This window comes from Hyperoodon ampullatus (genome assembly GCF_949752795.1).
Source record: "Hyperoodon ampullatus genome assembly, chromosome: 6".
Classification (NCBI taxonomy): Eukaryota; Metazoa; Chordata; class Mammalia; order Artiodactyla; family Ziphiidae; genus Hyperoodon; species Hyperoodon ampullatus.
Window position 1 is genome coordinate 12,143,384 of NC_136919.1, and position 112,125 is coordinate 12,255,508.

Consider the following 112,125-nt stretch of genomic DNA (forward strand, 5'->3'; position numbering starts at 1 on the left):
CTCTTCAGTATTTTTAATAACCTGTCTCATTTAGTTTGAAGTAAATACTGTTCACCTCATTGCACAGGTGAGAAAGCTCTGGCTAAGAGAAGTGAAGTGGCAACGAAGTTGGTAGTTGAATCTAGACCTGACTCCAAAGCCTGTGTCCTACATGGCCTTTGTAATTCACAGACTTTTTTTTGTTTGTTTTTTTGCGGTACGTGGGCCTCTCCCTGTTGTGGCCTCTCCCATTGTGGAGCACAGGCTCCGGACGCGCAGGCCCAGCGGCCATGGCCCACGGGCCCAGCCGCTCCGCGGCATGCGGGATCCTCCCGGACCCGGGAACGAACCCATGTCCCCTGCATCGGCAGGCAGACTCTCAACCACTGCGCCACCAGGGAAGCCCTAGACATATTTTTTGAAAGAGCTAAAGTTTATCCACTAACATAAGTGTAAGTGCCTTTAGAGCAAAAATATTATGGAAAGGGATTGTCTTGTTTTGAATCTTAGCTCTGGTATGTACTTTTGCTTTGTGATTTTAATTAGATTATATTGTCTCTTTATGCTCTAGCTTACTTATATGTTAAGTGGAGATATTAAGATTGTTGTGGGACTTCCCTGGTGGTCCAGTGGTTAAGAATCTACCTTCCAATGCAGGGGACTCGGGTTCAGTGCCTCGTTGGGGAACTAAGATCCCACGTGCCACAGGACATCTAAGCCCGTGCGCCACAGCTACTGAGCCTGTGCGCTCTGGAGCCCACACACTGCATGCCGCAGTGAAGATCCTGCGTGCCGCAACTGGGACCCTATGCAGCCAAATACATTTAAAAAAAAAAGATTGTTGTGAGGATTAAATGAATTAATATATCAAAAGCTCTTAGAACAGTGCCTGGTACAGAATGTGAGTCCCATAACTGTTAGCTGTTAATTAGTAGTGGAATATTTTCTCACTGTATAGGTTAAGGAAACTGAGACCCAAGGAAATTAAGTGATTTTGAGTCACAAAACTTTCTAAGGTCACAGAGCTATTAAATGGTGAAGTTGAGTCTTTTTTTAAATTTCAAGGCCAGAATTTTATCCACTAAGTTAATCATTTTTTTAGAGAGAAACTCTTTAAAAATGTGTTGCAGTTTCTATCAGCTCACAGTCTACCAAATATAGCTTTTTTTTTTTCAGTCAGATATAGTAGGGAAAAGTCATTGGGCTATGACTTAGGTTTTGGACCATGCTTTGTCCCTGATTAGTTGTGTGACTTCTTTAATATCTCTGATTGTAGTTCACTTTAAACTGAGGGGTAGGTGGAATTGGACCAGATGATTTCTAAGTTCCTTTTACAGCATCGACAGAATATGATTCTGAGATGATATAATGAATTATTGCACTATGCTATAATACCCTGAAGTTCCTAGAGCTGCTTTTTAAAAAATTTTTTTTAATTTTTAATTTTTTATACAATTTAAAAAGGCTACACTCCATTTACAGTTATTACAAAATATTGGCTATATTCCCCGTGTTGTACAGTACATCCTTGTGGCCTATCTTATACCCAGTAGTTTGTATTTTATACCCAATAGTTTGTATCTCCTACTCCCCCACCACTGTTTTGTCCCTCCACCCCCTGCCAGTAACCACTAGTTTATTCTCTGTATCTGTGAGTCTGCTTCTTTTTGTGTTATGTTCACTAGTTTGTTGTATTTTTTAGATTCCACGTATAAGTGATATCATACAGTATTTGTCTTTCTCATTCTGACTTATTTTACTTAGCATAATGCCCTCTAAGTCCATCCATGTTGCAACAAAGGGCAAAATTTTGTTCTTTTTCTATGGCTGAGTAGTATTCCATTGTATTGGGTTGGCCAAAAAGTTCCTTCGATTTTTAAGTAAAAATAAAAGACACATTTTTCACTTTCACCAAGAACTTTATTGAACAACATATTCACCATTTTGTTCCACTACCTTCTGCCATTTTTCAGGCAAATTCATAATTCCATCTTCCCAAAACTTTTTGTATTTTTGAGCAAAGAACTGTGAGCAAAGATGCCTTTTACCATCTTCCAGGGAATTGAAATTTTTTCCATTAAGAGAATTTTGTGAAGACCAAAATAAATGGAAATCCGAAGATTCAATGTCTGATGGATATGGCGGATGAATCAGAACTTCCCAGCCAAACAGTAACAGTTTTTGCCTGGTCATGAAAGAAACATGCAGTCTTGTGTTATCCTGATGGAAGATTATGCGTTTTCTGTTGACTAATTCTGGACACTTTTCGTCAAGTGCCGCTTTCAGTTGGTCTAATTGGGAGCAGTACTTGTTGGAATTAATCATTTGGTTTTCCAGAAGGAGCTCATAATAGAGGACTCCCTTCCAGTCCCACCATATACACAACATCACCTTCTTTGGTGTGGTTGGTGGTGGTTCATCTCGCTTGCCCCATGATCTCTTCCATTCCACATTATTGTACAGTATCACACTTTTCATCACCCATCACAATTTGTTTTAAAAACGGAACGTTTTCATTATGTTTAAGTAGAGAATTGCTGCATAAATACGGTCAAGAAGGTTTTTTTCGCTTAACCTATGTGGAACCCAAACATCAAAGTGATGAGCATAACCAAGCTGGTGCAAATGATTTTCAGTGCTTGATTTGGGTACTTTGAGTATGTCCGCTATCTCCCACGTGGTATAACGTTCACTGTTCTCAAGTATTGTTTCGATTTGATCGCTATCAACTTCAACTGGTCTACCTGACCGTGGAGCATCGTCCAGCAAGAAATCTCCAGCACGAAACTTTGCAAACCACTCTGACACGTTTGATCAGTCACAGCACCTTCTCCGTACAGTGCACAAATCTTTTTTTTTTTTGCGTTTCAGTGCGTTTTTACCTTTCTTGAAATAATAAAGCATAATATGCCGAAAATGTTGCTTTTTTCTTCCATCTTCAGTATTAAAATGGCTACACAAAAATTCACCCATTTTGATAAGTCTTTATTTAAAACTCCAAGTGTTTTTAATTTTTTAAGTTTTAAAATTATTTATTTATTGGCTGCGTTGGGTCTTCATTGCTACGTGTGGGCTTTCTCTAGTTGTGGAGAGCGGGGGCTACTCTTCGTTGTGGTGTGTGAGCTTCTCAGAGTGTAGTCTCAATAGTTGTGGCACACGGGCTTAGTTGCTCTGCGGCATGTGGGATCCTCTGGGACCAGGGCTCAAACCTGTGTCCCCTTAAGTCTTTTTTTAAATGCACGCTGATATGACAGCCGTCACATACAATCTAACAAAACTGTTTTGAATGAAGTTAAAGACAACTAAGTGCTACTAGAGCTGTCTTACAGGAAAAAACCAGACGAACCTTTTGGCCAACCCAATACATGTATACCACATCTTCTTTATCCATTCATCTGTTGGTGGACACTTACGTTGCTTCCATATCTTGGCAATTGTAAATAATTCTATGAACATTCGGGTGTGTATCTTTTCGAATTAGTGTTTTTGGGTTTTTTTAGATGTATTCCCAGGACTGGAATTGCTGGGTCATAATGTAGTTCTATTTTTAGTTTTTTGAGAAACCTCTACACTGTTTTCCACAGTGGCTGCACCAGTTTACATTCCGTCTAACAGTGTTTGAGGGGTCCCTTTTCTCCATGTCCTCGCCAACATTTGTTATTTGTGTTCTTTGTGATGATAGCCATTCTGACAGGTGTGAGATGATATCTCATTGTGGTTTTGATTTGCATTTCACTGATGATTAGCTATGTTGAGCATCTTTTCATGTACCTGTTGGCCATCTGCATTTCCTCTTTAGAAAAATGTCTATTCATTTCTTCTGCCACTTTTAAATTGGGTTGTTTGTTTATTTGATATTGAGTTGTGTGAGCCATTTACATATGTTGGTTATTAACCCCTTATCCATCATATGGTTTGCAAATATTCTCTCCCCTTCAGTAGATTGTCTTTTCGTTTTGTCGATGGTCTCCTTTGCTATGCAAAAGCTTTTAAGTTTAACTAGGTCCCATTTGTTTATTTTTGCTTTTATTTCCTTTACTTTAGAAGACGGATCCAAAAAAACATTGCTGCAATTTATGTCAAAGAGTGTTCTGCCTATGTTTTCCTCTAGAAGTTTTATAGTATCCAGTCTTATATACAGGTCTTTAATCCATTTTGAGTTTATTTTTGTGTATGGTGTTAGAGAATGTTCTTATTTTATTCTTTTACATGCAGCTGTCCAGTTTTCCCAGCACCACCTACTGAAGAGACTGTCTTTTCTCCATTGAATATTCTTGCCTCCTTTGTCATACATTAACTGACCATAAGTGCATGGGTTTATTTCTGGGCTGTCTACCCTGTTCCATTGATCTATGTGTCTGTTTTTGTGGCAGTACCATACTGTTTTGATTACTGTAGCTTTGTAGCACAGTCTGAAGCCAGGGAGCTTGATTCCTCCAGCTCTGTTCTTTCTCAAGATTGTTTTGGCTATTAGGGGTCTTTTGTGTTTCCATACAAATTAAAAAAATTTTTGTTCTAGTTATGTGGAAAATTCCATTGGTAATTTGATAGGAATTGTATTGAGTCTGTAGATTGCCTTGGGTAGTATGGCCATTTTAATAGTATTGATTCTTCCAATCCAAGAACATGGTATATCTTTCTGTTTGTGTCATCTTCAGTTTCTGTCATCAGTGTCTTGTAGTTCTCAGAGTACAGATCTTTTGCCTTCTTAGGTAGATTTATTCCTAGGTATTTTATTATTTTTGATGCGATGGTAAATGGGGTTGTTTCCTTAATTTCTCTTTTTGTTACTTCATTGTTAGTGTATAGAAATGCAACAGATTTCCGTATTAATTTTGTATCCTGCAACTTTACCAAATTCACTGATGAGCTCTAGTAGTTTTCCATGTATAGTATCATGTCGTCTGCACACAGTGATGGTTTTACTTCCTTTCCAGTTTGGATTCCTTTTATTTCTTTTTCTTCACTGATTGCTGTGGCTAGGACTTCCAAAACTATGTTGAATAAAAGCGGCGGGCTTCCCTGATGGCGCAGCGGTTGGGAGTCCGCCTGCTGATGCAGGGGACGTGGGTTCGTGCCCCAGTCCAGGAGGATCCCATGTGCCGCGGAGCGGCTGGGCCCGTGAGCCATGGCCGCTGGGCCTGCGCGTCTGGAGCCTGTGCTCCGCAGCGGGAGAGGCCACAGTGGTGAGAGGCCTGCGTCCCGCAAAAAAATTCTTAAAAATTTAAATAAATAAATAAATAAATAAAATAAAAGCGGCAAGAATGAGCCCAGAGCTTCTTGATGTATAGGTAGGGTGGTTACTCTCCATACTGATGACTGAAAAGTGCTATTGGTGATCCACAGTTTCTCCACTACATCAGCTTTTACTTAACATTCTTCCCTCTTTTTCTGCTTTCAGTCAACTTTCTTAATATGTTTGACTTATTGGTTTTACCTTTTTATAGTGAGCAGCTTGTGGACTTTGTTTTCAGTTCTCACCTGTGAGCAGTTCAGTTCAGTTCTCATCAGTGCAGCAGTCTTTGGCTGCAGGATTCACAGCTAAGTACTGAATGGTTGAATCTTCTAGAATGGAGTAGGGTTGGGAATGGGAAGTGCCAAAGACTCTAAATTGTATAGTGCAATCTTTATACAAAAGGTATAATTTTAGTGACAGGAGGATCTTTGAGATATCTCTTACCATGGGATCATGTTTTAGTTTGTTTCTTAACTTTGTTGTATAAAAGGACCCTATGAATTGCAGCATTATGTGTTCCCTCCTTACCTTGATTTGATATGTGTAGTAATCAAAGTAAGTTCTATCTATTAGTTGTTATATAATTTAAAAAAAATCAGTCTTCACTAGCTTATTTCAGGTGGATTTTGTAAGTCAGTGTCAGGGAAGTTGGTTATAAGATATGAATAGTGTTGCATGTAGGTCAGAACTGAGTATCATTTGACTATAAATGTGGGTCTGTTTTTTCATTTGTAGTATTGGGGAGAGTTAAATGTCACCTTTAACTTTCCTGGTCCCAAGAATTCAAAAAGGATTTTTTTCTTTAAGAGAGCAACTGATAGAAAATTATTGTAGATAAAAGTAAAAGGGGGTTTCATTATTTAAGGGAAAATTTAAAGGAAAGATATTGAGATGAAGAGGGAGCTCTTTCTTTGTGGGTGTTTACATATCCTGTGGTGTGTGTTACTCATGATAACCATGTAAGGCATATGTTCTATTTTAATGGTCTCTCTCTAGTTTTTTTGTTTTTTACCACTGGGCTTATATAAGGACTTCAGTGCTCAGAAAAGCTTATTTTTTACCTTATCTGGAATAAAATCTTATAAAGGTGGAACAAAGGGGTAATAGAATGGTGTTTAGGCCTCTGGGCAGAAATATACTGTGGGATTCTGGTGAGAGTCATCCATGGGTAATGAAATCAGGATTTAGTGAATATTCAGGAGTCTGGCATAACAGTGCATATAGGTTGAGAGGGAAGTAGGGTCTCTTAGAGGTTAGGGGAGCAGAGCCAAAAAAGCATTCTGAATTTTAGGGCTAAAATGACTAAAGATGAAACATGGTCCCAACATTTGCTGTAAATCTGATGGCAGCATCAAATGGAAAAGCTTCATGGTTACAATCAACAGTGTTATATTTTCAGGTGTCTTATCTACTTTTCAGATAGATCTGACTAATGCCAATTTCTGTTGAAAATCTCATGGTTAATTGCAACATTTTTGCCACCAGTAGTAGTATTACTTTTTCAGGTTGTACTTCTTTAATGAATCTGTGTCTGTTAACGTATTCATCTCATTGAGTGCAAGTCAGCCAGCTGCCACATTGTGGCTACCAGGAGGCTTATTTTTCTGGCGGTATCTTAGGCTCTTGGGCCCAGGCCTTCAAAGGATGTATTAGTTTTTGTTTAAAATGAAGTAATTTTCCTCTATAAAGATTGTTTCATTTTAGTCAATAACATGTTTATGGGTTCCGCACTCTGATATGAAACTAATTGTAAATAAGCATTTTTGAAACGTTGTTTTTCTTTTTCTCTTGCAGGTGTATTCTAGAGAACAAGTCTTCAAACACCTTTGCCATATTGACTCTGAGCTGTCAGGGGACTCAGGCTTATGAGGAGGTACTGTCACAGAAAACAGTGTCTAGTGAAGACGACAAGAAAGAGGGAAAAGGATCGGAAGAAGAAGCTAAAATACTGTAGAAAACCATGGTAGGTTATTATTTATGTTTCCTTAATTTAGTTACCAAAGATCTCAGTTGCTTAAAGTTGGAACCGTTAACAGTGAGGGCAAGTGAAAAACTGGTGGTAATTTTTTGCTCCAGTGTATCAGCTAAAGATGGCATTCTACTATTTAAGCAAAGCAAATGAGTTCAGATTTATTACGAGCCATTTAAACCACAAGATGGAGCCCCATGAGCCTGCAGGCTGTAAATTATTAAATACAAAGGAAGAAATGCTCATAAATAATATTTTCTAATAAAACTGGCATTAGCAAACTGATACAAATGGCTAAGGTGACCTTGAACTTGAAATTATGTAATTTTTCTCTAGCTTTCTACCTGAAACTCAGTTTTTTTCCCATGGAAATTAAAAATCCTGAACCAGTCCTTTAAGTAATGATATGAAGGGTTTGGAGTTTATAAAATGTGTGAGTATTTAACTCAAAAAGACACCTTTTTTCACATGCTTTTAATTTTAAAATAATAAGGTCAGGTGTTGAGTGTATTGGGGGCACTGAACTGAATATCATGGAAACCTTGCTTTTTGTGGAAAGTTAATACTTAAATTGAATTTGAGACGTTAGATGAGGTCATAACATCTGGTGCCTAACTTTTTAATTGGTAAAATGTGCTGAATATTTTTCTCCTCGTATTTTGGTTCTGGAGGATGCTGTGTGAATTTTTCCATAAGTGAGAAAAGGCTTAAAAAAGATGTTGTAAGTGAGGGAAAAAGCACAAAAATACTAATCATCAGTATGTTTGAAATATGTTGTTTAGCAAGTCTGATGGTATTTCTTTAAATGAGATTTGATTTTTAAAAAATTTGTTTTAGAGGTTATAACTTAGTTGACTTACTCTTTTTTTTCTTTTTTTTTTTTTAGTAAATTTATTTATTTATTTTTGGGTGTGTTGGGTCTTCGTTTCTGTGTGAGGGCTTTCTAGTTGCGGCGAGCAGGGGCCACTCTTCATCGCGGTGCGCGGGCTTCTCACTGTCGCGGCCTCTCTTGTTGCGGAGCAAGGCTCCAGACACGCAGGCTCAGTATTTGTGGCTCACAGGCCTAGATGCTCCTCGGCATGTGGGATCTTCCCAGACCAGGGCTCAAACCCATGTCCTCTGCATTGGCAAGCAGATTCTCAACCACTGCGCCACCAGGGAAGCCCAGTTGACTTACTCTTTAAAGAAGGAATTCTACTAATATTTTAGTTCTGGATGGTGGGGAAAAATGTTAACTTGGGATTTTCTCTGTCATTTACGTTTATGGTGAGATGTGAAAAATGACACTGTAACTTGTGTTTCTTCCCATATGAATTATTTGCCTTTTCAGCTTATTTATCTACTATAGTCTTGATATTCTTAGAACTTAAAGAAATGCTTTATATGTATTACTTGTCATAGTTGATGAAAACTCCTTTCCTAGTTTATTCATTTTAAATGTAGCTTTAGATGTCTGGTGTAGAAATTTTGTGTTTACGTAGTTTAATTGGTCAGTAGGTGTTTTCCAGTTTCTCCTGTTCCTTTGCCTTAGATCTCAGGTTTGAAAGAGAACTTTCTGTTTCTGCATAGTTCTTCCAATTAATTTTTTAATACTTAAAATCAATATGGAGTTTATTTGGGTAAATAAGGTAGCTTTATTTTTTGGGGGTGGTAATACCATTCATTCAGTTCTTTCATCACTGTTTCATGATGCTTGTCCTATCACATCCAGTAGATTCTTGGATTTAACATTGGCAGTCTTATGTTTTTTGTGAGAGAAAGGCCAAAGGTTTGTGTTGGGTAGCAGTATGTAATTTTCCTAAGGTGTGGCCAGTGTGCAGGACTGAGTAACTTAATTTAGTAACTTAGTAACTCATCATAAAACTAAATGACAGAGAAAATCTCAAGTTAACATTTTTCCCCCACCATCCAGAACTAAAATATTAGTGGAATTTTTTTTTTAAAGAGCAAGTTAACTATCAATAAGTTATAATCCCTAGAACAACCTAGCATCTCCAATTTGTTACATGGCTCTTTTGTTTTCTTGTTAACTTATTTTGGGATATATAAGTAAATCTCATGAAGTGGTTAAAAAGTTTTTTTCTTTGTAGCAGAAGACTTCTCCAGTTGGAAAACTGGTCATGGACTTTGAGAGCAAGAAAGAAATCTAGACGGAGATGGCTTTTATCGAGAAAAAAAGAAAGCTTCATGATTGATTTTAGTAACTTTTATTATGTAATAATTGAGGGTTTCAAAGGATTACTTACCTTTTTAGTTATAGCTTGCTTCATTTTGTAGGTGACAATGATACTGTAGTATTAATTTACTAGTGTCCAAATTAATCTGATTTTAAAACACTGACATTCAAACAAAAACAAAAGAGACAAGACTGATAAAGCGTTGCAAATATATTATTTTGCAGTAAAGACTTTAAAACAAAATATTTACTGTCTGCTAGCATACATAATTTCATGTAAGTTAGAGCACTGTAGCCACCCTTTAAGTCAAATACTTTTGGCTTTATGGAAACTCACCAAGTTTTCCTTGTTCATTTTGCCCTGTACTGGTACAAGTGTCTTTATGGTATTTGTAAATTTGGAAATATTCAAAGGTTTTTGGATGTGTGACTCATGAGTGTGAAGGATCTACTCTATTAAATTTTCATGAAATTCATTCTGTTTCTAGGCTGTAATCTGTTCCACTGATTTTTGGGCCAGCATGTCATTTTAATTATTGCTTTTAACATTTTTGATATTTTATTTTAGCATAATAGTACCACCCATCCACCTTTGTAGAATAGTTCTTGATACACTTATGACTTCCCTCCCCCCACCCAAAATGAGCTTTAAAATTATTTTTGTTGAGTATTAAAGTAAATCTATCTTGAGGGGATTTTGATTGAGAATGTGAATACATTTGTAAATTAGTTTGGAAAATTAATTCTTTTGCAATATTTATTTTCCCCATTCTGGAATTTGGAATATCTCCTACTAATCTATTTAAAAAATTAAAGCTTCCCACCAAAGTTTGAATGCCAAATAATAAATAATATTCTAATGCGGTCCATAGTTTTACTATCTTGTTCACATATAACTTTGTATTTTGTGTTATTACTATATTACAAAATCTCAATTTTTCTAGATGCAGAAGTGTCCAGGAGTTTAGAAAGGAGTGACTGGGTATCATGAGTCACCCATATGCATTTCTAGATACTCTGTCGAAGCAGGAAGTATCTTGTTTCTTGCAGATGATGTGTGATATGGATGACCTTTTTTGACATGGTATTGAAAACACATAGATTGAGCTAAAATGTGGCATATACATAATACTGAATGTAACTTGGGTGAACTCTTCCAAAATATGAATGAAAGATCTCTAATTTTCTGGTGTGGAGTTTGGCAGCATGGGGTTTTACTTCCTTTCTTCAGCAGTTTTTCATTGTCTCAGTGTTAACTGTTTCACAACAGTTTGACAATTAATGCTATGACTTGACTTAAATATATTTGTAAGTCATCCTTTTCAGGTAACATTTCTTTTATTGAAGTAATAGTTTCCTTTCATTTTCTGACAGAGATCTATTAGATCTTTTGCCAATGATGATCGCCATGTTATGGTGAAACATTCAACAATTTATCCATCTCCGGAGGAACTTGAAGCTGTTCAGAATATGGTGTCTACTGTTGAGTGTGCTCTTAAACATGTCTCGGATTGGCTGGATGAAACAAATAAAGGCACAAAAGCAGAGGGTGAGACAGAAGTGAAGAAGGATGAGGCTGTAGACTCCTATTCCAAGTGAGTGTGACCTGACATTTGTAGTGCTGTCCTGTAATGCCCAGGGTCCCGTCTCACTGGGTTACATTTGCTATTTGGTGTTCTTTGGGTTCTCCCATTTATATGACTGTAAACAGGGAAGTAAATGTGGAATTTTTCTGAGTTAAATTTGCAGGGAAAGCAAGAAAGGAATAATGATTGGACCAGAAAAAGAAGATAGACCTGTTCAGGATGCCTTTTGAGGGAGCAAGCACCAAGCCCTTTTAAAAAAACTTCTCTTTTTTGGAGGTTATGCTATGTCATCTTTTTCATGTGTTGGTTCAGCCTCCTAAATTCAGAAATAAATAGTAGTGTTTTTGGTCTCTGGGAAAATCACAGAATGTCATTTTTGTCAGGTATTTAAAAATCCTGGTGTAGAAAGAGAGAGTGCAGGAGAATATACTCTAAAGGTTTTTATGACTGTATCTGCCTTGTTGATTTCCAGGATCCAGTACAGTATCTTGCATATAGTAAATGCTCATTGGGTATTTGTGGAATGAATGAAGGCCTAATGGGAGCCAGATCCTTCAACAGTTATAGCACAGTATTCCCAGTGCTGCAACAACAGTAGGAGATTAATGAGATGAAGCTGAATGATAACTAGGAAACTTTTTACCTTGCTAAGCTTAGAGTTATTGTTTTGAGCAATGTCACTATGATTGGAATAATTGTATGGTTTACTTCGAAAAATGTAGCTTGTTTGACTCTATTGTATTAATAGGATTAAGAACATTACTTTGGCTGCAACTGGTAAATTGAGGATAGAAGTTACAGAATTTTTTCTCAGGCTTTCAATTTTAAATCTGTGATAAGTAGATAATAGTGGGAAAGTAGTAATAAACTGATATCTTTAACCAAATGATAGTGTAACCTTTCCATCTTCAGATGAAAGAAAATCAGTATCAGTGTTTAGCTGAAGAATGTATTTTCTTGACTTTGTTAGCTTTTTACAGGTAATATATACATTGTATCTGGTCAGGGACTTGTCAGCTAGAAGTTTCTTGGCAGTAATTCACTTTTTCTTGCATATGATGGCTTTAAAAAAGATACTGTCAAATTTGGGGGTTCATGGTAATTAGTAGTATCATCCAGTAATCTAGTCCAGTCCCAGTGCAAGTTAAATCCCAGTCCCTGTGCAAGTTAAATAGTCATGCATTCCTTATTTATTGATTGACTGATTGGCCACGCTGTATGATTTTCGTGGTCTTAGTTCATGGACCAGGGATTGAACTCTGGCCATGGCAGTGAACATGCTGAGTCCTAACCACTGGACTGCCAGGGAGTTACCACATTACATATTTAAATTGCACGTTGGAATGTGTTTATACCCTTTTAAAAACTTTTTTTTTATTGTGGTAAAATACATATAACATAAAATTTGCTATTTTTACTATTTCTAAGTGGAGTTTTATTTTTCAGTGAAGTTCAGGCCTTCTAAATACATCTTCTGTTTGCTGTCAAGGCTGAGCAGACCTTTGGAAAGTGCTCCAGTAGACTTTTGCTTAACTGGATCAGGTCACTGAGTTTTCAAGGTTTTTAAAAGATAACATACTCCGTGCTTTGTTGGGATCTTTGAATAGAGTGCTCTGTGCACGCTATTGATTGTCTCTGTGAAGTGTTTCCAGTTTGTGAAACATTCCGGGGTTGAGCACTTGTGTATGGTTCTTTCCATGTGGTAGAACTAAAGGAGTGCAGAACGATTGTGTCCTTATTTTATATAAAACATAAGCAGGAACGGCGTCCAAGAACAGAGGTGTGTTCTGGTCGTAGATACGTGTTATGCTCCTGAAGTATGCTAAGCACTACAGAGGGCATAGAGATGGGGAAGGCTAGCTTATATTTACTAAGCACCTTCTACTGCCAGAGACTGTTAGGCAGCTTTTACCTGTGTGCTGTTATTTTACCTCTTTACAAGCTGACTCATAAGTCAAATAAATTGAATAAGTTCACACTATTTGTATTTTACGAATATTAGCTTAATTTTAATTAGTTCCCTGTATCTGGGTCACTTACGTTATAATACGCCATATTCAAATTCATTATTAAAATTCAGAGCTGAATTAGGACTTAGTTTCTCTGCTCAGTCATGCTGTCTTGTACATGGTAAGACCAAGTATATCATAATTATGATATAGAATTTAATAAGCAAGCTAATAATGGCTAGTTAAGAATATCTACCATTTATTGAGTGCCAGTTACTGTACCAGATTACTTTCCCATTATTTTACAACAAACCTGCTAGTCTCTATTATTGTTATCCCCCTTCTCCACCCCCATTTTACTTAAGAGATTTCCACTGCTTATGAAAAAACAGGAACTCAGAAGCATTAACAAACTTTAACTTGCTTAAGGTCAGTGAATGAGTGTGTGTGGTGGAGTCAGGATTCACATTCAAGTCTGTCGGACTCCCGATCCAGTTTTCTTAGCATCTTTACTTCACGTATCCGTGACAAAAATGTGAAAATACAGAGCAGGGAGAGACTATATGCTGGTTCGGGGGATTAGAAAAAACTTTATGAAGGAGGTAGCGTTTGCAGTAGGTCCAGAGGGTGAGTAGGGTTTTGTCAGGCAGTGGAAGTGGAAGAAGAAATAAATCTCAGCAAAGATCTAGGTGTGTGAAAGTATGGGGACTGTTTAAGGAATATTGAGCTATTAATATATGCCAGGCTCTGGGCTAAGTTCATTACTTACACTAATTAAATGACATTCTCAGTACCACTCTGAGGAAGGTATTATTTCTTTTTTACAAATGAGAAGGCAGGCTCAAAAGAGTCAAATAATTTGCAATTTGTCCAATGTCACACAGTAAGTGGCAGAGCTGGGATTCGAAGCAGGAAGTCATGCTGTCTCCTCAATTGCCTCCCAATATGCTCATGTCTAAGTGTTCAGTGGGATACCAGGAAAATAACAGGCAAAGTTCCATCCATGTGGTGCTTTTGGAAGACTGTTCTGGTTGCAACATACTGTATACATACAGTAGCTGAGATAGATGGTAGGGGTTAGTATTATTAAGGCCAGTGGAGAGGAAGTTATTGAGGTGGTCTAGGTGAGAGGTAGTAAGAGCCTGAAAAGAAGCTAGTTTGAAGGCAGGGGTTCGAGGGTGATTACAGAGGGGGAATTTAAAAACTGTTACTAGATTTGGGAGAATGAGAAGATGAAAGAACAGGGATATAGAAGAAAAAAGAATCAAAGATGAGACTCTATTCTTAATATCAAATAATTCCATACTTGGTTCACTTCCTTCAAAATGCTTTTTCTTTCTTTCTATACTTGTACCACCCTTATAGTTTTTCATTGGTTTAACGTGTACTGAATCTCTAAGGAGTGTCAGGCACTGAACTGTGGCTGGGTTATTTATAACTTGCTGTCTTGTTTCCACTGCCACAATTTACTTCTCTCCCTTCTCCTTTCTCTAGTTCATTCCCCACTCTGCTAACTTGGGCCCAACGCTGCTGATTCTTTGCCTCCAGCTAGAATGACCTTTTTTTGTATTTAACCAAATCAGGACTCTGCTGAAGTCACACTTGCAGGTTGCCTTGCTTGACCTCTCTAATTTTGACCTCTCTCTTTTCTGAAATTGGGAAGCAGCTGTAATTATATAAAGAACTTGAGTGTTATGGTCAGACCAACTTGAGTTTGAATCTCGGCTTTGCCGTTTTACTCTCTCTGTGAACTTGAGCAATTAATCACTTTTTCTGAGATTCGCATTCCTTGTCTTTCAAATGCAGGGCTCTCTTTGTAAGGTTTAATGAGATCTGTGGCACTCAGTTTATTCTCAGATGTCACCTTTCTCTTCCCTTTTAAGCAGGTTTTAAACAGCTTTTGTACTTAATCTGCAGTGTGAGCCTCAGGAGCAGGAGAGTTTGGAGCTCCTTTAGTATGTTTTCCAAACTCAAACAGTTGCTTGCTTGTTGAATGACCGCTCAGTTTAGTTACATTTTCACTTGTGATTGAGGGAAATGAACCAATAAGAAACTTTTGGTATTAAAATCAAGGGTAGATGTTAACAGTATTCTTACGCACCATTCATGACTTGATGTTCTTTGAATGTTTGTTCTTTTAGCTACCACTGGATATGGAATGCCTGTGTTGGCAGATCATCTTTGGGTTCCTCAGCTCTTTACTTTTATCACGTTATTCTGCTTTCCCCAGAAACTTTTATGGATTCCTAGAATGCTACAGCTAGAAGGGATGAGCTAAGGCTTATCTAGCGGATAGCCATTTTACAGTTACATATACTAAGCCAGCAGGCACCATTAGGAGTAGAGTTCAGGTCTTTTAATTTCCACCCTGATGCTCTTTCTTTGTATACCACGGTGTTCATGTTTCTCACAGTTCTTTAATTACTTAATTAAAAGACAGAAGAAGGAAATTAGAAAAATTGAAAAGATACTTAAGGGGGGGATACAGTATATTTGGATTTTCCTAAGCAATATAGATTTAATAAAGTATTGAAAGATCTATAGTCTGAAATATTCTCCCTATTGGTTCTTTGTGGTAGATAGTTTATGAGCCTTAAATCTGAGACGTACTTCTGTGGAATTTTGGATATTTGGATTTATGTTCTCCCTTATCAATTCATATGGATAGCCAGAAAGCCAAGTGATGATGAAGTTATAGTTTGGGAAACAGGTTGTGAAAGTAATCATTCAGACTTTTATTTTTAGGGATCAAGGTGGTCGGACATTATGTGGTGTAATGAGGATTGGCCTGGTTGCAAAAGGCTTGCTGATTAAAGATGATATGGACTTGGAGCTGGTTTTAATGTGCAAAGACAAACCCACAGAGACCCTGTTAAATACAGTCAAAGATAATCTTCCTATTCAGATTCAGGTGAGTACAGTTTAATTGTACCTCTAGGAAAATTTGTAAAAAGGTAAAAATAGGTAGTGACCTTGATAAATTTAATAAGAAATTGGTAATAGTAAAGGGTAGGTACAGACAAAAGGAATACTGCTACTCTGGGTCAGTGACTCATCCATCACATCTAAGGCAAACTTCTGGTGATTAGTATTCAGGATATATTTACCAAATGGCTCTTAAAGTACAGTCTTAAATTTTTCAGATATGTCTTGCTGACAGTCTTCATGTTTTCCAGACTAGGCCTCTCAGCATTATAAAACTCTTAGAAAGGTTGGTATAATGCAGAAAAGAATTGAAAGATCAAAAAGAGCCTAGACAACTGGAGACTTCCATAGATGATAATTTTTTAAATTGAAGACTGTTAATTTAACTTCACTCACTCATTCTGTTAATGGAAAGTCGCTATTAATTCCTTGTTTCCAAACCTTTTTCACATTGGGATGCATTTAGAAAATTTTAATGTTGGCATGCTTCCTGGAGGATGCTACTGGAGGCTGAGGGCTCCTCAGGGCTGAAGTCAACTGGTTCGTCTGGGGCTGTGGTCACCTTAGGACCTGCTCTGCCAGCCTGCTCCAAGGGCTAGTTGCATCACTAACTGGGAAGCAATGATCACCTTTCAATTTCAGATGTGTTATCTGTGGTATAATTAGATTATAGCTTTTTGATGATTTCATGTCAGTTAGTCCTTACATCCATGTCACATAAATAGATACCAGTATACAAGGTCAAACTGTTGAGTTGTTGAATGCTCTCTTTTTTTGTTGTTGGTTTCCTGTATTTGTATTTCTTCTAAAGAGACTTTTTCCCCCCAAGTAATATGAACTCTAAATTTGTTTTTATTAGCTTTGTTACTGGATCATTTTCTTTCATATTCACCAACTGATCTTCAAAACCATCTTCCTGATTTTTTAATCTACCGTTCCTGACACTCAAATTTGTGTTACTTGTTGACACATACTCCTGTATTAATTTCTGGAGCACTGTTTTTGTTTTTGTTTTTTTTTTTGCGGTACGCAGGCCTCTCACTGTTGTGGCCTCTCCCGTTGCAGAGCACAGGCTCCGGATGCACAGGCTTAGCGGCCACGGCTCATGGGCTTAGCCGCTCCGTGGCATGCGGGATCTTCCTGGACCGGGGCACGAACCCGCATCCCCTGCATCGGCAGGTAGACTCTCAACCACTGCGCCACCAGGGAAGCCCTGGAGCACTGTTTTATTTTATCATTTTTAGATCTTAAGGTTTTCTAAGTGACTGAACAAACATTTGGCTTTTCCATTTTCAATTCTGATTGAAGAAAGGTTTCTGTTCTTTCAAGGGTTAAGTTCATTTCTTTTAAAAAATTATTTTAAATCCTTATGTGATCATTTGGGGAGGGAGAGTGGTAAGCAACATGGAGCACAATAAAGCTTTAAGAAATGGAAAGCTCAGTAACGGGTTTCTGAATAACTATACTTTTTGTTATCAGAATGTTAACAAAATTCATCTTTTTTCCATTATTTTTTATATTGTTTTAAAATTTAATCTTTATTTCTGCTTTTATTGTAGTGAACATTGTTACTCTTAGATCTGTGCTAAAGCAGTGATCAAAGGGTTGGACATAGAGGCTTTTCCAACCATCTCACCCCCTTTTTTGTTCCCCTTAGTGAGTCCTGTTTATGAGAGTGGTCATATTTTCAGGTATGTCAGGATGGAAAAAGGGTTGAGAACCATTGCACTAAGAAACTGAAGTTCTTATCCTGACGATCTGTCATATTTCTTGAGTATTGAAGATAGAGGAGATTGGAGCTTCAGTTGCATTAATAGAACTTTCTCTGTGTAGATCACAACTGTGTGAACTCTGCATTTTCTCTCCTGAGTGAGGGTCTTTATTTCTGGGCACCACAGTTTTAAAATGTTCTTGTCAAGTTAGCAGGTGTTCAAGGGAGGGACCCAGGAGAGAGTGTGGGCTGTGTAAACTGTTTCAAAGTTGAAGAGAGGAGGGCTTTTTAGCCTAGAGAAGCCGAAAAAAGACACAAATATCTTTAGATCTTTGAAGAGCTTCTTGGAAAAGGTAAAAGTGGCCTGAACTCTTAAGACCAGTGGTGGACATTATAAGAAACAGCAGAAACTAACACAGCATTGTGAAGCAATTATACTCCAATTAAGATGTATTAAAATAAGTTTTTTTTTTTAAAACTGCTGGAAAAAAAAAAAGAAAACATATTTGAATTTAACATAGCCAATAGAGTTATCTGGCAGTGAAACCAGCTGCTTTATGTGATGGTTAGATCCATGACCATAGGTGTTTGGGTAAAGGTACCCAAATAAAATGGGGATGTAATTGTACACCCATTTTATATTAAATTGTGTACATGTACACACATATATACACCCACATATGTACACATAAGCACATAGTTTTATTACTAATAATATTTCAGAAAATCATTTTAAATGTGATTTTTACCTTTAAAAATCACTACCTCCCCCTTGTTTTCTTGGTGTTTATTTGGAAAACCAGTCTCTGATATGATATGATCTTACTTTCTTGTGAATTAAAAATCTTTTTCTTGAGCACTTATTATAGCAAAACTTTCAGTTATCAAAGTACCTTAATTAATTGGGGTTGTACCATACCTTTTCTCTACATACTCTTTTCTAGGGTGATTTTAGTACTTCCTTGAGCAAGGGAGAAGGATGACCAAAACCAGAATCACTTAGAATTAGTCTAGCCCAAAACTCATACCATATGTTTATTACTTTGGATGTGTCTTATGGTGATCTGCATGTATAATTTTTTAAAGACATATACATGATATATTTTATATTTTTTATTTATTTTATTTTTTATAATATTTATAATATTTATTTTTTATTTTATTTTTATTTTTTAAAATTTTATCATTTAAAATATTTTATCTATCTATCTATCTGGCTGTGTCGGGTCTTAGTTGTGGTGTGCAGGCTCTTCATTGTGTCACTTGGGCTTCTCTCTAGTTGTGGCGCATGGGCTCAGTAGTTGCAGCACGTTGGCTCTCTAGTTGTGGCACGTGGGCTCAGTAGTTGTGGTGTGCGGACTCTCTAGTTGTGGCGTGCAGGCTCTAGAGCGTGCAGGCTTAGTTGTCCCACGGTATGTGGGATCTTAGTTCCCCGACCAGGGATCGAACCCGCGTCCCCTGCATTGGAAGGTGGATTCTTAATCACTGGACCATTGAAATTTAGTTTCAATTTCAAACTAAATAGAAAAATTTAGTTTGCTTTTTCTCTGAGACACCTTTAATGCTCTTATAGTGGTAAAATGAATGTGAGCAGTTTTCTGCTTTTTCTCTATATTCTAGTTTTGGTTTTTCTAGCCACTGTGTGGCTTTTCCCTTCCTTGGTTTCCTCTGTTCAAAATTAAGGTAATGAATTTTCTATTTTCTGTCTTTTTTGGGATGTTTAATGGTAAATGCTGTTTTTATATAAATGGCTTTGAGTTCCTTCAGTGCTCAGTGATGAGCAGAGACCCAGGAGTGTTTCCATTCAGCTATTTATGTCAGATAATAGATACTAAATTTCACCACCAAGAACGGCCCTGCACAACTTATTAAACTATTAACTTTAATGATACGTTAAATATAACTTAATATATGATTCTAATTGGTGATTATTTTTTGTATGTGTATAATTGTATGTTAAAAGAAGCAATGTACATTTCCCTGTGGATGTCAGATGACTTGCCCTGAAGAAGGTCTCACTTGAATGATCTCTGAGACCTGTTGTTAGGAAGTTAGTTACTTGTTTATATTAGCTTTTTTGCTGATGAGTGACTGTGCAGAAATCCTTTTTCATTCAATCTTACTTGATTTTCTTTAAAAATCTACATAATCTTATATAAAAACCTATCTAATCTTATAAGTTCTTAGCAAGTAGGAGTTCCTGTTTACGCTGTCCTATCAAAAAGTTACTGGTTTAGAGCAGCGGTCCCCAACCTTTTTGGCACCAAGGACCTGTTTTGTGGAAGACAGTTTTTCCATGGGGGTGCATGGTGGGGAATGGTTTAGGCAGTAATGTGAGCGATGCGGGGAGCAGATGAAGCTTCCCTTGCTTGCCCGCCGCTTACCTCCTGCTGTACGGCCTGGTTCTTAACAGGCCACGGACTGGTACAGAGGAACAATTATAGAATAATAAACTGCTGGGAATGCTCTCTCAACTGGGGGTTTATTATTCTATAATTGTCCTCTGTAATAATTTCAAGAACAATAATTTACCTTTTCTCATATAATGATGCTTTTGGTAACTTTCAAATATTAGAAAGAATGGTTTTAAATGTTGTTTAATAACTGTATAGATGATTGACATTGTGGTTGCTATTTGAGGGATGGAGAAAGAGCATTTGCTGGTAAGTTGCGAGGAGAGAAAAATGTTACCTCTACACTAAAGAACTAGTTAAAGACTATTTGCTCTTTTAGCACAGTAATACTACTCGTTAATAACATTTAAAAACTAAGGGGCAATCATTCATTTTTTGAAATTTTAATTAATTGGGTATTTTTGAAATCTCTGTGACTTTCAGAAACTCACAGAAGAGAAATATCAAGTGGAACAATGTGTAGATGAGGCATCTATTATAATTCGGAATACAAAAGAACCCACGCTAACTTTGAAGGTGATACTTACTTCCCCTCTAATTAGGGACGAATTGGAGAAGAAGGACGGAGGTACACATGTGTATATATATATATATATATAGATAGATGTATATATATAAATATATATTTGTTTTGTTCACATAAGCACTCTCTTGAATGCTATGTTAATTATGTTTTATGGATTTAAGAAATACCTGTCTTCATTTGTTTTACTCCACTTATAGTATTTTAAGCAACTTTATTTGCACAATCACTGTATTTTGCAAAAATGTTTATATTGGAAATATAAGATACGTTAATTCAAAAACCTGTGCTTATCATGTTGGTCTTAAATCCACTTTAATTTTTATACTGTTTTGGTGTTCTGTTTTACTTTGTCTAGTATTGCAGTGCTATTGGTATCAGCCAACCTATTCTGTGTGGCTTGGTTATTAGGTCTGATTTTAGGGTTAAATGTGGTTCAAAACAGTATTATTTTCAAATTTACTCACTTATTGTGTCAAGTTACTCATTTGCACATCGCTCTTGACTTCTAATAACTATATAACCTTTTAAGAATTATGCTTTGTCTAATTGCCTAAGTATAAATGTTTTATAATGTAAGATATAAATTGGGGGACTGATTTTTTTTTAAATAAATAATCTTTAGTAAATTTCTTTTCTAGGAGGTTTGTGATCCTGTTAACATTTAAAATTTTATATATGTGGGAATCATGCTTTAAACTAACTTTCTTCTGAAGTTAAAAAGAATTTCTGCATGGCAATGCCATCATATAAAAGAGTGATAAATCTCTTCAGTTTTGAGAAGTAATGATGGAGCTGGGTTTCTTTTTTGATATTTTTATCCTTTCACAGTAGCTTGTTACTGCCTCTCAGTCCTGTCCCTAGAAACTTGCCATGTGATATTTCCCGTGTGTCAGACCTTTGACCAACTGGCCCCTCCCTATCATGACAATTTAGAGGCAATGTGGCCTAACTGGACCAACGGGGGGGATGACTCCCTGTTGCTGTTTTTTCATCACTAGACATTCAGCAAGTTCCATTGCTTACTCCCCTACCTGAAATACCAGTGCAGCAAGAAGTATTGGTCAGTGTCTTAATTTATTTCAAGTTGATGATAAAGGAAGAAAAAGACACATTTACCAGAGATGTTAGAATTTCGAGTTTTGGCAGACGTGACTCAGGATTTCTTAAAGTAAAAGTGATAGACTCCTTTTGTAAAAAGTCTTCTGGGGTAACTAAAATCAGCTATACCATACCCGACGGATATAAACTAGACACATTTATGAGTCATAGTTTAAAATTAAAATGCATCCAGTCTATAATTAGGTTTATGCCTGTACTTTTTTTTTTTTGGCTGCATATAGTATCTCTAACACCTCTGAAGAACCAATCTTAAATGGCTTAATTTCTTTAACAGCTTTACAGTTCACCATTAACTGTAGAACTATAAAATGATTTCTGAAGTATCAAGATAATTCTGTTAATTCTGGTAAGCTGTGTTCTCTTGACCCTCTAGTGTAAAACTAACCATTTCTAAGTATAGTTATAATTATAGATATTATTAAAAATTCTTTGAGTATAGAGAGATGAAAGAAGATTGAAGTTGCCAAAGGCTAGATTTGTCTAGATTTGAAATTGCCGAAGACTAGATAATGTTTGCTTGTAGCAGTAGACATCCCTTCCATTACTTTAAAAGTATTGAGAATATCAGGCTTCTTTTTCCCCATGGCTTTGTGCACTTACATGGGATTTTATCAGTTTTCAGTGATGCCCTTAAGCTTAGTCTGTTGCCTTTATAACTTTATGTTCAGAGAACCTGAAAACAGATTCTTAGAATATTGCACCCTTACTAGAAGACTAGTTATTACAGAATGGAATTTGTAGGAGAGTAGGAGAGTTATAGTCTCTATTCAAGGGGTTTGGGTTACTAAAGGATCCCAAGACCTCTTTATAATATGAATCTCATCAGGTGATGTTAGCGTAATTGTGTGGGATCAGGTAAGATGGAAGAATCAGCTTGGATCTAATGTTTTACACGTTACTTCCTCTCCTTTTAAATGGCAGAAAGATTTGCTTTGCCGTTTTCCTTAACCTCACTGCCCTGTTGACTCACTTGTTATCTCTTATAATTTGCTCATTTTGTCTAATTTGGACTTTGTCAAAGTTTTGGGTTTTTTTAAATTTATTTTTGGCTGCGTTGGGTTTTTGTTGCTGCGCGTGGGCTTTCTTTAGTTGTGGCAAGTGGGGGCTACTCTTCATTGCGGTGCGCGGGCTTCTCATTGCAGTGGCTTCTCTTGTTGCAGAGCACAGTCTCTAGGCGCACGGGCTTCAGCAGTTGCAGCACGCGGGCTCAGTAGTTGCAGCACATGGGCTCAGTAGTTGCAGCACGCAGGCTCTAGGGTGTGCGGGATTCGGTAGTGGTGGCTCGCGGGCTCTAGAGCGCAGGCTCAGTAGTTGTGGCACGGGCTTAGTAGCTCCCCAGCATGTGGGATTTTCCTGGACCAGGGATCGAACCCGTGTCCCCTGCATTGGCAGGCAGATTCTTAACCACTGCGCCACCGGGGAAGTCCCTGTCAGAGGTTTTTTTTTTTTTTTTTTTTTTGCGGTACGCGGGCTTCTCACTGCTGTGGCCTCTCCCATTGCGGAGCACAGGCTCCGGACGCGCAGGCTCAGCGGCCATGGCTCACGGGCCTAGCCGCTCCGCGGCATGTGGGATCCTCGCAGACCGGGGCACGAACCCGCGTCCCCTGCATCGGCAGGCGGACTCGCAACCACTGCGCCACCAGGGAAGCCCTGTCAGAGGTTTTTGATCTGCACTAGCAGGTTTTTGTATTCCTGGGCAACTTTGAGGATCCAGTATAACTAAGCATGTGAGACCTGGGCTATACAATTCTGTAGGATTTGTTTGATCACACCAGATGGCTCCTCTCGCCTTGATGCAGTTCTCTTCAGCTGCATGGGGTGAAAGCACAAGATTCATTTGGGTTCCAGGAATTTCTAAGTTTAAGAGAGATCTCTTTAAAAAAATCTGCACTCATTTTCTTTCTCAGAGTTAAAAAAAATAGGCATTGTAACTTTTTGGGAGACATTTTCCTATAGAATTTCAATTTCTCCCCTCCAACAAAACAGACAGGCTGTTCACAATACATACCTTATGTCTTTCTCTTCCCTCTCTTCACTTGCCACATATTTGGGTAAAATGAAAAAAGGGAAAAAAAGTCTGAGAGCAGGCAGAACTGGAGGACTGGGGCAGGTGAAGAGCATCACACTTACCTCCTCAGGGTTGTCTCTGCAGAAGTGGATCTAACTGCTCGTTTCACATCACTGTTTAGATTTTCAGTGGCCAGAGTACATAGTGAATCTCTTTGGTATGGTTTACTGTTTCACAGGTCAGAGTTCTCCGGTGCCGTCAGTCTTTTTTCCATATTCTAACCCTTTACTTGAAGGCCCTGTAGAATAACCATTCCCCATAACCACATGCTTCCTGCTAAAGAAGGCAAGGGGGAAAAGCACAGGCCTTGGTGCCTGGCAGCCAAGTGTTTGATTCTTAACTCCATTAACTATTACTCTGTGACCTTGGACACGTTTCTTTATTTTAAAATGTGGATAGTGAATACTTTAGAAAGTTGTTTCATGAGAGAATTTATGTAATGTAACCTGTATGATACTCAGCACAAAGTGATTGCTTAGTAAATAGTAGTAGTTACTCAGCTTACTAAAAAATGTCACAGCACAAACTCATCTACTCAAAGTGCCTTGAGTTCACAGTGAGAATAATGTGTACATGATAGGTCTGAAGAAGTGAATGTAAACACAGTTAAACTCATAAATAGCCATTGAAGTGTAGTATTGGAATCAGTATACTGTATTTGCTGCAGTGCTAATAATGAGCTGTCTTACTATAAAGTTTATGATTCATTGAGACAGGTATCTTTTTCCCTACCTCTGTCCTTTATCCCTAGCACCTGGAGTGGTACCTGATACTTAGTAGGCAATCGAAAGAAAATCTGTTACATGCATTTTTGTAGCTAGCATATTATCTGATCAAATAGAACTGTCTGGTATGCAAGAAGCATTAACAGTGGACATCTCAGAATTCAAGTAATATATATTGAAGATTTAGCTTTGTTAAGATATTTTATAACTTACTGTGTTATTAGCACTTTCTCATATATGATTTATTTCAACCCTCACAACAGTTCTATGAGGTAGATAATTGTCCTGTTGTATAAATGAAGAAAGTCTCACATTTTACCCATCTCCTCTGACTCTTAAGTCCAGTTACTGTCTAGGATGATCATAGGAACATCTTAGCTGATTTAGTTATGCTGAGCATCACACAGTCTAAGCTTCTTTTGGTGCTTGTGATTTTAAACCAGAAGTATATTTGCTATGAGGCTGATAAATCCAGCTGCTTATTGTATTTACAGTGCAATTTGAAACCAGGTGGATAGGGAAACTACAGAGGCACTTGTGGCTAAGGCTAAGATAAACCGCAGCCCTCAGTATGAAGGTAGATTCTCAGGGATCCACAGAGAAGTTGCCCAAGAGTCCCTTTTCCGTATTGGTGCCAGTGTGAACTTCTGATGCTTTTTTGGCAGAAGTTCGCTAGCATGAGTCCTGCTAGGTGGAAGACCAGTCCAGAGATCACAACTAGGATTTATAACAATGCTGCAGGCTTTATTTTCCTGCCTTCCCCAGCTGCTAGACCTACATTATCCAGTGCAAACCTGTAGCCCTATCTTTCCAGTGGCCCACTGCCTACTGAGGCAATGAAGAAAAGTGATATCTAGTGATGTTTCTACCATAAATTAGGAGAACAGTGCTCTGTTTTACCTTAGTGCTACATTTACCTGTTCACATGATTATGGCCTGAGATTTCACATGGGCAGTGACTTGAAGCATAATGTCTGCTCTCCGCAAAGCCTCAAGGAATTGGGAGAAGGGACTGCCTGGGTATCTTCAGGCTACCCTGGAAATGCTGTCAGCGTGAACTCAGTAGCTCAGCTTCATTCAGCTTCATTCCAACTTTGAAATGTTAAGGAGGCCTTCGTGATAACCCAGCTTGGTTATTTTACCTTTGAAGAGCCCAGGTTCCAGGCACAAAAATCCTATTTAACACAGTCATGTTCTGGCTTTTCCCCACCCCATCTCCAGGCTAGTGTTTTTGTGAACGGACAGAGAGTTAGCTTGCATGTAAGGGATGGAGGGAAACTAACCAGCGTTTCCTGCCATACGGTGTGTTTCTGGTCACTGATCTAACCTCTAACCAAATAAATGAAGTTAGGCATGATAGACTTCTTTTCAGTGCTTCCATTGTTTAGAATGTTTTATGTACCTTCATGCCCTGATACCAGGTTACTGAGCAGTGAAGTTTTTAAAAAACTGTTTTCTTTGCTTTTGTTGCCATCCCCTATCTGTTTTACTGGTCACTGTAGGAAAAAATGAAATGGCTCACAGTTCCATTGTTTCTAAGTTAAAGACTCCAAGATGCCTTTTTATCAGAAAAGCTTTGCTTCCCCGCAAAATTGAAACACCTATGGTAAAGTTCACACAGAAATGTTAAACTTGAGGTTCTTCTTTGAGAAGTAGCAGTGTTTTTCCAGCAACAATTCTGTGATTGCCACATTAAGTATTTTTTTTTTAATGAATGAAAATATAAAAAACTGTATGTAATGAATTATATAAAGGAAATAGGCAAGCAGGTCTTATAAGTAGCACTGCAGTGCCATATAAATTTATATAGTTTTAAAATAAGAAACTTTGAAGAAGATAAAATGAGATAAATGATTACATCTCCTCTGCTGTTTCCCACCTCATGAATATTGAAACATTTTGGATCTTTTGACTTTTTGACTGTCAGAGCATGAAGAAAAGAAACATGCCCATTGTGATGGTGATATAAAAAGGAATCCGGTGGAAGTCTTCTGTTCACTGCCTGTCCCTTTTATCTCTTTTTAGTAGAATCTGCTGCCTCCAAATGTTGACTGTCTGTAGCAAGCAGATGTCAGTATTTTTATTTTTATTTTTTAATAAGAATTAATGGATATAATCTGACTTTGGGAATGAAAGAATTTGTCTAAATATTTTTGCCATTAAATAAAAATGTCTCTGAGGTGATGAGCAGATGTTAATTACAAGCTCTGTTCACTGGACAAAAGTATCAGAAAGTTCAAAAAGAGTTGTTTTGCCTTGTCTTTTCCTATCCAAACTTCCTCTGACTCACTCCCCTCTTCCATTGACCCTCCGCTTCCAAATACTCCTACTTGATACAATGATAGAATAAAACTTAGTTTAACTTAAATATTGAAGTCCTAAAAAATAAGCACGGTCCATACCTTTTCTTGGGATTACATTATTTAGCAGTCAGTCAACCTTTGTCATGTCTAACTTTTAAGAGATTCTAATGGTTCATTTACAGTAGTTTGTGCTACCTTGTACGTGACACGCTTTACACAGAAGCTTGTATTGACCACAGTTAAACATTTTCACATATAAACATGAAAATGAGTGAGTTGTATGCTTTGTGTCATTAAAAAGACATAATTAAGCAAGGCCAGGAACTAGATCACCTATGAAATAAGTACCCATAGTATGTTTGCTTATGTTTATAAATAAAAACATATTAACAGTTCTTTTTGAGGCTTTCCATTTTATGAGTAAAAAGGGGTGATGAAATGAGACCCTGTGTTTTGAATTTGTTGGCAGAGATTAATGTGAAACAATGCAAGTATCTGCTGTAGAGCTCGCCTGGTCAAAAAATAAGTGTGTAGCACTTCAGCCTTTACATGTTGCAGCCAATAAGGAAAGCCCACATAGACATACTGCTGAGTTTCTGACTATCATGATTATACCAGGAAGGAGTGTTGGTGGACTTGCTAAGAGAGTTCTTAAAAGAGGATGGTGAATATGACTTAATTAGATTAGTCAAAGACTTGTTCTCCAAGAAACATTTGTATGTTGTATGCATTTAAGTAATGCACCAAGTCTTCAAAAGTTAAAAAACCCACTTCCTAGTGGCTTAGAGGAAATAAATTTGGCTGTCTAAACGTGGATTTAGTATCTTGTGACATCTTCTCGAATATGGATATTTGTCACTAATCACACATTTGAGTTCTTAATTTTGCTGCTCTGGGCCATCTAATCCAACTTTGAAATGTTAAGGCAAGTCAAATAGTTGTACTTAGATAGTATTCTTTGCTGCTTTTTGAAAAAAAGCTATGTAAAACTTGAAGTGTATTTCAGTGTTTTTCATATTTGTAGTTTTAATAATTTTGGTTTAGAAAAGAAATAATTAGAAAACTCCAAGGTAACTGGCAGAGTTCTCATCAGTGGGGTAAAAAGTTTCTATTAATGGTTATCTTGTTGGATGAGCTTATTCAGTTGTGAAAAAATAAAATTGCCATGCTCAGTGTATTCTTAGTATATCTCAAATTGATGACCTAAGAGAGCCCTAATTTTCCTTAAGAATTGATTAGTGATTAAAATCCCTTCTGTAGTGAAAAATTGTTATTGCTAGTGGTCCCAGATTTCCACTCTTTGTCCCCTGCCAAAGGAAAAAGTGCTATGTACCTATTTTGTGCCCTGTGATGTTACATACATGCTTAATAAGATCCCAGATTGTATGTAGCAGTGGTCATTGATTTGTTTACTGAACGAATGCCTTTGTGCTCCTGTTGTACTTGTGTGCAGAATGGCTCTGTTGACTGTTTACTTAAGTAATCATAGTGCACATAATTTAAAAAGAAAACAACAAAGCCAAAACCTGAAATCTTCTGGGAGTCTTATTAGTTCACTCAAATGCTGCTCTTCTTTTTATTTTTATTGTTTGGTAATTTGACAGGAACCCCTTGGTCAAACTGTATCTGTCTCTCTTTATCCCATTTTCCCATTAGAAAAGGTTGCGATGAAAGATCCTCCGGACTTATTGGACAGGCAGAAATGCCTGAACGCCTTGGCGTCTCTTCGACATGCCAAATGGTTTCAGGTTGGCTCTTTGTTATTATCTTCTTGTTACCGTAGCCTTGTGCAGGTTTCATTGGGAACACCTGCCTCTTAATGGTTTCTGTGTAATATGTAAAACGGGGGTGCTCTCTGCCTCTTAGGGTTATTGTAGGAGCAAATGCTTTAATTTAGGTAAAGTGCCCAGTATAGCTTCTCCTGTAGTTAGTGATATTTAATTATCACATAATCCTTTTTGGCTTAGTACTCTGAATTTCAAATGATAGCTTATAAAATCCAAACATGAGGTGAGAAAAGCTAAAAGTTCAGACAGAGTTGCCTGGAAATGGGGTTGCCATGAGGCTATAAAAGTGACTTTAATAATATGCTTCCTTTACTTTGGAACCTGCCTTTCTAAACCATAATTTTACTACTCTTAAGAACTTGATTTTTTTGTTTACTTGACAACTTATGAATGACTAACTAATTAGTATTCATTTTAAAGAACCTGTCCGTGATCAGTGTCCTTAAAATGAAGGGTGGGTTTCAACAGGGATATTGGAACCATTTCGTTTGTTTTAGGCAAGGGCAAATGGATTAAAATCATGCGTAATTGTCCTCCGAATTCTGCGTGATTTGTGCAACAGAGTCCCCACATGGGCACCATTAAAAGGATGGGTAAGTACTTAAATATGATTAAAAGCAAATTCTGAAGCTATAGTTAGAGGAAATCCTGTAGAAAGTATATGTTACTGTAAAATGGCTATATTCTGAATTAGCTAAGATGTGCCTTATCTATTTTTGTTCTGGAAAAAAATTATGGATCTTTTTATATGAATTATTTTTTATGAATATAACTTGTCTCTTCTACTTGATCATATTCATACTATACAGACTGAGCTATTTTTTCTGACAAAAAGTTTCTATACCTGTTAAAAGTGAGTGTCTTCCTACACTTTACTCTTCGCTGATGGTTGACTATTATTCACCTACTGCCCAGGAAAGCCTACTTGACTGGCACATTTCTCTTTCAGTGCTACTTCCATTTAAAGTAAAAATTACCTGGTATACCAGTATAAGGCTCCCTTACCCTCTTTTTCTTTCTCTTTGAGTATAGACACTTAAAAATAAGTTCATATTAGTAATTGAAGTCAGGTGAATAATACACTTAACTGTAGTTTATAATGTGTATTGCCAAACTTACTTAATTTGGAAATTATTATGCTTGAACCAATTAAGACCCAATAAAGAACATTATAAAACAAATAAAGCTATAAAAGGGTCATTTAAAATTAATTTAGCAATTATTACTTTGATATTGGCATCGTGAGTTTTTAGCTTATTAAATATGGAGATTTGGTCCTTCTTTAATTCCAATTGTAATAGTTGGGGGCAGGATGTCTGAAATGAAGTCTTACTGTGGTTTGAGTGCTTCCTAGGTTAAGTGGGAGATAGGTGGGCTGGGTTTGAACACTGATTATTTATTGGCTATTACTAACCTATATGAAGGCTTGTTAAAACTTTGTTAAGTCAATTAGATGACTGCAGTTTCTTAAGTAATCCTTTCAGGGTAACTAAAAATAAAGTTTTGGTGACAAAATGTCTTCTGAATATATTATCTCAAAAATGGTTGATTTAAACACTCTGGCCGGGGTAAAAGTTGATAATCAAGTGGGAAAAGTTAATTGGGCCCTAAATGTTAAATGGACTTTAACCTTTTTGGCCTCCATTGTAGATAGAAATGTCAGCTCACATTTAACTGGAATCCTTTTAACACTTGGTGCATGTACTAATTTGTAATTTAATATCTTCTAGCCACTAGAGCTTATATGTGAAAAGTCTATAGGTACTTGTAATAGACCTTTGGGCGCTGGGGAGGCCTTGAGACGAGTAATGGAGTGTTTGGCATCTGGAATTCTACTTCCTGGTAAGGGTTTCAAACTCTGGAGGCAGAAGAATCAGAAAAATTTATTTTAGTTTAGTTTTCTATTATGTGCTAAGTTTGTCCTCTGCCCAGGGAAATGATGTGTAGGAGTTGTTTTGCTTGGATTTTTAGCAACTAGAATGCTTGAATGTTGGAGAAGTGCCATAAAACCCTCTCTCAGTAATTGTAATTTATGTTTCATATGTACTAACATAAAAGGTACTAATAAGATATTGTGTCTGCTATGAATTTGCTTCACCTAGAGCTTTGAATTTGAAAATGTTTATGTTGAGTTAAAATGTATGAAGTTCATTCTGTTTGCAGTCTGGTGATTAATTTGGAAAAATTAAATTTGGTCTTATTTTCCATATGTAATCCCTTTAAAGATTTGGGATGATTCATCATGCCATTTCTAAATTCTCAGAGTTAAAACCCAATTTTGACCTTAGATATACAAGTGACTTCTAGTAAAATAAGGACATTTATATGCTAACATACTGAAAATGAGTGTCCTTTTTACTCCATTTAAATTGAGCAGATTTTTAACCTCGTTCCTTAGTTTTTTTTTTTCTTTTTCTTTTTCTCTCCATTCTTTACTTTCTATTTTGTGTTGGTTTATTGAATTCTAAACTCAGTTCTGAATGATACTTGAGTTTTTCTTTTGCCTTTGCCAAAGGGGGTCCTGGTCTTCATGATCCTTGTGAGAGGGACCCAACAGATGCTCTGAGCTATATGACTATCCAACAAAAAGAAGATATTACCCACAGTGCACAGGTATGAGATGGGCCATATCACTGTGGTCTGTTAGAGGGATATCATGTAATTTATTTAAACACTTTATTCTTGCCTGCTGTTAGGGACTTTTGTCATCATAATAATAGTATTTGATGAATGTGTTTTTAGTTAGATGTTCTAAGGGATTTATGAATGAAACATTTGAAATTTGAATAAATACAATCTTTTGTTCTTTAGCATGCACTCAGACTATCAGCCTTTGGCCAGATTTATAAAGTGCTGGAAATGGACCCTCTTCCATCTAGTAAGCCTTTTCAGAAATATTCCTGGTCAGTTACTGATAAAGAAGGTGAGTGTGCAAGTTTTTTATTGGGGTTGGATGTGTGCAGTGATGGAGATGGCCATGGGATGCGTCTCTTGTTAGAGCTGAGAGAACTTAATTTTTAACCCAAGTCATATAAGAACTTAATTCTTAACCCAAGTCATATAAGAACGTTTATTGGTTTTCTTCCATCCCATTAATGACATCAGCTTGCTGTCATTTATTCTTATTAGTGACGAACTCATTTGGCTATGTTGATCATATTCCATTACTGCATAGACTTAGGGACAACACTTTGAGAACCGCTGGTCTGAGGCAAAGAGAAAAGTCGAGGAGGAGACGTTGTCACGATCACTCATCGGTTTGATGATCTTGTCATACTTGGAAGTGTTATGTAACCAAGAAAGAGAAAACAAAAACATAGAGGAGGAGAAAAGTGTATTGGAAAATTCAGGACTGTCTTCCATTTGTACTAGTCTGTGTGAACTCAGATTAGAGTTTCAGCAGAAAGAGTACAGGCGTTAGGGTCAGTGTGACCTGGTTCCAGTCATAGCCCCCCTGCTTACTAGCTTTAGCTCTTGAGCGATTAGTTCATCACTTTATGTACTGATATTATTCCAACTTTATTGGCTGTTGTCAGATTAAAATGCTCAATTTCAGTGCCTGGAAACAGTAGATACTCAAATGCAAATCCACTTACTCTTCTCATTATGCCACAAAAAACATTCCTCCCTCCCTCCCTTCCTTCATTCATCTCTATTTATACTAGAAGGTGGGATGTTTAACACCATATTTTCACCTGGGATAACCCACCTACCACAAATGATATTATTCTAATAATTTTTATATGACAAAAATAGTGCAATGGCCCAATCTATTTATTTAAACACTGGAATTCCAGTGGGTCTAAAGACTTTTCATGGAGTCCACCAGATCAAAATTATTTTATAATAATACTAAGGCTTTGTTTTTTTACCCTTTCCACTCTGTCTTTCATGAGTGTACAGTTGTCTAGAAGCTGTATATGACCTGTGATGGCATCGTCTCTCTGATGGCTAATAAAATTTTTTGTATATTGCATTAAAATTTTTTTGTTTTAACTTCTAATATGCTAAATATTGATAGATATTACCCACAAAACAACGTTTTTTGGGTGCTCAGTAATTTTTTAATAGGGTAAAGTGGTCCTGAGACTGAAAAGTTTGAGAATCACTGCCTTACACTGTAAACTCCTCAAGGGTAAGGAATCCTGCAGACCTCACCACATAACTATCACAAAACCGATGCTCAAGAAATGTTGTGGAATGAAAGCTATTTTCTTCCAGAGGGTGCTCACACAGCAGCAAAGAATTTTTGAAAGAGATTCACATAGCCATGTCTCTGGATTGAATGACTGAATAAATATATAATAAATGATTGAATAAATATATCTCAAATATATGTGTAGATTCTTATAATTAATAATGAAAATTTTTATTTCAGTCACTGAATTCATAGCAGTTCTTTTGGTTTTGTATTTTTTCTTTCTCTAGATAGTAAAAGTATATCTATTGTTAATGTGACTTAGTTTTTTTTTGTTTTTGTTTTTTTTTAACATCAGCAGTCTTTCTCAAGAGTTTGGGAACTGCTGGTCTGTCAATTTATAGCTTAAAATAGAACCAGACAGTTGGTGTTTCCATTTGAGCCCTGTCAGTTACTAGCTGCATGACTTGGGCAGGTCACCTACCCATTCTGTGCCTTAGCTATAAGATGAGGGAGCCGAGGTCATTGCCTCCAGACACTTGCTGCAGTCTTCCTCATACTTTCATGTTTTTACCACCTAACCTCCTGACATTTGCTTTTAAACTTTATTCTTAGAATTCTTGGTGATTTCAATATGCATTTAAATGATTTTTTTTTTCAGAATTTTGACTTCTTAATTCCTTGACTTCCTCTCCCACAAATACCTTGTCTTCTGCCTTACCTCAGGTGCCCATTCTGTGGACATATCCTAGACCTTGTCTTCAATAACTGTACCCGTGCCCTCTCCCTAATTCGTTATCAAGAATCCCACTTTGTAAACCGCCTCTCATCATCATACTGTCAGGAGCCGTACTCCTGCTCCAGTTCTCGACCCTCACCATTGATTCTGTTATAGCCTTTCCTAGTCCCTCTCCTTCCTCGTGTTCTCACTTCTGTCCCTTCTCTGCTTATATTCACGTGGCCCGTCATTAATGATCACGCCCTAGCATATACCTTCACTTTGGTGATCCTCTCTTCCTGGCAACTCTGGTTGAAATCCAACTGTGTGCCTACACCAGGTTGTTGGACATCGTTGGAGAAAAAAATACATAGTCATCTTAACTGTTTTCCCTTTAAGTTTCAGACATTAACCTTAAGTAGACTGTTTGTGTTGGCTGGAAATCATCCTGTAAAGTCTAGGGTTCCCCAGTTTTCCTAGACAACTGTTGCAAATCTTGTCATTTCACACTTCCCTCCCCAGCCCTCCCTCTCGTCTGATGACCTGATTTGCTGGAAGTACTCATGCGCTTTGCTTTCCATCCCTTGACCGAATAAAGACCAGCCTTTCTACTTGTCCACTAGATCACGTTCCCTTTTGTCTACAAATGGACATTATTCTAGCAGTTCTTTCTTTTCTCACAAGCATCATTACCTCCTTTTCTGCTTTTCTACTGGATCATTCTCATCAGCATAAAATCCTGCTATAATGCCTCCCATTTGAAAGACAAAGCTTAACTCCCCCTTGATTCTGCAGCTTCCTCCCATTTCTCTGCTCCCCTTTATAGCAGTACTTTCAGAAAGAGTGGCCTATTGTTTCTTTCTCCTTTTCCACACTTTCTTTAAAACTTACTCTAGGGGCTTCCCTGGCGGCACAGTGGTTAAGAATCCACCTGCCAGTGCAGGGGACATGGGTTTGAGCCCTGGTCTGGGAAGATCCCACATGCTACGGAGCAACTAAGCCTGTACGCCACAACTACTGAGCCTGCGCTCTAGAGCCCACGAACCACAACTATTAAGCCCACATGCCGCAACTACTGAAGCCCTCGCTTCTAGATCCCGTGCTCCGCAACAAGAGAAGCCACCACAGTGAGAAGCCCGCGCACCGCAACGGAGAGCGGCCCCCTCACCACAACTAGAGAAAGCCTGCGCATGGCAACGAAGACCCAACACAGCCAAAAATAAAGAAATTAATTTAAAAAAAAAACTTATTCTAATCAGCCTTTCTTCCTTGTCACTCTACCTAAGTCTCCTGTGACCTTCACGTTATTACGTTCGGTGGTTAGCTTTCAGTACTCATCTTAGGCAGCCTTTCAGCAACATTGGACACAGATGAACACTTATTTCTGGTATATTTAGTTACCAGATATAGCACATATATATAAAAGTATAAAATATGTATCATTTAAAAAGTAATTATTTTGGGCTTCCCTGGTGGCACAGTGGTTAAGAATCCACCTGCCAATGCAGGGGACATTGGTTTGACCCCTGGTCCGGGAAGATCCCACATGCCACGGAGCAACTAAGCCTGTGCACCACAACTGCTGAGCCTGTGCTTTACAGTCTGCGAGCCACAACTACTGAAGCCTGCACGCCTAGAGCCTGTGCTCCACAAGAGAAGCCACCGCAATGAGAAGCCCGCGCACCTCAACGAAGAGTAGCCCCTGCTCGCCACAGCTAGAGAAAGCCCACGCACAGCAGCAAAGACCCAACACAGCCAAAAATAAATAAATAAATTTAAAAACAAGTAATTATTTAACAATTCCATATAATCACCATCCTAGTTAAGAAACAGAACATTGTCACCTTCTCAGAAGCCATTTATTTATCCTGTACATCACCTCCCTGCCCCATGAACTACGATTCCTGATTTTTTGATAATTGTTTCCTTGATTTTCTTTAAAGCTTTTCCACCTTCGTGTGCTTTTTAAACAATTTAATTGGATATTGCATAGAACTTTTTAGAAATGGAATCATACTGAGTTTAACCTTTTGTGACTGACATCTGTCTGTCCAGCATTGTTTGGGATATATTCATGTTATTGCATATAGCTATAGTGCATTTTTATACCTATATAGTATCCATTATAAATATACTACAACTTATCCATTGTGCTTTTGAAGGACATTAGGATTCTTTTTATTTTGTGGCAGCCACCCACATTGTTGCTGGGAGCCTTCTTATTCATGCCTCCTGGAGTATAGATCCAGGAGTTACTGTGGGCCAGTATATGACCTAGGAAGTGGTATATATAGCAATTTATGTTCCCACCAGCAGTGTATGAAAGTTCCTGTTGTTCTGTATCCTCAGCAACATTTGGTACTGTCAGACACTTTTCTTTCTTTTTTAAAAAAATAAATTTATGTATTTATTTTTGGCTGTGTTGGGTCTTCGTTGCTGTGTACAGGCTTTCTCTAGTTGTGGAGAACAGGGGCTACCCTTTGTCGCGGTGTGTGGGCTTCTCACTGCGGTGGCTTCTCTTGTGGAGCACGAGCTCTAGGCGCACCAGCTTCAGTAGTTGTGGCACGCGTGCTCAGTAGTTGTGGCTCGCGTGCTCAGTAGTTGTGGCTCGCGGGCCCTAGAGTGCAGGCTCAGTAGTTGTGGTGCATGTGCTTAGTTGCTCTGCGGCATGTGGGATCTTCCTGGACCAGGGCTCGAACCCGTGTCCCCTGCATTGGCAGGCAGATTCTTAACGACTGCGCCATCAGGGAAGTCTGTCAGACACTTTTTCTGGCGTGAAATACTACTTTTTTTTGACTTCTAGGTCATTACTTTATCTTGGGTCTGCTATCCCACTGCCCTTTCCTCAGCTATCTTTGTTTTTCCTCATCTTCCTGATTTCTGAATATTAGTATCCCAGGGTTCAGGCCTCAGACCATTTCTCTTTATTTACACCCATTTAGACTCTTTAGGAGATCTTATCTAGTCTCTTGTCTTGAAGTACCTTCTATTCAGTGAAGATTCCCAAATGTACGTCTTCACTCTAGACTCCCAGCCCTTGACCTCAGCCCCAGCTATGCAAGTGCCTCCTCACTGTCTCCACACGGATGTGTAACAGACATCTCAAACTTAAGATGTCCTGTCCTTACTCTACTTCTCATCTGTTCTTTCCATAGTTATCACCGTCCCAGCCTTTGGAAACTCTATGCATCTCTGTGCTCAGGCCAAAAACCTTCACCCTTGAATCTTCTCTTTCTTTCACCCATATCCAAACCATCAGCAAATCCTGGCTGTTTTATTTTCAGAGTGTGTCCAGTATTCAGCTGTTTGTTTAATTTCTTCACTGCTACCATCCTGGCCTAATCTCTTACCCTTGTTATTGCAGTATCTTCCCTATCTGGTCTTCCTTGCCCCTCTTGTCTGTTCTCAACAAAGCAGCGGTCTCTTTTTGTTCCCCTTAACATTTTATCTATAATTACAGATTCATAGGAAGTTGCAAAGATAGTACAGAGAGGTCCCGTGGACCCTTCACCTGGTTTCTCCCAGTGGTTACATCTTATGCAACTATAGGAGAACATGGAAACCAAGAAATTGACATTTATACAATGTATGTATAGGTTTTATGCCATTTTATCACATGTGTAGGTTTGTGTAACCACCATAGCAATCAACACAGAACTATTTCATCACCACAAAGATCTCGTTTATGCTGCCCCTTTATAGTACCATTCCTCTTCCCACAGTCTCCCCAAGCCTTGGAAACCACTAGCTTTTCTCCATCTCTATAATTTTGTTATTTCAAGGATTTTATGTTATCATTATCATGAAGTTATCATTATGTGATCTTTTGAGATCCTCGTCCCCCAACTCAGCATAATGCCCCGTGGCCCATCCAAGTTGTTGGCATGTGTCAATAGTTTTGTTCCTTTTTGCTGTTAAGTAGGATTCCGTGGCATGAATGAGTCAGAGTTTGGTTTAACCATGCACCTATTGTAGGACATTCTGTTTGTCTCCAGTTTTGGGCTATTACAAGTAAAGGTGCTGTGAACAATCCTGTGTAGGTTTTTGTGAGCAGTTCACAAAAACGTAGATTTTTGTGTGTTAGATTGGCCAGCAGTTTTCCTTTGTTGTAATGTTTCATCAAGTTTTGATTCTAAGGTTATGAGGGTCTTACGAGTTGGGAAGTGTCCATCCTTCTTTTTCTGTTCCTTGGAAGAGTGTGTGTAAGATTGATGTTATTTCTTCCTTAAATGTTTGGAAGAACTTATCAGTGAAGCCATTTGGGCATGAGGTTTTCTTTAAGGGAAGATTTTAAATTATGGATCTAATTTCCTTAATAGGCATCGAACTATCATCTTCTTATGAGAGTTTTGGTAAATTGTGTTTTTCTAAGAATTTGTCCATTTAATCTAAATTTAAAAATAAAGTAGTTTATAAGATCCTTTTATCTTTTTATTGTCTGCAGTATTGATGTCCTCTCTTACAGGTTTTGTACCTCCTTTTTTTCTGATCGCTCTCACTAGAGGTTTATCAGTTTTTTTAATCTTTAAAAAGAAATCAACTTTTGACTTTGTTGATCATCTCCTGGTATATGCTTGTATTTTATTTCATTGATTTCTGCTCTTATCCTTTGTTTTTCCTCACTACCTTCTTTGGGTTTAATTTGCTGTTCTTTTTAAAATGTTTTGAAATAGATGAATACATTATTGGCATTTTTTCTAAGCCTCTTATGTTATCATATATACTACTAAGACTAAGTTCTCCTTTATGCCCAGATTTATGTGCTTTATACTCTTTTTACATTAGCATTTTCATTATCAGTTAGTTAAAACTATTTTTTAATTTTCCTCTTATCAGTTCTTTGACATATAAGCCATTTCGATGTTATTGCTTAATTTCCAGACAAATGAGGATTTTTTAGTTATCTTTATTTTATTTTATTTTTTAATTATTTCTTTTTTTTTGGCTGCGTTGGGTCTTTGTTGCTGCACGCGGGCTTTCTAGTTGTGGTGAACAGGGGCTACTCTTTGTCCCGGTGCACGGACTTCTTATGGCGGTGGCTTCTCGTTGCGGAGCAAGGGCTCTAGGCACAGAGACTTGAGTAGTGTGGCACGCAGGCTCAGTAGTTGTGGCTTGTGGGCTCTAGAGCGCAGGCTCAGTAGTTGTGGCTCACAGGCTTAGTTGCTCTGTGGCATGTGGGATCTTCCCGGACCAGGGCTCGAACCCGTGTCCCCTGCATTGGCAGGCGGATTCTTAACCACTGCGCCACCAGGGAAGTCCATTATCTCCTTATTTTTGAGCTCATTTATTCTACTGTGATCTGAGAACATGCTTTGTGTGATTTTTTTTCCTTTGGTAGTTCTTGAAACTTCGTTTATGGCTCAGCACTTGGTCAGTTTTTATAAATGATTCATACTTTGAAAAGTATGTATATTCTGTAGTTGGTAGAGCCAGAATATTCTTTACATGTCAGGTTGCATTTGTTCATTGTGTTGTTCAAATCTTATATACCTGTATACACACACACACACACACACACACACACATACATTTTTTTACTTGTTCTCTTAATTACTGAGAGAGGTATGCCAATTCCCCTCTATTGTGGATCGTCTGTTTCCCCTTGCAGGTCTGCCAGTTTTTAATTTCTACAATTTTGGCTCTTTTATAGTTTCAGATTTTCTGCCACAAATTCTTCTTGATTTTTTTTTCTTTTTGAGCATCCTAATCATTCTTTTTAATAAAGTTTGTTTCTGAAAGAATGCTTCATCATCTGGGTCTCTTTGGGATCTGTTTCTGTTTTCTGCTGCTTCTCATGATTTTTGATCACAGTATCTTCTCATGTACCTGTGTTTTGTTTTTGTTTTGAGTGATGGAGACTTAAATTTAAAAATTTGGAGAGAATTAAAGCCGAGAGTAATGATATAGTGCTCCAGGGAGGATTTATATTTGTTTCTGGGAGATGACTAGTGGAATTGGCAATCTGGATTATATTAATGCAATCAGGGATTAAGGTGATTTGAAGGTGGGCTTCAGTCCTTGTGAGATCCAGACTATTTCTACTTCATTTACTTCTAGCATGTGGCATTGCAGAGGCCCAACCCACAGCGTGGGGAATTCACCAGGCCTTCCCCTTTTGGAGGTCCTTAAAGTCCAGTTTTTGACCCCTGAGACCTGGGTGCCTGAGGTGCTCTGTTCAGTTCTTAGTGGCTTCTTCTGGATGTGGAAGATACCCCCAGGGGAAATGTGGCCCCCAGAGCAGGGTTTCCTTTGTCTCTCGGATCTTGACACTATAATTCTTCGTTGCCCAGGAACAGACATTTGGTCTCCCTTTTCTGGTTGCTCTCATCTATTTCAGTTGACTTACTTTCTCCTACAAGAAGTGGAGCTTGTGTATTTTGCAGAAGCTCCTCTGGTGACTTAGTGGCAGCTAAGGTTGAGAGCTCCTGCTGCTGCTCATCTTCTGCTCCTGTCCCGTCCTCGTCATGCCACTCCCACCACTCAGGCCTTATGCTATTTCTTAGCATGTTCCTGCCTTAAGACCTTTGTACTTGATGTTCTCTCTTCCTGGGGCTCTTTCCCCAAATAGCTGAATAGCTTACTCTTTTACTTTCTTTAGATCTTCATCAGAAAGCTACCTTATCTATAAGTGATACCTTTCTGACGGGCATCACATGTAAAAAAATAGCAACACATCCTCCTCCTTAAGCCTCTTATTTTTCTCCATTGTGCTCGGGACCATATGACATGTTGGGCTTAGTCTCCACCACCAGATGCAAACTCTTTAAGAACAGGGACGTTGTTTTGTTCTCTGTTAGATGTCCAGCACCTAAAATTGTCCTGAACATAGAAAAACTATTAATATTTGTTGCTGGATGAATACATGAATGAAATTGTAATGAGGATGATGAAAGTACAGGCTTCATAGGGTGCTTATGAGGCTTAAATAAATTAATTCATATAAAGTATTAAGAACAGTGCCAGGCATATGGTAAGCCTTCGATATTGTTTTTAAAAATTGTTGCCTCTGAAATGTCACTTCCTGTTTCTAGATACTGTAGATGTTGGAAGCAACTTGCTTTTTGTAACACAAGCCCATCCCCCCCCACTCCCCCCCATTACTGTTATGATTAGCTCCAGATTTTATAGCCCTTGTCCAAGGGCAGGGATGGTAGAATGAAGCTTAATCCATGCAGCTCTATTCACGTAGCTGGAGGATTTAGAGAATAGATCCATACGTCTAAGCCAGCTGGTGAATTCCAGGCAATCAGGGAGCAGCTTTTAATGTAACTTAATGAGTGGGAGAGTGATTGAATAGATGTTGTTCCTTTTTAACTTTATCTCTTAAAGACTGCATTCTGGGAGACTGGCAAACTCACAGTTTTATGTAATGCAAATGAAATACAATACTAAGCAGATATAAGCAGATATTGCCTTCTGTTGAAGAGAGCACATCAAGATTGATTGACCTGAGTGGTAAGTATTGACTCAAGCAAATGCTGAAGTCAGTGTTTACCCCAAGGGACAATAAATCTTGATGATCAGAGAATATGTAGTTAATCTCTGTGTTATTATAAGGTTTCACTAAGAAGTATCTGGAAATCTTATGGCATGAATCTTTTGAGCATAACTTTCCTTTAGGAAAAACCCAACAACCAACTTTTACGTTGAAAACACAGAGTTCTTTAAAGTAGTACTTGGACAGGTTGATGAGCTTTTCTCTGATTGTTTTTATCTTGGACAGCAGAGCTCCTGCCTTATGTCTTGACGGCATTATTAACTAGCTGCTTTATTTAAGAAATTGATTAATATTAGTTCAGTTAGTTTTTGTTCCATACCCATTATGTTGTTTCTGAGTCTTATGTTAGATAGTTTATAAGATACAGACAAGGAGAAAATATCTTTGACCTTCATAGAACACTAAGGAAACACAAGGTCTCTGTATATGAAATAGGCAATGACAGAAGACTACATATGACACTTTATATTTCTGATACCATAGAAACTCTTCTAAAAAGTTGAGATGAGAGGGAAACTGAAGAAAACTTCATGGGGAAGATGAATTGTAAATAAAATCTTGAATAGAAAGTTGAACAGGCAGACAGAAGAATATGTCATAGTATGAGAAATAATCAGATTTCCCTAAGCATAAGATTTAACATGTGGACTTTAAAAATTAATAGTATAATAAATGTGAACTTATAGAAATACTTGAAGAGGCATAAGTGAAAATAAATCTTACTGCCACAGATAACCACCTTTAACATTTTGATACATATCTTTCCAGACTTTTTTCTGTTTATGCATATACAGATGTGAATATTATGCATAGATATTTGTATGTGTATATGTGAATAAATGGGAAAATAAATATTTATAAAAAGGGATAATATTGTTTCATAAAGATTCACTTAAAACTTTTTGCTATTACAAGATTATAAATATTTAATTTATCAGTGAAAGGGTCTTATGGTCCTTGTGATTCCTAAGATTTTTCCTTCCTGAACATATTAGGTACATTTGGTAGAGTAAGTAGAATCATTGTTTTGACTGATAATGAATCTCTTGTAATTGTTTAGGTGCTGGGTCTTCAGCTCTGAAGAGGCCATTTGAAGATGGATTAGGGGATGATAAAGATCCCAATAAGAAGATGAAACGAAACTTAAGGAAAAGTGTGTAAAATCTTTATTCTTATAGATGTCAACTAGAAAAGATTTATGTCTCAGGAAAATAAAAATTAAAAAGTGAAGAATTTGATTGATTTGAATTGGAGTTTTAAGAAACTGATTGAATAACTTTTGTTTCCAAGCATCATTTGCTTAAAACATACTGACAAACTAAAATTAATGTATAGCTATGGTAATGCATATTACTTTTACAATGATGTTAGCATAATTATTTAAGCAGTAATTTTAGAATTACTTACGAAGTGAAGTTAATTTATATGTGCGTTTCGAAATTCTTTTTTAAAATCTGAATTTATAGTGGTCATTAGGAACCTACAGAAACATAGATTAAAGCAAAATGGTTTAACTTCTGATCTTATTCCTCTTTCTCTTACAGTTCTGGATAGCAAAGCAATAGACCTTATGAATGCACTAATGAGGCTAAATCAGATCAGGCCTGGGCTTCAATATAAGCTCTTATCTCAGTCTGGCCCTGTCCATGCCCCAGTCTTCACAATGTCTGTAGATGTGGATGGTACAACATATGAAGCCTCAGGACCATCCAAGAAAACAGCAAAACTTCACGTAGCAGTGAAGGTACAGTATTTCTTTTACTCAACAGTGCTTTGTTATTTTATGTTGTAAATAAGGTGCTTGTTTATCTATAGTAACTTTACAGAATTTTTCAAGATTTTAATGACAATGACATACAGTCTTTTGTCACCTCTGGATCACAAAACTCTTCTTTTTTTGGTTATAAAATGTGTTGATCATATAAAATTTGCAAAACACAAAAAAGTAAAAAAAAATAAAAACTATTGGTTGCTTATCTCTGAGGCAGTTCATTAATATTTGTATATAGTATATACTTCCAGTCTTCTTCTGTTTCTTTCTTTTTGGTTGAGCTCACAGTGTATATGTAGTTTTATGCTCTGGTTTTTTTTCTTCATTTCACATGTCATCAGTGTTTTTCTGTGTTATTAAAATCTTCATAAATAATTTTTAATGGCTGTATGATTAACATGATATAGATGTACTATTGTTTGTTTAAACATTCCCCATCATTGGATATTTTGCTGTTTGCAGATTTTTTCTGTCATAAATAAATTTAATGTGTTTTTTTTGCATGTGGTGCCTTTTCTGTATTTCAGAATATTTCCATAGAGAATAAGATCCATGATTGAACCAGTCAATTATGCATATAGGTTTATAGAAAATTCTTAAATATTAGAATCTCTCCATGACTACATTTGACCTCTTGCAGACAAATGCGAAAATGTCAAAGATCAAGTAGATGGAAGATCACTTTTCACTAAAGAAAAGTTCTGTTATGTTACAGTATGACATAAGATGTAATTGGTCTGTTTTCATAGTCATTCCAGTTTGCAAGTATTATTAATGTAGATGCAAACATTATCCTAGATGCTAAGGATACAGCAGTGATCAAAATAAAGTCCTTGCCCTCCTGGAGCTTGCATTCTAGTGAGGATAGAATGGGGAGAAAGACAGCGGGATATACAAATGGGTCAATTATTTGTCAGGTAGTAATAAGCACAATGCAGAAAAATAATAACTAAGCTGTAAAGTTATAGAACAATATGTTATGTTGTTTACAAAAGGGGTACTTTTTAAGTATGTTGAAATAGTATGAGTTTAAAATGAGGCAGAAAAAGAAAACTAAGAATGAGGGAAAAAGTGAATTTAGGAATAAGGCTAAAAATACAGTTTAATAACTTAGCTGTAAAGTATGCTGAGAATGAGTCACAAATTTGGATATAAGTTCTCTAGCATCTGACCCAGAAAGCTTTTGAAATATCAATATCAATTCACTGTCTATGACATAAGAACAGAAGGAGGAGTGTGGCTGCCCAGCAGCATGTACCCTAAAATGATGAAGATTAGTGGCCAGTCTTCCCTTTCCTCCTCTAGTCCTTTTTCCTGACTGTCCCTCACAAAGGACACCTTTAAGGACATAATCAGCCATATTCCATGAAAAGAATCTTAATCATTGTGGGGAAAAGATCGGCTGAAGGGGACAAGGGGTAAAGCCCCTCTGCAGAGGTTCCGGAGCCATCGGCTCTCTACTGTGCGGAAACCACGAGTATGACTTCTCCTGAGTGGAGAGCCATGGGGTAGGGTGTGCTGCATGTTTTCACTCTTGGCCCCTTGTCTTTGAGGGTATCAACTTTCTCAGCCTCAACCCCTGTCCAGGAGAAAACAGGCATGGTTACCCTGGATTTTCCAGTCACCTTGTTTCCAAGAATCATTTTGTGATTTTTCAGCTCAACTGATATGTTTATTAGGTTTGATTTGTTTGCCAGACATTTGAAACTCACTTTTCTTTGGTATACCAGTTTTTTTGGCCTTAATATATGTTTTTTTAACTTTTTATTTTGAGAATCTTCAAACACGAAGTAAAACAATGCAGTACACATCCATGTGCCCATTACAGAACTTCATCAATTGTCATCATTTTGCTAATCTTGCAGAAACAAGTGTTAATTATAATCAGAGATAAAACAGGGTTCAAACTTTGTGGAAGAGAGTAAAATATACTTTTTTACCAACAGTCAAATGGTGAAGGTGGGCAGAAACATTGCATGGTGCAACATGGTAAAGTAAATAGAGGGTTATGGTCCTTAATAGGTGGATGCATCTTGCATGAAAGGAGGTGGGACATATTTTATAGGCCCCTCTTCATGCTGCAGGAAGAATCATGGCCTTAATATTAATTCCGAACAAACTGGTTCTAGAGGTCCAAAAACTCCATACTTTTTTCTTTTTACTTCTGTAGCATGTGTTAGTTAATAATCTTAGAATGTGTTTTCATAGAAAAATAATATGAAAATTTTTTGTTAGTTGTGCTGTATTGCAAGTACACTTCTAATATCCTTTGAGATTATCCATCAGTTATGTAAAATATTTGTAAATGTACTGAAATATGTTGCTACAAAAACAATAAATGAATCTGATATGTGAGAAAAGGGCAGAGAGAAGTGGTGTTAAATAATTCACATTAGACTTTTAACTGTCTGTATTAAATTGGGAAACTGTGTGTCTTTAGTTTTTTTTGGAGTAAACAAATCAAATTTCTTTGGGACTCTTGGCTTTTGACTTGCAGCCTGTGTTAGCCTAGTGTTAACTCCAGACTGATAACTATTCCTTCTGAGACGCGATTTCTTAGGGAGAGCATATTTGCAGGACTCAGGCAGTGGAGAAGGTGTTTTCTTTATAAATATTGACAAGGGTATAAGCAAACGATGTTAGTGTATTTAGTGCAAAGTCCTACCTGAATACTCTTAGAACTTACGATGTAACAGAAGTATTCTTGGCCTTACTCCCAATGAATATAAGGAATTTATTTACGATTTGAAACGTTCAACAGAATGCCAAGTTCTCCATATGAATTGGGTAAATTAATTTCAAGTTCTCTAGGTACAGAAGTCTACTTCTGCCCATTTTTTGTTTAGAGTAATATTTTATTTATATTGGCAGAAGCCTTTATACAGAATGCCATTGTTTATAAAGGCTAGGCTGTTTGGCTTCTCATTTGTGTGGCAGCCGTAACTGTTTTTTGACATACCTATTGGGTATAGTTGGGATTATAAAGAAATATGCTGTTGCTTTTACACTCCAGCAGCTTTAAACATTAGTCAAAAGCTAAAACAAATATAGGGATGTTTAGGAAGCTAGTTCTGGTACAGACCTTTAAGTCAGTAACTGACAATGCAATGTCAACCAGTTTGATAGAGGCTTATAAAAATGCTAGTGCACATATTCTTCTGCAAACATCTAAAAAGCAGTTTAACCTGGAAGGAGATATTAAAAGGTGTACAAAACACACACACACACACACACACACACACACACACACACACACACACACACACACACACACACACACACACACACACACACACACACACACACACACACACACACACACACACACACACACACACACACACACACACACACACACACACACACACTGTTCTGAAAACTGTATTTTAAAAAAGATGAGAAATGCCAGGCATGAGTAGAAATATAAGAAGAGTGAACATTGGGGGAAGCCATAATGTAACCAGGCCTTGAGAGGCAGGGATGGAGATACAAACCTAAACTTGTTCCTGGTTCACTTAGTGGTAGAGAATAAACCTAGAGACTGAATCTTTTCTTTCAAGTCTCAATTATGGTTTAAGTGGAAAGCCAAAGGGATGGATAGTAGAAAGCTTCAGATGTAATTTTGTAATTAACAGGCATATTGGCTCCAAGGTAAAGAAAACTCCTTGATTTCCCTTCTGTCCTAATTTCCCCTATTGGATTGAGTCATAGAAATTAGGGGTCAATTAATCAGTCTTCCTGTTTTGCAAATTGGAAAACTGAGGACCAGAGGAGAAATAAAGAGTTAGACCATCAGGTGTTTTCCTTTCTAGCCTAGTGTACTTTTCATCGTGTGCAATTTTACTTTCCCCCTCACCTCACTGGTTGAATTGGCTATTCTGTTTCTCTACCTCTCATCTCCAAATTAAATGAACCCAGGGTAGCCTCAGGTTTGCATTTCTGTTTTCCATTATTTAAATCTAATTACTCGGAGGAGGTTTCCCCCATTTTCCATGGTGACACTCTGGTAGGTAAAACTTTTTTAACCAAGGATTTATAGATTTAGCACCATCTTTCTCTTTCTGCAAGGTGTTTCATGGTTTCAAATGTTGTGGGTTTGAAACTGTTGTTCTCAGTATTTCATCTATTCTCTGTGGTGTCTGGTGTTTGAATAAAACTGAATCTTAATGTAATTTGTACAGGTACTGCAGGCAATGGGATACCCAACGGGCTTTGACGCAGATATTGAATGTATGAGTTCCGATGAAAAGTCAGATAATGAAGGCAAAAATGAAACAGTGTCTTCAAACTCAAGCAATAATACTGGAAATTCTACAACTGAAACCTCCAGTACCTTAGAGGTATACTTTTATTTTTTTTTCCTTGGAAAAAAAGTAATGTATGTTCATTGTCAAAAATTTGAGTAATGGAGAAGTATAAATGAGACAATCAAAAGCATATACAAGTGTATGTATTCCAGAGGCAGCCATTATTAATATTTTGCTTTATTTATATCCAGCCTTTTTTCTATGTGTATTTTTTATGAAGGCAATCATATTTTCATATAGTTTTACATCTTGTTTTTTCACTTAACTCTAAAAATCGCTGTAAACATAACTGTATACTGTACAACACATGGATGTATCCTAATTTAACTAGCATTTCTCCTTTGCTGGCCATGGGAGTTGCTTCCAGCATTTCACAATCATAATGTATCAGGAATGTCAACAATAACTGAAGAGTGAAAAACAAAAAGATCTAGGGACTTCCCTGGCGGTCCAGTGGTTAGGACGCCATGCTTCCACTTCAGGGGGCCCCGGTTCCATCCCTGGTCGGGGAACTAAGATCCCACAAGCTGCTGTGCTATAAACGAATGAATGAATGAATGAGTGAATGAATGTGTGTATGTATGTATGTTTGCAAACTTAAAAAAAAAGTCTAATGGGGAAATTTAGGATTATTTGAAATTTGTGCTAAGCTGTGGGGGTCAGTGGGGTCATCATTGAGTTGGTCCAGCCCTAAAGAGGGCGTCTGATTTAGTATGTTCCTCAGACTCTTGAGCAAGTCCTGACCTATGACATATTGTCACAGATAATAGAATGAGACAAAAATCCAAGTACTGAGTATACACGGCTTATTTGGGAATTCATGGGGCCCTTGCTTATTGCATCCTACATTAGAAAAATTGGCTTTAAAGTAACCGCAGGAGCTTACATTAAATTTAAAAAAGTGTCATTTGTAAGAATGAGTATCTATCAAGGACTTAGTGGACTATAATTTTTTCCCCTTTTAGTACCTGCTTACTTCTGGATGCTGCAGAAATTGTGTCCAGAGCCTTAAGATGTTCTCAGGATAGAAGGGCAAAAGATACGCTCATAATTACAATGTAATGTGATAAGCACCGTGATTGCAAAATGAATATAATAATGTAAAATCTCAAAGGAGGATGTGATTACGAAATGTACACACACGTAAAATCAAAGGGAGTAAACTGTGAGCTTGGTTTGAGATGATGAGTAGGATTTTGCTATGTGGGGAAGAGGTGGAAAGAAGGCATTCTGGGCTAAGGAATAGGAGGTATAATACCTGGAGTTGTGAAAGTCAATGTTTGAGAAGTACCAGGTGGGCCTGTATGGTGGGGACTGATGGGGCTGAGGCTTGTGAAAGCCATGCCTGACTCCTCATGTGATGTTGTGTAGGATAGAAGACATGGCACCTGGCTTTAGAGAGGACCAGTCATTCATAAGTGGTTGTCACAGGCAGGCCAAGACGGTTTACTGGTAGTGTTGTAAATAGTAAGAGAAAAAGAGTGCATTAATTATGAGGTACAGACTGTTAAGTTCAAAGGGAATTAAGAGAGCAGTGTGGGCTAAACTAATAGCAGTTATGAGAATTTGTGGAGGTTCTGGTTGTGAATCCATCTCTGCTTTGCTTCTGTATAATCTAGTAATGGGGAGGGGAGAAAGCTCTTATTCTTCATTAAAATAGTAATGATTAGAACTGCAAATATTTTTATCTTCACTCATTTTTATAAAAGTGATTTCAGATTTGGAAAGCGGGGAGTGATTACCATAGAGTAGTTTCAGAAACTACTCATTACCTTTTAAAGATGGACTCCAGAAATTTGCCTTGAAATTAAAAAGATGTAGATTATTAAAAACTCTTCAAGAAGTGGTTTATTGCAGAAGACCCAGGAATGTTTATTAAAATTGTCTTTAAAAATTGTCCAGGGGCCTCCCTGGTGGCGCAGTGGTTGAGAGTCCGCCTGCCGATGCAGGGGATACGGGTTCGTGCCCCGGTCTGGGAGGATCCCATATGCCGCGGAGCGGCTGGGCCCGTGAGCCATGGCTGCTGAGCCTGCGCATCCGGAGCCTGTGCTCCGCAACGGGAGAGGCCACAACAGTGAGAGGCCTGCGTACCACAAAAAAAAAAAAAAAAAAAAATTGTCCAATGTTTCACTTTTATAGCATCAACCACTTATTAAATCAGCGTAAAGTATTTTAAGAGAATCTTGCTGTCCATTAGGTTTACATACATGAAAATCCTATTATATGTAATAATTCATTTTTGTTCAGCATTTCTTGAGCAATTACTGGGGTAGAATTACAGACATGCTCTCTAACCTCAAAAAGTGCTCAGTCGTTGGGTCTTTCCTTTCTAAAGTTATAGTTCTGTGGTGTTTTGCGGTTTGTTTTATGTTTGGTGCTAGCCTCTCTCTTCGTTTGAGCCTTCACGCTCTTACGTGAACTACTTCTCTTCCTCACCTCTAGTCTTATCCTTATGTCAGTTCTTTCCACCACTCCCAGAGCAGTTTTCTAGTCTAATCGTGAATTTACCCAGATTTAAGTCTTTCAGTGGCTCCCCGTTGTCCATGATAAAGTCGAAGCTCATTTGCATGACATTTGAAGTCCTTTATGATTTGGCTCCATCAAGAGTGTTTCTAATCTGGTTCTGCTTTCCTCTCCTCACTCGCTTAACACAGCCAAATGGAACTTCTTGCCATTTCCCAAACAAATGGTTTTTCTTTCTCTTGGGCCTTTGCATGGCCGTTTCTTCTGTCCAGAATGCCCTTCTCCTTCCTTTCCTCCTTCTCATGGTCTGGTACTTACCTTTTAAGGTCAGGTTTGCATGTCACTTCCAGGAAAACTATCCTGTTTGCCCTAGAAAATGATTCCTTGTACTGTGTTTCCATAATATACATGGGCTCTATAATGTACATTGTCTTACAGTGATTAGATCAATCCCTCCTTCTATACTCTAGCTCCTTGAGGGCAGGGAATGACTGCTTTTATTATTTTTAAATTTCAGAATTCATAGTCTGTAGCCTACTGTTTTTACTCTAGGTGCCGTTAAATCTCTTTAGAGAGACTGAGAGGTGTGTAGGCACATTTTGTTTCCGTCTCCCAAATTGAGAGTTATTTCTTCCTAATCCTAAAGATGAAAAACAATGAATGCTCAGGTGTCATGTGAATCTCAGCTGTTCTACCTACATTGTCAGTCATTTAGAGTATTGTTCTTAGATCTTGAACACCCCAGATCAGACCCTGGAGTGCCATGTGATGATGGCAAGGCTACACTGCTCTTGACTACTGATCTGTTGAGACAGCCTGCTTCCACGGCAGGCTGGCCAGATGACTTACTGTGATGTTTACTGCTTGTAGAATTTCTGTACCTTTAAAGATATTTTGCCATTTGTATACAGAAGTGATCATGCATCCTAGCCCCTGAATGCTTTAAAGTACAATTCTTGAGCCTCTTTGTCAATGGAGACGTAGTATAATTGTATTAATAAGAAATCTAATACTTTAAAATCTTACTTGATTGAACCTCCTTTTAGGTAAGAACTCAGGGCCCTATCCTCACAGCAAGTGGCAAAAATCCTGTAATGGAGCTCAATGAAAAAAGAAGAGGTCTTAAGTATGAACTCATCTCGGAGACTGGTGGAAGCCATGACAAACGCTTTGTAATGGAGGTGTGTACCTAGATACAAGCCAACCTTATTTTTCCCCTCAAAGACATAGGATATCCTCAGCTTATATATAAAAAAGCTTTAGACTGAGTCAAATCTCATGGTACTGTTTGACTTTTGGTGTTTTCTGTGTTGTGATACATTTAAATAAAAACTACGTAGAGGAATTGCATGGGATAATTGCAGAGTGTTGTTCTTGATTTTAGGTAGAAGTAGATGGACAGAAATTCAGAGGTGCAGGTCCAAATAAGAAAGTGGCAAAGGCAAGTGCAGCTTTAGCTGCCCTGGAGAAGCTGTTTTCTGGACCCAATGCAGCAAATAATAAGAAAAAGAAGATTATCCCTCAGGTATGAGTTAAGCATTAAACCTTTGAAAGATATTACCAGAATTAAATTTCCTTTCCTGTCTTTGTTGCACTTCAGGTTTTTCTAAAGCTACTTCTTCTTCTTGGATTTGGCAACCTTTTCTTTGGGTTTGATCATGAATAATAGAAATATGATTAGTGGTTCTCTGTTCTGTGGTCTTTTAGGCAAATTATATATTAAAAAGAGACTATGAGCATTATTTGGGGGATTTAGGTCATTCTTGAAGAGGTAGAGTTTTGGAGGGTTGGGACTTTAATGAGATTCTAGCATTTGTTTAGTTTAGGGAAGCTGCCAAGAGTATTTGGGGTTTACTCTCATCAGAGTCTGCAGGTGCTCTTCCATTCCCTTTCCAGTTTTGTCCTTTGCATTATTTATTTTGGGTTTTCCTTTGAGGGCGTCACAGTAGAACTTGACCCTTTGTTGCTTCTGTTCATTACCGACGTTGGAAATGTCAGAGCTGCTAAAGGCCCAGGATTGTAACAAGGGTTGCAGTAAGAAAAGATGGCCTCCTAATTGCACGCTTTTGAATAACGGATTCTTCTATCCATTCATTTACATATTCAAAAATATTTTCTAGACATATACCATGTGCACGATTATGAGGGAAAGGGAGATACGTTAACTATAAGACACATTCTCTCCCTCGTGGAGAATACTGGTATAATAATGTCTGAATATATTATGTGATAGGAACAAGTCAAGTAAACATGTTTAGACTAATAGAAGGAAGCTTGGATTATTTAAGATTCTGTGTTAAATATGCATATGCAAGGTCCATTATAAGAGGTTAGAATAGCTCTCATTTTATAGATGAGGAAATGAGGCTTGAACACATTAAGATACCGCTTATAGTAACATAGCTAATTGATGGTAAGGGTTCCCTTTGAAACCTGGTTCTTCTCCTTCCAAAGACCATTGGCATGGTCCTATTGTATATTATATCCACCTTATAAATTTGTTTTGTGTTAATTTAAACTTCTTGTATTTACTATAATAAACACTGCTTATATTCTAGAATTCAAAATATAAACAAAGAAAACGAACTTTTACTGAGATGAAATACAAATAAAGCGTTTAAATTTTAGTGGTACACGTAGAGAGAGGATAAGTGGATTTTCTTTTTCTAAAATCTTCCAGAATATGTTCTAAATTAGTAGAAGGATAATTGTTACCTTGTTTGTTTTGGTGTGTTTTTCTCATGCGTTACATCTTGTATATGGGTCAGTTAATTTTAGTGTTTAAAAAAGCCTATGCTATGTGCAGATACTTATTAGGTAGTTAGGTTTGGTTCTAGGAGACATGAGCTTGATTTGTGTGGAGTCACTCTGCTGCTGCCAGATTACTACCTTCTACTACATTTGACTAAGCTGGTTTAAAAAAAAAAATGCCCACATGAAGTTCACTCATTTTTAGAAATTTTCCATACTAAAAGCTATAAAACTCACGTGTTCAATGTGCTTGACAGCCAAGAAGCAGTCTATTTTGGTTGGATTTTTTTCAGCCAAAAGGAAAAAATGGCTGTTCTCTGTGCACGATACATTCAACCTTGAAACTGTCTTCTACCCAGTTATAGAGGCTATCCTAGGATTTTTCAGTGAGAGATAACTGTGTATATGCACCGACTATTTAAACTGTCTGAGGTGCTGTTGACTCGATGGTACAATGCTTTTGAGGCTCTGCACCTCCTTCCCTGCAGCTTGGTTGTAGCAGGGAGTATTAGTAGTTTTTTGAGCTTGAGTTTTTATTGCATCTTTATATTAAAAAGTAAACAGAATATGTAATTTAAAACTAGATATTTTCTTATTTCTTAAATTTTCTGTTTTGGAAAGGAACGTTCTAGCAGCCCTATGTACCGTTACTCTTTGTCCTTATCTGTTCTACTTTTCAGAGTGTTGTATCTATTTTCTCAGTTGCTCTTTCTACTCTGAAGTAAGGAAAACAAAGTGGGTATCATAATTGTCATTTTGCAATTAGTGGGGAGACTCCCATAGAGATTATGTGACTTTACCAGAGTCCCAGAGCATTTTAGAGCAAGAAGAGAGAGAGAGAGAGAGGCGCGCGCGCACACACACACACACACACACACACTCTCTTGCATGACCTTCTTGAGGTCTCAGTTACTTATATCAAGAACTGGCATCCACACCTTTGGTCTTCCTGTCTTATTTCTTTCTTTTTTTTTTTTTTTTTTAAACCCACTCAGGTTCACAGCTAACTCCAGGTGGTTTGTTGTGGTATTTTTTTTGTTTGCTGGGGGAGAATTCAGTAAATTTTGAACCTAGGTATCAAGTGTCTGTAATTGCTTTAGTCAGGCCTAAAATGACTTTGGATGTAATTTGATTGCTGAAATTTGTGTGCAGAAAACGAAGTCTTTCTGGGTAACCCTCAAGTGAAAGGAAGAATTTATTTGCATACTTCTTTGTGCCAGCATCTTCTCCAGAACAACTCTGTAAGATAGATGTCATTTTCATTTTACAGATTATAAACTGAAGCTTCAAGGTCATAGACGACTAATCTCATGTACAGGCTCAAGTTTCTCATAGAGGTTATACATTACAAAGTTGATGAGATGATCTTATTTCTCTCAGTAATGAAATGTGTTATTTTTAACAGGCAAAGGGTGTTGTGAATACAGCTGTGTCCGCAGCAGTCCAGGCTGTTCGGGGCAGAGGAAGAGGAACTCTAACAAGGGGAGCTTTTGTTGGGGCCACAGCTGCTCCTGGCTACATAGCTCCAGGTATAGTGCACCCTGTGAGACATCTGCCTCCTTTTCTGGGCCAGAGTTCCAAGAACAGCCTCTCCTTTATTTTCCAGGGTTATACAGGGTTTCTGGAAACATAATATGGGTATAGGATGGGTGTGCACTGAATTTCAAAAGAAGAGAATCTACAGAATGTTACAGGTTTTCTCCTGGAATCTGCTGAGTGACTAGAGGCTTTCTGGAGGGAGGTGACAGATGAGGAGTATTGCGCTTGGTTGAGGGGACATATTTTGACAATGAGGAAGCTCAAAGATATTCCACAGATTGGGGAGTTTGGATACCTGAGCAGAGTGTATTTGGTGGGGACATAGATGACAGATTGGGTATCACAGGTGAGAAAAATGGCTGGTAAGAGCTACTTAATTGGGGTGAAGCCTGGCGATGTTAGCATTTCTTTAGCTCTATGTTGGGGAACCATCAGGGGCTAAAGAAGTACAAAAAGAGGAAAGGGGGAACTTGCTTATCTAGAGATGAGTATACACTAGATACTTTCATATAAATGATTTCACTTAATTGTTTTTAATCTTCACAGTGTTTCCTCAAGTAGAAATTACTTCCATTTTCCCGGGTGAGGAAACTAAGTTTTAGGGAGGTAAGGCAACTAGCTCAGTGTGAGACATCTTGTAAACAGCAGAGCAAAGATCTGAATGTAGGTGTTTCTAGTTCCAAAGTTTATATTCTTTTCATTTCACCACATGGCTTGAGGAAGATGGGAAAAGATGCCCTCTGCTTGCCTTCTGTTCTGATCCTTGTATCATCTTAGCAGTAGCTGTACCTCTGTCTCATTAAAATCAAATTCTCTGTAATATTGCAAGTATGGAACTTTGAACTTGACAACTAAACCACTAGTAGTTGTTGATCAAGATGAAATTGTCATAAAGATTGGGTCTTATCCCGTCATTATTTTTTTGCATAACAGTCTTAAGGAGTTCACTTAGGTTCTGTGTTTTTTTTTCTAAGAAAGAATTAGAATAGGCTTTTTTGGAAGTTCTGTGGATGATGTGGCTTTGGAATTAAGCTTCTAGAAGTTGATCCCAGTAGGGGCATAGCTCAAAGATGTGTCATATAAACAATGTGTACTCTTATTCAAATATTGTGTGCCTGCTTTGACACACAGCAGACATGGATTTTGTTCTCCTGCAGTGTTTGGTCTAAAGGTGAGACATACTAATGGAATACTCACGACTGACTGAGTTGCTGTGATGAAGGAGAGGGGCACGATGCTGTGAGGGAACGTGACAGAGAAACCTGGTCGAGTCTCTCGGGGACTCGAAGGTTTCCCTGAAGATGTGACACTTGAACTGAGCTTTGACGAATGAATAGGGGTTAACTCAGAGAAGACTGGGACAGAAGAACACCGCACACAGAGGGAATAGCACGTCAGCACCCTGTGGTGCTGGTGGGAGGGAACTTGGCTCATCTGAAGAATTAGGAGGAGGCCAACACGTCTGTAGTGTGGAGAGCACTGTGTGTGGGTGACGGGCGAGGGGGTGGGGGGACTTGAGCTGAGGTGGGTGCTCGTCCCATCCCAGAGGCTGTGGTTTGGAGTCTGGTCTTTGCACCCAAGTATATGGGGGAAGTCGTGAAGGGTTCTAAGAGGAGTAAGGAGATAAGACTTTCAGACTTTATTTGTAAAGATCACTCTCTGTAGCGTGAAGAATGGCTCGTAGGGATAGAAGTTGGCATGCCAAGACAGGTTTTTGTAAGCTCGGAGACTAGACTAGAGGCCGGGGAGGGATCTCCAGGGGGTGTAGGGAAGTAGATGGGGGTCAAGAAGTGAGCAGATGGAAGAGCTTCAGAAGCAGAATTGATGGATTGAATGTGGAGAACAAAACAGAGTGAGGTTTCAGGTCCCTCCCAGGATCTTATGCTGGAGGAAGTAGATTGGATGGTGGCACCATTGAAGGAGACAGAGAGCGCTGAAAGACAGCGTGAGAGGGTGGTTACAGTTTGATACTTTTTGTGTGTCCAAAATGACATTTTTCTGTGCATCTCACTATTTCTATGGAAATTTAATTTTTTTTTTTGCCTCATTTAATGTCTTATTTAAAGGAAGCAGCTTTCATTAAACAGTAGTAGGCAGGTTATTGAGGTGAACTCTCTTGCCTTTGGTGACGTGCTCGTCCAGTTTTGTCCAGCTGCTGGGTCGTGGGACGTTTTCCCTCACGTGCGAGGGGTCAGCAGCCATCAGCTAGTGGCAGTGATTGTGAGAGGAATCCTGCTGTCTGCCTCTCTGCTCTGTAGTAGCATCTCTTTTACATCATTGCACTGACCTCTGTGAAAGGCCTGTCTTCTGAAGCTTTTAAAAAGGAAGTTCTTTGGTAGGCTAGAGAAGATTCAGATTAGGTCAGTTTGGATTATGAATAGGTTATATGCCATTTGCAGAGTGTATTTTGTGCAGCAGGGAGTGTAGTAAGTATTTTTACATATGTTATTTAATTACATTCCTCTGCCATCAGTTTCTGCAGAAGACTGAGGCTCAGAGAGGTTAAATAGCAGGTGCAATTCAGAGTCACCTTAGTGAGACGTGAAGTCAGGATTAGAACCCCAGTGGCCTCATTAGTGGCCAGCTTAGTTGTTATAGTTTCATCTCTTTAAGGAGGTTTTAGTAAAAACCTTTGAAACTGTAGCCTTAGACAACCAGCTACCTTTTCCTGGAATAGATTTGATATACAGCCTTCTTTTTTAAGCATTAATCTTTTTTTTTTTTTTTTTGGCTTCTGATACTTTTCCTACTCTGTATTTCCTACTGCTTATTTCAGTTGCCTTGTGTCCTCTTGAAATATATGATTTAGTGAGCACTAAAGACTAAGTTGTACAACCCCCAGTTTTATATGACTTAAGTATAGACTAAAAAGTGAAAAACTTTATCTCTAAGAAAATGTTTCAGTTAGTCCCCCAAAGCAATTTACTTATTCAACATATATCTGAATGTTTTATCTCAAACAAGAGATTTAGATCTGAGCATTCAAAGATGATCAACACTTAGCGTCTGCCCCTGTGAATGCTCGGGGTCACATGGGGGTAGGAACAGACACTTGAGAAAGTACCGTGTAATACCATGCAAGCTGTGACGTCGGGTGGGCAAAGTGAACAGCAAGCCTGGGGGACTTTACAGAGGAGGTGATAGATACCTAAAGGATGAGTTGCAGCTGGTCAGCTAGAGAAGAAGAAAAAAAATCATTCTAGCAGCAGAAATGATTATAGAAAAAGGGGCTGTAAAGTAAAAAAGCTTGATTTTTGGGTACAATGTGAAGGGCCCATGTAGATTTTGTGTCCTTGTTCTATTTTAGAAACCAGTTTTTCCTAGAGATTTACCCAAGTGATTTAGTACTTATATTTTTTAAAGTCATTTTACTGAAAGATTAAAGATTGTTGTTTCTATTAACATAGTATTTCTAATCCCTATAAACTATAAAGTAGCTTGGAGGGTTTCCCATTTTATAGATGAAAGTGGCAACTCAGAGGTTACATATCTAAGGACATATAAGAAACTAGTGCCAGAACTAAATGGTTCAAAAACTTTTGTGTTTTTTGTACTTTATTGATAATATGAGCCTTCTTCATAGGCACCCGATGCTAATGTCAATTCTAACAACATTTACTGAGAGACCCTGTGCTGGGGCCCAGAATTCAGATTTCAACAAGACATGGACCTTGCCCTCGAGCCCACAGCCTGATCTGTGCACCCTCTTCAGTGGCAGTTGAGGCTTTAGCCTGCTCTGTCACTGCTTTCTGAAAAAAAGACTTGGAAATTCCTATTTTCCAACTGTGAGAAATTGGTAACTTGAGTGGTTCTAAGTATTCTTTTGTTGAACAAATTAAATTTGTGAGTGGTTACTATATGCCAGACATTCTTCTAGGTTCAAGTGATGCAAAGATGTATAAGATTTGAGTCTCTGCCATTCTAGGGGGGAACACAGACAAAGAGTTGATAATTATAATACAATGTGGTAAGAAGTATAGTGAGAAAGAAACAGGATATTCTGGTAGGTCAGGAGATCTTGGTAGGCCATAGTAAAAAGCTTCCACTCTACATAGGCATGGAGAAATCGGTAGACTCGGGCCATTCTGGGAAGGGTTCTGGTTCAGCCAGCACCTGGAAGAAGTCCTTGGTGCCCAAGGTGCCGGGCCAGGTGGTTCTTGTGAATCGGGCCAGTGCTGACTGCCCTTTTTCCTGGACTGATGTGCTTTCTCCTTCTTTGCACCAGGCTATGGAACACCATATGGTTACAGCACAGCTGCCCCTGCCTATGGTATGTACACCATCTTACTGATTTCTCCTCTTAAGCCACTCTGCACAGCAATCCAAAGCACAGTTTGTATCTAGGGTTTCTTTAAATGAATTGGAGGATCTCAGACCTACTTATTCTATGACCCAACTTAAATTCCCGTTGAAAATGCCACAACCTTGTGGTTCTTGGTTTGGTTGGAGTTGCTCTTCTCTCTGCTTTGCCTGATTGAAGGACTGCTTGTTCTAATTGCCTGTTTCTGACCATATTGAAATTAAATATTTTAAGTAGTTCTTCTTACAGCCAACTTATACTCCATTCAAAGGCTACTGAAGGGCCATACCCAGTTTCTAGCTTGGCTGCCTGCCAGTTATAGAGCTACATTTAAGTTTCTGGTTTGAAACTGTGTGAACTGTAGGTGATTTGAGTTAGAGATAGGAAGTGCTCACTTCAAATTCGTAGCTGTCATCCTTTTTCATGAATTTTGCTGTAGAGGTGGAGTGAACAGGTCCTAGAGAGTGATGAGAGGGTATCTGCAGCAGTTACTGAAGTGCTTACTGCAGAAGGTCTGTGTAGTACAGTGAGAAAATCAGAGGAATAGCTCCTCTCCCTCCAAAAATAAAAAAACAAAGGCAGATGCGGAAATGAACCTCAGTGGCCCTTTGGATAACTTTTGAATGAGGTTTATGTGGCAATGGAGGCAGTAGGTTTGGAGTCAGTGATATGCTCTCTTAGGCATTTTTCCTAAGTCGGGTGCTATGTGGTATAGAGTTGGCCATCTATAGGATGTTTGTCGTTGAGAGAAAAAAGAGCACGAGTGTGTGTGCACACATGTGAGAGAATGCATGTGAGTGTAAGAGTGGGCGGGTGCACACATGTGTGTGCACCAGTGCGACCCCAGGCTGGGCGTGTGTGCACACAGAAGAGAAGGACCTTGACTGTGTTGCTACTTGTGGCATTAGTCCTCCACACGAGCCTCAGACCTTTCATTATGCTTTTTCTCTTCATGCATCAGCTTTCCCATTTTTGTTTGGATGAAAATTATGGGTCTTTAGGACAGTGCTAAACTGAAGCTTCCTCTGATTTCCTAGCTGTAGAAATAAGTAGAAAGTGAACAGTTTGACCGCTTTCCCCATTAAGATAGATAATTTACATCCTGGAAAGATGTGGAGAGGCTGGAAGGCTCAGACGTTTGGGGTGAGTTTCCTCTAAGGCTGAGAGCAGAGTCTGGAGTTTCTTCCTTAACTGAATGTCTCCACTGACACATTCAGGTTTGGCCAGGGCCTCCCCAGACAAGAATATGCTATCACTTAGAATTTCTTCTGAATTCAAGCTCTCTAGCTCCTTTTGATTTGGCAGTTTGCTTTTACCATTCAGCCAACTTCTGGATACCCTGACCACCTCATCCTTCCTGTGAATTAGGTCTGGTCAGTTTATCCAAATACATTTTGACTCACTAGACTCATTGTAATATGTCTTGTGTGAGAGCCAAAGCGTCTGCCTCCTAGGGCGGGTCCTGAAGTCTGTGTCTTTCTTTTAGACATAGTAAGTCCCATGTTCTTCAGTACAGGTTTGCTAGAGCTTAATTTTTTTCTTTAAAACACTTGTATATCTAGGCTCTAAGGCACATTCACGTTTTTCCTGTCTTTTTAGTTTTTCTCTCTTGTTCTTCCCTCTCCTCTAACATTATGCTCTCACCCCGCGGCCTCTGAGCCCCTCTTCAGAAGGCTCCCATGCGCCATATAACTGACTTCCAAAGCTGGTGAAATGTAATGCCCCCATTTTTCACATAAAAGATTTGGTTTTTAAATGTTACTGTGATGCCAACCTACTAAAACGATGCTTTATTTTGGCTGTAAGGTAAATATGTCTTTTGGCCTTTGTAAAGCTGTTGCATGTGGGGTAATTTCCCTCTGATCATCTGGTGCTCTCGAATACCTGCTGTTGCTGCTTTGTGATTTCTCCATAGCTTAAATATTAGAATAGAAATAAGGATCAGATTTCAAATCATGCTTGAGTATGCAGAAGTTTGTGAGGCCACAAGAACTCATTAATTATAAAATTAAGAAAGTAATTAATCTTTCCAGATTTGCCATGCCAATATTGTGAGTAGCCGTTAAGATAAACACCTGGTCATGACTCCAGTTGGAACTGTCTTTCTGGGGATCTGAGGCCTGCACAGAAAGCTGTGCTGTGAATCTTGACCGTCCCTGTTTCTCCTGTAATATGTAATGTGCCAAATTGAGAGTCACTTCAGAATATTAATCAATAGCATTGCTTTTGAGCTTTATAATTCATGACAGTTCACTCAGATGAAATCCCTTTTTGAATATCCTTCTTCCTATGATGTAGCCATCTTGATTTTGAATGGAAAATATTGAGTAACTTCAAAGTTTGTGGGCCTCTTCCATAATGGTACATGTTGACTGACTAATCTGGAAAAGGTTAATGATAATTACTGTAAGATTCTTTTTTTTTTTTAACCTGAAATTTTTATTGGATTATTAAACTTATTTGGAGTCCTCTCCGTTTCTTTTCTCTGTAGGTTTACCCAAGAGAATGGTTCTGTTACCCGTTATGAAATTCCCAACATATCCTGTTCCCCACTACTCATTCTTTTAGCAAATGACAGAAGCTAATTCCTATTGAACAATACAGTACATACAGAATGTTAGAGAAAAAGCCTTTTTATCCTGCTTTCTTTGAACACATACTTGATCAAAATTATTTGTAAAGAACATCTTTCCTACTTTTTGATTTTAACAAACGCAAATTTAGTTCTCTAAAACTTGAAAACAAACAAACAAAAAGAAACTAGTTCTGTGAAACGGTACCTCATTTCCGGAAAATAACTTATACCAGCCCTTCTGTTCTAGGGAAATAAGTCTAGCAGTTCAAAGTTTAAGTTTTAAGAGGAGTATCAGATTATGTAAAATTAAATTCGTGAAGGGTGTATAGTCTCAAACACTGATCACAAACTGCTTTGTTGTAACACAGAGTACTGCCTGGTTCCTGATGCAGTCACTGATGCTTAGCTGATTGATATGTATTTGCCCCAGGGCACATTAATTCGGGCTGTAGTTATTTTTTTTTAATACAATAGAGACTTTTCATTTAAACTTTAACTTTGTAAATATTGAAGTGTGTAATTAAAGCCAATAAAATATGGGTTTGAATATTGTTTTAGCTTATTATTTTTGATATGTTTTGGTATCAAATCATAAAGAATTGAAAACTAATAATAACTTAGCCCTAGAAACCCATTCATTTGTAACCAAACTGATAAAACAAAGCAAAGGCGATTGTTAGTTTGAGCCAGTCTATTTACTTTGTAAGCCCTTTGTACTCCTGCTGTACAAGGGCATCCCCATGATAAAGGTTTACTGTTATATGAGCATTGCTTATTAAAATGATGGCACTACCCAGAGATGGGGAAGGAGGAATGTGATTATTTTAGTTTCCGAATTTCCAAGTTTTAAAAAATAATAAATTAATTGATCAATCACCCTCTCTTGTTCTTGTGGCCTTCTTCACTCTGTAAGATACTGTGTTCACTCCCTGGCTTTTTTCATGCAGAGAGAAGATTAGCGATTTTTCTGGGATTCTTTGAAGGGTCTCTTATCCTCTTCAATTACATCAGAATCTAAAGCAGCAACAGGGTCCCCATAAAAACTTGCTCTTCGATTGTCCCAGTTCTTGTTGAGTGCTGCTGTGAAAAGTGACAGGTTTCAGCCATGGGTCAGCATTTATTTTTTAAGACACCTGATTAAGCTGGTGAAAAATGATCAGTCGGTAACATTGTGTTGTTCTGTAAAGGGTGCAGACCCAAGTCTTCCACTTGCATTCTCACCTTGTTTGGAAGCCTATGATGTTACTAGAAGGTAATGGTTTCATTAAGGTACTCACCCCCATGAAGGCAACAGTGTGGTCCCATGTTGATATTTACAAGTTCCTGTGTCTTAAAAATATCCGTTTTTAGTATGAATTAGCTTTCCTCGTCTTTCTTCATTTCTGTTTTTTGGAGCTGAACAGTACCCATCGCTGAGAATGGGCTTCACAAAATACGGCAAATTTATGTGCCAGATTTCTTTGGGACCGCTAAATGAGAATGAAACAGATAGTTTAAAACAAACGTTAGTGTTACTTATCAGAAATAAAATTTTTACACCATGCTTGTTACTTCTGCTCCTTGACCTTTTGTCTTTATTAGTGGTGGGTGATACTTTAATAAAACCTCATCACTTGCTGGAAGTAGCTGTGAACTTACCATTCTCATCCTGTGCATTAGTGGCTAGACGTACACAAGAGGGCCCATCTCAGCTGGGAGTTTTCATGTTTCATTGATTCGTTTTGCTGACCTATGGATGAAACAGAGCCATCACTGAGAAGAAAAAGCATGGCTGGTAGTGTCCATTTTTTATTAATTAAATATTTACAAACAGTCCTCTTTGTTTTTGGAATACTGTTAATTGGCAGCTGCAGCTGTATTGTTATTTGAAATTGATTGTCAAATTTGCATTCCAAGTTGGAATCTCTTTGGAGATTTCTCTTTAGAAAATTCTTGTGAAGTCGCTGACTCAGCTTCATAACTCAACCCCTCTATAATGGTGAAAATGGAGCTGTGCTGTTTTCCAACATGATGGCAGTCATTTCAAATGGTTTCTACCAAGTCTTTTTTTTTTTTTTTTTTTTTGTTGTTTGTTGGAAGTTACTAACCATGTTGTAAACCTGCCCAGTTGCTGCAAACTTTTACATTTCTCTGCTTTACTTAAAATAATTGAGCTGTCAGTCCTTTGTTAGAAGTGGTAACCATGCAAGTTCAACTGTTTAAATCTTGTAATGAATTAAGTGTCCTCCCCCTACCCCCACCCCCTTTACCCTTCCCACCCCTTCATTTTGTAATGAAAATTCCACTTACAGCTGAAAGAGCAGAGAAATATAAATGAAGCTTTTGGCTTCACCAAATTCTGTGAAATTAACAAAGTTTTGCTTCTCTGCTCTTTTCTCCACTGTAGGTGGTTTTTTCATTGACAGCCCCTATTGCCAGCCTCTGAGCGTCGCACCATTTATTATTCACTTGGGCCCTCAAGATTTCTTCTCTGACTTCTAGAACCATCAGGTTGTCTGGCTTGAAATGGCAATTTCTATGTCTTAGTCTTAAGAGCAATGTGACCCCCTGAGGCTTTCCAGCTTTCAGACACAGCACTCTGACACCTCCTTTTGGAAAGCAGTGAATGAGCATTTTAAAGAAGAGCAATACTTTATTCAGAGCCACGGTGTCTGTTTGAAAACTTTTCCTTTGGAAACCTAGCAATATCTGGATATACTTAGCCCCTCCTAGCCTAGTCTCTTGTCGGGGAGTCTACAGACCAATGTAGAACTTAGAATTAGTATATGAGCTGTGCTATCTTCTGACAGTTTTTAAACTTTTTTAGCACATAAACTGAATAGTTGCATTCCTGACTGCGTCAGTTAGCGCTATTATAATTCCTCAGAGATAGGGGTCCTCCTTGAAGCCATATTCTTTGCATGGGGGCTGGCACCCAGCCAGGGAGGTGGCCTGCAGCCGTGTTTCTTGAGGCTGTGGGAGCACCCCATCTCTTGTGCAAGGTAATTGGTCCAATAGATTCCCGACATACCTCATGCTGACTAGATGCAGTGCATGGTGCGGGGAAGCCAGGGCTCCTGGAGTCGTTTGTAGTCTCTCTCAAATTGTTAACCTGGGGAACAAACCACTGATAGGTTTTGCTGGTATTAGCCTTTTCTTCTTTTTTAAAATTTGGGTGAATGTTTGAAAATCATGAATCAGTCATTCACCATTATTAATTGAAGAGCTGGGAATACCTCGTTAATGTATTTTTAAAACTGGTGTTGGATCCTCTGTGTATTTCAGGTTAATACTTTTAAGCAGTTTTCAGCACGTTTATCTCACTTTATTCTCGTTCTCCTTGGACCTTCGTAGCCATATCACTTGTATAAAATAGGCTGAGATATAGTGACTGTAAGCTGTGGTCTCAGTATACAAAGGTAAGCTCTTTTATTTTCTGATTAAAGAGAAAATTAAAAATCGATGAACACAACATGCATATATGACAATCATATATTATGTATTTGATCTCTTAGGTCTTATATCATCACATTACTTTAAAATTTTTTATGATCTAAATGTGAAAGTTATTTTCAGCATTTTGTTTTTAATACCCTTATAATTACTTTCTCTTTGAGAGACATTTCACTTTTAAGTGTGTGTATGTGTATAGAAACTTATAACGTATATGCGAATTACACACACTTACCTGTTTAACTAAAAGAATTCGGTGGTGGGAAGTGTTCACCTAAGAAGATTTTTACGTCAGGGCACTCTTTTGGCCAAAGTGCTGGAATTTCATAAGCAGCAAGATTGGTAACAGTGCCGGTAGGACCCATTTATATGTAGCTGTTACGTAAGCTGAGGATCAAAGTGCCAATTTCTCAAGGAGAGAGACTTCTCTGAGAAATGAATATCTCTGATCTGTGTTGTATGCCCTAATACAACAGCAGCAAGAAGCCATAAAAAAAAAAAAGCAATAGAAAATGAAAAAAACCAAAATATTAAGGTAACTATGGAAAAATATATAATTGACTGAGTTAAGCTAAGTATTTGCAGAATCAATTATGGCAAGACTCAGAATGGTAGATACCTGGTGTGCAGAGACCAAATAGATGTAAGGCAATTCATCTGTCTTTTCCAGGTTAGGTAGATGATTTATTTCCCACCTGATTCAACCGTCATGGAGTTCATTTAAAAGATACGAGGGTTAGGCCAAATATTTTTAAAAGGATTTGCTTCTTCGTTACGTGTATTCATTCCATAAATGCATTTCATATGTGTTAGATGTTCTGTGCTAAGGTTGTACTTGATATATATATATATATAGATAGATAGATTAAAATGAAGTTTATGTTTTATATTTGTCTCTAAGTAGTAGTTTTCTTTTTATTGCTAACTTTGAAGGTTGCTGGAACAATTTTTTTCCCATACAGAATCTGTATGTACATTGAATGTGGCTTTGGCATGTATAAAAGGTTGAGTGAGGTCTAGTTGACTAGTACCAAGTACATTCCAATCCTGATCAAACAGCCAAGTGCCCCTTACCGGGACAGGTTCTTCTCTGGGTACTAGTGAAACAGGCTCCGCCCAGTGGAAACCTTTTAAGTCTGAGAGTCTCCTTGTTGGTGGAATTGGGCCTATTGTAAATATCCTAGGTTGGGAGCCAAATAATGCATTGGCAGTGTCAGAAGAGAATTTACTTAGTTAATAGTTTATTTATAAATTATTTAATAATATGGGCCCTCTGACATCACTGAAAATGGGCATCATTTGGAAATTCACTCATTTTAAATTTCCCTGGCAGTTTTGAGAGCCTGAAACCAACTCTGGTTTATGTTCATGGACCTCTGCCCACGTAAGTGCAGTGAATGAAATGAATAACAAAGAGCCCAGTCCTTGAAAACCAGTTTTTATAGTGAAGCGAAGGACAAAAGTGGTTAATTTAAACACTGACCACATTGTTTGATGACAAATGAGGGAAATTTTACTCTTATAATCATTCATTATCATTTCCCTGTTTCTTGGGTTTCATTAATAACTGCAGTGGAGGTAAATCTTCAGTAGTGAGTTAGAGGAGTGAACTAAGGAGATCTGCCCCCTTCCCCCAACCCCAACAGTTAGATTTCTAGTAATCTAGAGCCCTAAAAATCAGGGACATTGAGAGCAGTTAAAGCTGAGAACAACCTGCTCTGTGAGTGGTCTTCCTGCAACTCCATTCAGCGTATGCCAGTGCCTCCCTGGTGGTGCTGGGATGGGGGTGGTCCCTCTGAAGTCACCCAGAACAAAAAAGGTTCTGTTGTATTCAGACTCGTACTCTGAAACCATCTGAGGCCATGCCATCCACTGACCAGTCTCAGTGTTACTAGGAGGCCAGGAAGGGCGATGGGTGGTAAATGACCAACCTGCAGAGCCAGGAAGCTGTCTACCACTGAGGTGAGTTCAATATTGACGTGTTTCTCTCTCGCAGTTACTTACAGAGCACAGAGCTAGGACTTCTTATGTAAGTTCCTTCCTTTCCTAATAGCATCTTCCAGAAAGTCTGTTTTAAGTCAAGAATTGAAGTTGACTTAGTTGTAAGAATAGATATCCTTTCCCACAATATCATTTTAGGTAAGAGCTAACAGCTTCCATTGATGCTTGAAGCAGTGATCTTTGGAGATTTTTTAAAAATAGCAGCATAATGCAAATTAGGTTATGTAAGCTTTATAGCACAGCTAGAAATAGGGACTAGAAACCATGTGGGACTCTGGGCCACAGTATATTTCTCTCCCTCCAGCAAATTCCTGTGGGGCCTAGGAATTAGATTCTGAGTTAATACACAGAGTGCTTTGACTAGTACCTGGTACAGAGTAAGTGCTCAGTAAATGCTGACCGTTCTTACCATGGTTGGCTGAGGTGACAAAATATGTGTGGGAGGCTGGGCTGTGCTGGCAGGTAGTGGAGAAGCAGGTGCGTGGCCTGCTTGTGGGGGAGCGGCATGGGTTCTTCAGTGTTGACAGGTTTGGGATACTCCAGGCTTTGGGAGAGGACTCCTAGCATCTTCGGGTCAGTCAGGAGATACAAAGCAAACACTGGGTGAGACCTGGTGTGGGAGGCTGCTGCAGATCCGTGCTGGATGAAGATGCTCATGTTTCTGTGTGGTAGTTAATCATCGGGCAGTCTGTTGCCAGGGGTTCGTAATACTTGCTTTGGGATTTAGGTGTGCTTGGAACTTCAAAGGGGCTGAGCTTATCAACCTGCTGATTCTAAGTTTCCTGCCAGTGCATTAATTAGTAAGAAAAGAGTGTGTGTTTGATTACAGCTAGCCCCAGAATGTGACATTCAGAGCTCACCACTTATTTGGCAGGTAGAAAGCAAGTTACTATAAACCACAGAAAAGAAAGAGGAGACCGGGTGGCATGCTTAGAAGGCTGTTGACTCAGATGCTTCTCTCTTCCAGTTTGCTGCAACACCTTGGGAAAAAAAAATCTGTACTTAACACCACTCGAAGCCTTCCTCTTGCCTGTTAATCGTAGAAAAAAACATACCTGTCTATCCATTCTTCTCTCTGTGTCCGTCTACCCATTTATCTATCTGGACACAGTTGGGAAGTTGCTTTTCAGCAGAAAGAAAAATGAGGAGATGGTTGGTCTGAATAAAGGGTGAGCATCTTCCTGTCTATCTCTGGCTCGCATGTGTCTACGTGGACCTCTGGAGAAAAGTGTGCAGTCGCATCCGTCTCGTAGAGGTGAGCTGAGTGGGGAATACAGATCGAGTTCTGTGATGCTCTAAGGTTATAAAAACTGTGTAGACAGGACTGAGTGTTACTTTTAAAGGCAAATAAGGTAATTTGCATTATAGTCAAGAGGCTTTTCTTCAATCCAGGAGATATTTGTGTCAGTGATGTCCTGGCAGAAGTGACCCCATTCCTCAGCTGTAGCCATCTGGGTGGAATTCTTGCCTCAGTAACGAACACTGAGGGAAGGCTGAGGGAAGGCCTCGGGGGTTCTTTTGTTTGTTTTGCCTTGATCAGTCAGTTGTTAACACCTTAATTACTTGGTCCTTCTAAGGAGGGTCTTAGGGTCTTTCTTGGCAGAACTTTGCTATTTCTGCAAACTATGCTGTCTCTGCTGGTGGGTAGTGTGGAGATTGCCACCATCTGCCCAGGCAGTTTAAGAGTCAGATTAGCATATCCTAGCTGGAGATGTGGTCCTGAGTCATCTTTTTGCTGCTTATGGCCCCCAGGAGGTAACGGGATTAGCCTGCTGCAGTGAGGGCATTCTCTTTGCGCTGCCTGGGAGCCTAGTCTCTCTCTGCTTTGTTTCAGTTTCTCCTACCTTGATCCTTTTGTGTGGTTTGGAAGAACAGTCTCTGCATTCACATGTCAGCTGAATGTCCCAGGTAGTTAACAGTGGCCCTCAGTTTAGGTCAGTTTGGGCTGTGGGCAGCAGTGGATGGAAGAAAGGAGAGCGGGAAGAAAGATGCTAAAATTGGTACCTTGTGTGTGCCAGGCACTTGGACATTTTTCTTATTTCTCAGCCTTCTTGAAGGTGGTATTATTCTTATTTTACAGATGAAAAAACTGAGGCTCAGAGTTAAGTGCTAGAGTCAAGAATGAAATCCAGCTCTGTTCAGTGCCAGAGCCTTTTTCTGCTGTACCATGCTATGGATTAAAAGTCTGGAAAGAAGGTGAGGAAGCACATCGGGGGACAGGAAGGTGGTGTGTGGGCAGTGAGGCAAGGCCGAATGGAGCCTAAAAAGGGCCTGAACACAAGCCAGGGGCCTCACTGGCACAGGATCTTTCGAGCTCACCGACTCAAACCAATCCCAGGCTCCTGTGCTAGAATCTAGGCTTTGACTTGAGATCATTTTAGACCAGATATCCTGGCCTAAAATAGGGCTGTTTTCTTTTAGAGCAGTTGGAAAAGATTAACAAACTGGAAAGATAGACTGGAGGGCTGAGGTGTGGCTGTATAAACAGAGGAAGCTTTTGCATTTGAAGCTTGTTTTTCTGTTTGAATATCAATGAGAAATGGAGGTGTGCGTTTTCATTTAGCTAATGCTTTCTGAGTACACGCTATCTGGCCTGAGATTGGTGATGGGGATGTCTTAAAAGATTTGAGCCAGACTCTGAAGGAGAGCTGGTGAGGCTGGGCTCATTGGGTCAAAGGAAGAGGGGTGGTCCAGGGTTGGGGTGTTAGTGCAGAGAGGTGGTCCTGGGCAAGTGTTGAGCAGAGATGGGGGTGAGGGGCAGATTGCAGTGGCCTGTTCTGCTTGCCAGGAGTGTCCCCTGGACTCGGCCTCACGGAAGGCTGTGGTCCCCTCACCAGCTCCTCGGCATTAGTGCTGGCTGGGTCTCTGCTTAGGGTTAGGTGGGCGTGGAGGTGGATGCAGAATCCTCTTCAGGGAAAGATATTCTTCCCTAACCCCAATTCACCACCAGCCTTGGCAGTTGCCGTTTTTCTGAGCCACCTGCCATAATCCTGGAGCGGAACAGGAAGAATGAACCTCTTGTAAACCCAGGTTGTAGTTCTTGAGCCGCGGCTTGCGGAGGGAATGGCAGCTGCGTGTGTAGCGTGCCAGCAGAGCTCTCTCCGGGCCGTGACTGTGTTCCCTGCCCTGATGGTCCCACTCAGAGAAGCTGCAGCGCAGGGGTGGTTGTTCCCACTGCACAGACAAGAAAATTGAAGCCAAGAGGCCTCTGCAAACCACCAGCTTATTTGTGGTGAAACACCGTGGCTCCTGGTAAGTGAGTTTTTAATCACACAGAAGAAATGGCATTTCTCCTGTTTTTAGTGTTAACAGAAGCCCTTTCTTAGGGATGAGATTTGAGCTCCACCACAACTGTGGGATCTAGAAATTTCCTCCTTTTACAGATGAGGAAATAGAGGCTTAGACAAGATGACTTGCCCAAAATTACACAGCTAGTTAGTGGCTGAGCCCACCCATCCTGCTGGTGCTGCGCTCACCACTGGTGGTTGGTGTTGACAGTCTAGGCTGCCGCCCATCCTGTTTTCTAAAACTGTTTGGCAAGTTTCCTCTCCTCTTTACGAGGCATTCGTTCTACTTACCTTTCTTCCAGACTTCTGGGATGTGTCCTGTGTGGTTTGAGACAAAACACGCAGAAAGCCACCTCTCTCTCCCTGACCCCCCTCCCCCCGTGAAAAAGAGAAACCAGACTTCGGGCTCATTCTTCTATGGCTAACCTGGCTCCTGGGCAAGGGTACTGACTGGCCAGCCTTGGGCCAGGTGGCCTGTTTGTTGTTGTTTTCTTTGCCAGCTGCACAGTTGGGTCTGTTTCCACAGACCATCTTCTTGTGCTGTAACTGAACCCTGTAATAAAGTGCAAACCAGTAATTGCCATCGGAGAGATCCCCAGGCGTTGTATGGAGGGAAGGGATGTGCTGTTGGGAGTGTGCTTTTCCACTGAGCTCCATCCACGTTTTGGTTGTCAGCTGTCATGTTTCTGGCTAGGCCTTCCTTGTGTGCTGCAACCAAAGGGGTCGCCCTCACAGTCGCCTTCCCAGAGCGCTGGTGCCAGGGTCTCACTGGGCCCTTCCACGATGTAGACAGTCTCAGAAGATGCTCAGCTCTGACGTCCTTCAGGCCCTTGGAGGCTGCATTATGGGAGGTACGGCGGCCATCATCCTGGAGGGGATCACTCCTTCCACATCACCTGGAAGGTGGCACCTGAGGAACTCAGGAAAGCTGAAAGCACCGCAAGATGGGATAGGTTGAGGCTGCTGAAGGACAGACCTGGAGAGATCATGGACCTTTCCATCAGCTGTTTTAAAGGGTTGTATTTACTTGTCGTATGTGGTTCCAGAAGGGGAAAGATAGTTACGGTAAAGCCAGCTGGGCAGTTTGAGCTAAAGTGTGCCTCTCATGAGGTCTGGTGAGAAGTGGGCCCCATGTTACCAGGAGGGCTTAGGCAGGAAGCCAGCTGTTTGGATACTGCAGAGGAAGGTCTTCCATGGGGTGTCAGTTTGCACAGAATGCTGATGTGGCTGGTGACACTGTCAAGACCGCTTCTCCCCTCCTGGGCACATGGATTTATTGGAAACATTCACTGTCACCTCCTACTACTAACCAGGTTGTGCTGGGGGAGGAGCACTGGAGGAACAGCTTAGAAGGTGAGACCCCTGACCAAGAAGGAGCCCAGGAAGGGGGAGGGGACTGTGCGGGGCCTTGAACCGAACAAGAGCCATCTTCTGTGCTTGGGAGAAGGGCTCCCACTCAGTCCAGGAGCGGAGCCAGGCCTGTGAAGAGACTTAAGAGCTGCGTGACTTAGAGAGTGAGAGGGGCTCCAGCAGATGTGGCCACGGCTTCCGCAGAGCCCGGCATCCAGCTGGCTGGGAGGTCTCAAGGAGGGGCGCCTGGTGTGCGCAGAAGGGCACGGCTTCTCAGGACGGCATGGAGGTGCTTGTTAATGGGAACCTGGGAAGTGGGATGGTTAGGAGGGTGAAGTAGCAGACGGCACGTGTAGTTTGGGGCCACTTCGTGAAAGGCCTTGGGTGCCGTGCCCTGCAGTGCTTACCATCTTCCAGAACGGTGAGAGAATTCTGGAGGATCGGTTTGGACAGCTGGATGGGGAAGGACCAAAGGAAGGAGTCAGAGGCTGTTGCAGATGCCCGGATGAAGGATGAAGGAGGCCGGCTGAGGGCGTCAGAGGCAGGAATGGCATCTCTTCATAGTCCAGGCTCCTTGCCTGGGCCCAGCAGGAGGTTATGGGGCCAGGGAACCACAGGAACCCCACGTGCAGCCAGGGAACTGGGGGCCGCTGTTCAGTAGGTGCCTGGGACCAAGACAGGAAAGGGGGGTGGTGGTGGGGAGAGGCGTTGCAGTGTAGCAAGGGCCATCTCCATGGGCCAGGAAGCGGGGATTCGGTGGGCCTGACTTTCTCGTGGGTGCAGGGGCTCTGAGCCCCCTTCTTGTGCTCTCTGGGAAGCGTCTCCTCTGGCAAAGGACAGAGAGGTTTATGGGCTGGTCAGTCAGAATCTTACCCTTTCCCTGCGTTTCTGCTCTGCTGAGTTTGCCAGTCAAAGGGAGTGGCAGATAGTGGATGTTCGCTGGTACAGAGGCTTCTGCTTTTAAAAAAAGTAACGTTTTGGCTTCTTTACCTGGGCAAGGGCTGGAGTTCATTGGATTCAGCATTTGTAGAGCAGGGTCTTTAGCCGGGGGAAGGTACACACTTGCTCCACGGAGTACTACAGGGAAGGGAAAAAGACGCAATTGTAAGATTACTAGAGCATTTGCTTTGGGCCTCAGTTTTGTGTCTGTCCTGCCACCTCTGGCTCATTCTGCACAGGTGGGCAGGGAGACCCGAGGAGGGGTCGGGGTGGTTTCTGCACTTCTGTGTTTCTATACCTCTGTTGGGGACGGGGCTAAAAAGGCGGTGGTGGTTTTGAGCCTTTAGGTCAGAGCTCTGAAAGGTTAGGGTTCACTGAGACCCTGATTGCATCGGCCTTTGGGGTGACCAGGTGTCTCTAACTACGAGTGGCCTTGTTTGTTTAGCCCAGTGGGCCACAGAAAAATCACCTTTTTGCCTGTTCAGTGTGGAAATCGATGGGAACGCTGCCTCGGGCCTGGTGTTGACAAACTTTCTGGAAAGGTCCAGGGAGTAACTCTTTCAGGCTTGTGGCCCATTTGCTCTGTCACAGCTACTCAGCTCTGCCGTTTCAGCAGCACCCGCGCAGCCAGAGGCAGAGTGTAGACAGACAGGCGTGGCTGCAGGCCACACTTGGCCAATCCCTGCCTTGGACTGTGGCGGTTACTCACCCTCTGGCTTAATTGTGACTGGAAGCTTCCTCCCGTCTGCTGCCTGGGCCCATCTATCTTCCCACGAAGGCTTCCTGCTCATCTGTTAGGTGTGCAGCTCTTGCCCAGAAGGACCTCAGATTTTGAGTGAGAGGTGGGCCCTTTCGGGGGAGCGGGTGCTGCAGAGTGAAATACAGAACGGGGCTCAGGGAGAGAAGGCCGAGGGTGAACCCGGAGAGCCTGAGGAGGGAAGGAGGCAGCTCCGGAGAGGAGGACAGCTGGGGCCCAGCCTGTGAATAAAGGGTGCTGGGGAGCCAGTGGGAGGTTGTGCTCAGGAAGGTGAAGTGATCACAGATGCACTTTGGAAAGATCCTCTGGTTGGGGAAGACGACGTTTGTGGTTACTAGTAGTGTCTTTCAGTTTAGTGTGGACTCTTTTGCCCAGAGTCTGGTTACTGGTACCCGAGTGGGAAGGAGAGACCCCCTGAGTTGGGTAGCTTTTCTGGCCGCCGGCTCCAGGGGGCCAGTGAGTGGCACAGTTTTTGACATGGCAGAGCTTGACAAGGTCTGCCGTCTTCGGGCTTCTTCTCCCTCACTATCCAGAGATAGCTTAAATGGCAAGACAAATGAAACGCCCTGTCTCATGTCTAATTTTGGATCGGGGCCTTGGTGTATGAGGGTGAAAAATGCTAGGGATGGGCTTCCCCTCACTTCAGAATGGAGTTAACCTGGCACGAAAGCCTTACGGAGCTAGTACCTGTAAACCGAGGCAAGATGCACAGGCCGGAGCAGGTGCTGCTCAGGTGCATCCTGACGCTCTAGGCCAGGACTGACGTCGGGCTGGGGGAGACTGCAGATCGGACACGGCGCCGGCCCCAAGGTGCTCTGTGTAGTTGGGGCAAGGAAAAGACTCTATATAGTGCTTTCTACTCTCCACAGTATCTTCCTTCAGAGATGTTTCTAGGCAGGTGAAGGGAACTGCTGTTGACTGAGCACCGTGAGGTGAGGTTCCAGGGGCGCGAGCTGCCAGCGTTCTCCCTTGACGTGGACAGAAGCCTGGAGGGGCGCTGGCTTCACGAGCCCATGAAGAGGCCTGCGCAGATGCTGTTTCCTTGAAACCCGCACGGGCCCGTAGGAGTGGGTGAGGATCACGCGCGGCTCAGAGGAGGGAAGGCGCTTGCCCGAGGCCCCTGCTCTGAGTGAGGGCACGGGTGAGGGTTGTGGAATGAAGAGTCGCAGAGAAGCCACAGCTCCAGGGCACGCGGGCTGCTGCCTTGGGGCTCCTCAGGCTCCGGGAGGCAGTGCTCTCAGCATGGCAGCGGGCACATAACTGCCCATCTCTAAGGGGCACGGCCTGGGTCTTCCAGAGGTGTTTCTGGGGTCCTGGAACGGCAAAGACAGAGGCAGGCCTGGCCCAGCCGGATGTGCCTCCAGCCGTGGTCTTTCATCGGGCAGCTCAGCCTGCGCTGCGGCTCTGGCCTCACAGGGAGGCTTGTGTCTGGGGCACCCTAGACCCTCGTGGAGCTGGAGCCTGGCCCCTGCCCCATCCTGGCCCACGGCCATAAGCTAGATGCCATCTGTCTCATTTTCCTGCTTGGGGAAACAGATGATGGTCTGAAAGTTCTTTTTTTGATTCTAACCTAAATATTTCTGCTGTTCTGGGAAGACTTTTTAAAATTTTTGTTCATGAAGATGAACCATGGATAAGGATAGGAGTTTAGATAGCTAAGAAGACTGTCTTCTCCACTTGTAGTTCCCAATCAAGAAAGCTGCACCTCCAGCCTCTTCCCCGCTGCCTTCCACCGGCGGGAGCTCCTCCCCTCACAGACGCTCTCGGGCTTAAGCTGCGGTTAAGCTGGCGCTCCTTTCCTTTCCTTTCCTTGACGTGTCCGTGCCGCTCTGTGAGCCTCCTTGACTCTCCCCCCACTGGCTCCCTCGGCTGCGGCCCTGACGCCCAGGTCGTGATGATGGCCCACACGAGGCACGGTGTGGGGTTTAGTCAGGTTCCTGAAATACCTCTTCTCACCTGCCAGGCCGGCAGTGCTGGTGTTTGATGCGTCCCTTTCCCTGACCATGGCGGTGTCTCCTGCTCAGGCCAGCCCTGTGCGGTCAGGTGGGGTTCACACTGCACCCCTACTTCGCAGAGGGGACACTGAGTACCACTTGTCCCCTCGTTCACTTACTGTGGTGGCTTCTCAGATAACAGGCATCCTCAAGGCTCCTGACCAGGGGCCTTACTTTCCGCATCTCCCGGGAATCAAGGGCGGCTCTGCGCGTCTTGTGAGCTGTCGCCAACCTCCACACGGACTTCCTTTCCCAGGCGCTTGAGGCGGCCAAGGGGATGCTTGGTCAAGGTGGGACTCCTCCTCTGCTTCTGTCCCTCTTGATGTCTTCTCATGAGTCATGAGCCACCTGCCTTGGGCAGGCTTCATTTACTTCAGCTCTTAGCAGTGTGGATCCTCTTTTCCCCAAACTATCTGTCAACTCAGGCCTCTGACTAGGGACCGTCTGGCCTGTGGTGCTGAACCTCGGGTCTAAGTGGCTGGCTGGGGCCCAGTCACACCTTCAGGAAGAGGCAGGTCTCCTGAGGGAGCCCTAATCAGGGCCAGGGCACTTCCAGGGACAGTGAGGCAGGAGGGCCAGGGAAGGGGCTGGCCTGGGGCCCGGCTCTGCCTGTTAAGCCCCACAGCGCAGGCACCCGGGTCTCCCTGCCGCGTAGGATTCCCGGAGAGCGGCCTCTGAGACTCTCACCCATTCCGAGCACAACTCACTGTCTGGGAAGGAGACAGGAGGCAGCCGGTCTAGACCTGAAGGCCTGAGCTGTTCAAGGAGGGGCCTCCCTCACAAAGGAGGAAGGGGCCCTGCTCAGTCGTAGCCCTTCCTTGGCCCCAGGATGGGGGATTCAGGAGGCAAGGAGAAGGCTGCGTGTAGTTGTGGGTAGAACACCTTGCCCGGTTTACTGCACAGTTACACACGTGACATTGGACTCCTGGCTATAGATACAGCTTGCTCTCTCTCTGGTCTGGTGATGGCCAAGGTAGTTTTTAAGAAATCTATTTAAAATACCTATCTGTATCTATTTACTGTGTTTTTTCTGAATACACAAGTGTACATAGTATAATTACAGTGCAGAGTCCCTGGCAATAACTTCATGTTGTGTATTATGTTAAAAAAAACATTGGAGAATGCGACCACCCTGGATTGTCCTCCCTCTCTGGGGCCGTGATTACACGTAGGACTCCGAACTTTCAACCTGCGGCGTGGTTGAAGCAGCAGCCTGCACGTGTGGACTGTCACCAGTGCCTCGCCCAGAGACGCCTGGCCTTCACCCAAAGGGACTCTGCACCCCGACTCCCACAGGCAGCGCCCACACTGCGGCTCCTGCGCACTGACTGTGTTGGACTCTGCCGTAGACTGACCCTCTTGTCTGGCTGCTGCAGCTTGTCTGTAATGCCCCGACATGTTGCATTTTCCCCATTTGGATGAATAAAAATAAAAGCTTCTGTCTTCAACAGCAATGGGCTGCACTGTTCTGTGCAGGACGGACTGACTCTGGCTTTGACTGATGAAAGGGTCAAGTGCACAACCACTTTCCTGGCCCTGACTCTCCAGCTCAGCACATGTGGAAGGATCTTCCCTTCGTGCAGAGGGCCAGGCCTCGTTCCTATTCCTGTTTGCGGTCCTTGAAACGCTGCCTCTCTGCTAATGGTGCCAAATGTTTACTCAACCTGAACCTTTGACCTGGGCCCCTGGTGCAGCGAGTGGTGTGAGTGCCGCCGCCTCAGCTCAGCTCAGCGTTCACCGGGTGCCCCTCACACACCTGCCTCCCTCTTGATCCTGACCCCTGTCCCCAGAGTTGGCAGATATTACACATCGGGACACTAAGGCTCAAAGATAAAGGGATTTGCTCGAGGGAGCAGGACTTCTGAATGGCAGCAGCAATTTGAAAACAAAGCCAAAAGCTCTTCCTACTGCTCTCCCTGTGAGGTTCCTGCAGTCGACCTACCCCAGTAACTCCAAGACTATACAGTAAGGTCTCTGCCCACCCCAGGAAGAAGGACAAAGGCGGCCCAGGCAGGGGGTCTTGGAGGGAGCCAGGCCGGGCCTGTCGCTGCCCTCCAGGTATGGACGAAGGCACTGGGTGTGTTGTAACTCAGGGCCGCCTTCACCCTGCACGCCGTCCCCTGGGCTTTACAACCACAGCGCACTGATGGAAGGAAGAGCTGGCCAGGCCGGCCCGCTGCTGCTTCCTCCCAGGGGCCCCACTCCCACCCTCTGGCCCATGACTGGCACAGGGAACAGCCAGATGAGTTGAAAACGGGGTGTGGAGGGACGAGCGTTGTTCTCCTTGCTTTGGGGCCCCGGAAGAGAAGGTGGAGGTGGTGGTACCTGGTACAAAGCATTGACATCCCAGATCTCGTCATCACGGGCCTTTCACCTTCACTTTCAAATCTGGGGATAACGTCACTGAACTCACAGGGGTGTTGCGACAACTGGGGGGAGAACACAGGGGAAGGGTCAGGAGCTAAACAGTAGCTCAGCAACCCGTGTGAGACCGAGATGGGCACCGAAGCCACGGCACACACAGAACTTGGGAGGGTGAAGTGACCTATCCACGTGATGTGAGCGTCCAAGGTCACAGCCTGGCCTTGAACTCGGTTTTTGGTCCAGGTACGCTGCTTGTAGTGAAGTGCTGTGAGTTTACACCTACCTACTGCCCACGTGGTCATCTTAAAGCAGCTGCCCTGCTGGTCACTGGAAGTTAGTTAGAGATGGGGATTAACGTCCTAGCCGTGTGGTCTGGGCCAGGAACCGCTCTATGGGCCCGATTTCTTTGCCTATAAAAGTGGGGGAAGGGCAGGGAAACGGAGTGCTCGGTCCTCTTGTTCTGGGAGTGAGCACCTCAGCCGTTCTGAGCTCCCTTGTCTCATCAGCCCCCAAATGAAGCTTAGAAGATCTGCATCCCAGGGTCAGAATCAGGCATCCCTCTGAGCAAGTGAAGCACTACAGACAGCCTTTTAAACACCCATCAGCCAGATGAAGAAACAGGCTCTGAGAGGCCAAATGACTCTCCCGTCACCTACCTACTCCCCCTGCAGAGATGTCTTGGTTTTCACCACTGCTGGGTCAGTTCGGAGCTGAGAGTGGTGTTCTGGACTAAGTTTTAGCTCCCATGGAGTTTTCTTTCCTTCACTCCTCTAGTGGCTCACTCCTGCCCCTGGGACTTGGGGTTCAGAACAGACAGGGCGGCAGATGCCTCTTGCCTTTCATTCTGAGCTGCCTCCTTCCCCCTGAGAGATCATAACCAGCCCCTGCAGATCCGCTCAGGTTCAACAGGGCCTGCTAGATGGTCTACTCAGCCTGTCACGTAGAAACACGTGACAGGCTGAGCAGGCTTCTTGAAATCTACACTCACCTGCTTCTGCTTCCCACCCTCCCCCCTCTCAGCCCACTTGGGTCTGGGCCCTCCGCTGCACCCCACCCACCTCTGCTTTACTTCCTTCCTGAGCACCAGCAGATTCCCAGTCACCAAGCCCATGAGCCTTCGTCCAGTCCCGCCCTCACCCGAGGCGGAGCTTGCTCGTTCTCTCCGGATGTCCCGGAGTCACTTTAGGCCCGTGTGCCAAGGCTGACTGGCTGTGGGCGCCTTTCTCCTGGCAGGGCACAGCTGCTGGGATGAGGATTTCTGCAGAGTCCCTACACTCCGGAACACTGGGACCCTGGGGACTGGAAAAGCCTGGAGCAGGCTGGCCCGTCTGGACTCTGGCCCTTTTTGGCCAGGAATGTGGATCCCAGAAATATGCCTTCTAGTCTGTGAGCGGCAAAGGGATCCCAACTGTGCTCCGGAGTCCCTGTCCTGGCCTCTGCAGAGCATCTGTCGCGGCCGGGCCCCTTGCCAGGCACCTGCCCTGCCTCAGTTCAGCGGAGAGAAGATGGGGCAGGGCTCACTCACCACCTTCCCTTCTTCATGGCCTGCATCTCAGCCCGCTTCCATCCAAAGGCTGGGTGTAGGGGGTCCTGGAGGGCAGGTCAAGCAAGGAGGGGACCGTCGGGTTGGGGAATCAACTGCTCTTCTTCCTGCTGCAGAGAAGGGGGTGAGGTGGTAAAGGACGGCCGAGGGTCTGGGAGCCTCGTCCCTACGGTGCTGCGGTGCGGGAAGACCAGCAGGGAACAGAAAGGAGCTTTCGGAGAGAGGTACCTGCTGGCCATGCCACCACTTCCCCTGAAAGTTCCAGCAGAGCGTAACTGGACCTCGGGTACTCGGACTGCCTTTCTGCTCTTCAGCTATTTCCCCTGCACATTCACAGTTTGGGCCTGCAATTCCCCCTCCCATCTCTGCCTGGTGAGATGCTTTTGTCTTTCAAGGTCTTACCATACCCTTACCTCCTGTAAGACTTCCCTAACACCGAAATACACAGGTCATGTCTCACTTTATTTCTCCAAGACAGGCGATGCTCACGATGAAGGCACAGGCCTCCCAGGCGACAAAGCCTGTGTCTTCTCTCACCCCACGGGCCTGGAGCACATTAGCTGCTCGTTAAGTGTCTGAATGGATGTACGGGGAGGCGCTGCCCAATGCTCACGTACACCTATTTGTCAGCCCAGAGGGTGGTCTCCTCTGACTGCCCGTGGGAGGGAGGCAAGAGCACATCATGATAAAACGGGTTGTTACAAAGCAATGCTGTTTGTACCAAAATATTTAATGAATATGCCGTTAAAATAAAGCCAACAAAAGAAATAGTAATACAATTTTACTGGTTTATATTTCAATTCATAAAGTTGACACACTGAAACTACCCTAGCACAATGTCCACGCACCTAGTTTTAGATGGGCTTACAGCTGTTTTGGTAACTGAACAAGAAAGACACAGAAAGCGGTGGAGGGGATGGTTTGGGGGTCAGGGGTTGCCGCTTGTTACCTCCCTGATCACAGATGACCTCAGCAAGCGTTAATACAGCCAACAGGAAAAGAGATACAAAACAACCCAGGTGTCTTTATGTACAAACCAGTGCCTCTTGTAACCAGCGACCTCCACACTGCACGCAGAGAAAACGACAAAGTCATCTGCGAGACAGCCTGTCAGCATATCACTATATAAATTAAAAGTCTAAAGTTATTTTGTTTAAAAAAAGGTGCTAAAACCTCTATTCCATAGTTCTGAAGCAAGAACTTGCAGCCCATCTGAACAGCGAGGTTTGCACCCAGCCTCACTCCGGGGAGGGCCCAGGCAGGCAGGGACACAGGCCAGCATGACGGGGGCCTCTTGGCATGTGTGTCCTGTACATCCTCACATTTACACACACACATACACACACGCACACACCTCAGAGTCTTTCTCACTTGTACAAGCTGTTGTGCAAAAACACTAGAACCTTGAAGTGAGGGCTCTTCACAGCTCTCGCGACAGCAGGGTGGAGAGCAGAGCCCGACAAACCTTGAGTGAAATTAAGTGCCCAAAATAACCACATAATTAAGTTGTGCACATCAGTCCTAGTCTGGGATTTAAACACTGTCAATTGGGTGCACTGGGAAAAGATATTTATATATACACACACACACACGACACATTAAGCAAAATAAGATTTGTCCACGTTATGATTAATCCAGTCTCGACAGTCGGTCAAGTCACCCACCCCAGCACTGCGGAGTCATTTGGCAGCTAACACTAAAAACAACAGGAACTATGAGAGTTGCATAGAATTGATCAGAAACATGTGAATAATGCCAAACCAAAAACCTGTGCATCGTAGAGTTAGTTTAACAAAACTAGGTGGCTTCACCTACAACCATGAAACCCTCCTATTTAAAACAAAGTGCTTCTCCATGTCTACCTGGAGGACCCTCTGCTGGCACTGGAGCAGATAATTATTTGAGCTACCGATCCCCTGCCCCCCCCCCCCCAATATATAATAATACGTGTATTTTTAAAAAAAAGATTAAAGGTTTAGAAAAAAACCAAAGGCCTGAAGGATCCCCAGACTCTGATAATGTCACTCAGCCGCCGGGCTGGGTGAGGAGCTGACCTAACCGGGAAGAGGCCCGGAGGTCATACGGAGGAGTGACTTTCTGGAACGTCCAGGGTGGCAGGCCAGCCGGCAGGCCTGTTAGTATCAGGAGTGAGGAGGGCCTTACCGCACGGGCTGCCTGCTTCATGAGCTCTGGTCCAACAACCTACCCACATGCTTCTATGGATCTGACTTAGGTACATTCTGGTCCTGGGACATGTCACAGAATCACACATCTGGCCAAAGAAGGCAACAAAAGGTGTCATGTTTTCTGAAGGTGTCTGGAGGCAGCAGCTGCTCTCAGCAAGTCTCTTTCCCTTGAACCCCGGTTGCCGTCTTTATGGAGCTCAGTGTTCGGTTAAACCACGTCTTCTTGGCCGCCTGAACCTCGTTGAGGGCGAGGCCTAAATGGTGCTCCAGGTCCTGGAAGAGGAACGACGTACGTGAGGATGCTGGTCTCCAGTGCTAATGACACTGCCTCCCCAGAGCCGAGCCAAGCCAAGAATTCAGTCTATTTCCTCTTGAGAGGCCTCTGGAAATTCCCCCAGTTCTCAAACTGGCATAGAAAGATCTGGAGTGCCTAAAGCTCTGGGAGATTTCCTAGTTAAGACCTCCTCATTTCTTGCCTCGTCTATTTATTAAAACGGCCTCCTACCTGAGTGTCTCCCTCTCCGTCCACCCACTGCATACCAGGAGACAGACCAAATGTTCTACCTAAGAGTGCATCATTAATTTCCGGCAAGAGCCTTTCAAGCCTAGACCCCCTAGCAAGACATCCGAGATGCTTCACAATCTGGGCTGAGACTCTTCCAGCTCAGCACCCACTTCCACCCCTACTTCCTGAAGGCCCTTCCAGGCAGGCCCTCTCCTCCCTCTGTGCTGCTGGACAGGCCATGCCCTCCACCAGGAAGGCTCACTGTTCTGTCTTTTCTGCAGCGGCAACCTCTTTTCACTCTCGGACTACAGCCCAGATACTGTCCTTGGTGAGGCCTCTCCTCGCCGCCTTGGACGGTCACGGAGGCCACGTGCTAGCTGTGCAGCCCCAACAGCGAGAACCGGGCCTGGGCGAAGCAGACGCCCAGGTACCATGTGTGATACGGAGACCAGGGCTTATGCTTTAGTCCTGAACTTGATTCCTTCTGCAAACTGTGCCTGGTGCCTACCTTGTGCTCAGCATCGGGGCTGAGGGAACTAGCCATGCAGTATAAAGATGAACAAAACAAGCCCCAGTTTCTCCATAAGGAAAGGAGGCCCAGATACATTAGGTAATACGTCCAAAGTCACAAAGCTGGGTAAGTGACGGGAGCGGGGGCATAAAAGCCGGTATTTGTGAAGCCCTCAGATATCGTGCTGAGCCCTCCTGTGCATTATCTTTTTCAGTCCTCAAAGCAAACTATCAGAGTGACCCCTCATCACCTCCACTGGCAGATGAGGAACCTGAAGTGAAAGGAGGTTACTAACCAACCCAAGGTCAAAGAGTCTGGTGGTGCAGCTGTGATTCCAAATCATGCATTCTCTGCTCCACCAGAAAGATTCTAGGTTTGATGGATAATTCTTATATGAGAAAGTCCAATCGTTAGGACAGGCTAAATGCTAATTAAACATCCACTAGTAAATAGCAAGTAATGAGCTTCTTCCCATGAGGATTATGGTAGAAGTTTAAAAGGGAAAAAAACCCCAAACCATAAAGATCATTTCTGGGGTTTCTAGCCCACACCAGCGAAATCCTGCCCCCGTGCAGGTCTGGGTCCCGCTGCACCAGGGGCAGAGGGCTGGCCGGGGGCGAAGAGGCAGCTGTTACCTGGATCTTACACTCGGCTTCCACCAGCTGCAGCTTGGTTTGTGCCAGTTCCAGTTCCATCTCTCTCAGCTGGTTCTTGAGTGTTTCCTTCTCCTCATCTGTGTCCTCATCCAAAACTTCCTTAGCTGAGCTGATGCCCTTTATGCGCCCTTCTTTGTTGAAAAATTCCCGGCAGCGCTCACAGTCATCCACGTTTTGCTGAAATTGAATGTCAGATGTGAAGAGACAAAGAAGACATGAAGGTGTGAGCATCTCCTTTCTGGGGAGCCAAGAGATGGCTTCTCCGCTGAGCACTACAGCTTCTGAAAAACTCTGTTCTCTCTGTAAACTGGCAGATGACCTACTGGAAAAGTCACCTGGTGTTATACATCAAAAGCAACTCAAATATTCTTATGTCTTGACCCAGTCATCTCACTTCTAGGAACCTTGGCTAAAAAATGAAAAAGCAGTGACTAGATACAGATTTACATACAAGGAATTTCACTGCAGAATTAGAGACCCAAAAAAGGGGCAGGGAGATAAACTATCCAGCTACTGGGAAAAATTAAATAGGATGTGCTATATTTATACAAGGAAGTACACAGCCTCAGAAGTTTTTGAGGAATTTTTCGTAACATGGTAAAAATGTTTAAGCGCTGGGTAAACTAGGACCCAAAAATGTCGTTAAAGTATAGTTACACGGATATACCACATTTCATGAAAATAAGATGGCAATGACTGTAAGAAAGAAACATCATTTCGTTTTCCTCTAAGAAAATATTCTGCCAATTAAACCACAAAAAGCCATTAGTTATAAAATATGTCCCAATTTCAGATGTAAATGTGAAAAAAATGCCTTAGAGTGAATGAAATTCTGTATGTTAGAACGAAGACTGAAAGAATACACTCCAACGTGTTAATGATGATGTTGTCTGTGGGTAATAAGATTATAAGGGTTTTTTTTTCCTCCTTTACTCTTATTTTCCAAATTTTCTGCAATGAACATTATTATTAGTTTTAGCATCAGAAAACAAATTTTGTTTAAAAAATAGGTACTGCTGGTTACTTAGATGGAGGCCAGGTATCATCTTGCTCCAGGTAAAATGCTGGTTTGTGCAGACATGGCCGTGGACTCCCCCACGTTTCTGTCCACTGAGTTGTAAACATGTTAGTAAAGTATCTTTCAGTAAATTACTCATCTCAGTAAAATCTGACAAGTATTCTAATAATAAAGAAAGAAAGCACCAAGTTACAAAAACCCTCAAATTGGCAAGCAAACATTAAAAACTCAGGTTCTCATTGTATCTTGGCCCGTTACAGCAAGAGGAATTGAGCTCAGAAGGGGAGTGTCCCCCTGCTACAGAACAATGTGGGGAGTGACCGGGCCTCTACACCCCACCCTCAAGCACAGCCTGTCACCTGCAGGACTCTTCCACCTCAGCAGGGTGCTGCAGTAATCACAGACAACACCTGAAGTCCTGGGGCTCTTGTGTTTTGTTTTGTCTTTTTACAAGTGAAGTTAGTGCGGAGGAGGACGTTATACAAATTTGTAAGGAAGAGGGACACTTGTATTTTGAGATCTAATGCCAGAGCTCTTCTGGTCTTATCTGTATCCCCTGCTTAGAGGAAAGAGGCAGAATATCAGTTGTCAGTAGTTGAACCAGGTCCTGACAGCCACCTTGTCAGGTACTCATCAGCTTCCCTCGTTTTTGGAATCAAAGCAGAATACCCGGGGACTTCCCTGGTGGCGCAGTGGTTTAAAATCCGCCTGCCAACGCAGGGGACACGGGTTCGAGCCCTGGTCCGGGAAGATCCCACATGCCGCGGAGCAACTAAGCCCGTGTGCCACAACTACCTCAGTACTACTGAAGCCCACGCGCCCGGAGCCTGTGCTCGGCAGCAAGGGACTGCAACGAGAAGCCTGCGCACCACGACAAAGAGTAGCCCCTGCCCGCCGCAACTAGAGAAAGCCCACGCACAGCAACGAAGACCCAATGCAGCCCAAAATAAAATAAATAAATAAATTAATTAATTTTAAAAAAAGATAGTATTGTTATTAATAGTGGTAGTTTATTTAAAAAAAAAAAAAAGAATACCCCCTCCCCAAATTTTTTGTGAATATAGCCATAAAATGAACTAGGTGGTATAAAATCTCTTTGATAACGAAGGACTTACCCGAATTTTTTCAATTTCCACTTTATTAGCAGTCTGCTGCTTCTCTAATCTTTCACTCAACTGAGAACAAATCTGAAGAAACAAACATAATATAAAATGACAATCTCTTCAGCAATGTCATAATTCGCACAACTTGGGCTCGGGATGAGCTCTACAGTGGAAGCTGGACTATGATGAGCGGAACTGGGACAGCACTGAGCAGGAGGGGGTGTGAGATGACAGGCGGGCAGAGGTGCCTCTGGCTCTCCCACCCCCGCATCCACTGGCCTAGGACCTGCAGGGACCTATCAGCGCCACGCTCGATGGCCAATGTTTACAGACACTGCCAGACTCAGGAGCCAGCACGAGATCCCAGTACAGAAAGAAACAAGACCAATTCAGTTATGTTCTCAAAATGCAACCCGCTGGGGAGAGAGGTGGTTCTACATCATGAGTCTGAAGTGCTCCCAAGAACTCGGGGGCTTCCATGTATTAAGTGCCTGCTTATGTGAGGTAACTATGCCAGGTGCTCCACAAAGATAATCTCATGGACTCCTCACAACAGTTCTCTGGGTGAGCGATGATTTCCCTTATTTTACAGTTGAAAAGCAGTGCGGTAACTTGTCCAGTGAAGCGAAGGGACTCGTCAGTGCAAGTCGCCGAGCAGGGAAGCGCGTAGGTGTGGAGAAGACATCTTGTGCAGGCAAGCAGGGCTTCCAGAGAACATGGCCCAATTCCACGGTGCACGGACCCACCTGCTTGTAGTCACCGATGATAGAACTGTTTTTTTTAATCTCAGATTCTGCCTTGTCGAGTTCCCGACGGCACATTTCTTTTAACTGCGTACATTAAGAAAAGCAAAAGTGAACGTTAAGGGAAATACAAGCGAAGCTCTGGCACTCCGTGCTTAGCGCTGGGCTTTCCCCGAAGTGCCTGACCTACTGGAGGTAACTCCCCTCCCTTCCTCCTCACTCTCAGCACTACTAACCCTACTCTTTTTTTGTGTGTGTGGTACGCGGGCTTCTCACTGTTGTGGCCTCTCCCGTTGCGGAGCACAGGCTCCGGACACGCAGGCTCAGCGGCCATGGCTCACGGGCCCAGCCGCTCCACGGCATGTGGGATCTTCCCGGACCGGGGCACGAACCTGTGTCCCCTACATCGGCAGGCGGACTCTCAACCACTGCGCCACCAGGGAAGCCCATTAACCCTACTCCTGATGCTAGGAGAGAACAGTCAAAACTTCTGTACTTTCAGCTTGGGGCTTTTGCTGAAGTTCCTCCCTGTCAGTGCAGCCCAACCTGGGATCCTGAGCTGAGGAGGTAATAACACAAAGCAAATGCAGAGGAAGAGCTAACGGGAGGACTGCCGCTCCTTCAGTGCCTCATGGATTATGTGGGAGGCGCCCCGCCATCTCTCACCTCAGGCAGCCTGACTGAGACGAGAGGGTGGATGGTGAAGGAGAGCCCGCCTGCTCTGGGGCACGCAGCACCCAAAGCTCTTCCTATGGCTGTGAGTCTGCGCCCAGGGGCTGTGCTCAGGACAAGCCTTCCAGAGTTTGCTCTGTGGGGGAGATGTCGGTGGACAGGTAGGGGAAGAGCCAGACGTTATGTGATGTCTGCTTTCCTTTTGTAGAAATGCTAATAACCCTCTTGCCACACTCAGATGCTGACACACAAGAATTTCTCCTGCCCCAGTGAAGGATGGGCTTTGCCCCACTGTCTCCTCCTACATTTTAATTATTAAGAACCATTATGCTTTTCACAGTAAATACAAAAGGCCTTTGGAGAGAAACTGAAGCCAGCTGTCTCTGGGTTCTCCGGTGCCAACAGGAAGCCACCAGTGAACTCCCAGCTCTCAAGCATTTACAAGACACAGAGGAATGTGGGAGGGGCAAAGCTCCCCTTACCTGAGCAGACTCTTCTTCCAGCCGTCTTTTCTCTTCCTCTGCATCAATCAATTTCTGTTTGGTCATAAGCAGCTCCTTATTCAGTGCATCTGCCTTTTCCTCAGCCTGGAACATTTAAGAGGTGCTGTTACAGAACAAGAAGTGAGAACTGAAAGGCATCTGAATTACCCAGAACAATCCAATTTTAAGATGATGAGGAAACTGTGATCCAGAGAGGGGATGTGATATGCCCAAGGTCACGCTGAGACTACACTCATGCACAAGTGTCCGGCCCGGTCTCCTGCCCAGAGGCAGTGCGGGGCAGTAGCTGGGAGCTCGCCTTTGTCAGACAGCCTGGTCTTGACTCCCATCGCTCCCTGTATGCCACTTGGACAAGTCCTTGAGAACCTCTCTGATCTTCATCTGAGAGACAAGGCATGGAATGGACTCAGCACGGTGCCTAGCATATAGTAAATGCTCAATAAAAGGTAGGTGTCATTATCATTAACAGTAATAATAAATTCTGGTTTTCTTCTTCCAAACTCTCAGTATTCGCTCTGCTTCATCAAATAAGTTCTGCATTTTGCTCTCACTGTCACCTGACAAAGGAAGGCACCCCTTCCCTAGCACTCTCCTTTTATTATCTGAAATGGCCATCTTCCACCCCAGTTTTTTTCTAAAGCATGCAAAGGTCTGGTGGGCAGATCTTTGGGTCCAAGTGAAAATGATACACCTGAACCTGACAAATACAGTCCCTGACACTGGAGAGTCCAAGGATAACACTGAAGAATGAGAGACTGTCGCATGTCAGAAGGCAGTCAAGGAAAGGAGGTGGAAGCTCCTAGTTACAGAGCGCTAGATATAGAGGGTCTTTGCCAGCTCCTTATATCCAACCTCCTTTGACAATGGATGGTGGTTTCCCTGAAATTAAAGAGCATTTCTGATGTCACCTAGCTAAAGTAGTATAGCTGAGCCCCTCTGCTTTCTACTACACCACATCTTCTGACGTACTTTCTTTGCGAGGCATAGGTTCCAGGGGGCTGGGGCCTTAAATGGAGAACTGAGAATGGCACGATATGCAACTCAAAAGGCCAATAGTTACTGGCAAACTGCATATGCGTGCAATTAAATGGGGTCCTGGAGTTAAGCCGTGTCCTTTCTGGTGAGTGGCTTATAATCACCTCTAGTTCAAACCCCAGTAGCAATCAAAATGGAAATAAGAATCAGACAAAAGAGGAAATAACAAAGAAGAAGAAGAAAGTCCTGTCAAAGGTTCTGTTCTACTTTAATCAACAGAACATCCTGTCGCTTCTCCCTTCTCTCCCCTGGACCCAGCTCACACCTTCTGAACAGTACTTTGGAACCTGCAGCACATACTTATATTCTCTCAGTTACTCACCATCACTCCCATGGTAGATAAGACTGATTCTAAGAAGTACGGGACAGCCAGGTCATGAACTCAAGAGTCTTCCTTGCCCATCCTGACTCCCCAGTTTAGAAAAAATTTAGATGGGGAAGTGACTTCCCCAAGCTTGCACAATGCATGTAGCAGAGCTGGAATCCGAAACCAGGTCTCTCAACATTAAGCCCAGCATTTGTGCCATCACTCCAAGAGCTGACTCTCAAGGCTGTGTCAATAGGAAGGTGCACACAGGCCACTGGACTGACCAACCAGGGTCCTCTTATGGCACCACACTTGCTGCACAGTCATTCTACTTACATAAGCACATAAGGAGAGAACATCTGGTGATAAACACAAATCCAGACTTCCGCTTCTGGTCATGAAGGACTAACCAGGACCAGATTTACGCTCCCACTGTAAACAAAACACTGGACGAAATTCATAAAACTACTGTTTGCTGACACTAAAAACAAATGCAGAATTGTGGTTCCTGGGAGAAAGGAAACAAGCAAGGTCCTACTACCATTCTGGCTTTCTGCCTAGAGGCACTTCTGGACCAAGGAGCAGGGTGAGGGGTTCCAAACAGAGCATATGCCTCAAAGGGTGGAGGCAGAGGTCGGGGGTCAGAGATGCTGAGGTGGCTGGAACCTGTGGGGTAGAGCTCTGGAGATCCGAGTCCTCCAGAACTGCAGATAAGGCAGTAAAGGAGATAAAATGAAATCATGAAAATACCCAATTAAACCAAAGAAGGCAGAAAAGGGGAAAAAAGAAAGAAAAAGCAAATACAACAAATGGAGAACAAACAGCAAGGTGGTAGAGTTCAATATACCATATAAATAATTACATTAAATGTAACTGGTCTAAACATTCCAATTAAAAGGAGATTATCAGACTAAATTTCAAAAAGCAAGATCCAACTATATGCTGGCTACAAAACCCCATTTTAAATATAAAGACACAGATATGTTAAAAGTAAAAGTATGGAAAAGGATACACCATGAAATACCATGAAAGTCAGAATGGCTATATTAACATCAGACGAAGTAGATCTCAGAACAAAGAGTATTAACCAGGGACAAAGAGGGACATTTCATAACAATAAAAGAGTCACTCCATTAAGAAGGCAGTAAATCTGAAATGCATTCATAAATTCAAATTACAGGAAACAAAAACTGACATAACTAAAAGGAGAAATAGATAAGTGCACAGAGTTACAGATTTCCTCACTGTTCTCTCAGTAAGTGATAGAACAAATAAAGAGAAAGGCAGTAAATCCGTGAAAGTCAATCAACTTGACAGAAGTGACATGACAGAACACCCCACCGACAACAAGAGGACACATACTCTCCAAGAGCATGTGGCACATTCACCCATCAGACAATGTGGAAGGCCCTAGAATAAGCATAAGTATGTTTTAAAAGCACTAAAATCAGAAAAAATATGTACCCTGATGACAACTGAATTAAATTAGAAATCAACAACAGAAAAATTTCGGGGACAAATCCCTAATAGTTAAAAATTAAACAACACACTACTAATTAACTCAGAGATCAAAGAAGCAATCGCAAGAAGTGAATGAAAATAAAAACACGACACATCAGAATGTGTGAGATGTAGCTGAAATAGTGCTTCAGGGAGATTTATAACTTTAAATGTTTATTTTAGAAAAGACGAAAGGTCCAAATCAATGACTAAGCTTCTTCTTTAAGTAGCTAGAAAAAGAGCAAATTAAACCAAAAGAAAAGTAGGAGGAGATAATAAAAAGCAGAAATCAATAAAAGAAAAAGAAAAAACAATCAACAAAACCAAAAGCTTGGTTTTAAAGAGATCAACACAATTGATAAACTTCTAGTTAGTAGACTGATTAAGGAAAAAAGGGAAAAGACACAAATTACCCATATCAGTAATGAAAGAGAGAAGACTTCAACAGATCCATCCTATAAACATTAAAAGAATAAGGGAATATCAACGACTTTGTGCCTATATATTTGACAACTAAGATGAAATGGATAAATCACTTGAAAGGCACAAAGTATAAAAATGTACACATGAAGAGCTATAAAATTTGAATAGCTCCATATCTGAAATCATAATTAAATAATTTCCTGCTGGATTTCCCTGGTGGCGCAGTGGTTAAGAATCCACCTGCCAATGCAGGGGACACAGCTTCAATCCGTGGTCTGGGAAGATCCCATATGCTGCGGAGCAACTAAGCCCGTGCGCCACAACTACTGAAGCCCGTGCCTAGAGCCCGTGCTCCGCAACAAGAGAAGCCACCGTAATAAGAAGCCTGTGCACCGCAATGAAGAGTAGCCCCCGCTCGCCACAACTAGAGAAAGCCTGTGCACAGCAACGAAGACCCACGCAGCAAGAAAAAAAAAAAAAAATTTTTTTTTTCTTGCTAAGAAAACTCCAGGCCCACGTGGTTTCACTAGGGAATTAAATTAAAGATTTAATCAAGGAACAATCCCACAAAAAGTCGTTAAAAAACAGGAGGGAACAATTCCCAGTTCATTTTAGAAGGCTAGCATTCCCCTGATATCAAAACCAGACAAAAACATTAAAGAAACTCCAGACAAATATCCCTTAGCAACACAAAAATCTTTAATACAAATAAAAATCTTAAAAAAAAAAAAGAAACCCCACGTTTCCTAGGAATGCAATGTTTGTGTACACTGAAAAATCAGTTTGTCTACACTTCACTGTACTAACAGAATTAGGAAAAATAGCAAATAATCACCTCAACAGATGCAGGAAGAGCATCTGATCAAATTCAACACCCATTCATGACAACTCTCAGCAAACAGGAAGAAAGGAGAACTTCCTCAACCTGATCTATGGAAAACCTACAGCTAACATCTGGAACAAGGTGATGAGGTCCACTCTCACCATCCAATATTGTTCCAAAGGTCCCAGTCAGTGCAGGAAGGCAAGGGAAAAAAGACAGAATGACTTGAAAAGAAGTAAAACTGTCTTTATTCAGAGATGATATGATTGTGTATGTGGAAAATCCTAAAAAATAAACAAAAAAGCTACAAGAATAGTAAGTGATTTAGCAAGGTCACAGGATACAAGGTCATGTAATCAACTGTATTTCTAGAGACTAGCAATAAATAATTGGAAAACGCAATTAAGAAAAAATTACCCTTGGGACTTCCCTGGTGGCACAGTGGTTAAGAATCTACCTGCCAATTCAAGGGACATGGGTTCGATCCCTGTTCTGGGAAGATCCCCACATGCCACGGAGCAACTAAGCCCGTGTGCCACAACTACTGAGCCTGCGCTCTAGAGCCTGTGAGCCACAACTACTGGGCCCGCGTGCCACAACTACTGAAGCACATGCACCTAGAGCCCGTGATCCGCAACAATGAGAAGCCTGCACACTGCAGTGAAGAGTACCCCCCGCTCGCCACAACTAGAAGAAAGCCCACACACAGCAACGAAGACCCAACGACACAGCCAAAACTAAATAAATTAAATAAATTTATTTTAAAAAAAGAAAGAAAAAATTACCCTTAATAACAGATTAAAATATGTGCAAATCTTGTAAACTGAAAACTAAGAAAACAATGCTGAAATTGAAAAAGACCTAAATAAATGAAAATTGTAACATATTCATGGATTGGAAGGTTCAATCACTGCTCAGATGTTAATACTCCCCAAGCTAATTTATAGATTCAATACAACCCCACTCAAAATCCCAGAAGGCTTTTAGTTCTAGAAGTTGACAAACTGATTCTAGTATTTATATAGAAATGCAAATTACTTAAATAGCCAAATTATTTTTTAAAAAGAACAACGAAATTGGAGAACTCTCATGACCTGAGTAATTATGACAGTGTGGTACTGGCATTAACGATAGACGTATACATCAATGGAGCAGATACAGAATCGAGGAGACCCATACATACAGGTCAATTGATTTTTTTTTTTTTTTTTTTTTTTTTTTGCGGTACGCGGGCCTCTCACTGTCATGGCCTCTCCCGTTGCAGAGCACAGGCTCCGGAAGCGCAGGCTCAGCGGCCATGGCTCACGGGCCCATGTGGGATCTTCCCGGACCGGGGCACGAACCCGTGTCCCCTGCATCGGCAGGCGGACTCTCAACCACTGTGCCACCAGGGAAGCCCAGGTCAATTGATTTTTTGATAAAGAGACCAAAGTAATTCAGTGGGGAAAGTTTAGCAACCTGCTCAAGTCCAGGGAACTAGATGCAGTGGAGCCAGAATTCAAATCCCAGCAGTTGGGCTCCTGTGTCCTGTAATCACTCTCATTACACTGTCTCAATGTAGAGAGCAACCATGCCAGAGGGGACTCAGGTGGGGTCCTATCAGCCCTGCGCCAGGTACCTTCCATAGGTTCCCTCTCAGCCTTTAGCACCAATGCCTTAATGTCAGGTCCAGGCATTACTCCCATTTCATAGAGGAGAAAGCTTGGATGGAGTCACCTAGGGACTCAGTAGCTGACCGGGGATCTCTCCATAGCTGCTCTGTGACAAGTAACAGAAATGACAGGTGAGGAATAACAAAAGTGATAATAAAATCAGTTGGAAATACAGAGAGGGTTCTGGAAATCCTATAAGCCACATATGAGAGCTTTTCTCTGGGATGCAGAAAGGGAAGAGTGAAAGGGCATGATGAAGTTCTTTCAGAAATCTAAGTCCCTGAAGCCAAAGCACGCTGAGAGGACCCCACAGCCCTCACTTCAGAACCTAACTGATTTTCCCTGATGATTCAAAAGATACGAGAGAACACTAACTTGGAAAGGGACTCAAAGTTTAGTGTGAAAAGGTCTGTTTTCTCAGCACTGTCGATGGCTGGACGATGGGACCCCAGTTTGCTATTCCTGAGCCCTAGTGGCAACAGGGTTCCTGCTCCTCTGAGCCAAGTTAAGAGCGGCAGGCCAGCTGGATTGCAGTCTAAGGGCTCTGCCACTAACAGTGTGACTGTGTAAGACATTTAACCTCTTTTGGCCTCACCAGTGAAATGGGGATTGTAACTGTATCCTTTACACAAGGGTTGTTTGGAGGATTTGACAGTAAGTACACAGCATGTGGAGCAGTGTCTAGAACTCTGCAAGTGCTTAAGAAATGTTGTTAGGTGTCAGTATATTTTTGATGTAGTTATGACCTCAAACCATAGCTTCTTGTTCCATATTCATTTTGGAGACAGTGTGGCATTACAGAAAAGGCCTGGGTGTTTCAATTAGATGCACCTGGGTTACATTCCTGGCTCCGCTTCTTCCTGGGTGCCTTCCTCTCTCTTGAGTCTCAAGTTTCTTTATTGTTAAAAAATCCTTATCCATAAATGGGGCTCATGTTACAAGGCTGAGGTAAGGATAAGAGATATTAGAGTTTAACAAAGTGCTTCTCACTGTGCCTGTCACATACAGCATCGTGGAGTAAATGGGAATTCATCTTATTTTTACTATTTCTCACTTCTGATATCAGGAATGTAACCTAGCTCTTTTGACTACTGTGCCAGGCAAAGACAACTTAAAAAAAGGCTTACCCTCTTTAAAGGCAGGCTTCAAGAACCTAAGAAGTGTATTTTCCACCCTAAACTAGTAGAGCATCAATGTTACTTCTGGTCCCATCAGACTGGCAAATGCAACAGCTCAAACTAAAAATCTGCCTGGAATTTTATCTTAAGTTGCCTCTTAATATAATTTCATTGTAGAATACAAAGCTCTAGTACAGGACCCATTTTCTTTTCTTTTTCACTTCCTTTCTGCATGACCTACAGCTGCTAGAAGAGCCACCACAGGTGCACACTGTGATTTTTGCTTCAGCAATTACCCTGCTCAGTGTACACCCACCTCCCTCCGCTCACTTGGCAGAAATGCCTGAACAGTGAGGGAATGATTCTCATAGTGTTTCTACAAAGAAGATCAGAGGGTATGCTGGGAACCTGCACCACAGGGAGGAAACTCCAAACTAAGGAGACTGTGGTAAACCAAAAAGCAGGGGGATCTCCAGGTTCTGGTTACTGAGGGCTAATGGCTTTGCAACACTCTCCCTGGAAAAACTGGAAAAAGGAGTCTTCCCAGTTTCCTGCAGCTATTTATAGCTGACAATCAGACAAACAGAGCAAAACAACACTGCCTGTGCCTAATTCCTGCGCTTTTCATACACACCAATTCATGTAATTCTCACTATACTCTTGGACACAGCTATTATTCCACCTCCCCACACTTCACTCTGCTTGAAAGTAGACTAGCTGATGGTAGAATCCAGATCTGTTCAAAATTTTACTCCATTATTCTACTTCTAAAGAGGAGTAATAAGAACCAGTAGATACTGCCATCTCTCTTTTTCTTCATCTGCCATGTGACTCACTTGGAGAATCTAATGAAGCAAAGACTGCCAGAGAAATACAGTAGTACACAATATTTTCATACATGTTTGGTGGCTGTCAAGGACCTTGTGAAGTTCACAGATCCTAAGGGGTTCAATATATTATGTTAAGTCCCCTGTAAACCCTCAATAGCCTAAGCCTACCTCTAGAGCCTCAGGAAAATCAACAAGCAGAAAAGTAATCTTAGGAGCCTGAAGGGAAACGTAAGTCAGGTGCTGCCAAACTTTGTCCAAGTGCCAAAGCCAGCCTGCCACCTATTCTCGTAAATAAAGTTTTACTGGAACACAGCCATGCGCATTCGTTTATTTATTGTGTAGGCACCAATGGCAGAGTTACATAGTTGCAACAGAGACCATGTGGCCCACAAAGCCTAAAATATTTACTATCTGTCCCTTTACAGAAAACGTTCGCCAACCTCTGACCTAAACCATGAATGAGAGAGTGCACTATGGGAAGCCTGTAGTATAGTAAATGGACAAACACCCTGCCAGGAATGCCATCATCTCAAACCTTTTAAGATTAGGAGAAGCAAAGAAAAACAGAATATCTGCCAACAGAAATTCCTGATGAAACTGCAAGCTGCGGAGGCCCTGTGCTTTATTACAACTGGCAATGCTTATCCAACAGGCACATGATGTGCAGGGTGACAAAATCTGTTCTTGTCTTAGGGGTAAGTTAAGGAAATTAGAGTGATTACATGCTACTGCCAATTGCAATAACATAAGAATAGCCAGAAACGCCTTTCAATCAATGTCTGGAAAGGCGTTCAGGGTTTGCGTGTATCATGAGAGAAGAATGTGGTAAAGAGGGCTTAATGAGATCATCGATGATCCCTGAAGGAGAGGAGGGAACAGTACTGACAAGAGCAAGTTGGATCATAAGAGGGAAACACTAACTAGAACAACAAACGCTAAAATTCCAGGATTTCACTTGGTTAAGGGAGAAGTGTTTCAATATAACCATCCCTTCAGACAAGTCAGACTTACGTTATCCAGGTCCTTTCGCAGTGCAATCTTACTGGTCACCAGCTCATGGGCTAAGTCATCATTTTCCTGTTCCAACCTCATGTTAGCTTCTTGTAGACGCCTATTCTCCCGCTGATGGGTAAAAAGAAACCAGTTACAGACATAAAAATCTGACGGAAATGACAACTTCTCAGGTTAACCCTCAGAACTAATTGCTGAGTCCTACGGGAATCACGGGAGATGTGGCCGGTCCTAGCGTGCTGCCAGTCAACAACTGCTTACTTTCTATCTCCACAGAGAAATACTTAAATTCAAGTGACTGTCAAGCAGCTACTTCTTATTAACTGTGACAAAAGCCCACCGAACTGTAACAAACTAGGCTGCTAGTCTGAAGCAAAACAAATCTTGCTTTCTCATTTGCAAACTCAAACTGAAACTGGAACCTAGAAATAGTAAAACTAAATTTAAAAAAGAACTCACTAAAGCTAGTTACAGGCACAATTACGTAAAATGAAAGGCTGAAAGCACTTCACATCACCTAGGCCGTAAACAAACCTCAAATCGCTCGATGGGGTCTTCTTGTTGGGCCTGCTGTTCCCTCATGGTGTGATATTCTTTTTCATATTTTTTCAACTTCTTCTGACTAATCTGTAGGATAAAGCACAGCACAAATTAAAAAGTATCAGAAACGGGTGGGTGCCTCAGGGCTTGCCCTGAAGACCAAAACCTCTGCTGACCTGAGCATCCCAAGTTACTATGAAAGTGGTGTTTCCTGCACATGAGCCCAGGACCTAAAATTCTTACTCAATGACTACCATCATGTCCATGGGTCTGCTGGGGATAACTGGCTGCTGAAGTTTTTACCAGTAGTCAGAATGAGCACCCAACAGATAACCCCTCCTACCTGAGTTCTAGGTCTGACTGTCCATCTTCCTCCTCCTCCTCATGGGCCATTTCTTTAGCACATACCAGCACTGCTGCAGGTGCTTTCATTCTGTGACCTCATGACACCTCTACAAGGTATGGCATTAGTATTCTCATTTTAGAGGCAAGTGGACTGAGATATAAGGAAGTTACGTGACTTGACCAAAGTCACTCAGTTAGCGACGGGCAGGTTCAGGATCTGAGGGCAGGCCATGAGGCGTCATCCAAAGTTCAAGCTGTAGCTACCTCACTGTCCTACCATCTACCACTTTCCTTTCAACTAGCACCTTCTGTGCTGCCTGTAAACAGGCACAATTCTCTCTGCCCTTAAACACACAGTTCTGCTGAGCGTTCTATTTAGCTGCTCTTCCATCCCATTAAACTACTGTCCTCTTTCTCTCAAGCTTTTTCTTACCAATCACTACAAACTACTACACTGCTGACTCACAAATCTGACTTTTAGCCCCCAGTTCCTAGGAATCACAGAGTTAGTCTAGTCCAACTTCCTTAGTTTACAGAATAAAATACTGAGCCATAGAAAGGGGACGGGACAGGCCCAGGTTTTCGGCAGGTGATGTCAGCATCTCCAATCCCTGCTCCATTCTTCCCTTTCTGTCTTACTCGAGCTGCCTGGTGTTCCTCTCCAACTGATTCTGTGGACACCTGGCCCCGTCGGGCTGTTTACAGGCCTGCCTCAATCAGAGTTTACTCCTGCAGTTTGGCCACTGCCCGAGGGGAGGCAGCTAGGAGCCATGAAGCACTATGCCCTGGCTGCAGTCTATAGCAAGATGCCCACTAAACACCTGGGGTGAGGCCACAAGCTGGAAACTGACATCCCTAAACCTAGATCTTCTGTGGTTTAAGGCCAATGCTGGGGTGAATATTTATCGTGCGTGTAAGTGATTCACAAAGAAAGCACCTAAACAGAACAACTGTGTGATCAGTAAATTTATAAGCAATCCTAACAGGTCAATAGCAGAGGAACAGAAACTAAATGAGGCTTGTGGGCAGCAAACATTTCCTCCCAGTACTCTCCGCTGTCAGTCTGTGTAAATGACAAGGGAGAGCAGGGATACAAGGCTCCCCTCGTGCTTTATAAAAAAGAGAACTGACACCAAATCCTTCAAAACATTCTCACAAATCTTCAGGATTCTTCAACTTATCATTCTCATGCTGGGGTAAGGAAGAATTAACATTTTTCTCATAAATATACATTTTAAAAGGCTAATTACAAAATAACTTTTTCTACCTTTCATTATCCTTTATTATAAATGTCTCATTCTCAGAGCAAAAGGGTTGATTCTCCCTCACACTGTAACAGCAGTTAGTGTGTAATAAGTGCTCCAGACATGCCAGGCCCTTCACACATGTCATCTCATTTGGTTCTTACAGTTCTGTGATAGGATATGGGCATTTCTTTATGTGTTTCCTATGCTTCCACATTTTCTACACTGAGCATGAATTACATTTATAATTATGCTAACAAAGTGAACGCTGTTTAAAAATAATTCTCATACTCTGGGCTTCTCTGAGACAAAGCTCTGCTCACTTCTCTATGCAGAGCTTGCTGGTCCAGAGTTCTGACTTCTTTCCCAGCTGAGACTTGCCTTCCCAATTCTCAGCCTCACTTCTCGGTCTCTCTCTTCTTCCCTCTTTCCCTTGAATGCCTTACCCCACCCCCTCCAACCCCATTACAAACAAAAAATAAACAAACGTAACACTGCTTATAATGGGTTCATAGCTGATCCTGACTTCCGGAGCATGTGGCTGCATACCAGAGTCAACTAGCTCAGGTTGCCTCTGAGGCGGAGACGCTGTGAAAAAGACTGATGCCTGAGTGAGGAACGAGAGGTATCAGCAGCAAAAGCATCAATTCAAGTGTCCTTATGAGGCTGCACCCAGGAAAGACCAGCACCTCTCAGCCCGCCTGTCCCATTTATCAGTGCCTTCTCCAGGTCAGAACTGTGTCACTCACTGTTGTCCCCTGCGCATGCACAGAGAGCGCCCAGAAATGCTTGCTAAATTAATGAGAAGGGAACCCACACCACCACCACCCACCCCGCTCCTTTGCATCAACCTGTCTTCTAAATGGAAATGGCAACCAAAGTGAACGTACACTCCAAGCCTGGTCCCTCTGCCTGTGCAAACCTGTGCCTGGATCACTCCTCTTCACCTTTCAGATCAGAGCTCCACATCACTTTTTTTTTGGGGGGGGCTGCATTGGGTCTTCGTTGCTTGCTCCTGGCGGGCTTTCTCTAGTTGCAGTGAGTGGCGGCTGCTCTTCATTGTGGTGCGCAGGCTTCTCATTGCGGTGGCTTCTCTTGTTGTGGAGCACGGGCTCTAGGTGCGCAGGCTTCAGTAGTCGTGGCACGTGGGCTTCAGTACTTGTGGCTCGTGGGCTCTAAAGCGCAGGCTCAGTAGTTGTGGCTCATGGGCTTAGTTGCTCCACGGCATGTGGGATCTTCCCCGACCAGGAATCAAACCTGTATCTCCTGCATTGGCAGGCGGATTCTTAACCACTGCGCCACCAGGGAAGTCCCTCCACATCACTTCTTTAGTGAACCCTTCCCTGACACCCTCTTCCCCCTATCAGGCTTGGTCTTTCATTATATATTCTCATAGCGTCAAGCCAAATCCTCCATGGCACCTGTCCAAGTTCACAATTATTTATTTATGTGCTTACTTGATTATCTGTCTTCCCACTAGGAAACAGGCCACGTCTGTTTTGCTTACCACCATACCTCTAGCGCCCAACTCCATGCTTGGAACATAATCGCAACAGTCAGCTGTTGAACAAATCAAAGTCAAAGGCCTTCCTTTTAACCCAATAAGGATGCAAGCAGGGACTTTATTTATCCAATAATTGAGCCCCACTATGTGCAGTGTTCTTTGCTAAGCATTAATGATACGAAGATGTACACAGGTCAGGATATGCAAACTCCACAAGGGCAGGAACTCTTTATGCACTGTGCAATTCCTAATGCCTGGCACACAGTAAGCATGAAAATACTTAATGAAGAGACACAGTCCCCACAGTTCATTTTGTCTGTCTCTTACTTCTACCACTAAAATTCTAACTGAATTCAAGAAGAAGAGAAGCTATGGAATCAGCCTCAGATCTCTGAATCACACCCGCTGTTGGCTGACTCCTATCAGAAGGCTGTGGAAATCACGGCTTCACACACAGAGGTATTTTTGCCTTCAAAGACGATTAAATTTGAAATCTGTTCTTTCAAGGAGGAAAAAATTCTAATAATTTCCTGGGTTAAGGCTGAGTTTGTAATTTAGGTAAAAACAATTTTATACCTCATTGCAATTAGTACAAGGTTCTTAACACTGTTAGAGACAGTACCACTTTGAATGTCCCCTGAGAGCCATGGTTCCCACAAAAAAAAAGCACAGAAGCTAACCCCCACCCCACCCCCAGCAATAAAACATTCTACACACCATTTCAGAGGGCTCATGGGCTCCCTGAGGCCCATCCATAGTCCCAGGTTAAGAAACCCTGAATTAGAGAGAAGGTGGAGACTTGGAACATGCCAGTTTGATATTTTGGTAGAAGTAACAATTAGTCTAAAACACCTTTCCTTTGGTCACTCACTTGTCATTAATCTGTCACAGGAATTGGATAAGGTTCTCTCTTAAAACATGTGCTACTTGCCCTGGGAAAGCTGGCCCCTGATCAGGCCCTGGAACAGGCAGGGATGTCGTGGCCCACACTGATGGAGAAAGAATGAGAGTGGCTGCTGACCTTGGTGGGAGTGAGGTAGTACCGTCGGCCAGTAAGAGCCTGGACAGACCAAGGCTTGAGTCCTGGCTCTGCGGATGACATACTGTGTGACTGAGGGCAAGTTGCCTTATCTCAGCCTCAGGGTCCTCATCTGTGAAAATCCCAACAGTCCTTATGAGAACTACTGTTATGAGGATCACATGATATAAAACACATAAAGAGCTAAGAAGAGTACCTGGCTGGCACACAGTGAAGTCTTTTTAATAAAGGGTGGCTGTAACATTATTATCTGCTTTCCTTCTCTGAACATGTGCTGCAAACAATGAGCCATTTAAACAAAGTCCATTTAACACAGAAGAGTAGGAAACAGGCTGCTGATAGGAAATATTAGGAGCTGATTCTGAAGTTTGGTTTAAAGTCCCTGCAAGGGGCTTCCCTGGTGGAGCAGTGGTTAAGAATCCGCCTGTCAATGCAGGGGACACGGGTTCAATCCCTGGTCCGGGAAGATCCCACATGCCGCAGAGCAACTAAGCCCGTGTGCCACAACTACTGAGCCTGTGCTCTAGAGCCCAGGAGCCACAACTACTGAGCCCGCGAGCCACAACTACTGAAGCCTGCGTGCCTAGATCCTGTGCTCCGCAACAAGAGAAGCCACCGCAGTGAGAAGCCCGCACACCGCAACAAAGAGTAGCCCCCCCTTGCCGCAACTAGAGAAAGCCTGCGTGCAGCAACGAAGACCCAATGCAGCCAAAAATAAATAAATTAATTAATTTTAAAAATAAATAAAAAATAAATAAAGTTCCTGCAAAAGTCAGAATCCCTGCTGGGCTGGACTCACAGAAAGTCCAGTGCAGGTGGGAGGTTGAATGTTAGTAGTTCTGCGTGGCAGGGTTGGAGTTATGCTGTGTGGGTGAGTGTGTGGGTAGGAAGAGGCCTGGTACATTAAGGAGATCCTGACCCCAAAGTCCTCGTTGCTAAATAAAGAAATCTGACACAAGTCCATGGTTCTTTTTCAGTTAGTGATTACAAGAACCTGAGATTTACATAAAAGTTTTCAAGATAACAAGCTACCTCTACATCTACTATTTTCTTTAATCATCAAAACGACTTTCTGAGATGCATACAGCAGGGATCATCACCCTCATTGTACTGGGGAACTGAGACCTAGATAGGTAAAGTGACTTGTCTAAAGTAAAGGACCCAGACTGTTCAGTGGCAATGCCAGCACAAGAATGCAAGTCTGGGGTGATTCTTGTTTTTTACCCATCTCTGTAGCATGCCCAGTACTGAGCACAGTATATTCTTGGCATAGAAGGCAATCTACAAATGCTTGTTGACTTGAACTGACTTAAGGAAAGCAGATACCTGGGCAGAGGATATCAAAACAGGGTGGGCCAAAAGAGCACTGGTGTGTGAAGGATGATGATAATATCATCAGAAGAGCAGCCACTACTTTAAAGGCATCGTCTTATTTCTCTCTCTACAACCCTGCTGTGCTAACCTACCTTAGGTCACAAAGCAGAGGCAGAGGCAGAGCCAGCATGAGAGCCAAGGTCTGTGGGAGTCCAAGGCCTGCACTTATAGCCACTTGAAACAAATCAACATTCTATTTGATTTCTCAGCCTTTTTATTTAATTTATTCAAACAGTTCAGGCTCACACTCCCTCAAAGATTACTAAATAGAATTAGGCATCCTTGTTCTACCATCAGAGTATTTTTCTAAAATGCAAGAAGCAAATTATTAGCAGAGGACTCAAATGCAGATAAGGACCAAGGGAGAGGAACTTATTAAAATAAAACAAGAAGGTAGTGACCACTGCTACCCTTGCAACAACCAGCAAACTTTAGGGTTCAATGCAGAGAACGAGAGTACCCACTCAGAAGCTTCCTCATGAAATCCAATTCTAAACGGTAGGAACAAGGAAAGACATCTTGTAAAACTAGCCGGGTCTAGTTATAAGGAAAATGGAACTCAACTACAGTGTACAAAAGGTAAGTTTCAACACTGACATAGAGACTGAGTTACCCATCATTATGACAAATATCACCAAAAGTGGACCAATGGAAGTAGCTCTTGTCCCATTCATTCAATCCCTCAGGTACAGTAAAGCACAATGATGATAAGCATTGACTTTAGAGTCTGAAATTCCTGGGATCTAATCTCAACTCCATCCCTTACTAACTTTGTGCCCTTTGGGAGTTTTCTTCAATTCTCTAACCTTCAGTACACACATCCATAAAATGACCTCATACAGTCACTCTAAGGATTAATTCACTATGTGTAGACACTATACAAGCTTCCGTGAACATATCAAGAAAAAAGACTGATGAAGTCACTACAAACACAGAAGTTAAAACCCAAACCCACACTAACTACACAAATGATTTAGCGGAGAATGAAGTTCAAACTAGTGCTGCTTTTAAGCTCGTGAATAAAAACATGCCCTGAGGGCAAATATCCCCAAATGCCAAAGAGTTTTCTGTTTCTCCAAATAGCAAATGGTTAGGATTACATTAATTGACAGATATTACTATTTGGTTTTTGTAATAATATCTTTTCTTACAGGTAGTTTGAAGCCTAGCACATTCGCTTTATGTTTGACATAACAAATTCCAATGAAGCCATGGTTCAGAAATTCCATTTCACATCAGGCAGGATTCTACAGCCAAAGGGTCAAGTCTTTAGATTTGATCTAAGAAACCCACTGAGCCATCTCTTTTAGCATAGTTCCTGATTCTTCTAAACCAGCCTCACGTATCAGACTTTTCTCAAAATTCCTGTATAGACACACAAAGAAACAGCTGCTCTCACATATTTCTTGGGTCAAAAACTTAAAAGACCTAATTTTTTTTTTCCCATTTCCCCCCACTAAAGATGGCGCATGGCACAGTTATGGGTATGAAAGGGCTGTGGAGCTCCTGTGGACCATTCCCGATCTCCTGAACAATCTATTTAAAGTGAAATTCCTTTTAGATCTTATATCACAAGTGGAAACAACTTTTCCATCTCAGGTCACTGACCCACGGAGGGAGAGAAATTCAATAGATGGCTAAATGAGTTTTGATGTATGTTGTTAAATTTTAGATTAAGAGCAGGGGTCTAAAACTCTGTAAGAAATAAAAAAATTCAGTCCCATAATAAATTAAGGAGAAGGAGAGAAGTAAAAGGGCAGAAAAGAGAGAGAGGGAAAAAAAGGAGAGGCAAGTAAAGACAGATACTGGGAGAGACTGATGGAGAAAAGGAAGACGCAGGCACCGAGAGGACAGTGGACCTTTCTGGGCAACAGACCCACCTTGTGGCCACTGCAGATACTGCCACACCAAACTTGGTTCCCGCCACCTTCTGAAATAAGAGGCCATGCAACGGGGTGGAAAGCCTTGGGAGCACGCAGTCAGAAGGCCTGAGTTCCAACAGGGCTTTTGTCACTGCCCAGTCAGTATCAGCCAGGCAAGTCACTTGGCTTCTATAAGCCTCAGTTTCCATACTTGATTTGCCCTTTGCACCTCACAGGGTACTGTGAGGAACAAATGAGATTCTTTTTTTTTTTTTTTTTTTAGAAGATGTTGGGAGTAGGAGTTTATTAATTTATTTCTTTATTTTGGCTGTGCTGAGTCTTCGTTTCTGTGTGAGAGCTTTCTCTAGTTGTGGCAAGCGGGGGCCACTCTTCATCACGGTGCGCGGGCCTCTCACTATCGTGGCCTCTCCCGTTGCGGAGCATGGGCTCCAGACGCGCAGGCTCAATAGTTGTGGCTCACGGGCCCAGCCGCTCCGCGGCACGCGGGATCCTCCCTGACCAGGGCTCAAACCCGTGTCCCCTGCATCGGCAGGCAGACTCCCAACCACTGCGCCACCAGGGAAGCCCATGAGATTCTTATAAAATCTGTACAAATACTGGAAATTACAACACCGTAACTGCTAAAACACAACAAGAGACAACAACAAGAATAGGTATCTGTTTCCTGGACTGGCATGAGAGGTAAAGCATTCCCTATTCCCACCTTAAGTAGGAAGTACAACTCAGAAAACTGAGTCACAAAAAAAAAACAACACTTTTTTTTTAAATTAAAAAATAACGGAATGGGATTGAATGAGTTACAAGGCCAGTGTTCCTTTCTAAATTCTACACTAAGAAATTCAAAAGCTAGTTTCCAGAGCATTCACCTAGCAGGAATCCCCTTTTCCATGGCTAGAGGGTCTCCAAACAACCAGAAGATCCTATGCACTCTCTGTGCTGACTGAGGCCCTCCTCCATCATGCAGTCTACATAATGCAGGGCTCATAACTGAGCTTGCCAATGATTTCTCTTATTTTTGAGCTGACAAATTATCACTGTGACTGAAGTCCTTTGCCAATAATTGGCTCAACTATTGCCTATATCTCCTTTAATATTTTTTGGTATTAAGTATAGCTGCCAGAGTGAAACTAATCATCACTAACTAAACTGTACACACCATATCCCACCTTTTAGCAGAAAAAGCTCACTCTCTCATGTCCTGGTGAATCTGTAGGCTTTCCATGATGAGTCAATTTCAAGAAAAATTACTATTTTTCTCACCTGAAACCATGTGCAAGTAGGGGAAATCATCCAAAGTGTACCCTAGCCATGCAGGGCTCTCCAACACCAAAAGGAATTATGTATCTAAGCAAATAATAACGTGTGCTGTGCGGCCTTGTCTACCTTAATTCTTTGGAAGCACAGGCAAGGAAAAAGACATTAGACACCTCCCATCTGGACTTTGGAAATAAAGAATCCATTTATTATTAAAGTGTTTCAAGCTAATGAAAACCCAAAAGGTAAACCTTCAGCTAGAAGCTATTTTTAAGTCTTGCCCAAATCCATGTTAACTCTTCTTTGTAAAACACTTGGAAGAAGCTCAACAGAATATTCATTTATTCACTCATTCAACCAATATTTACATGTCAGATCCTGTTCTTGTGCTGGGAATTCAGCAATAAACAAAAGAGATAAAGTCCCCTCTGTCTCAGGCTTAATTCCAGCATGGGGACAGGGGGCATGCAGATAATAATCAAACATATAAAATAATGTTAAGTATCAATAAGTGACATGAAGAAAATATGACAGGATAAGGAGACAGGGTGTAAGAGTTGGGGGGGAGCTGCTACTTTAGACACTGTAATCAGAGAAGTCCTCTCTGATGACATGATCATTGAGCCTAAGACTGAATGAGGTGAGGGTGAAGCCATGTGGACATCAAGGAGAACAACATTACAGGCAGAGAGACCAGCCAGTACAAAGGCCTGAGGAGGGAACATGCTCAGTATGTTTGAGAACAGCAAGGAGGCCAGGGTGTCTGAAGTGGAAAGTCTAAGGGGGAAAAGTAGTAGTAGCTGAAATCACACTGTCAGAGGTGAGATGGTGCCAGGCCTTGCAGGCCAAGGCAAGAACCTGAGTTTTATTCTCAGATAAGAAGCCATTAGAGTTTTAAGCAAGGGAGAGATGAGATCAAAAAGAGTCTGGGAGGGGCTTCCCTGGTTGCTCAGTGGTTGAGAATCTGCCTGCCAATGCAGGGGACACGGGTTCAAGCCCTGGTCTGGGAAGATCCCACATGCCGCGGAGTAACTAGGCCCGTGAGCCACAACTACTGAGCCTGCGCATCTGGAGCCTGTGCTCCGCAACAGGAAAGGCCACGATAGTGAGAGGCCCACACACCGCGATGAAGAGTGGTCCCCGCTCGCCACAACTAGAGAAAGCCCTCGCACAGAAACAAAACCCAACACAGCCAAAAACAAACAAATAAATAAATAAATAAGCTTTCATTTAAAAAAAAAAAAAAAAGTCTGGGAGGAAACCACTGTGGAAACAGAAGGACCAAGGAATCGACTGCAATATTCCAGAAGAGAAGTGATGAGATGGTTAGACTTGGGCATTGGTGATGAAAGGGTTGAGAAGTGATGAGATTCAGGATATATTTTGATGACAGGGCTTGGATGTGGAATATGAAGATGTTAAGTGTGAAAGAAAGAACAGAAGAGGATGGTATCAAGTTTTCAGGCCTGAGCAATGAGGTCCCACAAACTGGAGATGGGGACACTGGGGAAGAAGCAGGTTTTGGAGAAGAAGAAATCATAAGTAAGAGTCAGCATCCTCCTGTATGCTAAACCAGGTTGGGATAGAAAGAGCAACTCCAAGAAGCTCAGAGCTCATCTGGCTGTGTGCTGTGCGCAAACCCATCACTGGTGTAAATGTTACTGAAAAGAGTTTGTTTCTGCTTGAAAAACCAGGGAGGAAATAATCATAGTAGTAGCCATTATTTCTTAAACCCTTACTAATTATCAGGCACTAAGGTAAGCACTGTACATATACTGTAGTTAATCCTCACACATAAAAACACTTAATCACAGTACCTAGCACATGGTAAAATATCATTAAATGTTATCCATAATACTTGTGAAGGATGTAACATTTTACATTGAATGATAACTTTAATGATTATTTTAATTTCTAGAAGTTCTATTTCCTTCCCCCCCGCCAAATCCCCCATTCACTTTATATCATGATTCCTATTATTTCTCAGACTAATATGTAGTTTTTGTATTCCTGCTTTTACAAACAGGGTAGCCATTCCAAAGTCCTAACTTTATGCAGAGATTTCAGTTTCATTTTGGGGCCTCCAGAAGGCCCCAAATCATGTCTTGTCTTCGTGAGTAGTAAAATCCTAATACCTACCTATGGTTCTATATTCCCTTGGAATGCTCTTTTATTATCCCACACAATACATTGAGCCACTTTGTTTAAGGCACCTGGGTATTTCTCTTTTTTCTTTCAAGCTCATCCAGGTATTTAAACATTTCTCGGATTATACTTTATTTAGCATCTCCAAATGTTTAAAGAAGAGTAGCCTGAGTTAGCTCAGTCTGACATATAACCAGAACCAGAAATCCAATATTACTTTACAGATGAGGAAATTGTGCATTAAACAGGTGAAATAACTTTGAATTCAGATCTGATTCCCATTCAGTAGATAGTGAAGCTTCTCTCCTACCACATCTGCCCCTGACACACTGATCACAATTCTACCCTCTGGAGACACACTGAGTAAATATGACAGTCAGTCTTTTATGCACCCTAGAAGCATCTCAATACAGCTATTTATTCTGTCTCCCATTTGCCTCCACCTCTCAAATTCCAAACTAAACTCCCTCAATTACTTTTTCTTCTTTAAAAACAAAACTTTTATAACATGAACACAAGGAGATTCTTTTTTTAACCTTAAAAAAATGATACAAATCATAAATGCTTCACTGGAAGTGATAAATAGTGAATAAGTTTCCTTCATGTACTATTACTTTCATTTTAGGGAATTTCTGACCATAACAACAAATACTGAAAGTTAAAGGACAGCACAGTAGAAATCATGAAACCTGAGATTTAATTCATAGGCTGTAATATATATGAAAATATTTAGAAAATTATACAATACAAAAGAAAACATTATTATTAATGTACTACAAATGTTGACAATTTGATCAGGAAGAGTAAGACGTTAACAAAGGAATCTAAATTAACGCAAAAATGATTTTACCTTCATGTTGCAAGCTAATTCCATCAATTTTTTTGCATTTTCTTCTGAGCGATATCTCTTAGGAAGCTGAACCCTGAAGAACTTCAGCGCACCTTCAAAGTCTGTCAATAGCAAGTCATCTTTGGAAGTCTTGAAGAAAGAAGAAAATACAACCATGTACAGAAAAAATTTTCTGCTATGAAGGTGCCCAAGAAGGATTTTATAATCCCAGCACCTTTATAATCCCCAGAAGATACTTTGTAGCCTTTGCAGAGCTACTTGCACATATCCACTGTCAAGGACAATGCTAGAGCAGAGAGGCTGTTCAGAATGAGATTAAGACCAAGATATTGCAAGTGCTGAACAAGGAATACCAGATAACCCAGCTTACAAATAAATGTGCACTGTACCTTTAATAATCCAAGGGCGACATTAAAAATAACACTTATTCCCTAAAAGAAAACACAGAAAACATTTTCAGTGTTTATATATGGATTATTAAAAGCTGTTTGTCTTCAGAATACCCCACAATTTTTAGACAAATTGTAAAAACTTAAGAAATGAATCCCGAAAATATCTTGGGGAAAAAAATTACAGGGCAACCACTGAAAAACCACTTAAGGTAGACCCAGTCTCCCATTTTTTTGAGAGAAGAGCTTTTCTAGAGCTATTCTCGCAATTCAAGAATGCTTTTCAAAGTATTCTATGCTTCCGAACTAAAACATTAGAGTCATAAAATTGTGGTCTCTCAGGAAATAACTCCTGGTGGCTCTTCCTGTACTCTACACTGCTCACTCCAAGTACAACAATCACTCTGTCCATGAGCCCCATGTCCCAGAACTGAATCTGCTCAGGGTTCCCTCTAATCTGCCTTTCTTAATCTAATCATTCTAGGAGTAGTGGGGCAAAGGACAGCTCAGGGGAGGCCCTAAAATCTGCTGACAGTGTTAAACTTTTAAAGTTTCTGGGCCTCAAGTTCCATAACAAATAGTCTCCCAATGGTTTTCTGAACTAATTAGTTGAAAAGTTTATGTAGGTTACTTAGCATGCCACCAGGCCCACAGTAACTACTTAACTAATGGTTGTTTATAATAGTGAAAAACTAGACAAAGGTTTGAAATTAGGAATTGGTTACATAAATTATGATATATCCAAAGAATGGGATACTTGGCATTAATTAAGAATAATGGGGCTTCCCTGGTGGCGCAGTGGTTGAGAATCTGCCTGCTAATGCAAGGGCCACGGGTTTGTGCCCTGGTCTGGGAGGATCCCACATGCCACGGAGCAACTAGGCCCGTGAGCCACAACTACTGAGCCTGCGCGTCTGGAGCCTGTGCTCCGCAACAAGAGAGGCCGCGATAGTGAGAGGCGCGCGCACTGCGATGAAGAGTGGCCCCTGCTTGCCACAACTAGAGAAAGCCCTGGCACAGAAACGAAGACCCAACACAGCAAAAATAAAATAAATTAATTAATAAACTCCTACCCCCAACATCTTCTTTGAAAAAAAAAATAATAATGGTATATCTGAAATGCTGTTTCTTATAATGTTTCAAGCTAGATAGAAGATACAAATTTCTTAATGGATTTTTATATGTTTTGAATATGGGGTAATTAAAAATAAGGATGGTATACATGTGGAGGTGGTCTGTCTACAGATAGTCAAGCATATGAGATAAAAAGAGGTTACCAGATAGCATATATAGCATAATTGTATTTTTATGTATTTTTATATACATATAAAACCATAATATACATTATTACATAATATTCCATATGAAAAAAACTGTTCCATGTAGAAATTACACATACACATATATGAAAAGGCAGAAAGAATATACACCAAAATGTTAAAAGTAGTTTCCCTCTAGACTGGGATTAGAAGTATTTTAAAATCTTTTTGCTTATACTTTCTATAGTTTCTATAACATATATTATTTTTGAAATTAGTTTTTTCTTCTTAGGCACACACACACCCTAAAACCCAAAACTAAGCTGAGGCAAAGATTGTTATTTACTATAATATCTATTTTCTATCAGTAATAGACCCCCAAGTTTTAGCAAATTCCTAGTCAGCTTAAATAAAAAAAAAAAACTCCCCTTAGAAGCTAGGTATGGTCATGTACCTAACTTCTGGCCAATAAGAGGTTAAGAAGAAATGCAGGTGGAAATTCCAGGAAATGTCTTTTAAAAGAGGGGATGCAACCTCCCCAAACCCCTAAACCTCCTAGCTTAAATATAGAGACAGTGGCTGGAGCTTAATCAGCCATACGGAACAGAGTTGCCCTCTGAGGAAGGTAGGTTACTGCCAACCTTCTGATCTCTTTTACATGGGAAAGAAAAATAAACCTCTACTTTATTTAGTCACTGTTATTTTGGATTTCTTCAATGCAGCCAAACCTAACTAATACAAATGTGTTTTTTTTTTTTTTTAGCAGAGAGCACCTTTGACAAAACATGATTATTAGCATCAGCCCAAGGAAGAGTAACGTAAACCTGGATTTTCCAGCAATGAAATAAAACAACTGAGAAGAACAAATTCTGTTTTAACAGAGCTGACACAGGAAGGACACTACAAACAAAAGCCAAAGTGCTGTGGTCTCTGATACGTACCTCACATAAAAGCAGGTCGATGATATGGAAGACCATGTAGAGAGGGAATTTTGCAGTGAAGAGCGTAAGAAACCACTGGGAGGCATACATGTGTGCTTCAAGGCTTATATCCAGGAAGTGGTTGTACAAGTCAGGAATGTATTCCTGAAATAGCAAACTAATTAGTCTTGGGCACATATGCAGCTGTTTAACTCTCTCTCAGGAGGGTCATAAATCTGCCAGAAATACGCCAAAAAAGTCACATATTTGTGTTTTTCTAAAAACTGCCAAAGTGCTGAGAAGAACACTTATCATCTGGTATTAAACTGGCACTCGGCTCTCGTTTCCAGTCCACAAAGTAGCTCTAAAGAGGAATGCCCAAATGGTGACAAATATTTGGAAGGACAGTTTTTCTTTCCAAGTTATGAAATGTTTGGGAAGGTTTGTTTCACTTTTGTTATAAGATTCCTAACCAGTCAGCTTGGTGAATATTTCTTGACTGAGTTTGCTGTGTTAAAGGCTCCTACAGTCATCTGATCTTTTGGGTGTTTATGAGATTGAAAACCCGGCTCACACCCATCGGGTTAACACCTTATTAATCTTGGCATCATTGTTACATAGAGAGAAATGAAAAACCTAAAACCTGTCCTTAACCCTGGAGGGCTAGAAATCGCCCCCTGCTCCTTGGCACCATTTCATCAATCCCGCTCTTCCCAGTCCTGCATTCCTACTGGCAAATGCAAAGCTGGATTCTCTACTTACCTGCATGAGGCGCTCCAACTGGTAAAATTTGCAATGCAAATCTTCAAAGTTTTGCTTGAAAAGTTCCCTGAGACCATAGTCAAACATGATCTTGACCAGAACACTGAATGCCTGTTCCTCAGGCATCTGTAACAGACAGGCAAAGAGGGAAGGGGTGGGGGATCAAAAACATATACAGAAGTTTCCTCAGTATATTAAATTCATCCTTCAACTCTCCTATCTGAATACTAGGAAATTTAGTGATCTGCAGTAACTCAGATCTCAGCTGTGTTTTATAACATTCATTCATTCAACCAAGAAATATTGAACAATGCCTACTCTATGTCAGACACTGTGCCTGTTCTTGAGGAGCCTCTCATACAACCAGTATACAAGAGCTGTAAAATGCCTTAGCTAGAAAGACCAGTGGGAACACAAGAACAAGAAAGCCTGGGTCTTCCTGAGGGAGCCAGGAACAGGCTTCGTAGGGAGGGCAGGATTTAAACTGAGTAGGAACAGGCCTATACTCAAGTGTATGTTTCATCTTTCCCAAATCATAAGACCTTTGTTAAATCATTTTACCTCCTTAACTGTTATTTCATTTTAGTAAAAATGTTCTTCTTCCTCACTGTTGCTAAAAACATGGTTAGTTACAGAAGAACTTCATGTATTCTAAGGTTTGAAGGAATGTTTAAAGTATTACAGTAACGCCTGCAGTAACACTTAAAATAGTACAAAAACCTCCTTTACTTCACTTCTATTTACAGATGTTACTCACTTATACATCTTCCACAGCTTTATGGAAAAATATCTCCCTGAGAACCGGGAAAAATGTCTAGTTTTCAAAATAGAAAAAGAGCACTGGAAATATTATTTAAGGCATGACGTGATGTAGCAAGCCTTCCAAATGTCAAGAAGGTGGGTGGGCTTCTGTCGAACAAGATGATGGAGGTGGGCTGAGCAAAGAAATAAGTGGGAATAAAGCAGAGCTAAAGAGCAAATCAGACTAAGTAATAAATGAGAAAAGGATAGAAAATTATTGTTGGAAAGGTAAGGGCATTTGGAGCAAAGCACCAGACCTCTGAGGTCTTTACCATGGAAGGCAACTTCACTCTTCCACTCACTGAGGGAGAGACTCGGTCTGCCCAGAGCGGCACTTCTGATGTTAGGCAGCACATCTGTCCTTACTCTGAAACAAGCACTTATTTGAACACGATGGCAAGCAGCATAGAGTTCAAACCAAGACACTGGGGACTTCATCGGGAAACTCATTTTAAAAGGGTTGTGACACTTAAATGGGGATAAATGTCCTTGCACGAAAGTTGAGAACAAAGACGAACCACACAGACTTGTGAGACTCTGAGATATAAAGTCTGATTAAAACAACAGAACAAAAACTTAAAACTTGACTTCTTGAGGATGTGTTAATTAGCTTGTGAGAATCATTTCACAATGTATAGTATATCAAATCATCACATTATACACCTTATATATATATACACACACACAATTTTCGTCCATTATGATGTAAACAAAGCTGGGGGAAAAAAACTTGACTTCTTTATCAATGTCATAGCTTTATCACATTTTTGCATGCCTACCAATACCAACAAGCTAGGCTCACAGTAAGAAGATGCAAAGTGGTTTTGTTTTACTTGTATTACAACCTCCACGAAATGGCTTAAACGTCTTCAAAAGCTTCCTTTTCTTAGAGAAACAAAATCTAGACTGCGTGGCCTGGTCTCCAGAGCCCTCCTTCAAGCTAGTCTTGTTGACTCTCCGGCTCCCTCCCCCTAGTCCCCATTGCTCCTGACGCTCCTGTCACACTGCCCTTCTTTCAGT

General features: G+C 41.4%; 2 protein-coding genes across 5 annotated transcripts in view; one reads left to right on the forward strand and one right to left on the reverse strand.

Annotated features, from left to right (window-relative positions):
- Positions 1-10,740: 10,740 nt before the first annotated feature.
- On the forward strand, positions 10,741-75,737 carry STRBP (spermatid perinuclear RNA binding protein; the record flags this gene model as incomplete). Of its 3 annotated transcripts, none has more annotated exons than XM_079706063.1 (16): positions 10,741-10,955; positions 15,641-15,806; positions 20,369-20,513; positions 28,343-28,434; positions 28,971-29,066; positions 30,204-30,315; positions 30,989-31,086; positions 31,285-31,396; positions 41,888-41,980; positions 42,372-42,571; positions 46,780-46,938; positions 50,415-50,549; positions 50,753-50,893; positions 53,525-53,648; positions 57,884-57,932; positions 75,466-75,737. In XM_079706063.1, the coding sequence occupies exons 1-16, from the start codon at positions 10,774-10,776 to the stop codon at positions 75,713-75,715; spliced, it is 2,154 nt and encodes a 717-aa protein (XP_079562189.1). In that variant the 5' UTR covers positions 10,741-10,773. The 3 variants fall into 3 exon arrangements, with proteins under 3 accessions (XP_079562189.1, XP_079562190.1, XP_079562188.1); XM_079706064.1 differs by lacking the exon at positions 75,466-75,737 and adding an exon at positions 60,450-60,526 and having other exon boundaries at positions 57,884-57,928; XM_079706062.1 differs by lacking the exon at positions 75,466-75,737 and adding an exon at positions 62,920-63,014 and having other exon boundaries at positions 10,759-10,955; positions 57,884-57,928.
- A 4,799-nt stretch (positions 75,738-80,536) lies between these two features.
- RABGAP1 (RAB GTPase activating protein 1) overlaps positions 80,537-112,125 on the reverse strand; it is a gene marked incomplete at both ends in the record, with an annotated part of 135,449 nt that continues 103,860 nt past the window's right edge. For both annotated transcript variants that reach the window (XM_079706061.1, XM_079706060.1), the window contains 11 exons: positions 80,537-80,659; positions 82,038-82,235; positions 84,192-84,263; positions 84,926-85,009; positions 86,077-86,181; positions 94,797-94,907; positions 95,331-95,423; positions 106,975-107,103; positions 107,364-107,405; positions 109,564-109,707; positions 110,305-110,430. In XM_079706061.1, the coding sequence (XP_079562187.1) occupies positions 80,537-80,659; positions 82,038-82,235; positions 84,192-84,263; positions 84,926-85,009; positions 86,077-86,181; positions 94,797-94,907; positions 95,331-95,423; positions 106,975-107,103; positions 107,364-107,405; positions 109,564-109,707; positions 110,305-110,430 (1,227 nt within the window). The remainder of the gene's footprint in view (positions 80,660-82,037; positions 82,236-84,191; positions 84,264-84,925; positions 85,010-86,076; positions 86,182-94,796; positions 94,908-95,330; positions 95,424-106,974; positions 107,104-107,363; positions 107,406-109,563; positions 109,708-110,304; positions 110,431-112,125) is intronic.